Genomic DNA, 144,179 nt, shown 5'->3' with positions numbered 1-144,179 from the left:
GATAATTTACTCCCATGTTTCACTCTACTGAGATAATCATTATTTTTTAAATGCCATAAAATAATAATGTAACATCTAAAACATTGGCAGATACTTTCCATTGAAAATATGGCCATGGCTCCTCATAGTTACTAACATCTAATCCTAGTTCACTCTAATGGTCCCAGGCCTCTCAAAACCTTGCTCCTAAATACTGCTGTGGTTCACTGCTGACCACTCTTTTCTCCTCTACTCCCACCTTCAGCACCTGACCCAGCATGCATTTGGACTCCAGATGTGCCAACTTCCTGTAGTTCCCTGGGTAAGTCTTGCTCTCCTACGCCTCTGTGCCTATGCATGGGCTCACAGCATTTCCATTTCTTAAAAAATATCTTCTCACCTTCTCTGTCTGCCGAGCTCTAGCACATTCTCCTTCAAGGATTAGCACAGTCATCAGTGTTTATGACACATTATCCCAAGCGCCCTGATCCTTTTTGAGATCCTTTCCCTCAAAAGGGAAAAGGATCAGATGTGCCAAAATGTCTGATCTTACCATCATCTTTTACTTACTCCATTTTTTTTGTAACTCCCCCTTTTCTTATTTGTAACCAAACTGTGAGCTTTTGGGAAATAGATGGCAGGCCTCACTTGTCTGTGTCATTCCTGAAATACCATAATGTCTTCTAGATAGATGGATAGAATCATGGGTAGGTGCCTGAGCAGTTTCCAGAACAATAGGTCAAAAGCACATCATCTTTCTTCTCTAAATAATAATTGCATAAGACCCAATAAATCACCTTGTTCCCATTGAAATATCTTGGCCATAACCATAAAGAAACCCAAAGTGGTTGGAATTGACCTGTACATTGTCAAATTTAATCCTGAATAGTTTAATCCACTTGACAGCCATAAAAAGAACAATTATGCCTTTTTACTTTTTATTCATGTCTAGACATTCCAGAAACTCAGCATGATAAATGGTCCTTCACCACTCACCATATATTGTAATATCTAACCCTAGCCATGTTCAGAATTCTGCTCTATATTAAATCTTTTCAAGTGATAGAAATTCTGTTGGAGGAAAAAGATAAAGAATGAAAATGGAGATAGAGAGAAAGAGGAGTATGGCTTAATCCTCAATATTTTATAGGGATATCATGCAGTTGTCCAGACCCAGCAGCAACTAAACTCCATTGGTCTTCCCCATGAATTCTTATTGGCTGTGGTTGTGCTATCAATCTTCCTCACACTTTGGTGGTAAGTCTGCTCTTGAATGAGCTGAAAGAATGTTCTACTGAAAATGACATCATGGTCTCTCCAGGAAACTGATTCCTGGTGAGGAGACACCAAAGGCTGCATTTCTCTACATCTCAAACACACATGCATTTTCCTCTGGCTAGGTCCTTTGGTTTCATGAATGCTGCCTCCATAACTCTCCAAATCTTGCAAAATTTTATTAACCTGAAGCCTCCAAATCACAATTCAGGCTGACCTTTCCTTGCTGTCTCTGGTCTGGGAAAATATTTTGCCAACGCACGCGCGCGCACACACACACACACACACACACACACACACACATCATGGTGTATCTCAAGCTACCTCATGAGGACAAGGATGTTTTCCTGTACTTTGAAATTGCTAATTACTAAGCTCTCTGAGCTGCAGAGTACAGAGTTGATGGCTGCCTCCTCACTAGTTAATGCCTCTCCTTAGAGGTCTAAGGCACCTTATCTAAAAGAATCCCCTTCACTCTACATCCCTTTCCCTGACTTTAGTTCCCATTTTTGCACTTACAGAAGGAAGATCCATAAGAATGGGATAATTGTGTTAATTGTCATTGGATCTTGACCCTAAAGTTTCTGGTACATGGTAGCTGATGGATAGATGGTATATAGAGAAATAGTTTAAGTAGGTGGGTAGATAGATACAGATTTCTATTTGTATATGTATTGGATAGTTGATAAACGATAGATAGATGATAGATGGTAGATAATAGATGATAGATGATAGATAGATAGATAGATAGATAGATAGATAGATAGATGATAGATAGATAGAAAGAAATAGATGGTAGTTAGAAATCCTCATGTAGTCCTGCTATGCTTTATTTTATTTTATTTTATTTTATTTTATTTTTATGCTTTAATTCTTACAAGCTCTGTGGCCTTGGAAAAGAGATTTAATGCCTCAATGCTTCAGATTCCCCATCTCACCTTTCTTCATAGCCCACAGGCCTCCATATTGGGTGCCAGGAGGAGGGGGAGGACTCAGAGAGGAGATCTAAATGTCCCTAGCCATCTTGGTTCTTCCTGACCTCTTCTACTTCACCTCCATTTCACAGACCTTTTTTCAGCTTCAGAATACTGACATCTTGCCCACCTCGGAGGTTGGCCAGGGACAGTCCTAACACCTATTTTTACATGGCAAATTCGCCATACAGAATGAGAGGCCTTCATTATATCTGAAGACTCCCATTTACTCATTATTCTCTCTCACCACTTTGCATCCTTCCTAACAGTTAATGTTTTCTCTCACAAAACTGCAAACATCAAGACAGGAGGCACATATGTCTTATCTAACTTCCTTGGATCCCATGGACCTAGAATCATGCCAAGAACATAATAGACCACTCAATAAATATCTGTTGAATTAACAAATGTTTTGAAGATAATCACAACTACCTTATAAAATTGTCTGAAATTTTAAACAACATTATTTAGAGTTTAGAGAGCCATGGAGGTAGCATACATAAAAAAAAAAAAATGTACACAGTGTGGCTAGAACATAGAACAAACAGTGTGTGCTTAATAAATGCTAACCGTTACAAATTCTGGTTGTTACTATCATCTCCTCATAAATATCTTTGATTTTATTTAACTATTTAGCTAAAAAATTATTTATACTTGAAATCTAAAATAGTACCTCCATTTTCATTTCTTTTGATTATTTGTGATATCAAGCATCTTTTCATATATCTATTTGCCGTCTGTAAGTCTCTTCGGAGAAGTGTCTATTTAGATCCTTCACTCATTTTTTTTTTATATTTTATTGATTTTTTACAGAGAGGAGGAGAGAGGGATAGAGAGCTAGAAACGTCGATGAGAAAGAAACATCGACCAGCTGCCTCTTGCACACCCCCTACCGGGGATGTGCCCGCAACCAATGTACATGCCCTTGACCGGAATCGAACCCGGGACCTTTCAGTCCGCAGACTGACGCTCTACCACTGAGCCAAACCGGTTTCGGCTTCACTCATTTTTTAATTGGATTGTATAAGTTCTTTATAAATTTTGGATAACCACTTATCAGATGTATCATTGATGAATATGTTCTCCCATTCAATGGGTTGTCTTTTCATTTTGTTGGTAGTTTCCTTTGCTGTCCAAAAGCTTTATCATTTGATGTGGTCCCATTTATTTATTTTTTCTTTTGTTCCCTTGCCTGAGGAGAGAGATCAGAAAAAAACTACTGATATGAGAAATGTCTCTTTTTTTTTTTTACTTCCTATGTTTTCTTCTAGAATTTCTATGGCTTTATGACTTACATCTAAGTCTTCTTCAATCTATTTTTAGTTCATTCTGATGGTGGTTTAATTTCATTTTTTTGCATCTATCTGTTCAATTTTCTCAATACCACTTATTAATATACTGTCTTTACCCCCGTTATATGTTCTTGCCTGCTTTATCAAATATTAATGATCATAAAGTTGTGGGTTTATTTCTGGGCTCTCTATTCTGTTCCATTGATCTATATGCCTATTTGTATGCCATTACCATGATGTTTTCATTGCCATGCTTTTTCGTATAGTTTGATATCAATTAGCAAGGTATATCCAACCTTGTTCTTCTTTCTCAAGATTACTGAGGCTATTCAGGATCTTTTATGATTCCATTTAAATTTTTGGAATATCTATTCTAGTTCTGTAAGCTATGCCATTTATATTTTAATAGGAATTACATTTAATCTATAGATTGTTTTGGGTCATATGGAAATTTTAGTGAGGTTAATTCTTCCTACCAGTGAACATAGTACATACATCATGTAGTTGTATCTTCTTTGATTTCTTTCTTTAGTATCTTATACTTTTCCATATTCACATATTTTACCTTCTTGGTTAAATTTATTCCTAGGTACCTTATTTTTTGTTGTAATTATAAGTGGGATTTTTTCCTTAGTTTTTCTTTGGAATATAAAAATTCCACTATTTTTTGTGGATATTAATTTTGTATCCTGCTACTTTTCTGAATTCACTTATCAATTATAGTAGTTTCTTGGTGAAGTCTTTAGGGATTTCTAAATACAACATAATATCATCTGCAAGTGGAAATGCACATTGAAACCACAATGATATTGTTTTATGCCTGTCAGAATGGTTACCATCAATAAAACAACAGACAAATGCTGGTGAGGATGTGGAAAAAAGGGAATTCTCGTGCACTGTAGTTTGGAATGCCGATTGGTTCAGCCATTGTGTGAAATAATAGGAAGTTTCCTAAAAAAAAAAAAAAAAAGAAAATGGAACCACTCTATGATCCAGCAATTCCACTACTGGGAATATATCTGAACAAATTGAAACATTAATTTGAAATAATATATGCACCCTATGTTCATTGCAGTATTATTTACAATAGCCAAGATTTGAAAGCAGCCCAAGTACCCATCAGTAGATGAGTGCCTTAATAGACACTTTTGAAAGAGAACATACAGAAGGCCAAGAGACATGAAAACATGCTCAAAGTCAGTAATCATCTGAGAGATGTGAATTAAAACAACGAGGTACCATCTCACACCTGTCAGAATGGCTATCATCAACAAATCAACAAATGATAAGTGATGGCGAGGATGTGAGAAAAAGGAACTCTCTTGTACTGCTGGTGGGAATGCAGACTAGTGCAGCCACTGTGGAACACAGTATGCAGTTTTCTCAAAGGGTTAAAAAGGGAACTCCCATTTGACTCAGTGATCCTACTTCTAAGAATATATCCAAGAAATCAGGAACACCAATCAGAAAGGACATATGTTTCCCTATGCTCATAGCAGCACAATTTACAACAGCTAAGATTTGGAAACAGCCTAAGTGCCCATTAGCAGATAAGTTGATTAGAAAACTGTGGTACATCTACACAATGGATAAAAAAGAAGGAACTTTTATCATTTACAACAGCATGGATGGACCTGGAGAGCATTATGCTAAGTGGAATAAGCCAGACAGATAAAGATAAATATCACATGATCTCTTGCATTTGTGGAATATAATGAACAACATAAACTGATGAACAAAAATAGAACCAGAAACTGAAACACTCAATAGACTGTCAAACCTCAGAAGGAAGGCAAGGGAGGATGAGGAGGGCAAGAGATCAACCCAAGGACTTGTAAGCATGTATATTAGCATAACCAATAAGACACTGAAACTGGGGCAGTGGGGGTTTGTCCTGGGGTGTAAGAGTGGCTGGGGAGGGGTTGATGGGGGAAAAGGGAGACATATGTAATATTTTAAATCTAAATAAAACAACAACAAAAACACAAAAGCAAACACACACACACACACACACACACACACACAAAACAAAACAAAAAAAACAACTGTGGTACATTTATACAATGAAATAATACTTAGCCATAAAAAAGAAGGAAATCTTATCTTTTGTGACAGCATGGATGGACCCGGAGAATATTACACTAAGTGAAATAAGCCAGTCAGAAAAAGACAATACCATATGATTTGACTTATATGTGGAATCTAATGAACAAAATAAACTAACAAACAAAATAGAAACAGACTCATAGGTCCAGAGAACAGACTGACAGCTGTCAGGGGGGAGAGGTGTTGGGGGGCGGGATGAAAAGGGTGAAGGGATTCAACAAAAAATAATACGATATTACTTTTATAAGGATACTCTCAAAAGTTTTTTCATTTTAAAGTTTGATGGCTATTGAAAACAGCCATTTTTCATAATGTAGTCTGTATAATGACTTAATCCTTTTCTCTGACCTATGTTGAAATAAGTTTGCATGAGGCAAAATGTTATGGTCTGAACTAGCTTTTCTATTTCAAATTGGTAAAAAAAAAAAAAAAAAAAAAAAAAAAAAAAAAAAAAAAAAAAAAAAAAAACAATATGAGGAACAGACCCATTTTCATATTCTCCTTCTAAACCCTTAACTGATGAAGCTTCCATTGAAACAATGAAGAAGAACCGAAGCAGAAGCAGCCTGTGACACAGTGTCCCTGAGTCTTTGTCTCTGATTTGCGTTCTGGGATGCATTTCATTGGACACCAATGAACACCCACATTATCTCCTGCTCCTGCATGCTCCTGCTCCCTGGCTGCTGGTGCTTGAGCCCTGCCTCCGCTCCTGTTGGCCCACCCTGTCCTGGCCCAGCCGCTCTGCTGTGCTGACTCACTGGGTCTGACACCTGGCAGCGCAAATCCATGTGCTGACCCCAGCAAGGAACAATGGGACAGTGCTGCTCCAAGGAAAGACCTATACCTTTGGGAGTCAGGAGGAGAGGAGGGACACAGAAAGATCTCAATGTCCCCCCCATCGTATCATTTGCCATCTGACATCATCAGCCTTTCCACTCTTAGACCAACCTGCAGAGTTTTATAAGCAAGTTGTAAAACGGACTCATGTCTGAAACCTGAATCAAGTCCTTTATCACCAGATCTCAGCCTCTCTGGAATGTAATTGGTTTCCAAACTTAAAGGGCAGTAGAGGAGTGGGGGAAATCCACTTGACAGTTTAAAACTAATAAAAGAAGAGGAAGACATCAAATGTGCTTTCTTTGCAAAATGTGACTTTGTGCAATCGCCTAGTCCTCTACCTCCTAATGACTCACTAACTTCCCTTACACCATGTCTTGGTCCAAATCCTGTATGCCTAAATCTCTTCTGTGATGGAATGAGAGCATCAGAACCTTCCAGGACTGCGGTCTTGTGTTCCAAGACCTATAAAATACCTTAGGAAAATATAATTCATTACTAACTCTGGTGGTCAGTGTTTAAATAGGATGAAGAACAGAATGGAGAAAGCTGAGTGTTTTATATCTAGACTATTTCATCAAAATGCTTTAACACGTTTACTTTCCATCTGGTCTGAATGTTTTGTCACTCAATACTCATAAAAAAAAATAACAATTCTACTTCACTCAGCAGAGAATTACAACAACCATGCATTCCTGTACATCAGTATATAGTTTTCTCTCTTCAATCCTGGACAAATGCAAGATGTACCAGTTTCAGAAGTATATTTAATAGAACTTGCAAAGCAACATACAGTCAAAAGGGAGACAGGGGCTGGGGAGTTGTCCACAGAGTTCAAGAGACTGGAATGTGTGCTGCTCATTTGAAAAGCGCATTTTAGCATCTCTGTAAGGGCTGGTGCATTGTCTGGGTGCATTTGCTCTAACTGTGGTCTTGAGTCTGTGCTCTTTCCTTTGGGAAGCTGCAAATTTCATCTGTGAGCTGGGATGGCCCCCAGGATGCAGAGGCAGCTGTTTTTCTAGACTCCTTTGTCCCAACAGCTGCTCCTTGACCCACCTGACACTATCTTCTCAACTTCTCTGTTTCCTTAAGATACTTGCTAGTGACTATTTGCCAGGCTCCCAAGCCATCCTTGATGCTGACATCCTAGCCTTTCTTCAGACCCTGGCATGCTCCAGTTTTTCAGGGGTCCAGCTGGGATTCAGACCCTACCTGAGAGGCCAGGAGATCAGTTCTGTGTGGGTGGCATAGGGCAGTGGAGGAAACCAAGACGTGGGGACACCCAGGGTCTAACCCTGCTCAACTAACTGCTTCCTACTTCCTGAACTGTCAATTTAGGGATGATGATCCTTGGGCAGGCCTATTTTCTTGGTAGTTACAAGGGGCCCATGAATGGTGTGGGGCTTTATACAGGGGAGGGCAAATGTAGGTTTTTAGTTGTGGGTATGCAAACAGATTATTCTTATATTATTAATATTTGATAATTATTGTGTTTTTTCCCCATACAAACAACTATAAACCTATTCTTCCCACTCCTGTAAATGGTGAACTTTTTAATAAGCAAAAGGTATTACATTCATAGTAACACTAAACACTAGGGAAGGCTCTTTTATAAGATTTTGTTATGTGATCTTACTATATACAAATAGACATGGATGCTAGCTTGAGATGTTTTAAAACTTAAAATAAAAAAATAGCCGAAACCGGTTTGGCTCAGTGGATAGAGCATCAGCCTGCGGACTGAAAGGTCCCAGGTTCGATTCCGATGAAGGGCATGTACCTTGGTTGCGGGCACATCCCCAGTAGGGGGTGTGCAAGAGGCAGCTAGTCGATGATTCTCTCTCATCGATGTTTCTAACTTTCTATCCCTCTTTCTTCCTCTCTGTAAAAAATCAATAAAATATATATATTTTTAAAAAATAAATAAATAAAATAAAACTTAAAATAAAAAAAATAGATATTATCCAATTTCCTCCCCCAAAAAGAAATTACAATATACCTTTGGCCTGCAAGTTAGTTTGGAGGCATATGAATCATTTTAACATCAAATCTTACCATGAGAAAGTTATTCCCTGCTCAGTTTCCTTTTAATTCATTTGTTTACTTCAAGGAGAAAGTCTCAGTTTGGTGCCAGCTTGCCTTTAACTGCTCTTAAACTCTGTCCATCTCCCTTATTAACAAAGAAGCAAGATGCCTTAGGCTTAGAGCTTCTGCAGGCAACATTATCTAGATAGGAAATAGATTGACAAGGAAATTAAATATTAAGTTATCTTTATTTTTGGACAATGATGTTTATTATCAATTTATAGCACTAAACCTTTCTTTTTTTAAAATATATTTTATTGATTTTGTACAGAGAGGAAGGGAGAGAGATAGAGAGCTAGAAACATCGATGAGAGAGAGTCATCGATCAGCTGCCTCTTGCACACCCCCTACTGGGGATGTGCCCGCAACCAAGGTAGGTACATGCCCTTGACCAGAATTGAACCCGGGTCCCTTCAGTCCCCAAGCCGACGCTCTATCCATTGAGCCAAACCGGTTTCAGCTAAACCTTTCTTTTTAAGATAAATGTATTTAAATTAAAAGAATAAACCATTCAAAGAAATGCATTAATATGTAATAGATACTTGCCACAACATTGGTGGACATTCAGGAATTATGCTCAGTGAAGTAAGCCAGATAGAGAAAGACAAATACTGTTTGGTATCATTTATATGGAAAGTCTAATAAAAAAAGAAAAAATCAAAATCATAAAACGGAGTAAAAAACTAGTTTCAGAGACTGAGGGATATGGGAAGTAGAAAGTGGTTGGTGAAAGGGTACAAATGTTCAGCCATAAGATTAATAAAGTCTGAGAATCCCATGTGAAACTTGGTAACTGTAGTTGATAACACTGTATTGTGCAATTGAAATTTGCTTTTTTTAAAAAGTAGAACTTAAATGTTCTCACATAAAAGATAAATGTGTGAGGTGATGGTTATGTTAATTAACTGGATGGTGGGAATCCTTTCATATATACCTTTAAATGAAGTCGCCATGAGGTACATTTTTCAATATCTTATAATTTTATTACCCAACTAGGAGCCCAGTGCATGAATTTGTGCACCTTGAAAAGAACTGTGGGCCGCAAGGCTGCAGTGGGCACAGAGGTGGGTCTCAGCCCATCCTCCATACCAGTCTGGTCCTTCCCGTTGTGGCCTTCAGTCCCCTGTCTGGCACACCCCCGCTCCCACCAATGCCACTCCCACATGCTGATGGTGCCAGCCCTGCTTGCACCCACTGGCAGCACAGAGCTATTAGGACCAGTGCCAGCAGCAGGAGTGAGTGGCAGTTGCTGCCCCAATCACCCCTCAGAAGCAGGAGGAGGTGGAGAAGCCTTCAGGGGCTTTTGGTGCAGCCACCACTCTCACCCACTGATGATACCAATGTTTGAGACTGGCGCTGGGCACTGGCAGCAGGTGTGAGCGGGGCCAGTGCTGTCAGCAGGTGTGAATGGCAGCTCCAGTACTGGCAGCAGGTCCAAGCGCCAGGTAGGACCGCAGCATGCAGGTGCAAAGAATTTTCAATAACCACCAGAGTCTTGTCCCAATGACAGCCACTGGCACACAGCCTTGGTCTGGTGCTCCCACTTACCTGCTCCACCATCCCGCTGCCATCGATGCCAGCCATGTTTAGCGCATGCCCCCTGGTGATCAGTGTACATCATAGCAACCGTTTGTTCAGTTTGATCTATTTGCATATTATGGTTTTATATATATATATATATATATATATATATATATATATATATATATATATATATTACACCTCAGTGAAGCTGGAAAATGTGTTATGGAATTTATGCTAAGCATATATGGCACTAATCATGAGTTTGTAGTTATCTATTGCTCCATAATAGAGCAATGCAAAACTTAGTGGCTTGGGCTATGAAAAATGTTTTTATCTCACACAGTTTGGTAGGTCAGGAATTTGGGGTGGCTCTGGCTCAGGGTAACTCATGAGGATGCTGTTCTTCAGCACATGGGCTTCTCCACAGTACTGCTTGAGTGTCCTCATGACATGGCCTCTTGTGTATCCAGAGCAAGTGACCTGAGAGATGCAGATACAAATGGCAATGCTCTTTTAGACACAGCCTCAAAAATCACATCTGTCACTTCCATAATATCTAATTAGTCATATAAATCAATTCTACTCAATAGGGGAGAGAATCACAAAAGGGGGCAAATGCAAGGAAATAAGATTGGCTATTTCACTGTGATACACTAGTGAGTGAAACACTGTGCAGACCTAAAGATTTAATTCTACAGAGGGGACAACTGAGCATCAGAGAACGGAGGTGATGGAACCAAGTCCAGACAAGCGTTTGGGGCAGAGCCAAGGTTAGGATTAAGAGTGCCTGGTCCCCAGCACAGTGTAATTCCCACCATATTGCAAATGCTGACAATGCCCTTGGCCTTTCCATCTTTAGGAGAAATCCAGCCCTCTCTCTCTGGCAACAACCTCTGCCAGGAAGCTAATGCTGCAGCCAATTACCAGGCTTTCAGAATCCCCATCTGGGTCTGGGTCCAGGCATCTGAGCTAATTTTGAAGACAGTAAATCTGGAGTCAAAGATCATCTACCCCCATACTGCCAGGGTTGCAAACTAAATGTCCACAGGCTGTGTTCAGCCCACAGACATGTCTGCTCGGCCTAAACAGGACATTGCTGGTTTGTTTTATTTATTTTTAATGAGTTGCTAATTGGATGTGAAATCTGAGTATTTCATAAAAATCTAGATATGAGGTTTCCCTTGAAATAATCAGCGCTGCTGGCAGTGCCTGGCCTATTTTTCTTCATGGTAACCATTTGCAGGAGTTATGTTTTGGCTACATGTGCTCTCTTATTGTCTCTGGTGCCTGCCACTATAGTCACCACGTTTTACATGGGATTCTCAGCTTTATTAAATCCCTTTCTTTTTCTCCATGAGCCAGCCATTTGAACTGAATGCTCTTGATATAACCCAACTCTCACACTTATATTGTAGATGGGTAAACTGAGGCCTTGACAGTTGGCAGGTTTACATCCCATCCCAGGCTTACATGAATTTCCCAAGGCCACATGGCTGGTAAGTGGTAGGGCAAAGACTATGATGGACTTTGCTACCTGAGCTCACACCCTTCCCTTATACTCCTCTGTTGTTTTGACAAGTAGGCTTCAAAATAATCAGAGGATATTCTGAATGGCTCCGCGATGTGGATTGAGTACAGGGAAGACAGAGGGCAAGAATACATCAGATGGAGAAATAGCCCGAGGTGAAGCCTGGTAGTAAGAGGAAGTGTGGTCTCATATCACACAGCAGAACAGGATATTTCAGGAAAAAGGAACTATAGCTCAATTCCAACCCATTACCACAGTATGAAAAAATATATAATTGAAAGGCTTATAACTGTATCTCCATTCTAAAGGAAGCATAGCAAATAAAGGATAGCAGGTAGAGAAAATATGAGTGCAAAACCACTCAAGTCCTGGGAAAAGATTGGCAGCAATCCCCAAACATCACAGATTTCAACCCATCCAACTACCAGGCTCCTCGTCTTAAATCTTTCAATTCACCATTTCTCATTGCTAACAATAATTTATTTAAAATCTTTCAAGGAAGTGTCTTGCCTCCCCATTTCCTGACCTTTATGAAGTCACCATCTTGGCCTCCACATAAAAGGCAAGTGTTTTTAAAGAAATTGCATATAAAAATGGTGGTGGCAGGGAGCAAGAGAGATCTTGGCACACTGGAGGCGCCCCGTGAGGAATGATCTTGAAAGCCAGGTCCAACAGCTGCTCTGGTGATCAATATGTAGAACTCAGATTCCCAAGACCAACAGCTTTAGCCAAGGTCACAGGCTTGTGTCCAGATGCACTGAGCCACATCTGCTTTGGAGTGGGGAGGAGTGGCTTCGCTTCCCCGAGGCCTCTGAGCTCAGATCAGCTTTCACTTACAAATCTGCAGGGATCAGCCAGTTCAAAGGAGGATTATACTCTAATAACCACCAGAGAGCCACAAGCTATAGCAGACTGGCAGGTCTGTGTCCCGCTCCTCAGCACATGAAATGGTGGTGAGGGGAAGCCTTTGTCACAGAGCACTGGATATCCTCACTCACCTCCTATGGACCCTCCCACTTCCACACTGGAATTTCCCTTCCTCCCCCTTCATCACTCCAAGAAGCTCTGGTTTCCTCTATGGAAGTCACGGCTGAGCCCTGGGACTTGTCAGCTCACTGGTGATACAGATAGAATGAATCTTTCCTCCATGTCACATTGAACCAGGGCTCCCTCTGGACAGCAAGAAAGAAATGAGATGAATGAGAGAATTGCACTTTCTTTCATGTCCTCATTTTCCTAATATTTGCTAGGTGTCTATGATGTGCGAGGTGGAGTGGGTAAGGAATGAATGAGCAAAACAGAAGCCCTACTCACAAGGAGCTTCAATCTAGGAGGAAAGATGAATGAAAATGTGGTTACAAGGAAATGAGATAAGTGTTATCATAGAGCAATTGGGGGGAGGTGATTGAAAGCACATGGCATGAGGAATAGGAGAGGAAGTGACAGTAGGGAGAGATGAGAAAGATCAGGAGAATTGAGTACAAAGAAGACAGAGGGGCAAGACTACATCAGCTGAAGAAATAGCCCAAGGTAAAGCCTGGTGGTGAGAGGAAGCAAGGTGTATTCAGAGTTAAAAGCCGCTCCATGAAAATAAGGGGCAGAGGCCAGATAATAAAAGTCTTAATATGTCTGGTAATGTGTTTTCCCTCGTTTTAAGTTCAGTGGGGACACAATGAAACAAACAGGGTGGACATGCAGAGAATTGGAGTTTAAGGGTTCCATTAGTCCTGCCAGATAGGAAACAAATGGAGCAATCCAGGCAAGACAGCGTCCTTTCCATTTGCAATAATGGTAATAGTTGTAAAGAGAACATTTAAAACACATAGCTGGCCTCAAACCCTACCATAAACATCACTGTTTGAGAAGTAGAATGAATACAAGGTAAGGAATACAAGCTACAGACTTCTGGACTCCAGTCCAAAGCAGGCAGAGGCATTCAGGATTTCTGCTCTGATGGGAAGAACAGGGAATAATGTACCACATGAGACTAGGCAGACTTCAGTCTGGCTTCCTGCTGAGAACCAAGAGGGAGATTGAGATCCCCTATTGATAATAAAAGACTAAAGATTCAGTGCTGTTGTGACCACTGTCCAGGGCTACAGCAAGCTGGAAAAGGAGGCCAGAGTGTGCAGATCCACCCTTGTAGCCAGAATCCAGCCGAAACAAGCCATGAGTTCCCTGACGTAACTGGATCAAAATCTCCCCACTCCAACCCTGGAGCAGGAATCTCAAATAGTTGACAATAAACACAGACCTGGATAGCAGACCCAGAGTCCACTGGAAGAAAATATCACAAATCTAGAGAAGGAAGAAATATATCAGAACAAAACAAAACTCATTCCAGGTCGGATAAACTTACAAAACAAAATTATGAAACATAAGAAGCAGCTAATTCTTAAAAAAAAAAAAAAAAAAAAAAAAAAAAAAAAAAAAAAAAAAAGGAAAGGCCTAAATCGAAACCAAAACCAAGTAAGCTTTAAAACACATGTGTCAAACACAAGGCCCGCGGGCCAAATCCAGCCCGCCAGGCCTTGCAATGTGGCCCGCACCGCGCTGTCATCACTGCACTCCGCTGTCAGTTTATGACATTGTCAGTTTATGACTGTTCAGTAAACCATTCGGCCCGCGATTTAGGCTGGATTTTAGATTTTGGCCCCTTCTCTGATTGAGTTCGACACCCCTACTTTAAAATAATATCAAAACCACAGAAAAATCAAAACAATAACCAGGACAAAATCAAAGACAATGGAAAATTTTCTAATCTAATAAAAGAATTTTAGTGAGCAAGGTTGTAATTCTCAAAGAGATAATGAGGAACAAGAAATTGTGAAGCAAATATAGGTAAAATAGCAGCAGGAATAATGCATAGAAAATCCATCAATAGAAAATTAATAAATTAAAATATGGATTAAAATTATTTTCAAAGACTCAATATAAGATCAGGTTACAAGAATAAGAAAAAGAGAGGAAGAGCAGAAAAAAATCTATACTAATAAAAGGGTAATATGCTAATTAGACCAGACATCCTTCCGGACAAAGCCACAGTGTCAGGGTATGGGAGGGCAGTTAGGGGGCAATCAGGCAGGCAGGTTGGCAGGTGAGTGGTTAGGAGCCAGCAGTCCCAGGTTGTGAGACGGATGCGCAGGATCTGGCCTAAACTGGCAGACGGACATCCCCCAAGGGGTTATTAAAGATACTTTATAATGGCAAGAAAAACATCAGAACTCTTGCAAATAATTTTAAGCAAAAATGTAAATGAACTTTTAGGAGAAAACTTAAAGAGATTTTTAAAGAAAACAAAAGAAAGCCTAAGATACTCGGTTATTTAAATTAGTCAAATTAGCCTGAAAATTTGTCTACTATTTTACTGTCAAATTTATTACTCTAAAACAATCTTATTTTACTGTGTAAATATTAGGGGAAAGATTATTTGCCTTCTTGAGTAGGCCCTGAGCATTTCTGGTGGTAGGCTGGATGTAGATATCAAAAACCCACTTCCCCACACCATGTTTACAAGACAACTCAGTCAAGTCTTGTTGTAGTGTGAGGGCAGCTGCTGTCAGCCAAGTCTCTGTCTTTTACCCGGGTAAATAAATCCTTGTGGAAGAGTACATTCATGTGAAAGATAAAGAGGTATCTGTATTCCCACCAAAATAGTCCATATATGTGTTATAATTTCAATGAAAATTTCAATAAGATTTTCTTTGAAATTCACCAGCCAAGGCTTATTATACTCTTCATATAGAAGAATAGGGGGGGAAAAATTTAACTTTAGAAAAAATCATTAAGATCACCAAAACCAGATATCAAGCCCTATTCTAACAGCATAATATTCAAGACAATGTGTTACTGATATGAGGAGACTAGTCAACTTAATAGAACCAAGCACATTGAAACAGACACATGAAAACTTGGCAATATCAGACACTCTGTTCTGAATAAAGAGGGTAAGGATAGACGACAATGTAAGTGGTACAAGGACACTTAGCTTTCCATATGGTAACAAAACAAAGTTAGAGCAAAATACATTTCAGGCAGATTGAAGATCACAATTTAAGAAGTAAAACTTTTCTAAGAAAATGATTGAGAAATAACTCTGACCTCAGATTTGAGGATTTGTTGAACCAGACATAAAAGCTCAAACCATAAAAAATTTGATAAGTATGAGTACAGTAAAACCAAAAATCTGCAGTATAAAGAAACCACAAAAAAGTATAGAGTACGTTGCAAACTTGGATAATTTATTTGTAAGTTTTTGTCTGTTTTAACTGATAAAATACCAGAATGCAGACTGCACAGGGTAAAAATTTCTCCAAATCAATAAAATACTGACATGCATGACAAAAAATAGTGACGCAGATTATGAAAGGGAAAATCCCAGCAGTCAGTAAGTACATGAAATATAATTTTCTCCCTAATATATACACATTAAAATGTGGGGGGAAAGGCCTCACTAACAAATGCAAATTTGGAAAATGACACTTTGTCAAATCCATCAGATTGTCAAATAACTGACAATATCAGTTACTGGTAAGATGCAGGGAAATAGAAACTTTCTATTGTTCATTAAGTGCTGTTGAGAAGGTAAATGGTACAATAATTTTGGAGAGCAATTTGTTTCATATTACCTACCCTGTTTCCCTGAAAATAAGACAGTGTCTTATATTAATTTTTTCTCCCAAAATCGTGCTAGGTCTTATTTTCAGGGGATGTCTTATCTTTCCATGCGCTAGGTCTTATTTTTGGAGGATGTCTTATTTTCAGGGAAACACGGTAGTATATATAAGTATGGGCATGTTATGTGACCTGAATATTCCATATCTAGGTATTTACTCCACAGGGACTTATACAAATATAGACATAGAGTTGGGTATAAGGATGCCTATTGCAGTGGCATTTGAACAACTAAAATCAACCTAAATGTACAATAGGAGAGTAGATAAATTAAATTGTGGGATACTCAGACAAGAGTACCTCAAAGAGAAGTTCAAAATGAATAAACTTTATGTACATGTAACAACAACAGGCCTGATTCTCAAAACACAATATTGCATTGGATAAAAGCCAATGGATATGTGTGATAAAACTTACCACCAACAATATCATATGTTAGGTAAAGCACAGTAGTGATTTGCATCATGATGGGTGGATGGTGGGGGTGGGAATATGGGGAGAGTGCCACATCTTAGGGAATATCCCCAAACGTTGGGCCTGCTATTGCACTGGTAGCAATAATCAGTGTATAAAGTCGGTTGTAAACATTTATGTTCCTCCCTCCATCCAAACTAGGAAAATAAAAGCTCAACAAATATTACTGTCAATTTAAAAACATGCCCAGGGCATTGCCTATACTAATCGTTTTTGTCTGAATTTGGTCAAAGAGGAAACTTTATCTAGTAAACAGCAGGCAGGCAAGTAACTTGTGAATGGATAATGTCCATGCTGTGCTTTTGAGAGGAGGTGGTCTTAGAAGGGGTCCACAGATCAAGAAGGTGGAGTAGCTTATTTGGAATGACTCATGTAGATACACAGTGTATTCAATCCAGAAAAGAAAGGGAGTCTCAGACTCCCTGAATCTTGGATATCCAAGACATCATTCAGTCCATTACTTGGCCTTCAAGCAGATCCACGGCTGCACCACTTCTACTAGATGTTTTCTGTTCTCTTTAACGCTTTCACAAAGTAATCCAGCATCAGACAGACCTGTATTCGAATTCTGGATTTGCATTTATAAGCTTTCTGACTCTGAGCAAGTTATGTAAACTTTCTGAACCTCAATTTTCTTATCTGGAAAATGAGTATAGTAATAGTACATCATTGTTGGTTATAAAATGCACATTAAATACATTACAAAGCTATATAACATATCACAATTTCTAAACAAATGTTAGTCAGTATGATTACCATTGCCTCTGTTCCAGGTAGAAAGAACCTGAGTCCAGAGCAAGATCCAGCCTAACCTACCCTTGGCAGGTCTCTGTCTTATATATTCTCACTGGCCCTAAGTCTTCTTAATTTTTGGTTAAATTTCAAAGAGCCAAGAGTTGAGCTAAGTCAACTGCTACTTGATTCCACTCTCAAGGTCATCCCAGGCTAGAAACCAAAACACATTGCTCACCTCCTCAGATCTTTTCTGATCCTCCATACAGAACCAGTCACTCCACAATTTTTTTTAGTAGGCCCAATGCCAGAAGTCTTGGATATATCTTTTAACACCATATGTCCAAGTCCTTAGTAGATCCTTTCAAGTTTATAGCAGCTTGCTGGGTCCATCCTTTTCATTTTCTAAATTAAATGTTTAAGATGCATTTGTGTGGCCAACTGTCAGCCTCCTGTCTGCATTAATTCCTTATAGTCATTGAGGCTATGTGCGGAGGGGCGGGTGTGTGGAAAAATCTGTGCCACTTGTTCTGCATCAGGACATAGTTGAATCTACACATTTTCAAGTGTGTGAGCTCAATACAAAATATCAATGTATGTTCCCTGATACCTTAGAAAGTAGAAGGAAATTCAGAGCTGCCTAGAAATATGAAAGTCCATCACACAAGTGAAGGATGACTCCAGAGGGAGCAAACACTGTCCATATGCCAGGTGCTCTGCTAGGATCTTTCCGTGTATCATCTTATTTCTCCTCCCTCCTCCCTTCAGTGCACAGTGGCTATTATCATTATCCCTGTTTGACAGATGAGAGACCCTGGGGACCAGCAGGTTGTATGGAGTTGCTCAAGGTCACACAGCCCATGAGTAGCCTAATAGAAAAGCCCTGGGGCTTTGATTCTAAAGCCAACAGCCCTTTCTCCGATGGAGCTTCTGGGACTGGGGTGGGGAATGTTTCATCTGCCAAGGGCCATTTGGATATTTATAACATCACTCACGGGCCATACAAAATTATCAACTTAAAAATTAGCCTGCTATATTTGGTCAAAAATGTAACTAACTCACCCCCTAATGCCTTGGCAGGGCCAGCCCAAATGATCATGGGCCAGATGTTCCTCACTCCTGTTCTAGAAGAATGGACAGGGAGGCCTGAGATGAGCACTTGCTGGGGACTGAACAGTTGCCAGCACTCTTCTAGCTGGTGTGCAATCCCCACAACAACCCTAGGAGGAGGACATTGTGGCCGTCATTATCCCACGTTATAGATGAAGAAAGAGAGGCTGCCCAAGATGACCCGGCCCGTAGGGGCGGAGGCAGAATTCTAAGGCAGGCTCCAGGCTCTTAGCACCTCTACCATCCTGCATGTTGAGAAAGGGCAGCAAATGGCAAAGTTATCCAAATGCATGGCTTCCAGAGTCTTTCTGACATTTTCCATTCCACTTTGCATGGCATCCTTAGCTCAACAGTGATGCTCTCAATTATAAGCGAAGAAAAGACCCAAGACTTTTAGTCCCCATAGTGCCCAAGACTCAGAGACTGGAGCAGCTCAGCTGAGGTTAAAGGGCCAGTCATGGTAATGCTCAGACAGCCTCCAGGTCCCCTGGCCTCCAGTATGAGACTTTCTCTGGTATCCTGTTCACTCTTCTGCCAAGTCAGTCCATTGCTTGAGGCTCTGTAGTTACAGGGAGGAGGATCAAAAGACAGAATTACTGCTCTGGCATTAAAACTGTAATGGAAACGGTTTCACAGGCTGAGGCAGCAAGAGCTCCCCTCTCATCACATTTTAGCTCTGGGCAGAGTCCATGACTCATCCAGGGCATCCGGGTGTGTCTCTTCCACAAAGCCAGGGTATCCTGGGCAGAGTCCCAGAAGAAAGACAGAAGGACTCGGGGCATCCCCTGCTCCAGGAACAGAGAAAGACTCTCTATCACGAAGTACTGAAAGGCCCCCAAGCATTCCTCTGGGAAGCATGGACATGAAATCTCTTGGCATTTCTCAATCACATCATTTCAATCATGAGAAAATGATAGCTGTGGAGATGGAGTGTTTGAAGTTGTAGGGAAGAGTAAGTTTCTCTGCACTCACATTCTATTTCCATCTCTTACAAAAGAAATGAGTAAGTTAACTGGGGCAGCCCTCGATTTCCTCATTTATGGAATGCATGTAAGAAGTGCCCCTCTTACCCAGTCACATTGGGGGCTCTCTGCAGTACAGTATGGAAAGCTTCTAACAGAGGAAAGACATGCAATACATGCTTAATAAAGGTTGAATTTGTCTCCTCTAGAACCAAAGACAATGAAAGTTATTTGGGGAAGGGGTTATAGTAGGCTAAATATATGGCAAAAAGGAGTTTGCATGTGAAATTAAGCTAAGGATCTTGAGATGAAGGTCTTTTCATGAGGCTCTTACTACAAAAGGGGCAGGAGTGTTAGAGTCAGGAGAAAGAAGTTGAAAGATGCTCCACTATTGGCTTAGATGATGAAGGAAAGGCCACAAGCCAAAGAATGCAGGTGATCACCAGATCTAGGAAATACAAGTAAGCAGACTTTCCTCTAGTCTAGAGCCTTCAAAGAACTTGTCTGCTGACACTTGGATTTTAGCCCTGTGAGACCGATTTTGGATTCCTGACCTCCAGAATTTTAAGATAACAAATTGTAGGGTTTTTTTTTTTAAGCCACTGCATTTGTGCTAATTTGTCACTTCACCAATGGGAAACTAATATAAAGTTCTCTCACAAGCAAAACATTGACCCCAACTGCATGCTTACCTGGAGCACAGGACATGTAGGAAGGGCCCAGTGTCTCAGGGTCCAGCTTCCTGGGAATATATATGAAGTCACAAGCTCATCAATGTGTAAATGTAATGACTCTTAACTACTCCCCCATACCACCATCAATTCCCAATAACTGAGTTTTATTTTATTTTATTTTACCTCTCCTGTTTACTTCAAACATTCTCAGAAACAAGCTCATCCAATCTTTCTTTAAAATCCTCTATGAACAAACAGTTTTAGGAAAAAACTTACCAATGCCACTGATTCTGGTGCCTTTGGTGAGAGCCCTGCTACTCTCTGTGGCCTGTCTCTTGTCACTGTCTTATTCTACAAGCCCTACCAAATGCTGTCACTGAGCTTGGGATGTAGCAGGACGAGAAATCTTTCTGAACAAATTGCCAAATTTGGTGCCTATAAAGCTACATTGCTTCTTCCTAAATTCTTAAGTTTTTCATAAAGTTATTTCCTTCAGCTTTAGATATCATCCACATGTTCTCTCAAGGGGGCCAGGCTGAATAGAAATAAATCATGATATCTCCTCTCTCACCTTTGCCTCACCTCTCTGTCCCAACCCTCCCCCTCCCCCATATGAGAATATCTCCCTCTTCCTCCAGTTAATAACTGAAGCACTGTCCATGTATAAGAACTTATATAAGTAGATGTTCAAAATGAATAGGTATTACTACCTCCATTTGCCATATGGAATTCCAGTCTGGCCTCTGCAAAACACCTTATTAAGTGAGAATAGACATGCTCTCATTTGAACACATCCCTTCATAAGGACCCTCTGGGTACCATGTGTATTACCCAAGATTAATTTGAAGAGTTAAGTTTCAAGATGTTTCAAGAGGGTCTGCTTTGAATTTTAAAGTGTTCACTACAGATGTCCGCACATGTTCTTTTTCTGCTGTGCTCTGATTTCTGATTGTAAAGGAACCACGTTGGCCCAGGATGAACTTAGTGCCTTTTGTAAAAGATGATCCTAGAGAAGGAAGTGCATGTTGGATGCTGCATTTCAGAATATCAATCTTTCTTTTATACTTGGAAAAGTTCTTTAAGTGAAACAATCCCCATAGTAGCATCATGGAAGCCTCTCTTCTTGCCATTGAGAATAAACACCTCATTATCAGAAGCTCATATTTCTGTGAACTCTGGTGTCGAGGCAACAGAGGAGTCTCAAACAATTATACCCTTGGCTTCACCCAGGATCAAAACCAGTGGAGAACTAAAACAGAGAAAAAGGTGAAGGAAGGCCAAAACATGTTTGAAAATTATGCATTAGTTTCTACCAATGAACAGAGATACCAAGAACATTATACCACTGGAGTCCCACATGGAGCACTGGCCCCATTGTAGCAGGTCATGTTCTTGTTAAAATAGCCACTGCCTCCCTCTTCCTGTGTCCATGAGACTTGCTGGGGTCAACCAATTTGAGTTGAAAGAACATGAGGCATTTCTCCCAAACGCCTTGAAAGTCAGTGTGGGCCTCCACCATTGTTATCTTTCCTTCTGCCACAGAATGTCATGTTCCATATGGGGCTTCTCCATCAATCTTGGTCCCAAAATGAAGAGAGAATAGAGTAGAATTGTTTGCCACCCCACAATGGACATAGTTTGAATAAGAAATAAATATTTGTTGTTGGGAGTCAATAAGATTGTGTAATCAACTGCTATCCTAGCCTGACTTACCTTACATTTAGAGATAAAGGGAGGCCCTCCCACCACACGCCTACAATAGCCAGCAACTTCCCTATCTACCTGGGTCTCTATTGTCCCATCTGTGCACCCATTTACTGAATATTGACTGGACTCCAAGCCTCGTGAGAGGCATTAGAGCTGCAATAATGAGGCATTCCCTGGGGGAGGAGGGAGCAATAAATAACTGTAATAGACAGTGGTGAGTGTCGGAGGAATATGCAGTGTCAAGAGGTTCAGAGGAGGGATGATTCACACCAGCTGACTGGATCAGGGAAAGCCCCAGGCAATCTTTGCAGGAGCCCTTCATATCAGAGGCCTCCCATAAAGTGTGACCTATCTTATTATTGTCCCTATTCTCTGGAATGTAGACCCTTTTAGCTGAAAGGGAACCAAGACATTGGGTGAATTGCCCAACACATCAAGATACATGTAAATATCAAGAAACACTGCAGGAATTCAGAGGAAGGTAGAGGCCTTTTCCACTTGGATCTGCACAGGAGGTCTTTGGGAAGGAGGCTAGATTTCAGCTGAGCAAGGGGCCACCTGTTGAATTATTCCTAGTGAACACTGGGGACAAGTCACTTCAATAGAAGGAAAGGAGTGTGCAAAGAAACCAATGTAGGAGAATCAGCTCTGTCCCAGAGTCAGTGTGTGGAGCAGGGAGATGTGGTTCATAAGGGGACCTGAGGAAAACTGGACTAGGAGAAGGGCGTCAGAGCTAGACCTCAAACACAAGACTAAGGCATATAGCTCTTATGCACCAGGAGCCATTGAAATTTTCTCAACAATGACATTGGAATAATGGGGAAATGACCCTGGCATTGTAGAAGGTGAAATGGAAGGGCCAACTGGAGATGGGACAGGTAATTAGGAGGCTGCTGAGTGTTCTAGGCAAGAAGTGAGGGTCCTGCCTAGGGTGGGGGGAGTCAGAAGGAGAGGATAGAACAAAAGTGAGAGGGTCATTAAGAAGAGATCGTAATTAATGTTGTGGGGATGCTGAGAGCAGCTTGAGTATCATGGAAGATAGCCCCAAGGAGGTGCTAGAGTTGGATAATGAACAAAACTCAGCTGAACTGAAGGGAGAGAGGAATGCAGTAACAGGTGCGAGACTTGCTGGATTAAGTAGAGGTTTTCCATAGAGCTATGACTGGAGATAAGGCCAGCAATTTTAAAACTGCAGTTCTGTAAAACAGATATGGCCCCTTGCCTTCTGTCTGTAATCCCCTTAAGAATAAGAACCCTATATGTTCTACACTATAACCCCATTTTACAGATTAGGAATGGAGACTCGGAGAGTTAGTATGCAGGCTAGCTAACTAATTTGTGGGGCCTAGTACAAAATGAAAATGTGGGGCTTCTTCCTCAATAATTATAAGAATTTCAAGGCAGTGGCAACAGAGCAGTGAGCCAAACACAAGGCCTGTGTGCACTGAACCCTGTGTGACAGTGCAGTTACATGCCCGGGAAGCCAGGCCTGGCGTTATGACTGCCCCAGGCTCATACAGCAAGAAAGGATCATGGCAGAAGTCAGATGGCTCTCACAGCAACTGGAGAAGCAGTTGCCATGGAGGCTTTAGCAGCTGGGGATCCTAAGTCACAATGAGTACAGCCCCCCATGCAGCTGAAAGGGAAATATCCTATTATATAAAATTGAGGGATTGTTTACTGCTGAAGCATAATGTGGCCCACACTAAGGCTCAGAACACCCTCACAGCCCTTAAAGTTGGAAAGCTAGGTCTTGAGCCAACACCTCCAAGAGTCCATGATCTTTCCTCTACCTGTATATTTTCAAACTGCAGGTCACAACCATTTGTGGGAATGGGGGACATCCAAGAAATCATTTTGTCTGGCTCTGCCAAGGCATTAGGAGTGGGTTAATGAAATGTTTGACCAAGTATAGCAGGGTAATTTTTAAGTTGGTAATTTTATATGGCCCGTAAATGATGTTATAAATATCCAAATGGCCCTTGGCAGAAAAAAGGTTCCCCACCCCTAGTTCAGAGAATCAGCAAACCAACATAGAGGGTCACAAGCAGATTTTTACAATAAAATGACACGCAAAATATAATAGGAACTACCCTCGGGTATTACACATTGTACTACTATTTTTCATGAAACTTTTTTCCAGTACCTACATACATTCAAAGACACAATATAAAAAGTACTTCTTGCTGTGGAGCATTGTCAAAAAATTTTAACAGCCACTGCTCTACATCATGCCTTCAACATGGGAAAGGAAAAGAAGTATACACTAATGGCTTGGAGACTTACAATTTCTTTTAAAATTAACAAAATGAGAGGAAACTTGGATCCTTATTGCCACCCTAGTTAATGCTGCTTGGAGCCTTAAGTTTCCCAGATAGGAAGCACTTCAGATTTTATCCAACGTGAAACTCAAACTTTGTAATGTACCCCTTTAACTCTATGAATCCCCCACCTCCTCTGTCCTAATTCTTATTCTGGCTTAAGAGAACCATGAAGTCATCCTTTCAGATACAAGCACAAAACATCATTGTCTTTGCATATAAGCTGACAAATGCTGGGCACAGATGTGCCCACTGGGGCAACAACTAAAAAGCAGGCAAGAAGCCACTATGTCACCAACTCTGGGCCTGAGGCCAGGCCCCTTCCTTCCTTTGAACCCCTGACAGGGCTGAGCCCCTCTAAAGGGAGTCATCAAGCATCTGCCCAGGGAGGGTGACCTACTTACTCAGGGAAAATCCACAGGCAATCCACACTTTGCTGTGACAGACACTGGCGAGCCTGCTTCTCACCATTGCAACCGTGGGATCAAACCCCACTTAAGACAAAAATAAACATATGAAAGAACCCAAAATAGCTTACTTTCAATTATTGCTGAAAATCCTCAGATGTGAGCTGCAGTGGCTGTGTTGGACACACATTTGGGTTTTCAGTGTGGATCTTCTAAATTCTCTCTCTAAATCCCGCACATTGAGGCAGCAAGGATGTCATGGAGCCTTTAAATGAAGGTTGGTTGTCTGCTCTACCCTTCTCACATAGGTCCTGACTTCTGGGAATTGGAGGTTTGAAGAACTCTGTCCATGATTTTCCTCTAAGCAGGAATCATCTTCCCTGGTGGAGGATGGTTGCATCAAGCTTGTTGAGTTTCTATCTGTGCAATGTGCTTTGAGACTAGCCATCATATCTAATAAAAATAGCACTCTGTAAATTAACCATCACTCTGCTACACCCACAAACCATGCCCACCAGCCAAGTATGCAGATTAACCCAACCAAGATGGTTGCTGCCACAGAGAGAGCAGGAGGGAGGCTTGCGTTTCCCTGGCGATGGAAGAAGCCAAGCTTTCCACATACCCTGGCCGGCCTAGGCCTTCACTCCAGGCTACAAAGTTTCAATTATAGAAAATAAATAAACCCCAGATACCAGGGCCTCCATTTGGGTCTCGGGGGGCGGGGGGGGGGGGTTGTTGGTGGTGGTGGTGGTGGAATGGCCAGCCTGCAAACCACCACTGGCGCCTCACCCAGGCTGCCCCACATCCCAAGAGAATCCCCACCCTGATCCAAGACACCCTTCAGGGCAAACCAGCTGGGCCCCACCCATGCACCAGGCCTCTATCCTATCTAATAAAAGTAATATGTAGATTGACCATCACTCCAAAACACAAGATGGCTGCCCCCAGGTGGTTAAAGATCTTGCCACCATGTGGACACAAGAGAGCCAACACAAAATGGCCAGCAGGGGAGGTCAGTTGAGAGGGACCAGACCTACAAGGGAGGGCAGTTGTGGGCGATCAGGTCAGCAGGGGAGAGCCGTTAGGAGGGACCAGGTCAGCAGAGGAAGGAAGTTGGGGGCAAACAGCCTGGCAGGGGAACAGTTAGACATCAATTAGGCTGGCAGGGGAGTCATTAGGGGGTGATCAGGCTGGCAGGCAGAAGCGGTTAGGGGCAATCAGGAAGGCAGGCAGGCGAGCAATTGGGAGCCAGCAATACTAGATTGTGAGAGGGGTTCCAGATTGGAGAGGGTGCAGGCTGGGCTGAGGGACACCCCCACCCCATACACGAATTTCATGCACCAGGCCTCTAGTAATATATAAAAGAATATGATTTTGAATGTCTCTTCCCCACTAGACTTAATCTTCATGAGGTGAATATTTTTCACTTTCTGTACCCAGGCCTTAGCATTCTGCCTGCTACCTAGGAACCAGTAAATAAGTACTTGTTGAATAAAAACTAAAACTCCTTGAAAAGCCTTATTTGAAATCTAAATGCATGCAAAGGATTTCTTTGGCTCAGGAATTACTGTTTTTCTACAAGCAAATATCTAAATCTGTCTTCCCTTTTTTCTTTGGATGCTGAGAACTCAGAGCCACAGGTAGGGGTCAAATATGACAATTCTGTTGGTACGAGGGGGGTTGCATATTAGGTTTTTTTGCATTTTATTTTTGAGTTCTTACCTTTTTCAATACTATAATTTTATTAAGTGTAGTTGGTATACAATGTTATTTTTTGGGTGTGTGTGTGTATGTGTGTGTGTGTGTGTGTTTGCATTCAATATTATTTTGTATTAGTTTCAAGGGTACAGCATATCAGTTAGATAATGATACACTTTAAAAAGTCCCCTCTATTTTAGGTACCCACCTGGCACTATATGTAATTGTTACACTTTCTCAGGGTGGGTGCTTGTTTCTTATTCCATGGGAAAGAATAGCATATGAACTACTCTGTAATACCACTACAAACCTTCATGGTGGAATTCAAGACAGTAAGGCATGTTGAAATCTTCCAGGAAAGAGATGGAGACAAATATCTATCTTTAGATGTATGAAGACCTTTCAGATTGAAGGAATGAAAAGGGAATAGGCCAGGTGCCATGGAGTCAGAGGCCTGGAATATACGTCCTCTTTGTAGGATTAGGGCAGGTTGCTCCTCAAACCCAGACTCCTCATTTATGAATGAGGGGAAATCTGTTGTGTTTAACACCCGAGGCTATGGAAACACTGTATTGCAGCACTTGTAGTATGAAAAGCAAACACACACAGGCACGCATGCACACACACAAGCACACAGGGGGAGGGAGCTTTGATGAGATCACATTTGATTTTAGGACTGGCTCATGGACAATTTTCAAGTGAGTAAAGTTTTCCATTGTTGCATTCCTTCTTTCCAGCCTCTCCTCCTGGGTCTTACTCATTCTTTCCAGCCTCCCCTCCTGGGTTTTACTCATAGAGCTGCTCAATACCCTCACTGAGGCACCTCACTGAAGCACCTCACTGAGGCAGGTATCTTCCTTCTACTTTCTGTTGTCTTCCATAAAAAACAGTTAGTCCTGTGAAAGGTTTGTCTTATGTCTCCAAATTCATGTAGCTGATAAATTCATCTGGTAAACTAATTAAAACTAAAGATGACTGACAATGTAGGGAGAAAGGTAATTGAACAATTCATCTATTGTATGATGATGATGGCTCTACTAGGGGAGGCCCAAAGAGGGGAATGTAAGAGGCTTCCCAAAGGAAAAGGATTTATGCTGAGCCCAAAAGGTCAATAAGAGTTCGTTGAAGTGAAGGAGGAGGAGAAAGGATCTGTGAGCAAAAGTAAACAGAATATCCTGAAAACTGAAGAATGGGTTTTAACTACCTGCTCGTTCTGAGCCATCCTGAGGTCTGTATCTCTGATAGCCCCAGAGATATTGCAGGATGAGAACAATCCCTCGGGAGGCCACAGGGAGCTTCCTGAGGCAAGGAGCCATCTGTCTGTCCAGGGAAACATCACAGAAGAAACCTGAGAAGTCCTCATGACTGGGATCTGTGCCCTTGTAAGGGGATCTCATAGAGTTCCCTTCCCCTTCTAGCATGTGAGAGGACGTCCATCTATGAGCCAGAAAGCAGGTCTTCACTAGATACAGAGTCTTGGGGCTCCTTGATTTTTGGACTGCCCAGGCTCCAGAGCTCTAAGAAATAATAAGGTCATTGTATGAACCACTCAGTCTAGGGCAGTGGTCGGCAAACTGTGGCTCGCGAGCCACATGTGGCTCTTTGGCCACTTGAGTGTGCTCTACCACAAAATAGCACTTGTGGGTGCAAACGTAAAGTGTGATTGAAACTTCGTGGCCCATGTCAGAAGTCGATTTTCGGCCTGAGCTAGTCTATTTTGAAGAAGTGGCGTTGGAACACTCAAGGGGCCTAGGAGTCGCATGTGGCTCGTGAGTTGCTGTGGGTTTTTGTTATACCAGCCAGAACTCACTGAGACACCATCTGTGACCGTGGAGCCCTGGGGTCCAGCGCACTCGTCCAGTATTTACCCCACTCCCTTCCATCCTCCTGTCTTACATCCTCAGATAAACAACCTCTGGATACAGAGTATGGTCAGTTCTAAATAAGTATCTGTTTCTAATAACAATGGTAGCAAAAGAGGGTTCCTTCCAGGCGGTTGGCTAAAGCATTTCACATACATTATCTCATTTAATCCTCACATTAGCTTTGTAAGAGTAGACCAGCTATCATGCCCATTTAATACAAAGGAAAACTGAAGCTCAGAGAGATCAAGTAATGTGCCAAATGTCACACACAGATGTGGGGGAGCTGCACTGAATCTGATTCTCTCCCCTGTCAGAGTCTGAGCTCTAACCACGCCCTTGAGCTGCCTCACATATGGTCTCCAGCTCTCCCCACACTGGGAAACACCAAGATCATGCAAAGTTATACGAGTTATTCAAAGTTGCACCACAGTGCCATGTTGAGAAATGTATTCTGGTAAGGGGCCTTCTCACCATGGTTAAGCAACAGGACCTAACACCTCCACTCTTTTTTTGTAACCGGAAATGATGTTTTTTTCAAATCCACAGAAAGTCTCAACAATGCCTCACACCCACTGTTTCTGTTGCAAGTGACTTGGCTTTTTCCATTAAGACCCCCAAGGGGAGGGAGAGCCACAAAAGCCCAACATGTCCCAGCACCCAGCACAGCAAGCCCATCTCCAGGAAGGTTCCAAGGTATCAGGAAATGCATTTGGGCTATGCAGTTGGCTTGGGAATAAAGTAATGTGTGGTCTGGTTCCTGTCTCACCACGTTCTGTCAAAGTACATAATTTGCAGGTCATGCCCATGAGGGGCATCTGGACTGTGTCACCGCCCCCAGGATCTGTGTCAGTCTGGACCAGCTGTCGGAGTTAAGGAATTTTGGAATTAAAATGCGATTCAGCTGTACAGATTGATGGAATGATGATGGATGACACAATAATGCCATCACTAGATTTGCTGAAGCCATAATCCAGGTGGAGAATGTTGGCAACCTAACTTAAGGCAATTTCAGTTTCAGAATGTTCATGATCCAAATTGGACAATCAGAGATTGTTCAGAATATTCCAAAGCCTTAATCAGAGCCTCTGATACCAGGATTAATTGCGGTGTACCTCCTAGAATGACATACCTTTGTGGACCCAACTTTTTTCATACTCAGAAACTACAACAATAAAAATTCCTTATACTTACATAAATATTGTAATTAACAGTGTGCTTCCACTTATATCCAGATAAGTCTGCTCTTCAGTAGATGGTCAGTAAAGGAAGACTCTCACTAGATCCCATAAATGGTTCTTTGGGGTAAGCTGAAGAGCAGCATACTCAAACACAACTAGAAATCAGGCGGACAGCAAGGGAGCATGAAACACCTTTAAGGAGAAAAGAAATAGTCTAAAATGGTCTGTTCTCCAACACTCCAAATAGTCAGGTCAAACAGAATCCTAACCTGGCTCTTTGTGTGGATGTTTATTCTCACTGGACACAAAGGATATTCTGGCTATTGTCCCTGCTCACTCCGCCTGTGGCCTCCACAGATGCCACCCCCACACCTGCCCATTGCCCATCCTCACAATCAGTATGTGCTAACTCAGTGCTGGCTGACAAGAAGAATTTCCCAGGAATCTGGGCCACAGACTCTCTATCCTGGGAGAATCTCCTTCATCAGTATGAGGAAAGACACAGATGGTGAAGTCTGTCTTCGGAGCTCCTGATAAGCCACACCCAAGCAGGATCTTTTTAGCTTTGAATCCAGGTTACTTCCCTCCGTGTCTCCCTTCCTGAATCAGGTGGAAATAAAGTCACCCTCCAGTTCATCTCTTGCAAATCAGCTCCTGCGCTAAGTAAGGTTGGTGACTGGCCACTAGGAAGAGGAGATAGACCAGATGGAACAGAGAGCACAGTTTAGACCTTGCCCTGGCCCCTTGTGGTAGACAGTATTACTGTTGACCCATCCATTGCCAGGATTGTACACTCCCACCCTGTTAAATTTGGCAGAGTCATATGCTTTTTGTGTGTGTGTGTGAAGGAAGCATAAGCAGATGAAACTTCTAAAAGTCAATGTATGGTTTCTGAGTCCTCTCTTCCCTCTGCCAATGCTTCAGATAGAGGCTACTCACTTGGTTTGGGTCCCAGTCTGAGGCTGAGTTGGAACAAAGCCATAGCTAAGCCACAATGGCCACATAGCATGATAGAGAAATAAACCCTATGGTTGAACATTGAGTTGTAGGGGTCATTTGTTACCTAAGCATAAGTTAAATTATCCTGACTACCTCTGACTGCCGTTTTGCCCTCCTTCTCTGCCCCACTGGGTGGGTCATGTGCTACCACTCACATGGGTTCCTTAAACTAGCCCTCTTTATGTTTCTGTATCTTAACATGTACCATAGAATGTTGGAATGTGAATATCTAAGGATCCATCCACCAGTCTCCATGCTCCAGGCTTCTTGATCTATGTCTATACAGTTCCTAAGCGTATGGTCCTCACTTAATAAATGCCTATTGAAATAAACTGAAGTTACTTATTACTACAATTAATGTTTTGTGTTAGCCCTTCTTTGGGCATAACACAATACTTGGTTTAAACCAAAGAGATAAAGTAAAAACCAATGATGCCTTCATAAAGCTCCAGAAGAGCAGGGATTATGTGAAAGACATTGTCAGTTGGCTAACATTCCTGGTGGATTTCTCCCTTACTTATTTCCTCTGTAGAAATTGGAAAATCACTCAGGAATGGTCATGTAATTTTGGTTCTGGACAGTGAAATATGAGTGGAAATTTGCTGGATATTCTAGGAAAACGTTTGCTTTTCTGAGTGTAGATAGTATCACCCATCCGGAACTGAAGACGAATGAGATGCCTAGAACTGCCAACTTGAGAGGCTTATTGGGGGAAATGTAGACACCAGCCTTGCACTGTTAAGGCGGGGCTTCCTAATTACGTGAAAAAGTAAACTCAGAGTTGTTTTTCCCATTATTAGGTTTTCTGTTCCTGGAAACCAAATACATCCTAAGTGATACAGGAAATTAGTTGTTTATTTTTGGAGCACCAAACTTTGCCATTTGCCTTCATTATCTAACTCCTAATGACACTTCAAGACTCAGCTCAGTCACTGTGTCCCGCCTAAAGCCTAGTTTGTATATGAAAGCACAAACCCTGAATCCATTAGCCTGGATCAGTGAACAAGCCCATTTCTATGTGGATAAATTGCCACGTGAATTTTCCATGAAGAGCTAGTTTTATTATCCCTATGCTTCTTCCTAGTGACAAATTCTGCCCAGATCTTAATGTTTGCTAGGTGTCCCCAACTAACCCATTCTCTCTGAGTTGCACATTTTAAGCTTTGCCCATATCAGGACATGCGTATTCCTTCTGTAGACTGCCAAGGGCCTGGCTATAACCCGAGGCCAACCTGGGACACCAGGCCAGCAGTAACTCTCCAGGATATATCACATACTCCAGGTTGCTGGGTATATTCAGACCCAAAGATGATTGCAAGGATGGGTCTTAGTTGATGAACACTGCTGCCGAATTCCCGAATATTTCCAGCAAGCATTACCTCTCTCCAGTTCTTCCTCTTGACATCACACTTGGACTAAATATACCCCCCTGCTTCTGCAAAGGTTGCCAGTGACAATGTCCTATACCCTAGCAAACCCTCTCCCAGCTGGGTCATCCCATGTGTCATTGTGTAAAATGGTCTTAGGAACTCAGGACCTATGCTCCAATCCTTTGCACAGTAGATATGAAACAAAGAAAGGAATGGCACATATAGAAGAGGATGGGATTGTAAAGACATCTTCCAGAACCTTGTGTGAGGGGCAACCTATGGATTCAGATAACAAGGGCTCAAATGTTGGCTGCCCACTTACTAGCTGTGCCACCTTGGACAAGCTAAATAACCTCACTGTGCCTCAATTTCTCATCTACCTTATAGGTGAGGATCAGTCAAGCCACATTTGTAAAATGCTTAGCACATTGTCTGGCACATGGTAGTTGCATAATAAATTTTAACTCGCACTATCAAGCTATAAAGGTAGAGGTAAATTTATTGGTCTCTAGCATCAATGCTTGGAGCAGCTATGAACTTGGGAACATGACAAATGTATACAAGTAGACAACCAAGACAAGGAATGAGAGAAGAGGGAAGCATAATGTCAAAAAAAAAGTTAGACTAGTCAAAATGCAATTATAAAAGCCAGATTTGCTAACTCATAGGAAATGTCTCTGGAAGGGGACCAAGTAGCTCAATTTGGAGAAATCGACTACAGACTGGAAACAAAAATGACTAAAAGGAAAAGAAGGTGAGACCAGCGTCATAGTTGAGAGCAATTCTTCATTGCATGACTGGTTTTCCGACATGAGCTGGGTTTAGAATGAAGAATTTGGTCCCCTCCACAGAGTTGCTAACCAGCTGGAGTTCATTTTCAATTCCTGTCAAGGAACTTGGATACAAGAAGCTGGGGCAGGAATGCAAGGAAGTGACATTGAGAGAGACCATCTTCACCAGAGGGGCATAGAAATGAGGTCAACACAGAGGCACCCATGATTCCAAGGCTGAAATGTCAATTAGGGAATCTTCACCTTGGTGAGATGAACTGATATAAATATGTGTTTCTTCTGTTGCAACTTGGATCTGATTAAGGGGCATCCTGCTTCTGTTGGCAGGATGTATGGATTTGAGCATAGGGCTAGGGGCCTGCTATCTCCAGCTCACTTGCTAAGTGACCTTGAGTAAATACCTTCCCCTCTCTGTGCTTCACTGGCCCCAAGTATGAAGTGACTAGAGCCACTCCAGATGCCCTCTCATCTTTAGATGGACATAGTATGTGGTCAAAAGAAAAATAAATAAACGATTATTGTCCAGGGACTCTCGGAAATACCTCTCCACATGGAGTAACAGCTGAATACTCCTCTAATACCAAGTATTAACTATTTTAGTGAGACTTTCACTTAGTACTTACTGACTTACTGACCAAAATAAAGAAAACATGGCAAATGCATACAGGTAGACCACCAAAACAATAAATAAATAAACAAATAAATAAATAAATAAATAAATAAATAAATTTTAAAAAAGGAGTCAGAACAGTACTATTATAGCTGCTTTATTATATGAATTCTAATAATAATTTATGAGAATATTGATCTACTATTTCTAAGGATAGTTATATTATTCTTTGAAATAAAGTGAAATAATTTTCAATGCATTAACCTACAATGAAACAGCATAGTGAACAGATGGACCAGAAGGAGAATTCTTACATTTCTAGTCTTTGAAATTACAGCAGTGCTCAATGCAATATTATCCTGGACCTTACACATTTGCTGCTGATTTAAACAGTTTGCCATCTACATTAAAGAAACTTAAAGGGGCTTATTATCTTCTGGTGCACTGTGTGCTAGCAAAAATCATTGTACTAGGAAGATCAGGATCACCTTGACTCTGTTTTAGTTGGGTGACCTTGCGCATGTCACATCCCTTTCTGACCCTCTTTGCTCATGTGTAAACATCACAGGTGCCAATACCGGTAGACAACTGAAAGGTCTGTGCCCTCTCCCCTTCTCTGCTCAGCCTTGAGGACTTGCTTTGTTTGCGTGCTCTACGTTCATTTGCTGCTTGTTGGTTGAGAGCCCTTAAAATCAAGCAATCATTCTCATTAGTGAAGCAGAAAAAAAATCACGGGCACTTAGAGAAGTAGAATGCTGGTGAAATGCTGGCTGTCAACTTGGCCTTCTTTTTACTTGATTTGATTAAAGAAGAGAAGAGTCGCTCTCATCCCCATGTCTAGAGAAGAGCTCTTTATGCTAAACAGGCAGCTGGGATGAGTTTAAACATTCCTCCAGCTTTAGAGTTTCTCATAAGGGTGAAAAGCCAAATTAGAATTCCTCCTCATCAAACATTCAAGAGGAATAATTTGCATCATGCAATTATTAAGCAAGTGCGGCTTCTCTGCCTTCTTAAGGAAATATCTACTGGACAGATTTGGAAACAGGTAAAGGGGAACAGTACATGGGTCTTCATTTATCTAATGAAGCTGATATTTAGATTCTCTTGTTTATATATGACCCTAATTTCATTTATGCAGTTGGTTCTGAATTGGGTGAGAGGGATGAGCTGTCACTTATTGGGGCGATTAAAACCACAAAAGTAATCAGTTATTTATTTGTGTTTCTTCATGGCCACATTTCTTGTTCACATGATGCTGGGAGGACCTTTGGAGTGGTCCAGCTCGTTTGCTTTACACTTGGGGCAACTAAAGCCAGAGAGGGGAAGGCACTTAATGAGGTTCACTTAGCAAGTTCGCTGGAGGTAGAAGGCTCCCAACCCTGGAAGAGAAATAAGGAGGTACATCAAGGGTTACTTTAAAACCCATTAATTAGAGGAGAGTGTGGATTGGCTGAGACTTAGTATTCCATGTCCACAGAGAGGAACCAGCTATTAAGTCTAAGCAGAGCATAGAGGTTTTGATGCTATGAGAGCCAGAGTCCAGGTATGAATGAGAGCATGGTGGTGATGGAGGATGGAGCTAGAGAAAGAGGAATGCCAAGGACACAGCCCAGAGGAAGCAAAAATATTAAGAAACAGAAAAGGAATGGTCAGAACTGTCCAAATAGAAGAATTTTGCAGTTACCAAGAGGGACATGAGTGAGTTTCTATAACATTACTCATTTCAGTGCTGAAGTCTAGTAAGATAAGAACTAGAAAGGTGGCCACTGGGCTTAGTATCGATAATATGAATACTGGATTGATCTCAGTGGGAACAGACTCAGGGAAGGGGGTTGGAGGGAGAAGGCTAATTAAAATGAATTTTCAGGTGATGATGAGATGAAAGTCTGAATATACAGACTTAAGGGATAATTTTAACAAAGCCTGACACAGTATGTGATCAGAATCATGGGAATCTAGAAGAAAGAAAGGGTTAAAGAAAAAAATAAATGTGTATCCCAGGATGAGAAGGAAAATAGCATGCAGGGCACAGCAGAAGGATGAGGAGGCTAAGGTTTCTGTGGAACTCTTTTAGGTAAATTGATAGTTATGTATTATTCAAAGACACGTATCCATGAATTAAATTACAAGCCCAACAAGACAATAAAGAGAGAGGTCTCTACTCCCTCTGGATGGATTCTTTGCATCTTTGGCACATTTTCCAGTCAGTCTAAATATTTATGGAGACAGCTTTACTTGGAGTTGCACCATTCTTTCTAGGGATGTTAGCAACACAATAAAGAGTAGAGTGAGATGGTGATGAATGTAGGATGCTTGTGGGTGGGGAGTGGGAGAGCCGGGGCCAGGGATACTGAGCACAACATTTTTCCAGAGGGATGTTTTGATGGAATCTCACCCTATGGACAGGAATGCATTAATCATACTCCATAGCAACCTTTCGAGATAAGCAATCAGAATGATTCATTTGTTATTAGCTTTCTGTTTGTCTATGTATTGATGTCGTGGTATTGTCAGTGATGCCTACCAGGAAGGAAAAAATTGGAAAGCCCTTCTCCATGTACTTACCTGCAACCTACCCAGCCTATGACTGCCTCTTGCATACATCACTATGTGCTTCTCTCACTAACTAAACTCTACTTGTACTGGCTTTCACTCCTAATGAAATACATCTACTTGGTTCTGACTCAGTGTCACTGGTCGTATTTTTCCCTCTGCCTAGGAAGCAGTTATCGAAGATATTTTCAAGGTTCTTCTCAATTAATCCTCAGGTAAAAGACATCCTTTAGAAGGGGCCTTCCCTGGCCACTTTTTTGTTGTTGGTAATCATCCCCTGAGGATATTTTCCCATTGATTGTTTTATTTAAAGAGAGTGGAAGGGAGGAATGGAAACAGAGAGAAACATTGGTGTGAAGGAGAGACATCAACTGCCTCCACACAAGCCACCACCAGGGCCAGGGATTGAGCCTGCAACCGAGATACATGCCCTTGACTAGAATCAAACCTGGGACCCTTCAGTCTGCAGGCTGACACTCTAAGCCACTGGACTAGGGCTGGCCACTCTTTAAAATAAATCCTCCACCCTGTATTGTTCTCTAGATCTTTGCCTTGTTATAGTTGCCTTTTTAAACTGCCTCTTTGAATATTTTATTTTTTATAATTATGTACTTATTTACTTATGTCTGTATGTATGTATGAATATCTGTGTGTATTTGTTTATCTCTCCAACTACACAGAGAAATATTTTGCTTTCTTAGTGCTATATCCCCTAATATCTAAAATAGTACCTACAGAGCCGAAACCAGTTTGGTTCAGTGGATAGAGCGTCGGCCTGCCAACTAAAAGGTCCCGGGTTCGATTCCGGTCAAGGGCAAGTACCTTGGTTGCGGGCACATTCCCAGTGTGCAAGAGGCAGCTAATCGATGATTCTCTCTCATTGATGTTTCTAACTCTCTATCCCTCTCTCTTCCTCTCTGTAAAAAATCAATAAAATATATTTAAAAATAAATAAATAAAATAGTACCTACATAGAAGAACTTCTCTCTCCTTTTAGGTCAATCTGACTTACAAACCAGAAGATTCTTTCATAAATACCACCCTAGAGATCAGGTCACCTCACGTGCCATTGCAGCCCCCATGGAGCCCAATGAGGGAGTAGATGGCTTCCCTGGCCAGGCTAACATTTTCCAGGACTCCCCTCTGGGGCCGCTGAGCAAACTCCATTTGTGTCACCAGGAAGTTTCTCGAGCCTTTTTTTTTTCCACTAGAATTCCATGATAAACATTCTTGCTGATGACTTACCGCCTGTCACAACATTCTGCAGCTCCCTGTCTAGAAGGAATTCCTACAGAGTGAGGTCAGTCACTAACCATGTATTCCTTTTCTTTTTCTTTTCTTTTTCTCACCCCTTTTGGTCTTGCTGTTAAGATGCTGAGCAACTGCCTCTGGCTACATCAGTGGGCCACTTCCAACTGCTGTGGGAGCAAAATGTTCCAACAGCCTAAGACAGAGTCCTGAGGATCCAGGGAGATGAAGCACACCAAATCCAATCACAGGGCCATGGAGGAAAATTCCAGATTAGCAGGTCCAATAGCCATGCAGTAGAGTTCATGAGAAGTTCTTAGATAAGCTTCTAGAGGATTTGGAAATGGACAAGGTGTAAAAGTGCTTGTCATAGACATTACTTATTCATCAATGTTCCCTTGATGCCAGGAACAATGTTGTTGTTTTCACTAAAACAACATCTAAAATTGGAGACTCCTAAAGGAATTGAGCTATGCATACTATAGAGCTCATATAACTCCTCACATGACAGAGTGACAGCAACTCCCTTTTGCCAGGCTTGTGGGAGCACAAGGCAGGGAACCTCACCCAGGCATCCCCTGCCTCTTGGTCTCGCCCTGCGGGATTATGCATAAATCCGATAAATCACTGCATCTTTCATGTCATAGAGCTAATGCTTGATACATGATGGGTGGTAAGGGTTTAGTAGATTGAACTATAAGACTCTCAGACAACCTGACTCAGGAACCTTTTCCTAATAATAGTACTTTATAAATATCGATTCATTTAATTCTCATAAGAACCCCTTTAAAGGTCTTAAAATTGATTTGCCTTATCTGTTTTTCCAGGCCATATGTTTGTCCCAAAAATAATTATTGAGCACCCACTATGGCTGTGCTTTAGGTAACTTTGTCCCTGTCCTCAAGATGCTTATAATCTAATGGGAGAGACAGGCAAGGAAGCAGCTGATTATAATACAATATGTTAAGTTTTATATTAGGAGGGGCCTCTGAGATCACATAGGCGGGGCACAGACCCAACAGAAGGAGATGAACATAGGTAGGAAAAGTTAGGGGAGTGAGATGAGGACAACATTAATGCTGGGAGAAAAGAGCTATCAAACATGGACTCGAGAGGCAGGGTGGTCAGCAGTGCAGCACTATGCAAGCAACCTTACTCAGTTGGCTAGTGTCATGAATTACCTGGGAATATATTCTACTTGATTTGCTTCTTTGTTCTTTATACCCAGCCCAATGTCTAACACAGAGTAAATACTTAATGAGTACTTGTCAAAGGATTGCTTAAATGAACAAACAGTGAATAAAGAACAGAATGCTTTGGAGAACCTCCCATCCTCTTTCTTTGCTTCTTCCTTTGGTTCTTTCTATTTTGGGGTTTTATTTCCAGAGGAACAATTTCATCCCCAAATACTGCAATTATAATCTAATTGGGGCTCACTGTGTCCAAAACACAATTTATAGGACTTTTTTCTAAACATACTTTCACCAAAATTTTCAGTTTCATGGAGCTAGACTGGGGCCTTGTGTTTGGCATTTTGTCGATAGAAGAAAAAAAAGGCAGATTCCAGAGAAGCAATAAGCTGAGCCCAAGTGATAAGAGAAAGGATTAGAGAAGGAATAATACTAAAATAAACTTCTTTGAAAATACATACAAATCCATAAATCATTCTGTATCCATGCAGTCCTGATTAGAAATCCAAAATAGAAAAAATAATTTTTTCTTCTGTGTTAATATTTCATCATAATTGGCAGCTCAAAACCCCTGGGAGCCTGGAATTCGCGGATCATTGAGTTGGGAGCTGGGAGAACTGATCTCAGAGCATTACCTTACAGCCAGTTCTCAGAGAAAACCACAGCGCTGAGTGTGGGTTTCCTGAACCCTGTGGAGACCTCTCATTCCAGCACAGGGTTTCCAGGAGGAGACAGGGCTCCCTCAGGGGGTTGGCTGACAAAGGAAACAGTTAAAGGATAAAGTCATACCAGGCATGGTGCCAAACTCCAAGTAACCATGGGGGTCACTGGCTTAGGACCAGGCTGTCAGGGATCTGCCAATTGGTCATTTATACAGCACCCTCTGTTCTTATGACTGTACTTAGTCAAAAGAAACCACAGTCCCTGCTCAACACTCAGTGGTGGCATGGTGGGTAGAAAGAGAAGAGTAGAGACTCTATAGATCTAAAGATGAAGATTCCAATGCTGGCCCTCGCAATATCCATTACCTAACCAAATGAAACTTCCAAATTCTTGTCTGGAAATTTAGGAGGAAAGAGAGACAGAGATAGAGTCAAAGAAATGAAGGAAGGGAAGGAAGGGAAGGAAGGGGAGGGAGGGAGGGAGGGAGGGAGGGAGGGAGGGAGGGAGGGAGGGAGGGAGGGAGGGAGGGAGGGAGAGAGGGAGGGAGGGAGGGAGGGAGACAAACTGTTATCCTAAGAACTGAATGAGATCTTTTATTTACAGTATGGTTCCTTGCACAGAATATGATTTTAAGTATTAGCACCCTTCCTTATTCTTACTAACAATATAATGCTCTTTAAAAATTGCCTTGTTACTTGGTTTAGAGGTCCCCAATTTTGTGCAAATGAATATAATTCAACTTTATTCCTGGTGATTTAAATAAACATTTAACATCTAGCTTATTCCTTGTGATTTTACTAAACACTATTTTGGGAATTTGGAAGGGTAGAGAGAAACTGTGGTCACCATGTCCCTCACTGCTTTCAAAAGTCTTCATTATTTTTTAGTTTAAACTTTGAAAAATCAGAATTGTAGTGTTCTAGAAGATAAGTTTGAGGGCAGGCAGGCCTAAATGAAAACTCTCTTCTACCAAGTACTATTCCTGTGGTTCTGGAAATGTTATTTTATCTCTGAAACCCAATTTTCTTCACCATGCATGAAAATAATATCTGTGCCTCATAAAATTTAAATATGAAATGGCACTGCATGTATGAAAGTGTGCAACATAGGAGGTACTTGATAAATTCATTCATTCATTCAACAAATATGTATCAAGCGCCTGTCATGCCAGGAGTATTCTAGGGACTGATTATAAAGTTGTGAATGAAACAATGTCCCTGCTCTCATGGAGCCTTTATTCTAGTAGAGGAGGCAGGCAGCGGGCAAATAGATTTCTCTTGGCTGGAATGAGTGCTGTGAAGCAAGGGAAGCAGAGGAGTGATAAGCATGGTGGTGCTAGAAAAGCCCTGGTTTCTTTTCCCCATGGTTCCCACAGTTCCTTTTCTTTTGTGTCCCCAACTCGCCCACCCCAACCATGGGCCTCCAGGAAGGATGAATCACAGGTTATAGTCTGTTGAATAGAGTCCTCTGCATCCTTTAACTAAAGCTGTGAACGCCGATAGAGGAGTTCATGGCCATCCGCAGTTTGGACAGTTGCGGTGTCACTTTGGAGACCCCTGCGGACCCGCAGCTATGCTGTCTCCAGGCTTGTCTTCAGTGACACTGCAGAGGCAGTTCTTGGGGAATGACCCCCCCTCCCCATCCCAAGGAGGCAGTCTCCAATAAAGCCACCTTTGTTGCAGCGGAACATCAGTGACCTTATTCTGTGCTTGGTCCAAGTTGAAGGGAACGGCCAGCTGTGAAAAGATCAATTTGTTTCCAGTCCACTCTTTCTTACCATCCAGAGGCTGGCTCCCACATTGGCTAGTTCTGGCAGGGACAGATGCCAAGTAGGACAGAAACTGAAGAAACACCCCCTGTTCCCATGAAGCAGGAGCATTCAGCCTTCTGCCCAGAGCCTGTGGTCTAAGCTATCACCCGGCAGTACTCTTGGGGAGACACAGGTTGGGGTAGCCAAGAGGAATGCCTCCAGTCTAATTCAAAACTACATTCAAATTCTCCTCTAATTCACATTTGAAAATAGCCAGCATTGGCCTGATGTGGGAGGGCCAGTGCACCCTTATGCCGTAGCTGGGAGTGTAAGTTGGTGAAACCTCTTTGGATCCCACTTGGCAGTATCTATGGGAACTGAAAGCTTTGTTACAGCTAGCCCACTTCTAGGAACTTATCCTTTAGATAAGTTCTCAGAAGTGCACCAAGATGAATGCATGAAGATCTTTATTGCAGCATTGTTTGTGCTAGCAAAGGTTTGAAATCAACTGAATATCATGCTGTAGCTTAAAAAGAAAAAAGAAAAGAAAAAAAAAGAGGCACATGTGTGTAGATTTTCATGGAAAGAGGTCCAAAAAAGAAAGGAGGAAAACAATATGTAATTTTGTACGTATGGTAGCATCCACCTGTTACATATGAAATTAACCCCTCTATCAATATATGTGTCCTGCTTCTGTACCTCTACTAATACCTCTGTCTAGTCCCACTCTGATCCCAAGATTCAATAGTACTCACATGGAAAAAGGACTCATGTAGGGCCCTTCAGGTGTGAGGATGCTAGGAATGAATGGGTATCCTAGAGCAATGGAAGAGGAAGAGGCCTTGCTAGCCTCTATTAACTATAATTTGTAAATCTGTTTCCAGGGCCAGGATGAGGTAGAATCAATAGCCAGATGAGTAATGAATTGCTTACGTGGTTTATGATTTTTCCTGAGCTCCATCTGAATGGTAAACTAAGACTAGGCTACTGGTATTTTCAGTTTTGTAATCTCTTCAAAATGAATGACCCATTTCCATTTTTTTAAAGCCAATAACACAGAATAAATGTGAAGGAACTTAAAGCTCCCTAAAGGAAAGAACAGTATATATCTGCACAATCAGAATTCGCTTCCTTCCAACTCTAAAAAATCCCAAGTTTGTTTGTTTGTTTTTTTCAGTAGTAAATGTTATCAAATGTACAATGAGCACCAAATATTGAAGAAAAATACATAATTCTGCCCATCCTGCCACTGATTAGCTGTGGAATTTTGATTGAGCTTTCTGTGCTCACTGGGCTTCTGCTCTCCCTGTGGTCCATAGGATGTGGACTAAGTGGACTGGGACCAGCACAAGGATGGCAAATACAGGGCATCTGCACCACTTCTCTCCCTTCTTCCCCTGACAGACAAGACTAATCAATCAGCACTTTCCTACAGATCCCAGATGACTCCTCTGACTCTTAAAATAGAACTCTAAGCAGTTACTAACAACAAATCTAAGTTGATATAAAAGCTAATACTTAATTGCATTCTCCAGATGAGATAATCTCTGAAATTTTTTCCAGTTTGAACATTCTTTTTCCATAATTCAAGGATTCACCTGAATTCCAGCTCACCCATGAAGTCAACCTAAAAAAATAAATAAAAGAAAGAAAAATAAAGCCAAAAAAACAAACAAACATGTGTGTGTTTTTTCCCCATTGCTGAGTTGTATAGTGTGGTCCATATAAATCAATACAAACTTGACTTCTGGCTGCTTTGCACTGTTAACTCATTGTTACCTCTTTGAAGAAACTTAATTACAGCAATTTTCAAACTGGTGCAGTGAATAGCCAGAGGTACCCAAGGGTTTCCCAAGGACTCCAGTTGGCAGATAGTTTTAAAGGAATTTTCAGATTCTCAGCTTCCATCTGCACTCTTTCTCAAGAATCTCAGCATAAGGAGTCTCCTTTTCATAATGCCTTTCTCCCACTTAGCAGAAGGGAGCTGTATCTCTCACTTATCCTGAGGTCCCTTGGGGCGTAAAAAATCTCTGGGGAACAAACAAAGGTGCAATTCAAAATTCTGTTGTAACTGTTGAGAAAGTAGGTGACTAATGATCTGGTAACACATCATTTGGCAAGTCAGATGACTTCCAGTGCTTTGGTTACAGCAAAACTGAAGAGGAGGGAAACCTAATTAAAATGTCAATGGAGAAATCATTAAAAATGCCCTTGGATGGTTATCACTATGTGATTTTTGGCACTTGCAACCTGGTAGGAGATTATAAAAAAAAAAGTCCTTCTTTTCTCATCCACTTGTTTCTGTGACAAGGGTTTTTCAGTGCTTGCCACCAAAAATAATGAAAGCTAAAAATAGAATTTATATAATACCAACTCATGATAACAATAATGAATATTACTCAACAGATATGTGATCTAATTGAAAAAAAATGTATCTCATTCAGAGAAGCATTTTCAATAAAACCTTATGTTGCATGTCATAAATATTGATCAAAATTAAAATAAATGTATAGTGGATTGATCAATTGACTACTTCTAACAATTATGATAATTCAATTTAAGAATTTGTTTTATGCTAGAGCCTTATACTTACAAAACATTAAAGAAATTTTAATATGAATTGATATGCATGTCTTTGTTTCAGTGGAATATGATAACATGATCAGTAAAAGACTTTCAAGTAGAAAATATACCACATTAGGATAAAGTCCTATGAAGGAAATGGAATGGAAATACACATTTGATGAGAAAAAGAAACTGTAAGTTTTCAACAGTTAAGATTTTATTCATATATTTCTTAATGGGTGGCATTAAATCACTATGGAATTTAGATTTCATTAAATCCATTTAAAAGAAAGATCAGACAGTTTTATTTTTAAATTACTATCTTTTTAATATACTTGAAGTTATTATATCCTTTATAACTATTTAAACATACAATAAAAACATATGTCACCTTAAAAAGGTATATAGTTTTTTGGAGATGACTTTAGAGGGCAGAAAAGCAAACTCTTAAAGACTACTGTATTCTACCACAGTGAATTATCTTCAATAACTACAACAGGGCAGATCATAGGGCAAGTGCTCCAGGGAATCCCATGTGCTGGTGAAATAATATGTGTAGAGGAGGTGAGGATGACAAATTTTCTAAGTATAAATGTTACCTGTCCAGTAGGGGTGAGATTAGACTATATATGAGCCACCTTGTCAACCCCACCCCAGTATTCCTATCTCTGGACCCAGACTACCTTTTGTAACAGGGTACCTTTTGTAACTTGCATTAGGAAACTGAAAGATTTTTAAACCCTGGATCTTTATTGAGAGCTTAAAAAACAATCTTTAATTTTTAATTACACTGTATTCTGTTATTGCCTTGGAACCAATGTCTTATCTAGGGAACATAAGCAAAGCAATAAATATGTATATAATTTCTTGGGATATTTTTTTTTCTTCTTGGTCAATTCCAGATGCTCTTTTTTGGGGGACAGTTTGCTGAGCCAGAGTAAAGGCAAGAAGGTGGTGAAGGGAGCAGTTGTCTAAATATTGTTGCTTCAGTTTTAAGTAGGCTTTACTGACCCATGGACTCATTCAGTAAAGCTTACCTTCACATGCCCTCTGTGCCAAGTTATAGATTAGGATCTGGAGTTTCCAAGGCCAACATGACACAGATTCTGCTCTTGAAGATCTCATGGTTTACTAAGGGAAAGACAAGCTCATGGACAAATAGTTCAAACACTGTGTAGTCAGAGTTATATTAGGAAAACTATATAACGGTTTAGAGGTCAGAGAATATGGGGTGACCATTTAGGCAAGAGGTGGTGCTATCTGATCCATAAGTGAGAAGCAGGGGCAGTCCCAGCAGAAGGCACAGCACACACCTTACCAGGGAAGCATGTATGATCATAGCCGTTGAAAGACAGAAAATTTATTGCTGCTAACGCAAAAGGTAGAATCAGCATTTAGGAGGTGGGGCAGGAGGTAAAGGGTAAAAACAAGTCTGGGATAGGTTATAACCAGCCTTGAATGTCCTGCTGGGTATTTAGAGTTTGAAGATCCTTTGAGCAGGAGAAGAAGCATGACCAGAGTGAAGCTTTGGGGTGAAATTCTGGATGGCTGTGTACTAGGAGATGTGAAAAATGTCCAGCCTAGCATAAGACACAGATTCTCAAAACTAAAGAAACAAGCATCAACAACAAAAAAACATAGTTGACCTCTCAACTTTTTTCTCTCCCTCAAAAAAAACAGGGCTCTGAATCCATGGCATACAGTGAGTGCATCCAGAAAATGTTTTATACTGAGAAGAGGAAATGAACCAAGAACAAGGTAAGAATTATTCATTTGTTTTCATCAATATTTATCAGGTGCCTATTCCCTTACATATAGGTATACACATATTTTTCTCTACAACGAATTTGTCAAGTAGGAACTTTGATCCCCCCCTCCCCGCCCTCACTAACAAGGACACTAAATCACAACAGGGTTAAGTAATTTGGCCAAGTTCCTATAGCAATAAGAATTAGATTATTTACCAACCCAGCCAGTCTGGCTTATATGCGCTTAACCACTGTATGTCTCTCTTTAAGTATCATGAATACTATTTCACTGCTAGGGACTGTGAGAATAAAAACACACCACACCACTGGGGAGAGCTCCTCTGGAGATGAGCTGGACCACACCTTGGGTCCTTTTCAAGTGAGGGGGTTCCAGGTGTCTGTGCTCCCGGGCCAAATCTGGAGAAGAATGGAGCCCGGGCCGTGTCCTGCTGCGGCCAGGCTCACTGAGGAGTCCTCCTGCTGCCACCACCTCTGTTCCTGAGCTGGAGCTCCCAGGTCCAAAGGCTGCTGCTTCTCATTCTGCCCCCCATCCCATTTCAGTGAATGCCATCTCCATCCCTACACTTCCCTCTACCCCCATTCAGGATGCAACTTCTCTACTTCAATTCCCACATCTAATCGATCATCAAACTCTGACAAGCTTGTCTTTAATATCACTGCAACCTCCCCTCTTTCATCCATTCCCATAGCTCCAGCCCTTGGCCCAAGCCACCATCATTTCCTGCTTATATGCCCATGACAACCCCTCACTGGTCTCACTCCAGTTGGTCTTCTTCTTAACTCTGCTTCACCCTGCAGCCAGGATGATGTTTCCAAAGCATCTTTCTTTGGCCCTGCCCTGTTGATACCTTGGAATGGCCTCCCTCCATCTACCTATGGGAGAAGAGTTCAAAATCCTTCACAGGGCTCATAAGATCCTCAGTGAGAATCTGCCAACCTTGCTTCTCTCATCAGCCCAACCCCCGGCAAGCCCTCTGCCCTCCCCACATCCCCTCACTCCACTAACATTCTTAAAATGCCATAAGCTGTTTCTCATCTCTCACTCTGCTAAGGGCACGTCCCTCTGCCCCTCTCCTGTTCCCTTCCTTTCCCCCCTTTCCCTCATAATTCTAAATCCTGCCCAAAATTCTGTTCAGGTGTGACCATCTCTAGCCTTTCCCCCACTCCCACCCGTCTAGGTCCTCTACTCGCTCCTTGATGACACATACCCATTGGACTACAGTTGTCACTTTACTTGTCTGTCTTCTCTTCTGGGCTGTTAGCCTCGGAAAGATAAGCCCCCTGGTTCATCCAAATTCCTCACTGCCCAGAACAGTGCTAAACACAAGTGATCAGTAAAATATGTATGAGGTAAATGAATAAATATCCTCGTTATCTTCACCTCATAATGGACACAATATGTTCTCATAAGAGATGCTATGTATTTGCACACAGAGTGATTACAAAGTTAAATAAACTTGAACATTGTCATTAACTCATCAGAGCCACCCCGGCCTCCTCTCCCAGGGCTGGTAGAGATGGCTTCATCATCTCCGTGGGACCACATTCCCTTCCTCAGGGGAACCATTCATCCAGCTAATTGGCAATAGGAGCTAGCAGACTCCCTCTGCAGTTTTAAAGGCCTGAACAGGCCTCCTGACCATGGATGAGAACACGATAGGTTTTTCACACAACTTTTCCAAAAACAGAAAGGAATCCACTCTAAGCTCTGCAAAAAAAAAAAAAAAAACCTCTTGTAACGTTTCCTTTTGGGAGGCAAGTTTCCGATACACTGGGCCCCAGACTACTGAGTGGAAACCATTCCCTCATTCTCTTTTCCTTCACACACAAACACACACACACACACACACACACACACACACGCACACGCACGCACACGCACACACGTTTGATGACTTTCTGAAATCAGGGATTGACCCAAAGAAAGGTTGTGTTTCCTAAGATGTTTCCAGGAAAGAGACACTGGACTTGCTAAAAGTCAGTAAAGGAGTCAAAACGGGGCAATACACAGGGTGGCCCAGATGCCCAAGCCCTTCCCACATTGTGACATGCCACATGGACGTCACTTAGCATTCTTTCCCTCATGATGAAGCGCAGGGCAATACGTGTCACGGTCATGCCTGTGGCAGAATCCCAAGGTATTTTAATGCTCCGATGCCTTGGTTACATCACTGTGGAGCTCTCCTAGTGTTTTATTTCTTGTACATAAATTGAGCCTTGGATGAATAGTGCATTCCTTGGGTAGGGTAGAAAAGAATTCCAAAGATTTAAATAAAACTGGTTTTTGTTTCTGCTGTTTTAAGGGAATGGTTATGTCATGCTCACAGCTAGATAAAGACATTTTTTAAGTTTGCCAGGAGCTTAACATCTAGGAACTGCTATCCACCTCATTTTTAGCATGTAGTAACATCTGCCTCCAGTCCATTTCAGAGGATTCCATGAAATAGAATGTGTAAGAGGGTTATCCCAGTGCGTGACACAAGGAGGCTCATAATAAATGTCACTCACTTCATTTTGTAACCTCATGAGACAGACACACATGGGAGCAATTATTTACGATCCAAGGCAAAGAGGGTCACCAAGGCATAGAGATGTGACTGAACTATAGAGAGGCATTCTGAACTACGTATTGAAGAGTGAGCAGGTGGCACTTAGGTTAAGCAATAGAAGATGAACTGGCATGTCAGATACGATGAGGAGGCTGTTTTCCCAGAAGTCTGTGTAACTGAAGTAAATCGCTTGAGTGTGGAAGGAAACACTTCCTGGCTCAGCTAGTTACTATGGTGTCATTTGTTAACATTATCAAATCTTTTCCATGTGGCTGTGCTTCCTATCCAAAAATAGATTACACACGAAAAACAGATTCTGGTTCCCAGAACATCCTCAGCCGTTGTCTCCTGCATGAATACTAATTAAGGGCTAGAAGGGGTTAAGTCTGTAGAGTGACTATATGTTGCCTCAGTCTTCTCTGGAGACTAGAAAAAGCCATTGGTTCCCTGGGGATGGAGGGAGGAAGAACATCACTTTATTGGAAAGACCTTGGGAAAAAGAGAGTGGTCCTCCAGTGGGTGGAGAATCAGTACCTTCTTGGCACACATCATTGCTATGACAGACTAGAACAGGTAGTGGAGATTGCATGTGACCTACAGCCACCGGGACACCTGACTAGAGGAAATCCCTAGCTAGTGCTCTGTACACAGGGGTGCTTGGGTACCCAAATCACTGCGAACAAGCAGCACGTTCTCACCAAGGCCAGCCGTGAGCAGTTCCATCGTGTGCTGTAAAACTTCCTATTCCCAAATGAGCACTTCCATTGTTAGGTCAGAAAAGCTGAATGAGTGCACTCCTTCATTGAGCATCCCGCAGTGGTCATGGTCTAGTCCAGCTGTCTCTCTCTCCCTGGTGGATCCTGTGTCCACCTCATAGTGAGAGGCATCTAGATCAGTGGGTAAGACCCAGGCCCCAAAGGAAGTGAGACATGGGTTGGAAGCCTGGCTTTGGCGCTAAGTAGCTCTTGGCCTTGCATGAGCCAGCGTTGCTCACCCTCTGTTAGATCAGCTCTCACGAGGAGATGCTAATCTGTGCATCCACATTGCTGTTTTAGAATTACATGCGATAACACTTGTTAAACACACGACACACTCCATGGAATAATATAACCATTCAGTATTTAGTAACCATTCTTACTCTTTCATATGAAATATAAACGCCTTCAAGATTTCTATCATTTATATATTTCTTTTTTTAAAAATTACTGAGTATGTACCGTTTGACATGAAATACACAAACAGAGATATCTAATCCCTGCCCTCAAAGGAAGACACCGATATCCTTTTGGCTTCTTTCTGTTTCTCAGCCTTTTAAAACTGCAGTCCAACCCCTCTCCTCCTCTGTCTCAGGCTGAATTGGGTTCTGGAAGGTGAAAGGCCAGCCCTGTAGCGCCAGGCAACCGCATGTCCCTCAGAGCCAGAGCTGCTGTCTATGTAATCGGAGCTGACCACAGAGAATGTGACTAAGCGAAACCCCATCTGCTGTGAGGTTTCCCCACATTCCCAGGAGGGATGAGAGCAGGATATGAGGCGGCGGCGGCGGCGGCGGCGAGGTGAGGGTCTGCACGGAAATGGTGAGATCCCCCACGTGTAATGTGTCTCACCACAGACCTGTGTGGGTTCCCCCAGCATGACATCATCTGGAGCTCACCCGGGCTCGGTCCGCACACACTGCTTCCTCCATGCCGTGCAGCAAGGATCTTGGGCAGTGCGTGTGTGAGCATGTATGTGTGTGTGTGCGTGCTGCTGGAAGCTGTAAACCAGGAATGCTCAGGTCAGCACAATGGACATATTGGTGCTGGATGTTTGTTTGTTACGGGGGTGGGGGTAGAAGGCTGTCCTGTGCATTGTGGGATATTCCACAGCATACCTGGCTCCTACCTGCTAGCTGCCAGTAGCACCCCCTACCAAGTTGAGACAGCCAAAAATCATTCCAGTCATTTCCAAAAGCCCCCTGGGGCAAAATCACCCCCAGTTGTGAACCACTGGCATAAACTGAGTGAAACAAATGAAGACCCCTTTTTATTAAAGGCAGCAGAGAGATTTCAGAAGGGAAATAAAATACAGTAAATCTCCAACTTCTTATCTAGTTTTAGAAATGAAGAAGGAGAAGCCGGGGTAGTGGCTTGTTGAATAGTTTGGATGCTATTTGTTCAATAAAGAGGAAAATCTAGAAGTAATAATAATAACCAACTATTTGGCATTTTCTGTGTCCTAAGCATGGTACCAAGTGCTTTATCTCACTGACTCCTAACAACAGACCTGAATGTAGCTGTTCTAATCCCCATTTCACAGAGGAAGACACTGAGGCATGTTGAGGAGCATGCAGCTCATGAGCTGGGATTTAAAGCCAGGTCAGCACGGGTTAAAGTGCAAACTCGGAGCCATTGGGTTGTCTTAGTTCATTGTTTTGGAGTCCATATGGAACATCATACAAATTTCAAAGTGGATGATTTAAACCAATGAGTATTTAATAAGACTGTATCCAACATCATCCTAGACATAATGTGGGTGGATTTGTGTGGGAGAATGAGACTCTCCATGCCCTTACTTAAACAAAACTGACTCATTTATAAATTGGCATGAGATAGTACACAATTAACCCCTAAATTGTGTGTGTTAAAGACATATCAAGTAAACAGTATGCTAAAGAGAAAGACTGTTTTAGTGACTTTGTGTGGGTTTTTTTTTTTATTACCCAAGGAGTGAGGATATTTTTTCCCCATTTATTTTTAAGAGTGGAAGGGGAGAGAAATAAAAGCATCAGTGTGAGCAAGATACATCAGTTGGCTGTCTCTCATACCCCAGGAGTGGGGATCGAACCTGTAACCCAGGTAGTTGAATTTGTCCAAGAGAAGTGCACAGGCCAATACTCCAACCACTGAGCAACCCTGGCCAGGGCTAGTGACTGCATTTCTAAATCATCTGTCCCTGAATAGGATGGCCAGTATACCATGAGGCTCCTCAGTGAGGACTTGGAGTTGAAAGTATGCACTTGGCATTGGATGGTTCTGAGTTCTAATCCCAGCTCTGACCCTTACCAGCTGTGTGGCTTTGGGCAAAGCACTTCACAGTGGAGAGCCTCAGCTAACTCCTCAGCAAAACTGAGGTTAAATACTTACCAGGTAGTGGGAACCAAAGTAGATAGCCCTTGGCTTTTCTTCCATCACACCCATCTGTTTGTCATATATGTTTGTGTGTGTGCATCTGTTTAATGGATGTCTCACCCATGAGTCTGAAGAAAGCAGGGACTGCATCTCTTTCATTCACTGTCTCCCTAATGTGACATAGTACTTGGTGCATAGTAGATACTCATTTAAAATACATAGTGAATATAAAATGTTAATGTGCTGCTCTCCCCCTCTCTCCCCCGCAACGCATTTTCTTCTAAGATAATGAGTTTCCTAACACTGGGAGTATTCAAGCAATAAAAAATTAGATTTCTATCCCTGTGTGTCCCTATCAGATTGTCCTCTCCTACAGTGAATTTCACTACAGCACATATCACGTTGTTTTGCAATTACCTATTTCTGTGCCCATTTCCCCCATGGGGCTATAAACTCCTTCAGAGCTGATGAATCACCTTTGTTGCTGTTGTTAATCCTCACACAAGGATATTTTTCCCATTGATTTTTAGAGAGAGTGAAGGGAGGATGGAGAGGGAGAGTACACAATTAACCCCTAAACTGAGAAAGATCGATGTGAAATATACCGATTGGTTGCCTCCTGCACATACCCTCACCAGGGCGGGCATTGAATCTGCAACCCAGATATGTGCCCTCTACCAGGAATTGAACCCAAGGCCGTTCAATGCCTGGCCCGGCACTCTAACCACTGAGAAACACCAGCCAGAACAAGCTGAATCAACTTTTAATTTCTGTTTTTTGGCCTTTTACCTATGACCAAGATGTGATACATGTCTGAGTCCAATAAATATTTGTAAAGAAGACATTGATGCCTTAGACAGAGGGCAAACGTTGACCAAATTAGAATTCAGACAAAAGTCTTCCAACTCATCAGATCTAGGCTTCAGTATCTCTTACTGCTGCCAGTTCTGCTCACACAACATCCAACATCCAGGAACCAAAGATTGGGCTTGTTATTTTTATTGTTCCAGACAAGTATAGACGATGCAAAATTCTGTCTTCAGTTAAACTGGCCGCTTGCAGAAGAAAAAATTGTGAGCCAGATTTTTCATATCCAAGCTTGCACTTGAAAAATGCTTGGATCCAACCATCCCCAAAACCATCGCTTATAGAGTGCTTGCCTATGCCAGCCACAGCAGTGATAGTAGGATGCAGCTGTCCCCCAACACCGGCCAGTACGGCACCTGTGTATCCCACCCATCTGCGTGGGATGAAAAAATGAATAAATTGTGCAGTGAGAGTCATTGAAAGTAGTACCAGGCCCTTGCCCTTGCTCCCTCACTCCATTTTTTAAACAAGGAAAGCAAATGGTACAACGTGCTCTTCAGAAAAACACAGTGAAGAGGATCCTGCACAAGATGCAAAGAGGTCTGGGTTCTAATCCCATCAGTGATACCCTGCCTCGTTTGAAGTTAATAATAGTCTCTATCCACAGGTGTGTGATGAAGATTAAGTGAAGGTAGCAGGTGTGATATTCTAAATAGGGTATCCAATGCACAGTAAATGTTCAATAATCCTTAGCAATCACCATTCATAGGAGATTCCCAGTGGCAGGAAAAAACTCTCTTCTATGAAGGGCCCCTTAGAAAGCAGCCATCCACTCACACACTTACCCATGCTCCCGTCTCATCTCCCCGGCTCTCTATTGGCCTGAATCTGTACTGTGCTAGTCAATAGTAGAATATGACATCTCCTTGAGTGGGTATCTTCCTGTTCTATCTAGATTCTACAGCTTAGATATCAGTAGAATACCCACAGATGGGTATTCACCCATGGTCCCCAGAACTACGCAACTGGGGCTACCTCACTGACCTTCACAAAGACCCTCCCCATTCCAACCTGGCCAGACTTTCCATTGCAAGAAGTTGCTTTCTATTTAGCCGAGGTTTGGTCCAGAGTTTATCTTTGTCACAGCTTCAGTGATAGTGCTTGGCATGTACTAAGATGACCTAATATGTAAGTGCCATTTTTATAGGTCAGTGTAGTCAGATATCAGCCATTTCATCTAAGTGGTCTATTAGATTGAACTGTGCAAACAAAATTGCCACTTGCTAAAGTACTTCTACTTCCTTTAAAAGCAACCACTTCCTGCTGATTTCTGCTCATTAAACCAGGCTCCCAGATCTCTCCTTGGCAGGGCTACACTAGCTTGCAGGAGTTACTGGCAGAACACACTTCAAAGTGAGCGCCCCCCTCTCCCCCAGCTGGTCTACAATGCAGCTGTCTCACTGACTCATCCCTCCCCCTCCCCCGTCCTGTCCACAGGGGATTATCAAGGGTTCCCCATCATTTCCTTGTAATGTATTTCCACTGGGGGAAATCGTCTCTCTTGTGCCTCAAACAATGAGTCATGTGTCTCTACTGAGAGCACTCCCCATATACCATTCATCTGCAAGTTGAGTCCAGTCCTGGCCTGGGCAGGTGTTCTGAAGAATTTAGAAAGCTTTTGAACTTCCCCTATAGAGGCCATTCTCTGAGACAGTGTCTGCAAGGCTTGCCTGGCGGCTCTCAATGAGGCTCCTTTGGTCCCCAGATACCACAGCTCCATGTGATGAGATCACAGAGCAAAAAGGAAATCTAAGGAGAGCTGGAAAGAGAGTTAGGATTTGTGGATCTTGCACAGAAGCAGGGAGGGAGTGGGGAGCTAGCATGTGTCTGCTTACTCTTCTCTATCACCTTTGTATGTCTGTTCGATCTACGTAGAAGGAACTCATCAGTGTGAAGGGTTTTCTAAGCCACAAGCCCCTCTGATTTTGTGGGTCTTACAGAAATCTAGACAAGTCGCTTCCTCTGTGTGAAACATTGTTCCTAGAATAAGCAGAGCTGCATTTTAGCCTCAGCTGACCACGATTTTCAGTGTGTAGGCACAACAGGCAAGCACTCTGAGCCCCCTTTTCTTATCTCTCACTTGAGCACAGTGATCAATGAGCTCTTTTCACTTGACGAAGTGCACCCGGGATGAATCCTCAGAGTATAGAGGAGCAGCTCCCAGATAAGCCTGACACTGATTAGGGTCAGGCTGACTCTGGAATGAGAAGGATGTACTGTGTTAGACCAGTTTTACTCCTGTCTCTGGGCTACATCACTCAACACTGCAAAGCTCCCACATCAAGAGGCCACTTCAAAACTGTCAGGCAAATGGTGGAGGTTGCGGCTCCCTCTAATTTTCTTTCCCTGTCTTCCAGCCAATACCTAAAAGTCTTTTAAAGAAGCTACAACAAGAAGGTATTTGAAAACCTGATGAGATGAAATTACCATTTCAGGTCCTGTTATACACAAGACAGAGATATCATCCCAGTTTTGTTTTGTTTTGTTTTGTTTTCCTTAAATTAGCTTCCTGTAACAAATTGCTCAGTGGTTAAAACAACAGAATTTTATTCTCTTCTAGTTCTAAAGGGCAGAGTCTGAAATGAGTTTTATTGGGCTAAGTTCAAGTTGTCCACTGGGCTCGTTCCTTCTGAAGACTCCAGGGGAGAATTTGTTCCTTGCCTCTTTCAACTTCAAGTAACTGCCAGCATTCCTTGGCTTTTGGCCACATCATTTCAATCTCTGTTCCCTAGTCACAGTGCCTTCTTCTCTTCTGTATTGAAATAACCCTGTCTCCCTCTTAGAAGATCACTTGTGATTGCACCCAAGATAATCTCCTCATGTCACAGTCCTTATCACATCTGAAAAGTCTCTTTTGCCATATAACGCATTCATAGGTTCAGGAGAATTGGGAGATGGCTCTGTTGTGAGGTGGGGGGCGGGGGAGTGGCATGTGAGTCGTTATTTAGCCTACCACAGTCCTGTTGACTCTATGAAGTGAGTATCCTTACCTCCCTTACACAGAAGGAATTGGGAATATTTCACACTCCCATAAATGGCATTGCTGGAATAAAATCCAAGTCTGTCTAGTTTCAAATCACGATCTTCTTTTTTTATACTGTTGTACCCTATAACACTGATAAAATAACATTCTTTATAAGTGGTTTCTGCAGTGGAAACCAAAGAGCCCAGTATTTGACATGTGGAGACTTTCTATCAAGCCATGTGCTGGCTATGTGACTTTAAGCAAGTCTCTTGGCTACTCCTCACATCAGTTTCCTTGCCTAGAATATGGGCATAGCTTAACATGTAAGGACTGAAATAATATTCATGCTTTATAATGTTACTGGCAATTATGTGTTGTATTTACCACCATGCTTTGGGAAGGCTGTGGGTAGGAAAGGAGTAGCAGTAAGCCTGCCAGTCAGGACCAAGCCCAGCCCAGGGGTCCTTTCTCAGGGAACACGGTGATGCCCTTGCCTCTGCGATACCAGAGAGTCTCTAGGCCCTGCAGGGGGAGCTTCCAGCTCTGTGGCAAGGGATGCCATCCAGCTGACTCTGAATAGGGGAGAAGTTTTCAGCCTCCCCCGAAGAAACATAATATGTAAAGACTTGGAAAACAGTGGGAGAACAGGTCCTTAGAGCCGTCTATTGATTATATAGGCAAATGTAGTTCCTCTTTTCAAAGGAGGTCAATACAATTTCTCCCAGATAAATAATCTCTCAACACTAAACAGCCCTTTAGGAAAATACTAATTCCAATGTAAACGTGTGTGTGTGTGTGTGTGTGTGTGTGTGTGTGTGTGTGTGTGTGGCGGCATGTGCATGCCAAGATCCAGGGGAGAGTTATGAAGGATATTTGAGTAAATGAGTAGCCAACACTCAGGACCATCAACCTGGGAATCTGATGGCCTGTAACAAAAGGAGCTGTGTACTCTTCATGTGCTTACACATGTCATTAGCCCTTCTTATTTAGTGAGAATATTTCTGGAAAATATCTGAGATTCTCTCTTTTCCATCATTTAAAGATGAGCAAATAAATGCCCCATAGTAGAATAAGTGACCACCATTTGGAGATTACTTAGAATGTGGCCAGCATAAACATTGGACTGTATTTTCTTAATCCCGAGAATGACTCTGAGAAGTATCAGTTATGATTGTACCGTTTATAAGTGAGGACCTATAACAGGGAAGCCAACTAATTTGCCCGAGGTCGCAGTTCCTGCATTAGCACAGACAGACATGGACCTTTCATTAAACCCTGCTGACTTTCCACTCAAAGAAACTAAACCAAGGCCTTTCTTGCCTCATTAGATATTTATGCACAAATTCCATAATCACTCAGAGCGATCTAAGTCCGAGAATGCTATCTTTGCCTTCAGGAAATGGTTGAAAATAAACACATAAGGAAGCACCACACACACACACACACACACACACACACACACACACACACAATAGGATGTAGGGTCTGAAGTCCACAACCTGCGTTTGGATCCTCTTCCTGCCATTTATTGTTCACGTGTCTTGGACAATTTACTTAGCATCTCTATACCTCACAACCTACTGTCTAAAAATGGGAATAATATATAGTATAATAGGGTCTACTCAAGGGGCTCATTATAAAGATCACAGAACTTAATACATGCAAACTACTTCATCTGAGCCATTCACATGAAAAAAATCTAAGGAAAACCAAGGAAGGAAATCAGGAAAAGGACAAATTATACTCCCTCAGGAGTATCTAGCTCAGCTGTGGCCAATCAAAGACATTCAGTCTGCATTGGCTTCAAAGCCTTGTGTTCCCTCTCAGACACGCATTGGGCCCAAGGGGGTTTGACTCATTGTATCATCACTGCGGACCAGTAAACATGACCAAAACTACTTCCCTGGGGGTAATGCACAATCCCAGACCTTCTCACTTACCATTGGCCAATGCTGGTCTTTTGAACTCTTCTTCCCTGTGGTAAGAAGCAGTCTTCAGAACGTGTTAGCAGACAGGACAGTAGCCGGTGCTTCAACTTCCTCCTCTCCAGCTGGCCCTGCAGAGCCCAGAAATACTCTAAGTAGAAGCCTGGAAGCAGGACTCCTGCGGGAATACGCACACTAGGGCCTTGCAGTGTGAGCTTTCAACTGAGGTTGGTGTGAGGAGGTAATCATTATTCGTTATTTTAAAAACCTGCATAGGGCCTCAGGTTTACTGAGCGCATTCTTTTCCACACTCTCACTTGATCTTCACACCAGCTCTGGGTGGCACTGGAGGTAGGGATTTTTATCTGTCTCACTCTTGAGAAATCTGTGTTTCAGAGAAGGGACGTGATTTTCTCAAGGGAATTCACTTTGCACATGGTCAAGCTGGTTAAACCCCAAACCACCTGTGCCTCTCTTATGCCTTTTCCACTTTTTCCATCATTCAGCCAATCAGTTAGTCATTTCATGGGAACATTAGTTGATTTCCCAGTGCTTTCGCATGGAAAGCATAGTTCTTATTCTCAAGGAGCTCTCACAGTCCCATTGAGAAAATGGATGAATAAATCACTGATAACAAAAAATACTCTAATCATCTAATAAATAATTTCAAGAAAGTTTTATTGTTGACTTCTACCATAGATCTATGCCAATCTAATTGCCATGATATAGAGAAATGATATTCAAAATAACAAGTAGCATGGAATAGACACCAATCATAAACAGATGCTGACTATAAACAGATTTGTGAATAAACAGATGAAAAGTATCCATGGTCTAATACTAGGCAATTTATGCACTGTGCTAAAAATGGAAGTCTGGATAAGCATGGAGGAGGGGCCCTTCTCTTTGAATATAAGGTCGTGGAAACTCTTAGAACTACTCTGAAGTAAATCTTGAAAAATAATATAGGAATTTGCCATGTGAATAAAGTGGGGAAAAAGGTTATTTTAGGGACAGGGTATTGAATGTGAAAGACTCAGAGGCTTCTGAATTATTTCTTTTACTTTTTTTACTTCAAATGTTTAAGTTGCTAAGATCCTTACGATTGCTCATTTGTTACTAGGGCACTGAAAATCAGGGAAGGGGGGGATTTGGTCAAAGTCACACAGTATATTGATGCACCATCAAGATTTGACCCTACAAGAAACCAAAGCTCTTTGCACTCTGCCATGCTGACCAGAAAACCTAATTATGGGTTGATTATACTGCTGATTTGCTCTATTCCATTAGACAGGGAAACTCTCCTTATCTTGCTACTCATTCAATGACCGTTGTCCTCTGAGATTTTTTTTACCAATGAAAAGTGCAAAAAGATGGATAAAAAGAGCACCGAAGAAAGACTGGGGAACCTTGACTCTAAAAAGGCATCTGGTTGAATGACTAGCCTATTGTGTGGGACTAGAGCTCCTTTGTTGCTTTGGAAGAGATTTCTGGCCAATATCAAGTCACATGGGACCTTTGGATGGGACTTAGAAGAAGAACAGTGAAAGAGTGGATAAGCAGAGGTGGTAAGCAAGGGGTTCCTTGGGGCGTGGATGACAGACTTTTCAAAGAAATGGACACTTGGCTTCCTCAGATAGTGCCAGTCCTGGCCAATATTTCACTCATTGGCGTATTACAGACCTTTAAGGAAATGAGAATGATCTCACCTGAGGCAAACCCCCACGTTCCTTCTGGCTTCCAATCTACAGCCTACAACAACAACCCATGAATGAGGATTGCAAATGAGTAAGAACAAAATCCGTCTCTGGCTGAGAACTCTGTGCAGAGGTGGTGTTTATAAGCAGTACTAAGAAGGATGCAACAGTAAGACAGAAGCCAAGACGTGTGGTCTCTGGCAAACAGGAGGATGAGTGGTTATTAATCTCATAAGTATCCTTTGCCGTAATGTCTCGCATGGCTTGATTGCTCAGTTCTGACTGTGGTGACCATCTGCATGGAAAGCAGCCATGCAGGCCTTGGCTAAGCCACCTCTCTGGGCTCCCCTTTTCTCATCTGTGCAATGGCTGTGTTGGATACAGTAATCTAATTTCCTTCTTATGGTCTATGGGTAAAAAAAGAAAGGATTTCATTATAAAGCATAGCACTTCAAATATTCACATGTTCCTCCATTCATTCAGTGAACATTTACTGAGCTTCTGTTATACCCAAGGCTCTGTGCTAGCCACAGAAAATGCAGGCATGGTCACTGTCCTCTAGAAGCCTAGAGTGAAGGAGGAAAAATTAGACATATGTGGGGCGCAGCTACAGTGTTTGGACAGGTTCAAACCTATGGCTGATGAGAGGGCACAGTCCTCTCCTGGCCACGTGCAAATCCCAGCTTGGAGGGCAGAGCCCTCCCAGCACAATTATAGCCAATAGCTGTAGTTGTAAGCTTGAACCAATGGTCTGAACACATGGCCCCATGTGCCTAAGTGATATAGGCTGCAAGTAAACAAAGCTTGGTCAGGTGCATGTAATTGAGTAGGATCGAAAGTCACGAGAATGTTGTAAACATCTTGACCACACCCTACTTTGCCTCATGGCATCGACTATAAAATAAAGACAGGGTTTGTAGTCCATGGCGCTGCTTTCCTTCTCTTGTCTATCTTTTCTTAATCCTTCATCACCCCCACTTGGGTTCACTGAACCTGGCTGAGTTGGCATGGCATATAAGGTGCCCTGGGACTGAGTATGCGTTGGCCATGCCGGCTCTCCACAGATATAATTATACATGGAGAGGCAATGAATGCTTCTTTATCTTGTTAAAAGCACAAATAGTTGTTAATATACATTGATTCTATATCATGTGTAAATGCAGCCTAAATGCCATGGCTTATGTGTTATTCTAGTGCTTTATTCCCTAACCCAGGAGCTCTACTTGGTAGACATTGGAAAGCCAAGAGGCATGGAAGCATTCACTACCGGTTGGAAGACACAGACTTGTGCTACTACAATGTGCTTGGCTAAAACACAGAATTAAAAACTTCCAAAACAACTAACATTTGAATTAGCCAAAATAGTTCAAAAGTTCAAATGAGCTATTTTGTGACATGACTATTTATGGGCTTTCTTGCCTTCTGGGACAGTCACTTAAGCAGAGAATCCTAGGATACCAGAGCCAGAGCGACCATAGGGATAACCTTGTCCCACTTTTTTCAGATGGGGAAACTAAGGCCCACAACAATAAAAATCACAAGCATAGAGGTGATATCATTCAGTATTGAAAATAGGTGGCTAATTGAAATTCCTGATTAGTGGTTAGTAAAAATCAAGCATCTCTGAATTAGCTCTCCCGAACAGAGAAGCATATCTTCCACATTCAAACGTGGCAGTGATGTTTATACAAGCAGTGTTTAATCTAATAAGGCATTAGACATCAGCCTGCAGTGCTCCTGGGCCTTGATGTGTAATAGGAAGAATGATGGAGCCCATATTATAATCTGACTGCTTCCTGGTGTATTCCCTTAGTGGGGTTACATTACTGTTGTGGGGTCGAACCTTGGAGTCAGAAAAAGACCACCAGAGGCTGATGATTGACTAAAAAAAGCAGGCAAGGATTTATTGAACTGGCCAGGATGGCTGCAAGAGCACCACACGCAGGTGGCCGCACTCACGACCACACTGTCCAGGTATAGGCAGTCCTTTTAAAGGTCTAAACCACAAAAATTTTCCTTTGTTATAAATTCTAAAGTCTGGGGACAGCCCGCAGGGTTGTTCCCAGCCACATCCTGCTGGAAGTGAGAATGAGGCCCTATCTTGTGATAGCAGATAGTACAGAAGCAGAGCTGAGCAGTTAATCTCTAAAGGTTATCTACAGTTTCTACTCCTGAAGCTACTGAGTCAATGGGAATCAATCTCCTGTGGTCCTGGTCCACAGGCACAGGAAAACTGCCTTAGCCTCCAGGTCTCCATTTGGAAGCTGATAATAGCAGGGTTAAAATTCAAACAGCAGTTTTTACCTAAGTATGGTTGCTACCATACTTCAATTACTTCTCTGAACCTCAGTCTCTTATCTGTGAAAAGGGTGAGCCAGAACTTGGTGCCTATCACAGAGTGATTGCCAGAATGTTACAAAATAACGTCATTAAAGCACTTTGCATGGTACCTAATGGAGGAGGGCTCAGCGCCAGCTACAGGTTCCATGATGCCTCATGTCCCTCAACTATCACAAAACGACCATGTGCTGTGACAAGCTCAAGCATGGGTGCCGTGCCCTGGATTCGCTTCTTCCCCATCCCCTCAAATGCCTGAGTGTGCCCTGAGGGTACTGGATGCTTCCTAACCACCAAACCTATGATGACTCAGAGCTTGGAAGCCCTCCGCAGCAGGCAGGAGGGCAGAGGCGCAGCTTATGTGTCAAAGATTAAGTTGTTCCTGGAGGGAGCAGGATGCTGCCACCCCAAAAGGTGTTTCTTTGGCATGGGGAATGTTTTAGGCTGATTGTTTTTAAGAAACAAAAGACTGAGGCAGGGCTTTTTGAACCTGTCCCCTTAACTGTGGAAAGGAATTTAAAGGATTGTCCAGGGTGGGCACTATCAGCAGAGGCATCTACAAAGGATGGGGGGCAGGGCTTGAAGACCAAAGTCCTCTGTGTGTCCTCTTGTCTCCGGGTGGCCTGGCAAATATTTGTTCTGTCATCTTCATGTGATTTGCCTTCCTCCCCTTTGCAGCCCCACTTCTGCCCCTTCTCCTTCCTTCAGAATAGCAGGTAAGCCCCTCTGCCTGGCCATCTAGGGACTCTTCATATTCTTATGGAGCCCCCATACATACAAAAGTCAATTTTATTTCCTCCTGTTAATCCATCTCAAGCCAATTTAATTCTTAAATAGGGAAGAAAACCTAGAAGGCTATGGAGACAGTTCTTCCTCCCCAGACATTACTTTTTTTTTTCCTTTTTGTTTGTGGCCGACACCTTTCAACATTGAGAATAAGCCTCAGAGAACTTTCCCTGAGATATGCAGCTTAGAAGACAGGACCAGGCGCAGGGCATGCACAGGGTCAGAAGGCTGCTCCCTGCGGGGCACGGGGGCTGGGACAATGCTGCCTCCAGGCAGCTGGCATGGCTGCCTCCCAGAGGAGATGTGGGACTGATCCTGGCCGTGGCTCTGTCTCCACCTGCGGAGAACTAATCCTGGGCTATCTTTCTGCTGGCCCAGAGAAACCCAAACCTCCCCAGCTTCTGCAGGGCTTTATCTCCTCTTTCCAGGAACACATTTGCTTTCTCAGAGGTGCCACTGAGCAGCTGCTGCGCAGAGCCCAGGGCACCCTGGTCAGGTCATGTTTCCAGCCCTGGGAGGTGCAGAGCCAGACCCCCTGATCCTGCTCCCTTTCCCTCCCTGGGCTTCTGTCTCAATTAGAAAATCCCTTCGGGGAGCAAAGCAAAACTCACACATCGCTCCCAGCTGCTCTGAGTCAGGGGCAGGAGGGAGGGAAGCAGGAATTCCTACTTTCGCCATAAATTGTATGCAAATGAGCTCTTTTCCTGGCAGAGAGCAGGCAGAGCGCTCTTTCATGAGCTAACCCCGCTCCTCCGCTGGGAGGGCTGTTCCTTTAATTCGCCAACCGAAAAAGTGGGAAAGGATGTCTGGAGGCGAGGCGTCCCATTACAGAGGAAGGAGCTCACTATATAAGCCAGCCAAAGCTGGCTGCACCGGCCACAGCCTGCCTACTGTCCCACGCGCTCCCGCGCACACACGCCAGCCCCTCCTGGAACAAAGGCGGCGAGAGGCACGGGGACTCGGGGCAGCCACCTGGGAGCCGCTGCTGCTCACCTCCCCTCCGGGCGCTCATTCCATGGAGCTGGTTCCTTAAGAATCTAGGTCCTTGCCAGCTCCCAAAGGTAAGTCTGCTTCGCCCCATCACCACAGATCCTTATGACATACTGTTTGCCTTCCTGGTACCAACTGGGTTGCTTTTTTCCTGATTACAAAACTTTTGTCTTCTCTGCGCCTCTATTTATTCTGATCTGGGTGCACCTGGGCTGTTTGCTGTAAACTTTCGTCCGTTTGTTCTGGTTCTATGAACAGTCACACATGGAAGGAACTTTCTGTGAAAAAAGTTTTTATCTGTGCCGTTCTTCAGAGGGAAAATAAGAACTTTCGCTTCACTCCCTGCCTGGCCGGTTCACCTGTGCAGGTTTCTGGGCCGTTAGGGAAGATGAGTTTGCGCACTGAAGTTTGTGGAGAGCCTTAAGCTGGGATGGGATAGGGGAGGTTGATTGTGGAGAGAACAATACACATTTACACCTAAGCAGCCCTCACCTTACACTTGCCCTTCGGTATCATCCCCTCATCCCACAACATCCGCCCTGTGGTCAGACCTGGGAGGGGGTGAGGGCTGGGGACAGGAGCCCCACGGTGACTCCTAGGGCCAGGGGAACAGACTGCCTCAGGCTCTGAGACCAGAGAGCCGGACACCTCTGTTCCGCAGGGTGGGGACTCTGCGGATGCCTCCTGTCCCACTGGTCCTGGGGCTGGGCACATGGGCATGTTTGGGGCGCGTGGAGCCAGCAGTGTGCCATATCTTTCTAGAATCACCTCTCCCTCCTGACTCCTCTTTAGAGAAAGCCATAAGAAACAAATTCTCCCCCAGGGTGAGGGGAGCCCTATTTCGCCTGGCTGGCTGGAAAAAATACAGGGTTCCCCTCTCTCATTGGTGCTATAGGGGATTAAGAGCTCAGGTTTTGACGTTGGGGATCCCTTTGGTATCCCCACCACCCCCACCCCATGTGTGACTTTGTTGTAAGTACATAACCTCTTTGAGCCTCAGTTTCTACTTCTCTGAAATGGGCAGGATCACTTCTGTTGTCATTAAGAAGAGAAAATGAGTGATTGCTCAGTAACTGGAAGTTTCGATTTTCATTGGGATTTCCCCAAACTGCCCTCACCTTGGAGGTTAAAGGGGGCGTTTGGCCAATGTCCGATTGCTTCTCGCGCGTTCCTCACCGCCTGTCCCACTCCCTGGCATTTTATCTTGCCAGGTCTGAGGCGTCTCACTAGGCTGGCAGGTCAGAGTCTTGGCTGCATTTTACAAGCAGGAGGCTTTGTTGGCACAGGTTGGGAGAAAAGGGAGCCGCCTGGGGCTGGTATAAATGCTGGGTTCTGACTCCAGAATGCGCCGGGTTTTGAGTTCGGGCCTTTGCAGATTCTAAAGCTGCGGCCATAAAGCACCGTGCTGCCGGGGGACTCTTTGGCAATGCTTTCGTCCAGAGGGAGAGCCCTCGAGAGCCCCGCTTGGAGAATGAATACTGCTTTCTCAGGTTCTGTGGACTTTCCCCCCTTCTTTATGGCGCTTTCCCATATGTGCTTTAGAAATAAGACCTGCTGCCCACCCAGCCAGCTTTCCGCCTTTCCCTGCAACATGACAAGCTCGCTCAGGACTGGGGAGCTACGGAAACCGTGGGAAGTTTGCTGGCAGAGGGTGTATTGGAGCCCTTTGCAATAGATGTGAGTGCACTTCGACCCAGTGAGCTGTAATGAGGTGACTGACAGTGTTTGGGGGAAGAAAGGGTGCGTGATATGAATATTCTCTGATTTGCCTGAATGGAATGAATTAGATAAAGATTGAATGGGGTGCTGCTAATCTTATTGTTAAAGTGTGTGTGTTTTTTAATGCCTTGTTTGAAATACCTAGTTTCCCTATCTCATCTCCCACCATCCCTGCAACCCCCAAGGCATCACTGACCTCTCAGCCCTCAGCTTTGCCCTCCCTATAGAGAGGAGCAGATCGATCTTAACCTCACAGAGCTCAGATGAGATCAGATCTGGCAAATTTTTGGCACACTACCTGGCACATAATAAGAGCTCAATAAACAGAGGCTTTTCTTTGTTTGATTATTTGCAAGGACTTGTCCAAGACTAATTAATGTTCTCAGCCAATGGTTTTCACATTCATTAAATGAAATTGAGGGCAAACCCCCAATATCTGGCAGGGAAATGTGGGGCTGATGGGGTTGAATTGGGGTGGAGGGTCCAATATTCAGCTTGTTGCTTTCAACCTCTGGGGCATTTCCATAGAACCTTCAACACAGAAAACACAGTTAGAAGCAATGGAGCCAGGTGGTGTGCATCTAGGCTGCAATTTTTCCCTTTGACCAGGATCTGTGCCTCTCTGAGTTCCTACCTCTAATGGAAGTCGGAGCAATTTCCTAAGTAGCACAGTAGACAAGAATATGTGTGGGAAGTATAAAATGCTAGAGGAAGGATGATTTTCTTACTTTTATTGTGAAACTGTTACAGATGTCCCCATCTCCCCCTTGCCCACCTCTGCCAAAGCCCTGCCCCCTTCCCTCTAGGCACCAGCACTGTTGTCTGTGCGTGTGGATTATGTATATGTTCTTTGACTGATCCCTTCTTCTTCCCAGTTCTTCCCTCTCCTCTCCTCTCCTCTCCTCTCCTCTCCTCTCCTCTCCTCTCCTCTCCTCTCCTCTCCTCTCCTCTCGGACAGTTGCCAGTGTGTGGCATGCATCCATACCTCTATTTCTGTTTTCTTCTCAGCGGAATAAAGGCCATATATGACAGACCCACAGCCAACATCAAACTCAATGGGCAAAAACTAAAGGCATTTCCCTTAATATCAGAAACAAGACAGGGATGTCTGCTTTCACCACTCTTACGCAACACAGTGCAGAAGTCCTAACCACAGCGATCAGACAAGAAGGATGATTAATTAATGTAATGATAATCTATAGGCCCTTTGCGTACATCATCTCACTAAGTAGCTGCATGTCCCTGAGAAATGGGCCAAACCTACTAGACAGAGACTTGGCTTGAAAAGCAAAGAGAACGAGACCATTTTCCCGAGTTCTAGGACTCAGAGGGACGGAGCCAGTTTTCAGACCCAGGTCCCCATAACCCCCAAGTCAGAAGCACATTCCACTGTGTGCATGCCGAATGCTGCTGCTGCTTGCACTGCCTTTAGAAGGAATAAACTTCCTTTCTGACTAAATCTGCCCCTCCAGCCAGATTGTGGCCACCCATAAATTCAGTGGTAGCCTGATCATATAACCAGAATGGAATTTGGAAAGGGAATTCAGGCTGACAGAATGAAAAACACGTCCCTCTTAATCCTAACCTTTCTAAGGCTCACAAACAACTCAGAACACCCATTCTCCCCAACCTATTATTGATTTCTATTGACATACACCCAGGCTTTTTTTATTTTTTATTCTCACCCTAGGATATATTTTTAGAGAGAGAGGAAGGGAGAGAGAAAGAGAGGGAAACATTGATGAGAGAGAGACAGACATCCATTGGTTACTGCCCATATATCCCCCCACCTGAGGATGGAATCCTAAACCTAGATGGCTGCCCCAAAATGTTTGGTGTATGGGACAACACTCCAACCAACTGAGCCATTTGGCCATAGCACACCCATGCTTTCTTACAGGGAAAACATATCCATCTGGCTTCAAGCACAAGTCCCTCCACACTAAATCGTGTCTGTTTGAAAAGCAGAAAGTAGGTAACATTTAGTTGACTCTTAATTCACAATCTCTTTGTGATGGTAAAACACACACACACACACACACACACACACACACACACACTAGTTAATGTTGAAGGTTATATACCCCTTATATGAAGAAGGGTTTGACTGTGGTGTCTCATAATTCCCACTCTAACACAGAGTTATGAATGACTAGCTCCATTTTATGGCCAAAAAAAAAAAAAAATCGAGGCTTAAGGAAGTTAAGTGACTCATCTGAGGGTTTTCCATAAGTGAGGAGCGGAGTTGGCTTTGAACCCAAGCCTTCTGGCTAAAGCCCTCCCATTCTTTCCACTATGCCACCTTGTCTCCTGAAGGCAGGCCGGGCTTCCCTCTTCCAGAGCCTTAAGCAACGTCTCCCAGTGATTGGCCAAGCGGCAGAGAAGCCCCCCACCCTTTGCTGTCTATTGATTTTACGGAATGGCCGGCATATATCATTTTTCATGGCCCTCCGGCAAGGTCAACCTTCGTGGGGCCCTTCTCTGCCTGGAAACAGAAAAGGTCAAATTTCAGCCCTGGGAGAGAGAAGAATGATTCTGGAGGTAGCAGTGAGGTCGTTACCGCTGATTTTTCATTGCAGAAAGATGCTCACACAGTTCCATGCAGGACAGGTGGGCGCTCTGCCTGGAAAAGCAGGGCTGTACCCACACCCTCTCTGATAGCCAGGTGAACTGAGCACCTGGTTTTAAAAGGGCCAACGGGGAGAGAAAGTCAAATTGGTGTGCAGCCTTGGGGCAGTGAACTCCCGGGGGATCTGGAAATGGCCGTCGGTTCTGAGCCACAAACTCCCCTGTAGCCTCAGAGAGGAGGGTGAGGATTCAATCACTTCTCACTTTGAGGACGACAGGGAACCCCCTTGAATCTAATCCCAGGCTGGAATGAACACCTTCAACACGTGGGAAACACAGATGAAGTCTCCTTTCCAAGCGGGGAAACCCCCTCACACCCCAGGCAATGCTGTCACCCAAGCAGTGGCCTCACCTACGAGAAAAGTCTGTATCCTACCTGATCATAACCCTGGGACCAGACCTTTTCTTTGTCTCTCCCAGTTATGCCCTTAAACCCAGAAATCTTACTCTGTTTCCTTCTCCTCTGTCTCAGGATTCCAGCTGCTCCCGAACTTTAACAACCGCCTAGTTCAGTGCTTAAGGAGTCCCTCTGACCCTCCACCATTGAATAAAATGGAAATGCTCATGTTGAAAGAAGACCATGAGTGGAAAATCCCTTCTATGTGTATTTTAGTGTATTTGTCAGTGGAAATGAGAAAAATTATTTTATGCCAACTTAGCTCAGGTTTTCTAAATGTCCTGCAATTCACAGATCCTTCATGATGCAGCTGTAGCAACCCAAATAGGTTTGATTGGTCCTTGAAACCTCTCCAAACAATCTATGTCAAGAGCCAGAGGTATTTCGTAAGCTCTGAGTAGACAGTCTGCTTTAGAATTAACCGCTGATCAACTCTGACCCTGGAGGAGAACTGGCTGCTACTGACTTCTGCATGCACATGTTCAAAAAGTTCTCCTAGGAGGGGCCTTGGGAATGATCATAATAGCCAATATTTACTGAGTACTCTACAGGCATTATGCCATTGAATCATGCACCGTTGTTTCCAGCAATTCAGACACGAGAACCTGAGGTTGTAAGAGTTTATGTAGCTTCCTTCCCCAGCATCACACAGCTTGTCATTGCTGGAGCCAGAACTCAGAGCCAGTTTCAAATCTCAAGCAAGTGTTTATAATCAGCATGGTGAGCAAGTCGTGCTCAGCACCATAATTCATCTCTGACGCCAGAGAGGGCCAGACACAGCAAATCTGAGGAAGAGTCAAAATCTTGTCTGCCTGGCCCTTGTGTTCTCTTCAGCGACGTTGCCACTGTTGGGCTCTCTAACTTGCTCCTTCGGGACTCACTTCCTGGAGACTCAGTAATAGTGTGTGGTTTCTGATGTAATGTTTCCTCTGCTGAGCTCTGAGCTGTAGGAGAATGAGCCTAATGCACACCTTATCCCTCCCACTACCCTGAGACCTGGAGCATGGACACACATGGTCAAGTACAGGCTGAGTGAGGCGAGTGTGCCTGGCATGCTGGTGTACACGCTCGCTTTCTGGTTTCCACAGAGTTCTGTGCTCCCCCCATTGGCCCTCATGTATCACAGCTGAGGAAGGGCTCCCCTTCCACCTGACTGCCATTGATGTCAAGTGCATCCATGAGGCAGGTCTTTATCCTGAAGCCTTGCCACCTGCAGGCAGGTCGCAGGCCCTGGGGAAGGTGCTGAAGAAACCGCTGGCCCAAAGGAAATGGAGCGACAGCACAGCATTGCTTTTCTTCTTAGCTGTGCTCTTTGATTTATGAAGCCTATTCACATGCCAGATACATTTAACAAAGTAGGATACTCATAGATTTACACACGTATAAGTAACATTTCTGTGCATGACTCTGAGATTCTCCCTGCAACTATAAGTGAACTGAGGCCGGAAATGCTGTCACTTGCTCAAAGTACAAATGGTGGCTTGGCTCCTCCCCAGGCCTAATTCCCAAATGGTGCTTCTTTCACCGTGCCACTCCACACTCTTGTATTATTCCCATTTTTTAGGGTAAGAACAGAGGTTAGGGACAGCAGGCGACTAGCTAGAAACATATTTGTATTCATTGTCCTAACAAACAATGCAGAGATGTCACAGAACATTGATCTAACCTCTACGTGTAGGTTGTTAGAAAATAAACAAAACAAAAAATATCCCTAAGATGCATAGAACATTGAAACCAAAAGGGCTCAGTAATATCCAAGCCAAGGACTTGGCCACTGGTTTTAAAAGGTTAGGGCTAGGCTAGGCCAGCCAATCTTGCTTGGTGGTTGTGGATCAACCCATGAACTAGGAGGTCATGGTTTGATTCCCAATCAGGGTACATGCCTGGGTTGTGGACTCAATCCCCAGTAGGGGGCATGTAGGAGGTGGCTGATCAATGATTCTCTCTCTTCATTGACATTTCTCATTTCTCTCCCTCTCTGAAATAATTAAAAACGTAGTTTTTGTGTTTTTTGTTGTTGTTTTTAAAAGGCCAGGGCTGCTCTCGACCTTATTTCAACTAAAACACCACAACTTTTATCTGTTTTGCACACTGAGCTTCCTCGTGAAATGTCATTTAATGAAAGAGTTCTGTGACCAAAAAAAAAGAGGTTTTGTAAATTGGTGGCCTAGTTTATTCCCTTTACTTTAAAGATAGTGAAACTGAGACCCACAGAGGGGGAACATCTAAGATTTCATGCCAATTGGCAACATGGTCAGGACTGAATTATAGTTCCTTTGACTCCTGCTCTTGGAAGCCAGAGATAATATAAAAAGTGTCAGGGTTAATACATTGTTTAAAAGGGAAAAATTAAGAGTTTTACTCTTTGAATAGCTTTGGCATACATCGAGCAAGGAGTTCTTTGTATTTGTTATCTATTGTGAACAAACAGCACACATTTCTTGTGTTATGGTTTCTATAGGCCAGGATTCCACGCTCAGCTTAGATAGGTTTTCAATCTCGGGGTCTCTCATGAGGCTGCCATCACAGGGTTGGCCAGGATTGAGGTTTTGTCTGAAGGCTCACTTCTAAGCTCACTCAGGTGGCTGTTGGCTAGCCTCAGTTCCTCCAGGGCTGTTGGATTGAGGGCTTTAATTCCCTGCTGCCTGTGGCTCAAGACCACCTTCACTTCCTTCCACCTAGGTGTCTCCAATATTAACATTTGCTTCATCAAACCATAGAGCCTGTCAGCAAGTCATACATCCTGATAGTGCAAGTGACATCCCATCACCTTAGCCATATTACATTGGTCACAAGCAAGCCACTAGACCATCCCACACTCAAAGAGAATGACAAGATGTGACGAGCAGGAGGCAGTATCATTGGGAACCCTCTTAGAGTGCCTGCCCAATGTCACTAGTTTCTGACAACTTCTCATCGATGACAAATTTATCCAACCCTCCTGTACTTCTGTTGATGATGAGCAATCAGTAATATGGCTGCCACTAAGGAAGACTGTCTTGTTTAAGCTTCTCTTCCATTTATGAGGTGAAGCCAGATGTTTTGAATTAAATGTTGTAGTTCATTGGGAAACCATGCTTCCTCTTAAAATCACCCCAGGGCAGCTTCCAAGGCAAGGACTTCAAATGTATTTTATTCAAAGGCATGACATTCAAAGTGACCCAAGCTGAAACTGACCCATTGCCCTTCTCCCCAATCTGTTCCTCTATGAGCAGATGTAATGAAGCTAAAATCTAGGATTAACTCTGTCTCCCTTTCCACATTTTTACTACCCTTCCATACACCAAATCTTGTGGACTCTTCTGTCTTGACAAGTAAATCAACAGCATCCCCATTGGCCCCATCCCACCAGCCTTAGGTTGTAGCAGTCACATTCCTCCCAAGCCTAAAGATGTTCAAATGGTTCTCTTCTGACCACAGGAAAAATTCAAATTCCCAGCCTGGCATTCAGTGTTTTTCATGATCTGGCTCCTGGCCTCCAAATGCCCTCCATACCAGCCAACAATTCCATGCCTTGTATGCCCTTCAAATGCTATTCCCTTTCCTCAAATGACCTTATGTTTTTCACCTACTCACAATCTCCTTTCAAAATTCAGCTTAGAAACCAACTACCTTCTCCAGGGAGATGAGATGACCTTTTACCCCTTGTTTTCCTCTATCATTAGCATGTCATTTTGGAATTGCCTGTCTGCCCACAGGATGACTTCTCCTGCTAATGAAGCTCTTGAAATGAGAATCTGTACCCATTTTATCTGTGACCGAGCTCAACTAGAATAAAACTAATTCTCAATAGCAGGCAGCAGTCCTTGTTGTTTCCCAGGTTTGGACTTCCTCTTCCTCAGCAGACTTTATTCAAAAAGCCCAGACCTTGGAATTGTTTTCATACTTTGCCCTATAGTTTCTCAACCCTGCAGAGTGATGTCATAGTATATGCCAGGAGGAAGCCAGCACAGTCTGGGGACACAGACCTCATGGAATGTCCTTGCTTTCAGAGGTGGCCCTCATGATCACAGCATGCACTGCCTGGGATTTTGTAAAAACCAGTACCAAGGACAGAGGAGGTCCATCTGGGGATTTGAGGCTGAGTCACAGGAGATAGGAAAATCTGGAGGTCATAACAAGGGTCAGCCTACAACTAGTGGGAAGCAGGAAAGGGCTCAAGAAAGGAATGGAGACAAACAGTTCTCTATCTTAGGATATGGAGAAATTCACACCCAGGGGAAGGATTGGATAATAAGTAATAGTATGGCTGTAGCATCAGAAAGTTCTGGGTTCAAGAGCTTACTATCTGCTTATGTGATCTTAGCCAAGTCACTTCCCTAAGTCTCATATTTCTCATATGTATTAAATGAAAAATTAGGTTATTGTGATGATTGAATGAGGCAATTCCAGTGCATTACTTAGCACAAAACTGGCAGTTACTATAAATATGGTTTTTTATCTTTGTTTTTGTAATGATTCTTAATAATTATTTCCCAATAATGTGTTCTGTAGGACGCACTTTCAAAAGCATTCTATGACAAGAAGAGTTTGAGGAATACTTGAGACTGGGTCCTGTTCTTGGAAATTCATAGTTTATATGTCCACTAATACATAGTTCTAAGGGTTGTAGATACAGTAGAAAACAAGATATGTAATACCCTTTTATTCATGGAGTTTTACATTATGGAGGAAGAAGTTAGACAGTGAAAAGGAGTCAAATAAATTCATAGTACAATTTCAGGTAGATATTTGCTAAGAAGGAATATAAAATACAGTAAGGGGACAGGCAATGACTGGTGGTGTGAGGTTGATCTCATAGAGTGGCACATGGAGGTGACATTGGAGCAGAGATCTGAATGAATGAGGAAATGAACTCTGTAGGCAATGGCTAGGAGTTAGGATTTTATTGTGTGTGATTAGAAGCCAATGGGAGATTTTGGGTAGAAGAATGCATGATCTGAGAAATCCTATAGCAGTTAATCTATTCAGCTTTATTTCGTCCAGTATCCCCACACTTTTTCACCTTTACCTACAGGGTATCTATCTAAAAACATCTTGGAATATAATCCAGTCAATTCTAAACTGGAGCACAAGGCTTTGTAGAATGTAAAAGGACTATGAATTTGCTCCTCTTGCCTAGACCTACACTAATAAGCCAAACAAATCACTTGAGCCAAAACAGGCATGCCCAGAACAAGAAAACTAGCTCTAGGGGTAGATACAAGCAGGATGTTACCCTAATTAACAACTCCTTTTGGCTAAGATGATCAATGAGCACAGCCTGGCTTCAGCAGACCCTGGAACCCCATCTCAGGCCAAAAGAAACTTGCCAACATCTTCCTCGAAGCTAATAAGCATTTGTGAACAATACACCTTGGCTTAAGCACCCTCCAAAGGGGAAGTGTTTAAACTTAACTCCCGCCAGAGGCTCTGGAAGGAAGACAGGGGTCAGATATTTCAGTGACTACATGTGAACAGCCACCAGATTGCTGCTGGAGGTCTAGGAAATAGAAGATAAGGGAGTCTGTTGGGGCTCTGATCTCTTATTTTATAAGACAGTGTTGATTTTTCCCCCTTCTACAAACTGCAGAGAGTTGGTTGATGAGTCAACCTGATATAATAGTTCAAAGTCCAAAAACTAGCTCTGTCTCTTAGGCCAGTTGTTGACCTTCCCAGAGTATCAATTTAGCTTTCTAAGAGTCATAATAATCCCTACCTCACCAGGTTCCCATGACAAATGACAAGATAATTGATGGCATCTATAACCAAAGCATCTAGCATAAGGCTTGACACAGAACAGGTATATAGTAGCCTGGCAACAAACTTAGTTTCCTTCCTGTCTAGTTTAATCTAAATTTGGTTTTTATAAAACTAGTTGCCATTTATTAACTACTGTATTCCAGAAAGGTCACCATATATTGAGTAATGGCCTACTTTTGTAAGTAAAGTTTAATTGGAACAGCCATGCTCGTTTATTTATGCCATGGCTACTTTCTCTACAATGGGAAAACTGAATTTGTGGCAAAGACCATCTATCTGAAAGCCTAACAGTTACTATCCAGTCACTTGAAAAAAAAGTTTGCTGACACCTGCCAGTCAGTGTGCTAAATTTATATACATAATTTTCAATTGACAGAACTAGCAAGTTGGGTATTATTATCCTATATAATTAATATGCAAATATACTGAATGGCAGAACAACCAAACAACTAATCAAAACTAATGTATGCTAAGGCTGCTCAATCGCTTGCTATGATGTCCAATGAACACCAGGGGGCAGACGCTCTGATCGGTAGGTTAGCTTGCTGCTGGGGTCCAGCTGATCAGGATTGAGTGAGATGGGCTAGACACACCCTGAAGCTCTCCTATGGTACCTCCCTGGCCGATGGTGCACTGGTGGGGTCCCTCAGCCTGGCCTACGCTCTCTCACAATCTGGGACCCCTCGGGAGATGTCAGAGAGCTGGTTTCAGCCTAATGCCACAGGCCACTCCCCTTGGGAGGGTGCCAGATGTAAAGCTCATGACTGGAGTGCTGCAAGCCTCTCCCTATCGGGACTGATTGGGTGCAAGCCCGCCAACAGGCACAGTAGGGCTGGGACGAGAGGGAGTAGCAAGTAGGAGCTGCATGCTGTATTGGATTGCGCTTTTCAGCCTGATTCCTGCAGGCTACCCAGAGGGACGCCAACCATGCCCAAATTCCTGCACCAGGCCTCTAGTGTATATATACATATATACATATACATATATGTGTATATATACACATATACATATATACATATGCATATATATACACACATATGTATGTGTGTGTGTGTGTGTGTGTGTGTGTGTGTGTGTGTGTATATATATATATATATATATAGAGAGAGAGAGAGAGAGAGAGAGATTGAAATAGAAATACTCATCTAGTCAGTCCCTCTCCAAAAATATATCCCAAACTCTGTACCTGAAGGTAGCATAGAAAAATCTTAGAAGAGTTATTCATTTCTTTATTTTATTCCTTTTTGCCCCTTACTATCTCAGGGCAAATTTCTTGACTTTTCTGTCATATGCTAAATTAAATTATCCTGTCTAAAAGGGGATTTCCCCTTATTTATTTACATGTTAACTTGTTCATCTAAGTCCATTCTTTAAAAAATAAAAGTTGTAATGTCTAGACCTTCTAAATGCTAGCATCCTCAAACTAATTTCTTGCAAGCCATACTTTTTTTCCCCCCAGATAGTGCATAATGTGAGGTCCAATTTTCCAGAAAGGAGAGATCTTTAAGCTCCCTTGTCTGCTACTTCTCACTTTATCTTTCTCTCACTTACTCACGCTCTCTCCAGGCCAGACTCAAGCAGAGTTAGCTATTTCCCAGAGCTTTGAGGATTTGACCAAGACACAGATATTATAGTGCATCTGGCTTTGTGCCTCCCCTCAAGTTAAAAATGTAAACAAAATCGTCATGCACACCCCAACTCCCCAACATCATTCTCCTAAGAGGTCCCATTTGAGGAATCTTAACAACTCTACTTTCATCAATAATGTTGAATTTCCGTCTGATGTTTATCGCATAAATATTATTTCTTCAACCTGAATAATGAATCTTGCATCATACGATGTCCCAATTCAATGGCATTTGGTAAGTGTCAGGCACAGGATAAAGGTTAAACTGTTTGCCTCAATCTTAATTTAACATGCTAGAGAGCCTCAATCCTGACGATTCGTAGGTATTTCATTACTCCTTCTAGTATACATGGTGGGACAAAAGCAGTCTTACCATTGTATGTGAAACGGAGTCTATTCTTGTATTATTATTCATTAACTAGAGGCGCAGTGCACGTAATTTGTGCATGGGGGGGGGGGGTCCTTCAGCCCAGCCTGCACCCTCTTCAATCTGGGACCCCTTGAGGGATGTCCAAATACCCGTTTAGGCCCAATCCCAGGACTGTTGGTTCCCAATGCCTTGCCTGCCTTTCTGATTACCCCTAACCCTCCCCTGCCGACCTGGTCACCCCCAACTGCCCTCCCCTGCAGGCCTGGTTCCCCCCAACTGCCCTCCCTTGCAGGTCTGGTACTTCCCAGTTGTCCTCCCCTGTAGGCCTTATCCTTCTTAACAGTCCTCCCCTGCAGACCTGGTCACTCCTAACTGCCCTTCCCTGCTGGCCTGATCACCCACAACTGCCCTCCCCTGCTGGCCATCTTGTGGTGGCCATCTTGTGTCCACATGGGGCAGCCATCTTGTATGTTGGAGTGACTGTCAATTTGCATTATATGGTTTTATTATATAAGAATATTGTATTACTTTCCATATAATTATAAAGCCAGGTTTGCCCTATCCTTTATAAGAAAATGAAAAGATAAAGAGTCCAAGAGTGATGTTCTTCAAACACTAAACAACCAAGTGAGTTTGGGAAACATTCTATAAATGCCCTTTCTTGGGAACACAAACACTTTAAAACCCTGGGCAACCCCAAAAGCTGTCTAATTTGCTTGGTTTCAAAGAGCATTTGGTTCAAAATAGCAGTTTCCAAGAATGTTTAATTAGAAAAACTTTCCCCTTGCATTAATACATGTCAGCATGTTAATGTGGTTTGAACAGCTAACTTCAATCAAAGTCAAGGGTTAGAAGTATCTCTATATTTCAGGCTCATTGGCAGCTCCTCCTGCTCTAAGTCATAAAGTTCTTTCATGGCTAATATTTATTCTGGACCCTAACCACTGGGTCCTTTTGAAGTTAATCCTAATTTAGTCACAGAAAAACTACCCTTTAACATTAAAGGACTATAGCAAAGCTGATGGGCAGGAATGGGGTCTCAGACTCATGAGTCAGTCCACCAGAATTAAATCCTTACTGCCCTTTCAAGATGCATGATCTTGAGCTGGGTGAGCCTCAGTTCCTTCATCTGTAAACTGAGAAAAATAAAGACAACTACCTCAGAAGTCTGGGAGAGGATCCCATGAGATAATCCACATAAGACAGGTAAAGCAGTTCCTGACATGGGTTTTTTCTACCAATGTTAGTTATTACGGTAACATTCAAATGACCCCATTTTGAGAAAGAAAGTAGGTGATGAAAGTGTGTCTGGAGTAATCTTAGTTGTCCCTGAAAGTCCAGTCTTGGAGACACATTTCCATTTTAGGAGTCAATGTTATAAAAATGCATCAAACTTGATTGAATGTGATTCAGACAAGCTTTTATAATTGTCAATGACTGCCCCAGCTCCCTCCGACACTGGGACACAAGCTTCAGTCAATAGCATTCCATTCATTTGAATATCAGCACATTGAGCTGGAAAAGACTGCCAAAGCTATCTAGATTCGCTATGCCAAATATTTGGCATACATATCAACACTCCCTCCATTCCATGCCCATGGCAGACATTACTAATCCATCACAGTTATTTTACCCTTGAGTCCAAACATGGCCACAAAATCCTTCTCAATGCAGTTCTGGGAACCACATCAGCTAACTGACTTGGACACATGAACAAAAACAGAACTGCCATCCCAAACCAATTCAATCTCTTCACCAATTCATGAACTTCTACAATATAATGGTCTATGTTTTAAAATATATTCCATGTCATGGAGCTTCCTCATAGGGGAGGACAAGAAAGGAAAGGAGAGAAAGGGGGAATAGGTGTTAACATTTAGTTAGCATTTAGTATTAATAGTCAGGCTTTTCTTCCACTCACTATCTCCAATAACCCTGCAAAGAGCTCTATTTTACACGTGAAGAAGCCACAGTTTGGAAAAGTTATAGGACTTTGTCTAAGGTTCTCAAGCAGGTAAACAGAATTTAACCTCAGGTCCTCCTGGCTGTTAAAGCTGATCTCTCTCCCATCACAGTGCCTCCTTCAGGCTTTTCGAAGGCCTTTCTATTATAGCTATATCTTTGGCATTGGGTGGCTGATAATACTGACATAGGCCATCATGTCTTAGCCATTTTTAGAAAATCTCTAGAGTTATGTCTCTACCTAAAACCTGTTCTACCTAGATAAATCTCTTTAATGTTAATCATGGCTAAAGAGTTCAAAACAACTTTCCAAAACTGTGAAAGAGTCAACCAAATTTCTTAAAATTCTGGATGAAGGCCAAAACAGAAGAAGCCATTGTTCCATTAGGAAATGAATGCAAATGCATTTTTGAAACTTTATTTTTTTTAGAATTTTTTAAGAATCTATATTGCTGACACTTGGTCAGACCATTTTTTATTTTCCTTTCTGTCTAGGCAAGAAATAGAAGAGGAAAAGCAAGTGCTCTGCAGAATTTTTATTTCAAAAATTAAAACCAGACCTTACCAGGGCAGTTTGTGGTTTGAATGTATCAATGGACCTAGTTATATTTCCCTGAGCTTTTCTTAGATATACTAAGCCACAAATATGAACTCGGTATTGTGTCTGGGCAGAAATGTTTTATGGATTAAGATTTGGGCTTAATTTGGTTGGTAATGAACCTTCTGTTAGGAGGTTGGGAGAGAGGAAGCCACGAAGCACCACCTTAAGCCACTTAAGTCAAATAACTAAAGAAAGAACACAGTATTTGGGAGGTGTTGTACTAAGTATTGGCCATTTGACTTGGGTCTAAAATAAAAACCAATCCCTGGCCAGTGTGGCTCAGTTGGTTGGAGCGTCATCCTGTATACCTGTACATTAAAAGGTCACAGGTTCAATTCCAGATCAAGCGCATACCCAGGTTGTGGGTTGGGTTGGATCTCTTAAAAAATCAATGAAAATATGTCCTTGTGGAAAGATTAAAAAAAGAATAAAATACAACCAAATTTAAGTTGGGCAGAAATATTGCTGAATTAAGCAATGGACCATAGGTAATTAGAACCAAAGGTATGCTATTAGAATTGGAGCCACACACACTTGCTTGTTTTACAAGGGAGTGGCTGTGACTTGCCAAAGATCACCCAAGTGATTGTCAGAACAGTTGCTCAGAGCTCAGGATCCCTTGGGATGTTGACTAGAATCCATGGGAAGGAGCCTTGTCTGTCTTGGCTACTTTCATAACCCCTGTGTTTAGAGGTGTGTCTGGCACATAGCGCATAGTCACCAAATAGCTGAAGGAATAAATATGAACTAATTTCAGGAGTGTGGCTATGATGAATTCCTTGATGCATCTTGCCTTAGAAAAGATCACAGGAGAATTATATGAGGGCCTTCAGGAAAATAAGAGGATGTGTTTGTTCATTAGTTTCATCAATATGAGTTCCTGCTGTATATGAAATCAAGAAATAATATTCAACTTTATTTTATTCTATATCAATATGTTGTACATTTACTATGTTCTAGATACCATGCTTGGTGTTGGGTATTTAGAGATAAATGACTTTGCCTGTGTCAGACTATTTGTGGAGTTTACAATCTACAAATAGTCTGTGTGCATTCTAAGTATAGAAGGACTAACTGAACACACACTAACTGCTTACAGTCAACATAAATACAAGATAGAATTTGCTTCTTGCTCTAAAATAGGAAGATATACATCCATAATAAAGTTACCTCAAATCATTTTTAGAATAGCATATGATAGAAATACCACATCAAGTATTCTGAAAATTCAGAAGAAGGAAATGTTACCTGTAAAAACTTCTAATAATATTTTTAGCTTTATTTTGAAGGACAGATTTTATCCATTCAGAGACATCAAAAGGGCTTTCCAGCAGCCTTCAGGACATCTGGAATCTTCTCCCAATGATAACTGAAATGTAACAATATCTCCAGGTGTCCCTCGGCATGCTTTCTCTCTACAGCACCCACAGGCTACAGACACCTCAGTCCCTAAGTCCAGGGAATTGGTAGTAGTCTCCTTTTGAGCCGGGTGTTTGGAGTCCTATGGACACAGCTTGGCTCTGGTCTCAGACCATAGCACCTTTCCTCTCCAGACTGAAGGCCATGTAAGCTGGTGGCTCAGTGCACTTATTTTGGACTCAGATGGACCCGCATTCAAATCCCTGAACATGCACAAGCCACTTAATTATTCCATGCCTCAGTTTCTCATGTGCAGCATGAAAAGATACCGCCTCATATCATTTTGTGAGAATCTGAAATTGGAGATTTAAAATGCTCAGCACAGACTTTGGTCATTTGGTCATTCTGACCAGCACTACTGAAACTTGCTTGTGTAAGTTCTAGTTTCTGAGATTTCTGGAGTCAGAGAGCCGGTCCTTACTGGCCCAGGCTCCTCAGCACCCAGCACATTGTGCAGCACATAGTAAGTAAACAGCAAGCAGTTCTTAAAGGAAACTTATAACATTTTTACTCTTGCTGGTGGCTTGGGAGCATACACAGTATTATCAATCTACAGTGACCCTTAAGACTATCAGAAATATTAAATCCACAATACATCTATTTAAAATTTACCAGTATTTCATTTTTAAGAGGAAACTGTAAGCTTTATGATCATAGGAAACATGCATATCTTCTTCATTTTTATATCCCTCATACTTAACACAGGGCTTGGCACCTGGCAGGTTATTTGATAAATACATACTGAAAAGATGGGTAGTTATGTAGATGAGTGGATGAAGGTATAGATGGAGGGATGTGTGATGATTGGAAAATTGAAGAAATATTACAGGAGCAAGAAATCTGGAAATCTCTTTAACACAGATGTTCTCCAAAATCCCATGGCTCATATTTCTCCCTGAAGGCCATTAAATTGATCACAGACTAAGAATGACTAGAAGCCTTTCATATGCAGTTAATTTTGAAGTCCTCCCAGTAATCTGGGGAAAGAGATAAACCTCAATCAAATTTCTAGATCAAGAGGCAGGATCTGTGGGATTAATATCAGCTTTACCACTAATTAGCTGGTGGCCCTTTCTGGGCATTTCAATTCTGTTGTTCTCCTTCATGTCACACTCTCTGTCTATTGAATTGGACATGGCTGCCTGGAGTGATATACTCATAGCTATTCTGAAGTGGGCTCCACAGAAGTACGTGGGTAGGGATTAGAAAGATACTGCCTCATATCATTCTGCCTTACACACTAGAAGCATATCTTGGGGCGGGGCGGGGGGGGGGGAGGTAGGGGGGAGGAGAGACACAGATAGTCACTCCTGGAGTTAGCAATCTTACAGTTGCACCTAAACCCTGCTCAAGTCTCATTTTAATTCTTTAATCTGATGTTTGTCCATGTCTGTGGAAAGTGTTACAAATCTGAGCCAAATGTTTCCCGTCAGGAGCAATGTCTTGGAAGATTAAAAATCACAGCAGCCTGTTCTGGAGAAAGCCTGGCTGAGCAGCGTGGCCAGCCAACCCAGAAGCAGCATGGCCTCTTGGCCAGTACTAACCTCACTGAAGAGGGCTCCACCCAGGCTCATGGGCGCGCCTGGTGCCTGTCTTGCTACTGAAGTTAGAAAGGCTAGGAGGAGGCCAAGACTATGGCCACAGCTTTCCTTCTCTCCCAAGCGTTTTTGAATATTCTTGGAATTTAGGGTCTTCCCAAACTCCCCTAAAAATTCCTCAACCTTCAGGGTAGCCTTCAGTCACTGCCTTCTCCACACAAAAGACACCAACCCCTCACACACACCAGTTAGGCACTGTCCTAAGTATTTCCAGGTATAATCTAATTTTTCTCACTTGCAGTTGATAGAACTCTATTGTGGGGTAGATATTAGTGTTATCACTTCACAAATAAGAAAATTGAAGTTCAGCACTAATCACTTTGGCTCAGTGGATAGAGAGTCCGCTTGTGGACTGAAGGGTCCCAGATTTGATTCCAGTCAAGGATGTGTACCTTGGTTGCTGGCAAATGCCCAATAGGATGTGTGCAGGAGGCAGCTGATAGATGTTTCTCTCTCATTGATGTTTCTAATTCTCTATCACTCTCCCTTCCTCTCTGTAAAAAAAAAATATATATATATAAAATAGAGGTTCAGAGAGGCAGTGTTATATAGCATCTGGATTGCTGCCATATGAAGTTACGCCTATCCAACCATTTTTTACGTACAAAAATGGCAATTCTGTATGGTTCCAACTCATAGCAAATGGCAGAACCAGGATCTGATAGTATTCAACTGACTCTATAGCAGATGTTCTCAAACATTGCGCAGATGTCCCAGGATACTTGTCCATGGTGGCATTTATCATTCTTCCCTATAAATGTCTGTTCACAATATCTTTCCTTTCTGGACTCACTGAGAGCACATACATCTCACAGCCTGGTCTTGGGACTCACTCAACTCATCTCTGTTGAATGCAAGAATGAATGATTTTTTAAAATAAACTCATCCTCAGCTTTCTGGGAAGATTGTTGGCTCCACTAGCATCCTAACTGAGCACCAGTTAAGCCACCATGTTACCTAAATGGATACATGCTTTTCAGTGCCGGGACTCAAACACCTAGGGCTTGGAAGCATTTGGGTTTGGCAATCAGAGTTTTCTCGATTCTTTTAAGATGAAGGTTGAATTGGACTCATTCAACTGTAAAGTCCTTGGAAAAGAAATCCATACTGAAGGCTCTTTCCTGGCTCCTCTTCTCTTCCTGGCACATGCCAAGAAGGAATTTATGAATGTTGGGAAGAACGGAGGGTGAGGAATTTCTAGAACCTTTAAGAATGCCATGTAAGCCACTCCATGCTTAACTGGCTGTGCACACACAAAACATGCTCTTGGTGTGAGCCCTCTCATGTGTTGCCAAAATGATGTGGAAAGGGATTCATTTGAATTATTTTACATTCGTGCCTAAGTCAACAAGATATATTCTTTGAGCTACTAAAAATGAAGTGACCAGTAACTAATTCTGAAATATGATGCTAGCTTGTTGGAAGTTTTATCTTTATCTAAAAATGAAATTGTTTATTCTCCAGCTGTGACTAAGGAAAAATCCAAAGGTTGTTGATTCCTTCAACGAGCAATGGTCTTTGTCCTGTTGTGAGGTGCCTAAAAATAACCCTTAGTTTATTCCATGCTGCTCCTAAAGGCTAGAGCTCTACTTGGGGAGATGGGGGATTTGATAACAAGCCAAGAGGCAGCTTAAAGTATAAAATTATTAACCAACAAGCCCCTGGAACATGATCGCCATATTGACTGTGGTTTCCCTGTTAAATGAAGGAACTTGAGTAATGTTCTGAATATAATTTATAATGCCAAAACCTGGAGAATCATTCTATACTGACAGCATCTAACGCCAAAGAATGAAGCAAGAACTAAGTTTTATCTTTCTTCAGTAATGAAGTCCTAATACTTTAGCACCCCTTATCCACCCTCTAAAATAAAACCTTTAGGACCATATTTTTTTTTTTGCAGAGAATAAGCACCATAAATATGGCAGGTATTTGGAGACCGAGGAAGTAAATACAGAAGCCTGTGTCTTTTCAACAGACAACACTGTGAGCAATTAGGCATGTAGCCTTAGAGACCATGTCCTCCTTGCTGTGGCTCTCCTGACTCGTGTGCTCTCTCCTTTCCATTTCCCAGGTGTATTTACACCCCAATGGCATCCCATAGTTATTTGACCTTTGCCTGTGTCGGGCATCCGCAAAGAGGAGCTGTTGTTATTACTATCATCTTCTTCCAATTCTGTTGCTTTTTCTCACGTAGTTCCCTCTTTTCTAGACTTCAGCAGGCTTCACATTATACCCCCAACTGCAGTTGTATTCATCTGTATTTTAGACTCTCACCCATCCTTCAGGTCCATCCCTTTTGAGGTTATTTTCTTAAACATCTCAAAAGGATGTAGGCTCCCTCTGAACTTTAATAGGCTTAGATTGGTCAATCCTTTCAGTTACTCTTTTAAATTATTGTAGTCATGATGTATCTTCCTGATTCTTCCATCTCTCTATATGCATGGTTTCATCTCTCATATATTCTCTAATTAGTGTTATTATTGCTTCTGTTATCTTTAGATACCATATATTGAGCACCTACTGTGTATCAGGCACTGTGTTAGTAGTTTAATATACATCTTCTCATTTTTTCCCATCCTCCCACAAAACTATGAACTAGACATACTATGTATAACCTTGTATGAGATGAGGCAAGTAAGACTTAGGTAGCAGCTACTAAATGGAAGAGCTGGATTCTAATTCAGGTCTGGTTCTCCCAGAGACCAGGCTGTTTCTTCCACATCCAGCTTCTCATCAACAAAATGTTTTAGACTTCTAAAGGAAATGGACTTGGTTCTTCTAAAAACTCCCAAGCAAAGTCAACAGAAAAAGGAGAGCCCTGAGTTTTTCTTTTATAAGCTCCATCAGCTCCCAAGAAAAGAGTGAGGCAGGGTAGGACCAGATGATATTGTGGCCAAAGTGGTATAAAGAGCAGCTTAGAGTTTGATTTGAGGAGAAGAATCTCCTGTAGAACTTGGAGCTTTAAGGTATACAGAGAGAAAGTGTAGAGAATGTCCTATTCCAAGGGTAGGAAGTGGGAGGAGGATGCTGACCTGGGGCAAGGTGGAGGTTCCTTCAGATTTGAGAACTCTTATCCTGTACATGTTTGAACATGTAACATATGGAAATTACAGTGCACAAACATATTGTGTTTAGGTAAATTACTCAAAGGAATTCCCTAGTCTCCTGGCACCTCTATCTGAGGTATTCCCCCCATTTTCCTTAGACAGGAGACTTAACAACAGCATAACTTTCTTAAAGACTCTCTGACCTCTCTGAGTCTCAGTTGTACCAAGGGCTTAATATCACCAAGCCGCCCTCTAAACCCGTGCCGCTCAATGGAACTTGATGCAATGGTGGGAATGCTCTTTATCTGAAGTGTAGACACGAGCCATGTCACTATTAAGCATTTGAACTGTGGGGGAGGGAAGGTACAACTGAGGATGGAGTTTTTCATTGTTTTTAATTTTAATTATGATTTTAATAACCACTTGTAGCTAGTGGCTGCCATATTGGACAGTACAGTTCTCAACCAGTTTTCTACCTCTTCTTTAGCCTTCTCTCATGAGGAAATTTTTAGTATAGATTTTTCCCCCTCCAGATTGTTTTGAATAGTTAATGTGAAAGGAGACACCTAAAGAGTTTCACAGAAACAATTCACAGCGGCTCTAAAAATTTATTTAGATAAAGATAGAAAACAAGTCTGGTCCACACATGTATTTTTCTGCATTCGGCATATATGCTGAGACGCCGTACAAAGCAAGGCAGCTTGCATGGCTCGGACACAGTCATGTTGTCCTGGATATGTGACCTCAACAATCTATGTATTGAGCTTGAGTCTCTTCCTGCTGCTTTTCTTTGCAAACAGTGACTCACAAAATCCTTTAATCTCACCATAAAAGATAAGTATGTAGGTAGGTAGATGGATAGAGGTAAAGGCAGAGATAGATTTAGAGATGGGGGATAGAGAGAGAAAGAAAAAAGAAAAAAAAACATCTTACAGGGTAGAGAGAGAAGACTTTACTTCATTGAAGAAGTCTTACCCTTGCTTAAAAAAATAATTTAAAAAAAAATCCGCATATGCCAAAGAAATTTCAAGAGTTGGGAGAAAGAACATCCTGGGGAAAATGTTAAGTGAAGCCCGTATTTTTTACTGCAAAGCTTCCTTTTATTGAGCTCTTGCATCTGCCAAGTGCTATACCTTTCCCATTACTCACGTTATCTCACACTTTTCACAACAGTCCTATGAGGACACTTGTATCACACTTTACTGATGACAGGACTCTGGCTTACGGTGCTAGTTAATACCTCACTCATGGAAGAGGAGGTGGTTGAACATTGACTCAAACCCAAGACAGCATGTCTACAAAGCCTGTGCTCTTCACCACTATACCGACACCTTGGAGTTGCTATACTCTCGAAGACTTTTCGACTGGCTATTTCCAACTAGAAAAACGTTTCTCCTGTTGTGCTGAAATGTGACTTTTAGTAAGCAACCCTCCTCTCCACCATCAGCACATATACACATCAGCACTTGTTCTGTCCTTTGGGGCCACAAGGGACAAGCCAGCTCCTGCTCCTGCAGGATTTAGGCATGGTAACCCTGTTCCTCTCAATCTTAGTTTTTCCAGCTATAGGACGGACACACAGCTCCACACTTCTACCTTCTACAAGATGTTTTCCAGACTCTCCATTGCCTGGTCACTTCATATAAAGATAAGACTCTGCTTGTGCTTTTTAAAGAGTCTCTATGAGATAAGTTGTTCATTCTCAAATTTTAAAAGCCCTACTGTCAGAATGTGATCCTTCATGTCTAACCTAAATACAAGCTGCAATCCACAGTTTTCCCTTGGTCTATCCTCAAAGGGGACATTAACCAGTTGTCTGCATGTAACATTCTTAAAGGCTATTATTTTCTATCTTTTGCCTCTCTGGTGTAAATATGTCCAGTTCTAGTACATTATTATAATATAATAATAATAATGTACTATAATAATAATGTACCCCCTCACCTTTTAGTGATTTCTGCAGCTTCTCTTTGATCTAGATTCAAGCTGCTGCTGGGTTTAGCACTAGATTCAATGAGGAGGTCAAGCTTCAGCAAAAGGGGGCTATAGGCATGGACTTGTGCTAGGTCTTGTTCCTAGAAGTGCAAGGGAACTGGAGCTATATTTTAATGTGTGCCTAGTATGGGCCTGACACCATGCTGAGCTAATCTATAACTCCCTCAGGAAGAAGTTTTACCCCCATTTAAAAATGAGATCATAATTTAGAGAGGATAAATAGCTTGTCCCAAGTCTTAGAGCTAGTGAGTGGCATTTGAACCCAGGGGTGTTGAAGTCCAAAGCTTAGACAGTTTCTACCACATTGATAATATAACTGGTCTTTCCCAAAGTACAAAAGTATCCACTTGCCCTTAGACAGCCATCAGCCAATGGGAAATACTCAGCCCTCAAAAATCCCATTTCCTTCCTCTGAACAATGCAGCATTTGGCTCTGCCAGCGCACGTCTCCCACACGCCCAGTGAAAAGTCCTCATTCAACCCTTAGTCTGGTCATTATTACCCTAGACTCATTGCCTTGGAGTCCCAACCAGCAACTCTAATGGCTTTTTAGATGGAAATTTAAGTCATTTAGCAACACACACAAAAGTGTTGGGTAAAAGTCCAAGAGCATTTCAAACTGGCCCATGGCCCTTTCTCATAAAAAAAAAAAAATGTGGGGGAGGGGGAGCTAAGAATTGATGGGGAAGGGTGGGAAGAAAGAAAGGCAGAGAGATTTGAAGCAACTGCAAGAGAGTAGACAGTCAATAAATATTTGTCCAATAAGTAAATGGGCCGTACTGGTTTGAGAGAAGAGAAATTGCCAAGTTCTCTTCTTCATCATAATTTTTATTCAGTGGGCTTGCCTACATCACAGATGTACCAATTCTTAGTTAGGAAACTAATTTGAATAAAAAACCACACTTAGAAGGTTTTGTTTCTTTTTCTTGTCTTTGTTTTATTTTGTTATGTTTTTGTCCTAACCAGTGTGTAGAAGCCCTAATTAGATGTTACATCATAATTGGTGAAATATCAAATATGAATATAATAAGGATGTGGTATGGATAGGAAGTTCTTGATTCTGTGCATAGCTGGTGCCTTCTTAAGTCCCCAGAGCCTTGCTCAGTGCTATAGAAATGCTTCATGGTTCCTTTCCCTGCCACAATCCTTCTCCAGGTTTTGCAGAGACGTTCTGTCAGCATAGAAGAGATGATTACCAGGGATCATGTTCATGCACTTTTGTCATTGGAATAAGATCTTCCTGAAAAACACATTGGAAAACCTGTTATAGAAGAGACAATCCAAATATCACATCTAATCGACATAACTAACTAACTTAGGATATGCAAGACTAAGAATGGCATGGGCATAGGAAAATGTCAATTTGTGGAAAAACAAATACCTCTCAATTAGTGTCTTGAATTACACTCAGGTGTATCTCTAAGTGGGAAAAGACCTATAAATGACATCATGCCATATACAGAATATTCTCATATGTATCCAAGGCATATGTTAATTAACAGTATAACCACCTAAAGTTTCACTTGTCTTCTGTCTTTACTCAGTCATTTCTCATTGCCTTTGACACTCCCCTTCCCTCTGCCACGATTGCCAATGTAGGTAAAGAGCCGATTGCCCATGCAGGTAAACAGCCGTAATGCAGATGAATAAGACAACTTAGCAGGGGAAGAACTGCCACACAATAGCCTGTCACCTCCAACCTCTGTTTGTATCTGGTCCTCTTTACTCCTTTAGAGACCACTGTATATCAACACTATAGTGAATATTGAATGAATACCAGGAGAGCTTCAAATATAGGAAACACAAAGTAAACATTCACTACAATTGCAGTCAGTGGATTCAATGAGAAGAACATACTAATAAGCTTGCTTTTCTTTATTTACTTATAGAAGAGAATTTCTTCAAGAAGACCAGAAACAACTGATTTATTCAACTCTGTGCATCCAAGACCCCAACTCTACCTGATAGTAAGACTCCCTAGAATCTTAAAACCCCAGAAACATCCCACCAAACCCACCTCCACCATGGGGGCCGTGACTCAGCTGCTGGTGGGCATATGCCTAGCTTTGCTTGCCCTCCCTGCTGAAGGCGGGGTCCTCAAGAGAGTCATTCGGCATAAGCGACAGACTGGGGTGAACATCACTCTGCCGGAGGAAAACCAGCCCGTGGTGTTCAACCACATCTACAACATCAAGCTGCCTGTCGGGTCCCAGTGCTCCGTGGATCTGGAATCAGCCAGTGGAGAGAAGGATCTGGCCCCACCCTCCGAGCCCAGCGAAAGCTTCCAGGAGCACACTGTGGACGGGGAGAACCAGATCGTCTTCACACACCGCATCAACATCCCCCGCCAGGCCTGTGGCTGTGCCCCTGCTCCTGACATCAAGGAGCTCCTGAGCCGCCTGGAGGAGCTGGAGAACCTGGTGTCGTCCCTGCGGGAGCAGTGCAGCGTGGGAGCGGGCTGCTGCCTCCAGCCTGCCGAAGGTACGAGGGGAGAAGTGATGAGCATGGCAAGATACTGCAGTTGTTTCCAAAGTGGGCTCCCAGGGAAACGAGCCTTACAAGGGATTCATTGCAAAGAGATTTGATGGTCAAATAAATGTGGAGAGTGTAACCATCTCTATTCTGCTGTTGGTGACAAATGTTCCCCAGAGGAATTTGTAGTAATTTCACTTTGATCACTTGTTTCCAAAATTTATTTGACCATGAAATGTACACATTCTCTACCTCAAAACCTATGAACACATGAAACTCCTGACCCAAAGATCAGACCCTGAAAGATACTGATATAGCCTTATTACCCCATTGTACAAATGGGGAAACTGAGGCCCAGAAGTAGGATGGGATTTCTCAAGGTCCTGCAATAAGTGACCAAGTTAGGACTTAAACCACAATATTGCAGCCCTGGCTCGTGTGGCTCAGTTGGTTGGGTGTCATCCATGCGCTAAAAGGTTACCAGTTTGATTCCCAGTCAGAGAACATGCCCAGGTTGCATCTACAAATTTCAGAGAGTTCAAGCTAAGAATTCCTACCCAGTGTAATTAGATATGAGTTCCAGCTGATTTCACATAGTAAGCAACTAGTTTTTAAGCCAGATGGGGGCCCGAGGGTGCAGCTGTGCTCTGGCAGAATCCGAATCTGGGTTTCAAGGGTAGAAACTGGAAAACTGGGCTGCTGTGCTCAGCTGAGAGCCTCTGATCTCTTTGCAGGCCGCCTGGACACTAGGCCTTTCTGCAGCGGCCGGGGCAACTTCAGCACCGAGGGGTGCGGCTGTGTTTGCGAGCCCGGCTGGAAAGGCCCCAACTGCTCTGAGCCTGAATGTCCAGGCAACTGTCATCTGCGAGGCCAGTGCCTCGATGGGCAGTGCATCTGCGACCAGGGCTTCACCGGGGAGGACTGCAGCCAGCTGGCCTGCCCCGGCGACTGCAACGACCAGGGCAAATGTGTGAATGGGGTCTGTGTCTGCTTCGAAGGCTACACCGGGGCTGACTGCAGCCAGGAGCTGTGCCCGGTGCCCTGCAGCGAGCACGGCAGGTGCGTGGACGGCCGGTGCGTGTGCCAGGACGGCTTTGCGGGTGAGGACTGCAACGAGCCCCTGTGCCTCAACAACTGCTACAACCGCGGGCGCTGCGTGGAGAACGAGTGCGTGTGCGACGAGGGCTTCACGGGCGAGGACTGCAGTGAGCTCATCTGCCCCAACGACTGCTTCGACCGGGGCCGCTGTGTCAACGGCACCTGCTACTGCGAAGAAGGCTTCACGGGGGAGGACTGTGGGCAGCTCACCTGCCCCAACTCCTGCCACGGCCAGGGCCGGTGCGAGGAGGGCCAGTGCGTGTGCGACGAGGGCTTTGCAGGCGTGGACTGCAGTGAGAAGAGGTGTCCCGCCGACTGCCACAACCACGGCCGCTGCGTCGCCGGGCAGTGTGAGTGCGACGACGGCTTCACGGGCTCTGACTGCGGGGAGCTCAGATGCCCCAACAGCTGCAGCGGCCACGGCCACTGCGTCAACGGGCAGTGTGTGTGTGATGACGGCTACACCGGGGAGGACTGCCGCCAGCTGCGCTGCCCCAACGACTGCCACAGCCGGGGCCGCTGCATCAAGGGGAAGTGTGTGTGCGAGCAGGGCTTCCAGGGCTACGACTGCAGTGAGATGAGCTGCCCCAATGACTGCCACCAGCACGGCCGCTGCGTGAACGGCATGTGTGTCTGTGACGACGGCTACACGGGCGAGGACTGCCGGGACCTGCGGTGCCCCAAGGACTGCAGCCACCGGGGCCGCTGCGTGGAGGGGCGGTGCGTGTGTGAGGATGGCTTCACGGGCCGAGACTGCGCAGAGCTGTCCTGTCCTGGGGACTGCCATGGCCAGGGTCGTTGTGTGAACGGGCAGTGCGTGTGCCACGAAGGCTTCATGGGCAAAGACTGCAAGGAGCGGAGGTGTCCCAGCGACTGTAACGGCCGCGGCCGGTGCGTAGATGGCCAGTGCGTCTGCCACGAGGGCTTCACGGGCCTGGACTGTGGGCAGCGCTCCTGCCCCAATGACTGCAATCACTGGGGGCAGTGCGTCGCAGGCCGCTGCATCTGCAATGAGGGCTACACCGGGGAGGACTGCTCAGAGGGTGAGTACCAGACTCCCACCAGGGAGATGCGGCTGGGACTCACTAAACACACACTAACTCATTAAACACACACACTAGCTCTTTGAAGGGCCTCAGTATTCACCTGCTGAGAAGCTACCTATTTAATGTCTCAGAGGCCCAGAGAGGTTATGAAATTGTCCCCAGGACACACAGCTAATAGATCACAAAGCTGATATCTGAGTCTGCCCACCTCATCTACACTGAGGTTAACACCCATGCCCAGTAGAGGAAATGATAAGCACCAACTTTCTTTCTTACTTTCCACTGATATCAAATCAGTAATAAACTCAATTTCTCTATTTGGAGGGAGGTAAAAAATCAGTTACATTGACTGAGCGGAAAACTTCATGCACACTCAACTAAAGACAAAATGATGATCACTAGTCAGGCCCGTCTCTTATATAATCTTCTCTGCATTGTCTTTGATCCCAAGGATTGTGAGATCGTTAAAGGAGCATTATCCCTACAGGTAACACAGGGCATGGTGTACAGTTGTGTTCGGTAAACACTGGTTGAGTGAAAACACCACAAAGACCAATAATGCTCATGTTTAGTGAGGGTCTGCTTTCTACTTCTCTCATCCATCCATATTACAATGGTCACCATGGAGAATTTCTACCTTGATTAAGACTATTGGTAGATAGATAAGACTATGTAAATGGCTGTGGGTTTAATGTGGTCAGAACAGCTGACTGGTAGGGACATGTGAGTCCCAAATTGGATGAGCTAAGCTGGGCAAGTCCCTCTACCTCACTCACATCTAGAAAGTGAAAGTTAGACCAGATGAGCTCAGAATACCTTCTGAGGGCCAATGATGTGTGACTTCAAGTGCAGAGCAGGGAGCTAAGTTCAGGCTGCCCCTTCCCATGCAGATGGCCTGGCTCTGAACAAGGGTCCAAGGAATGGAGATGTGGAGGAGCTGGGTCACAAAGAACCTTCAAGGCTACCCTGCAGACCTGACACCGCAGCCTGAAGGCAGTGACGCCACCAGAGATTTTAAAGATGGGTGGCAGCCAGGCTCCCCATGAGTTCTGCATGTTAAAAAATGGAAGCTGGCCCCTTACTGCCAGTGTAAGCAAGATTCTACAGTGCCCATTACTGACCCCAGCTGTCCTTCCTCTTTCCTACCAGTGTCCCCTCCCAAAGACCTCGTTGTGACAGAAGTGACAGAGGAGACTGTGAACCTGGCCTGGGAGAATGAGATGCGGGTCACAGAGTACCTCATCATGTACACGCCCACCCACGAGGACGGCCTGGAGATCCAGTTCCGGGTCCCCGGGGACCAGACGTCCACCACCATCCAGGAGCTGGAGCCCGGCGTGGAGTACTTCATCCGCGTGTTCGCCATCCTGGAGAACAAGAGGAGCATTCCCGTCAGCGCAAGGGTGGCCACTTGTGAGTGAGCAGAACTGCCCTCGGCAGCCTCAACTGCCCTCCCCTTGCTCAGAGCATACCTTGTCACCTTGCCTTTGCCCCGTAGCTCCATAGCTGTCCTTACAGTCACACCAATTAAGACCCTGGAATCCAATGTAGCCCCTAAATATTTCCTTTAAAAAATTCCTCATTGCCCAGGCCAGTGTGGCCCAGTAGGTTGGGCATCATCACATGCATTAAAAGGTTGCCAGTTTTGGTTCCTGGTCAGAACACATGCCAGGGTTTCAAGCTCAATTTCTGGTAGGAGGCAGCCTATCAATGTTTTGCTCATATCAATGTTGTTCTCTCTCTCTCCCTCTCCATTCCTCTCTCTCTAAATTTCAATAAATTCTTAAAAAACAATAACAAAAAAAGAAACTCTTCATATACTAACTCACAATAACCTTCTAAGATAGGAGCTATTGTTAACCCATTTTACAGATGAGAAAACTAAGACTCCTAACGGTTGAGCATCTCATCCCAAATCACACAATTAATAAGTGGTGGAGATGGGATTTGAACCCTGGCAGTCCAGTTGCAGATTTATCCTCTTAACCACTCTATTCCAAACTATATTCCTGTGAAACTAAGTGAGTTTCACAGGAATATAGTTTGGAATAGAGTGGTTAAGAGGATAAATATAGTTTGGAATAGAGTGGTTAAGAAGATAATAGAGTGGTTAACACTAGAAGTTCAAGTTACTCCTTTAAGAATACAACATCAGTATTATTTTCTTCCTATCTGAAAAGTAAGTTAGGCTAGAATGTTGTAATTTTATTTTATTTTTTTGCTTAGTCATAATAACATTGACTGCCATATTAAACTTGTACTATAATACATGCCAGGAACCATTCAAACGGTCTACATGCAATATACCACAAAGTCCCAAAACATTCCCAAGGGGCATGTTCTTCTTCCAAGTGAAGAAACTGAGGCCTGGGGCATTTTGTACAATTTTCCCATGTACACAACGTATAACTGCAGAGCTGAAATTCTAGCCAAGTCTGTCTGATTCCAAAGCCTGTGAACATATTAGGTTTAAGCACGTGGAATTGCCCAGATTTAACCATATGGAGGGTCCTAACATTAATTTTCATGCTGCTGCGCCGTAGACAGCATTGCAGAAGAACCTTTTAGTAGAGCCCAGCTCAGGTGCTCAGCCCCTGACTGGGGCAGGCGCCCGCCCCTGGGTTCAGTAGAACAGGGCTTTGTGGCCTCCACCATACGTGTCACCATCCTTACCTCCTTTCCGTGCTCTTCCTGACAGACTTGCCTGCACCTGAAGGCCTCAAATTCAAGTCCATCAAGGAGACATCTGTGGAAGTGGAGTGGGATCCTCTGGACATCGCTTTCGAAACATGGGAGATCATCTTCCGGAATATGGTAGGGAGCTCAAAGCAGTGGGCGTGCAAGGGTCTAGGAGATGGTCAGAGGTCTCTGCAGACCTTCATATCAACTCTAGTTCTTTGGCTTCGGGTGGGGGACAGGGCTCCGATTGGCTCTTGTATGTACCCATACACATTATTTTTAAGTGATTTTACTAAGTCAGTAACCATGGAATTTGGGACTGAGGGCCTAGACAAAAAGAAGTTCAGTCATCTCTAAGTTTCAGATATTTCTCATTGAAGATCTCTAGTCAGAGGCAAAGGGAAGAAATGATCTCTGTTTCAAAATGCCTCTGAGCCTAAAGTACATGTGAGGTAGGAAAATGGGTTTCCTGAGTTTAAGCCCAGGTTCTGCCACTAACCATGTGACTATGGGGCAAGGGTGCTGCTGCTTATTTTTTAAAGGAGTGAGTAAGCCTGTGGATCCAGAATCGCTTTGGTTCTCACATTTTGCCCTTGACTTAAGTGTCAAAGAGGTGAGCAGAGAAGTTTGAGAGAAACACACCTGAGAAATGTCTGTATCATTTCTGCATCCTCAGCATCTACCAAACAGATTCAATGTCTAATAAGCACTTAGGGAATAGAGGAGATAATAAAAGAGGAATGGATGAAAGTGAAATGAATAATCACATAAATGAAGAGGCTGGCACCTTCTCTAGGCCTTATCAAGGGGCTCCTATCTTTCAGAATAAAGAAGATGAGGAAGAGATCACCAAAAGCCTGAGGAGGCCGGAGACCACATATCGGCAAACTGGCCTAGCCCCTGGACAGGAATATGAGATATCTCTGCACATTGTGAAGAACAATACTCGGGGCCCAGGCCTGAAGAGGGTGACAACCACCCGTGAGTATCACATTTGATATTGCTGACACAATGACAGAGCTGACTGTAACTCACTGCATTTCTGGTCAATAGCTTGCCTTCTTATATAGCACCTGAAACAATTAGCTTTTGCTACGTAAAAAACAAGCCCAAAACTCAGTGGCTTAAAACAATAATTCTGCACATTGGTGATTTAGGATTGGGCTCAACTGGGCCATTTTTCTATTCTTGACTGGGCTAACTTATGCTTCTTTGTGGGCTGGGGGCTGGTTGATCTAGACTGGCCTCAGCCTTGATGCCTTTCTGCACCACTGGCCTCTCAGCCTCCTAGATACTATCATGGCCCTGCTCTGATAGTAGGTGACATTAAATTGGCATTAATATTACTTCTGCCTGAGCAAATCTCAAGGCCAGTCCAGATATAAGGGATGGGGAAACAGATCTATTTCTTGGGGAGCTTCAATGTGACATTCCAACATGGCATGGATGCCAGGTAATTGAGACCACTGCCACGTGATCCCCCACATCATCTCATTTAACATTAGCACCAGGCCTGTGAAAGAGGTAGGGCAAATATTAATGTTAATATTTTTTAAGAGTAGAAACTGAGGCTTAGAGAAAACACGCCGCTGCTGGAGTGTCAGGCCTGTCAGCCTGGCCGGGGGTCGAGGAAGCCCAGTGGCGAGGGTAGAACCACTGCTGTTGTAGTGTCTGGGCCTGTCAGCCCCTCCATGAGGCTGGATGCTGTGTCCAGGGGGCACACGCAAATTGTCCCCTCAGGAGTTAGATCACTTGCTCTGATGTGTGGCAGCACGGAATGAAGGAAGACCCCAGCCAGCAGCCAGGGAAGGGAGGCCCCAGCCACCAGCTGGCAGGCCCTGATCACCGGTCAGGCCTAGGGACCCTACCTGTGCACGAATTTCATGCACCGGGTCTCTAGTGATAATAATAACAACAGAGAATCACCACCTGTGATGTAGCTGCCAGGTTGTAGCCTCCCTGCCAGATGCTCTGCACACATTGCCTCCTTTACTTCTTTTAAAAATTTATTTGTATTTATTTCAGAGAGGAAGAAAGAGGGAGAGAGAGACAATGAAAGAGAATCATTGATTGGCTGCCACCTGCATGCCCCACACTGGGAATTGAGCCTGCAACCCAGGCATGTGCCCTGACCTGGGCATGTGAATTGAGCCAGTGATCGCCTGGTTCATAGGTTGACACAACCACTGAGCCATGCTGGCCAGACTGTCTCCTTTCAAAAAACATCAACAAACCCTACAAAGTAATATCAGCCCTACTTAGAGCTTGTCGAATAGGACATTGAAGATCAGAAACATAAAATAAGGTCCAGGGGTCAATATTACACCGATATGTGCATAAGTAGATGGGATGGCTGCTTCTCTCTGCTCAGCCCCAGCACTATCCACTCTCTGAAACAGCTGTTGCTCTGTCCTCTGCCCATCACAGGCTTGGACGCTCCCAGCCAGATCGAGGTGAAAGACGTCACGGACACCACTGCGCTGGTCACCTGGTTCAAGCCTCTGGCCGAGATCGACGGCATCGAGCTCTCCTATGGGATCAAAGATGCGCCGGGCGACCGCACCACCATCGACCTCACGCACGATGAGAACCAGTACTCCATCGGGAACCTGAAGCCAGACACCGAGTACGAGGTGTCCCTCATCTCCCGCCGGGGTGACATGTCCAGCAACCCTGCCAAAGAGACCTTCAGAACAGGTAACAGGCCTTCCCCGCAATTGGCACCAGCAAGGGAAGGATTGCGAGACTTCCATCCACTCTTCCCTGGGGTACCTTCCAGGCTCCTTTGACAGCAGGAAAACAAAAAGGGAATTTCCATTCCTTTAAATTTTATTTTAAAATATTGTACTATTTAATTTTTCAAAGAAAAAAAATCCCAAATAACCTTCCAAAATAAAAAGTATATATTGGCATACATAGAAGGAACTAGTCTGACACACTCAGACACAAGTCCTAGTAAAAAAATGTTTAAATAAAATTTTATTAAATATAGTCTATAGAAAACATGAATGACAAAGATGCCTCCTAATGTCTTAGCCTATGACTTTTTTTTTTAAATACCAGAGTGTCAGTCATTTAATATTTTTTTCGGAGCTCAGTAAGCACTATATGAGTTATTGGAAATATAATGATGAGCCCAGCCGGCATGGCTTAGTGGTTGAGTGTTGACTTATGAACCAGGTCGTCTCAGTTCAATTCTCGGGCAGGGCACATATCTGGGTTGTGGGCTTAACCCCCAGTAGTGGTCATGCAGATGGCAGCTGATCAGTGATTCTCTCTCATTATTGATGTTTCTAGTTCTGTCTCCCTCTCTCTTCCTTTCTGAGATCAATAAAAATATATATTTTTAAAAAGAAATACAGGGGTGAGCACAACAAGTCAGTTCTTACACTTATAGAGCTTATTTGTAAGTTTCTGTATAGTTTTTAGTTGGTTTTTTTTTTTTTAAGCACAAAATCTGAGGAAAATGTGAATGACTGAAGTGTCACACATGTTAACGATGGGGAAAGTGCCAAACATTTGGAATTTGTTTAGACCTGTACGTCAGCTATTGGGATGGGTATGGGGCAATTTGTCATTTTCCTCCAATGGCAGCTTGACTTGTGGGACCGCCACTCTTGGTGCCTGATGTTTTCCATACAAACGTCCCTTCCTTTCCCAAACAGGCCTGGATGCTCCCAGAAATCTTCGCCGCATCTCCCATACAGACAACAGTGTCACCTTGGAATGGAAGAACGGCAAGGCGGCCATCGACAGCTACAGAATTAAGTACGCACCCATCTCTGGAGGTGACCATGCCGAGATCGAGGTCCCAAGGAGCCAACAAGCCACAACCAAGACCACACTCACAGGTGAGCTCCACATCCCAGACCCAGCTGCCTTGGGAACGTGGCCCCGCTCTGCAACCCTCCAGTTCCCAGCAATCCCTCAAAGGGATGTCAGTGAGTCAGTCTGCAGAACATTCCAGACACAGCTCAGGGCCGTTTTTAAGATCTCCTGAAAGTCTTTCTGATTTGAAACTGAATTTCCACCTGCACGCTTTCTCTTAGGTCTGAGGCCAGGAACTGAATATGGGATCGGTGTGTCTGCTGTGAAGGGAGACATGGAGAGCATTCCGGCCACCATCAATGCGGCCACAGGTGAGGCACCTGGACTCCCGCCCAGCCCCCACCCCAGGCAGGCTCTCACAGACACGGGGCTCAGGAGGCATAAAACCTGCTTTAAAAAAACAGTAGGCCCTGCTGGTGTGGCTCAGTGGTTGAGCATCGATCTATGAACCAGGAGTTCACGGTTTGATTCCCAATCAGGGCACATGCCAGGGCTGTGGGCTAGATCCCCAGCAGGGGGTATAATTCTCATCATTGATGTTTCTATCTATCTCTCCATCTTTCCTCTCTGAAATCAATAAAAATAAAACAATTTTAAAAAGAAACAGAGAAAGGAGCCCCTACGGTCATCTAGCCCAGATGACCCACTAGAAAGTAACTTGAGCACACCACATCCAAATGATTCCCACACTGCTCTCAGGTCAGAAGGCAACAGCGGGAAATACTAGAACCAGACTTTATCAGAAATCTACAAACTTTTAAAGTTTGTAACCAATTCCAGGATTGTTGTTTTTCTCTATCATTGACTGATTAAAACACATCTGGGGGTTTCTCTTAATACACACTTAATGTGTATACTCTGCTCACATAAATTATAAGTGGCCAGAACACAGGTTGAGTCAGACTTTGCTCTCACCCATTCACCCTGAAGTGTCAATCTCTGGATGAGGATGGTGAGGGTCTCCCTGATTTGAAGCCATTGCTTCTTCAATTTTTTTTTTTTCTGGGAATGTTGTAAAAGAGAAACCCCTTTCCTCTCTCCCTCTGCCAGCCTCCTCCTGACCTTCTCTCTGAAGGAAAAGGAGGCTGGAGAGCAGAGGTCATGCTTCATTGAACCCCTCATTATACAAGAGCCAGTACATATTCTGTTTGATCTTTTTCTTTTAAGGTAATTATTTCAACAGCATGTGAATCTACACAGAGACATGCCCCTAAACCCCTCACCCAGGTTCCCCCAATGGTAACAATTGTTCAATTATAGAGCAGTATCACAACTTAAGAAACTGACATTGATACAAATCTGCCAACTTCATTCAGATACACTCATCTCTGTGAGTGTATCTCTGTGAGTGTATTTCGTTGTACAGTTTTATCACATGTAAACTTTGAACCCTTCACTATAGTCAAAATAGTAGTTCCATCACTGGATCTCTCTTCCGCTTCTGTACCATGACACCTCCCTCCCTCCCTATTCCAAACCCTTGGCAATCATCTTGATAATTTTTTCATTTTAAGAATCTATACATATAAAAGCCTAAGCAACCGTTATGATCAAATGACCACAACCACCAGTCGACCAGTCGCTATGACACACAATGACCACCAGGGGGCAGATGCTCACCACAGGAACCGCCCCCTGGTGGCAATGCACTCCCACAGCTAACCTCCCACAGCCCTTACACCCCCACCTCGCCAGCCAGATCTGATCGGCCCCAATGGAGTCTGGGCAAAACACCCCAATCAGCCCCAATGGCAGGCCAGGCTGAGGGACTCTACCTGTGCACTGGGCCTCTAGTGCTACATAAAAGGCATCATATAGTATGAAACCTTTAGAGATTGGCTTTATCACTCAGCGTAATTCTCTTAAGATCAATCCAAATTGTTTATTGAATCAATAGTGAGTTCTTTTTAAATTCTTTTAATTGAGTAGCATTTTGTGGTATGGGTATGCCACTATGTTCCTTTCAGGTAATTTACAGTGGCATATACAAGGTGAAAACTGAGGCCCAGTTAGGTGAGTCTCCTAAAGCCCCAGTTGCTTGATAGTGGACCTGGGGCTGCAGCCCGGAGCCAGCTGCCCTTCAGTCCCAGAAACAGCCTGCCTCCTAGCCTAAGGAGTGTTCATCTCTGTGTTTTCCTCAGATATGGACGCCCCCAAGGACCTTCGGGTGTCTGAAACTGCAGAGACCACCCTGAACCTGGTCTGGAGGTCACCATTAGCCAAGTTTGATCATTACCGCCTCAACTACAGCCTTGCCTCGGGCCAGCCAGTAGAGGTGCAGCTGCCCAGAGACACTACCTCCTACGTCCTGAGAGGCCTGGAACCAGGGCAGGAATATGCCATCCTCCTGAGAGCGGAGAAGGGCAGGCATAAGAGCAAGGCCGCGCGGGTCAAGGCATCCACAGGTGAGGTCAGCCCCGAGCTCCCTGCAGACACTGTTAACTGTGAGGTTTGCAGGCCGGGCTGCCTTCACACAAGAACACGCAGTGGGAAGTTCTGCTACTCTCTCCACTCAGAAAGCCTCCAAATGCCACTGTGAAAGAGCAACTTACTAACCTTTCCCTTTTGTCAACTGAGTCAGCGGTTTCCTTGCTGGGTGATCAATAGTGATTTTCAACTATTTCCTCCCAGGAGAACTTAAAGCATCAGTACTTGTGTTCAAATTGTTTATTGTCCCCGCCTCCTTTAGCCTAACAATTAACTTACCTTTAATTTTATTTCTCTTCCAGATGCCCAGGATGTGGGTAATAATTCTTTGGTTATTTCTCATTCAGTGTTTCTATTCCAGGTTTTTACTTTCCTCTAAGGTTACCTGAAAAGTTGCACATGGTCCTTGGAGCCTTCTTTCAAAGTACCCTCCTCATTTTCTATTTCCTCTTAGTCATTAAGAGTGAACTTCACTTCCCATGGCTGCTGATCTTGACCTCCAGTGTCCCTGCCAGCCCTGTGATTCTGTTTGTTTTACCTGCTGCCACATTTCCTCAGTAACTAAAAAGAAAATAATAATAATAATAATAATAATAATAATAATACAAATCAGTTCTTTCTATATGAAAAGTATACACATATATTGTATATTTATATTTTGGCCCCAAAATATAAAAGATTATAATGGAAAATGTTAATTCTTCAGGATTTGACAAGTAATAGTCTTTTAGTTTCAAATTAACTTTTAAGTATTGAGAACCCACTGAATACACTTTAGTGTGCTAGTATTTGAAGGGCAACTGGGTACTTAGCATTGTCAATGTGGCTCAGGTGCTCCTGCTCACAGACCGTGGAAAAGACTAGATATTCCGAGTGTTAGATGGAACTCAACCAAGGACAGGGAATGATTGGGAGAATCAGGAGCAGCCAGAGTGTCATGACAGAGATGTTACTCCAGCTGAATCTCTATAAACAGAAAAGAGGTTGTAATGATGGACAAATATGGAAATGCCTTTGAGTCTTTGTCATGTCTGAATACTTTCACCAGCATATAATATAAATATCAAATAACAGTCACTTGGAACCTGCTCTCCTCTCTCATAAAGTGAATCTGAGGTTAGGTGATTCAGGGATAGCACAGCAGATCCAAATTATCAGTGACTCAGGCTCCTTCTCTCTTTCTGTTCCACTCTTCTTGGCTTCCTTTCTCAGTCACCTCCATGTCACAACACGGCTGTGTTCTAGGCAGCATGGGGCGGGGGGAGGGGGAGAGAGAGAAGAACCAAAAAGAGAACCTACTAGATGAGTCTTTCTGGAAACTTCCCTAATGCCTTTAGTCACATTTCATCCATTGTTCCTGGCTATAAGTTAGATCTAGGAAAGACTAAGTAGTCTCTGGCTGAGCATGTTGCTGCCGCATAAAAATATGGTTGTCTGTAAGGAGAGAGAAGAGGCATCTGGTATTCCACAGCAGCCTGTTCAGAGACTAAAGTGAGCCCCTGCAGTCAGTTCCACTGACTCTGAGCAAGGTGGGCAGGACAGAATCAGGAAGGAATAGATGGATTGTACAGATTGAACATGGCAGCTTGTATAAGGTATCAAGAGATAAAGAATCAGAAAAACAAAAAAGAGGGAATTCCTCCTCCTCTTACTATTTCCCCCCCCCCTCTCTCCCCCTTCCCCTCCTCCTCTATCTCTTCCCTGAATTTGACAAATGCTGTACCAAAAGAGTTTCATAGCTCCATCCAATCATATTAGCCTCTGGCTACAGCCACGTTACCCCCAATCTCCAGGAGGGAAGCCCAAGCCTGGTAGCACAGAGAGAGGCAAGCTTTGTGAACCACAGGCTGGGGTTACTTTGTGACTGACTGAGAACCCTGTTTTGGCATCCCAAAGGCTCATGATTTCATTTCCCAGGCATGCCTCCTTAACACTGTTTCAAAGAAATCATTTGTATATTTAAGGACATTATTCGTTATAAGAAAAATGTGCAAAGTCCCTTTTATTGGTTCTTTGCTCACTGTCTCCATAATATATCTCTCTATAGTGTTCTCCATAGAACTATTTTATTTTATTAAAATTCCTTCTCTTTAATTCTGTCTTCCTAAGTCTCTTACATTTACTACAGTCAATAATATACAAGTGTGCTCTGTGCTAAGTTCTGGGGATGTTAGATCAATTAAGATAGGTCTGTGTTCCAAGGAATTCACTACCTAGTAAACAAGAAAGCACAATATTCCACTTGCTGGAATTGGGGGTGCAAAGCAGGCAGCAGGAGAACAGAATGACCTTAAGGATCAGAAAATGGAAGCTAAAAATAAATAAAATGAGAGGAAGCTGATGGACATAGAGACAAACAGGACTGTGTTGTGGAATATGTAAAGAAACAGAAGTCCAGGCACTTGGCCTTGGTAAGCACATAGAAAGAAAAAAGAAATACGAAGTGGAAGCTCTTGGGTAGATATACCATGTGGCTACAAGTCTTGAAATGTCAAAGGGCTATAGATTCAAACCTCAGAAGAAAGGGACTTCTAGTTGTGCATCACTAGATTCTCAAAAGCGGAAGTCTGCAAAGAGCCACTCATCATCTGTGGGTTTCACAGAGCAGATGTGGAATTGGCTGCCCCAAAGCATTTTTCCCAAGGAATTCCAGGGCTCTCGCCATGGAATTGAGCCAAAGGGCAAGCCTTTTCCTTGATACGGCACCCAACTAAAAGTATCCACAACCTAGCTGCCCATCACACCTAAAATAAAATCCAAAGACCCTACCACAGGCTGCAGGGCCCTGCAGAATCTGGCCCATCCCATCTCTCTGACCTCATTTCACCATGGCCACCTTGGCCTTCTCACGGTTCCTTAAGCAGACCAAGCCTGTTCCTACCTCAGGACCTTTACACATGCTATTCCTGCTGCCATGGAACCACTTTTCTCTTAGTTCTTCCCATGGCCTCTTCCTCACTGCATTCAACTTGTGTGTTATTCAAAAGCCTTTTCTGACCACCAATATAAAACGGTGTCCCCATCCTGGCTTACCCCTCTGTGCTGCTCCAAAGTTCCTCATGACCCTTATCTGGCCTAATATTATTCAGTAGTTGATTTATTTTCCATGACCTACTTACCTCCTGCCAACCAAAATGGAAGCACTCTGCCTCTACCCAGCACTTCATCCCTAGCGCCTTGAACACAGCCAAGCACAAGATGTGTGCTTTATGAGAACTGCGAACCGCAGTTGTTCCAGAGGCAGCATTTCCACTGTATCTTCTGGCCTCTCCGCCTCTAAACTAGCAGCCCAAACTCTCTCTAAGGATTAAGGAGAAGGAAAGGGAATTCATTCCCCTGGAAGGTCTCAGTTAAGCTTAATCTGGATAGAAAAGGGAGGAAGGGAGGGAGGGACAGAGGAAGAAAAGGAGGGTACTATGCCTGTTAGCAATGAAAAAAATTGAGTGCATCTCAGTCTTATCCTTAGCAGTCCTTCTCTCTGCATTTGACCCTGATAACCTCAGGGGAACCCTGATTAGAGTGGAGGCCAAGAATTTTCTGGGAGCAATAAGGGACATAAAGCATGGAGAATATGTAGAAACACAAAGCCACTGAAGCATCTTTCCATACCAGTGTTGGGGAGGGAGACATTTCCTCTTAGTTCTTCTGGCTGGTGGAATAATTGAAATGACAGAAGACAGATTAACAGGTGACAATCACCAAATGTATGTTCCAAATGGATATTGGGCCCTAGAACAATTTGGCAGTAGACGTTTAAGAAATGAAGGGGTAGTGATTTGGGCCTTGAAAGGGGAGAAAGTTCACATGGAGATGCAGAAGCAAATAAAGGAGTCTTTGCTGGGCCACCTAGAACAATGGGACACACAAAGGACTTTGATCAAAGGGGCCTTCTATGTTCCTCCTTGTCTATCACACCTAGTTCATATTAAACTGTGGTCATTTATGATGATAACTCCCTTTCTGGAGAAAGTCCTCTAATTTTCTTAAGCAGCTAGAGGTCAAAGGTTCTTCCAGAATCTTTAGTTTTTTCAAAATAACCATCTTAGAATAATAAATTTTCCAAAGAGGCATAATTTAAGGTAGCAAGTTGCCCCGCAGTGCCATCTACAAGATGTTGGGAATCTAAAGATTTAAAGTTGGCAGAGCCAGAAATTCCTCAGGGCCAGCTGGTCAACCCACCATCAGCACAGAAGGGGGTTTGGAAATCCTAATTTCCCAGGCCCACTGACATTTTTCAGAGGGTAGATGCCAGTGCTCAGCTGTAAGAAAAAGACAACAGCCTTTTCATAAAGAAACGCCAAGCAATTGAGTGTGGAACTCTACAAAGAAAACCCTGGGCTTCTGAGGCGGTAAGCCCACAGTGTGCCATTTACTAGTGACATGGAGGGTCTGCATTTATTATGGGATGCCACTTGGTTCCCACCTCGACTTTTGTCTGCAGAATTATTACTAATATTATTCTCTTTTTATCATTCTTATCTCCTTTTCATCTATTAATATCTACTGATTTTACTCATGGAAGTTATACTTGTGACTTACCTGATTGGCATTTGTTTAGTGAAGGGTCAGGTGGGGTGCCAAGAGCACCCAGATACAGTCACAGCATTGCTCACTAAGTATAAACCGATGCTCTTTTTTGATTGACCAACCCTAAAAAAACAAAAAATGGAAGAATAGACAAAAATTATGGTGGCAGTACCATTACCATGATTACTATTTACTGAGCAACATAACATTACGTGAAAGTTAATCTCTCAGTTTATGAGCAGCTGAAGCAGATTGTACAAGAGTGTGTCAGTGGCATATGAAAACCTGATTTAAGGAGAAAAGATGGTTCTATTAGAGACATTTTCCATTGTGATCTCCTTGCATCTCTCCATTAATCTTTATTGCAACAGTTTAATAGATAACCAATAAATACCTCCTCCCTACCCAGTGAGGTGACCCTCAGATCTCTCACAACCTGGTACTTGGTATTTCTTTCATGGAAAGAAAGATGTTTTATGGCAGAATGCGCAAGAGAGCTTTAAAAGCTAGCAAGGAAAGGTAGTGACTTAACTCACATTAAGGGAGGGATTGTCAGTGTCACCTAAGTTGCTGAGCAGCCGTTTTGATAGCAGAAGGAGAAAAAGAAGAAAATGGGTTAAGAGGGGAGTTTATGAGCTGAGGATCAGTTTCCTTAACCTTACTGTTTTGCTTAGCTTGGATTTGTACCATGTCTCTTTAAGCAAGAGGACTGCTGAAGTACTTGACAGGAACATGGTCCCGAGTGCTTACATCCCAAGGAGACCATTGTTATAACTAGACCACTGCTCCTGGCTCACAAGGCCCGTGAGTTTAAGGATGGCTGACTCTCCTTTTCTTTTGCCCAAACTGAATACATCACTTTGAGTTCAGGGTCCAATCTTTCTCATCGAGGCCATGTGTGTGTGTGGTTAGAACTGCCATGAGGCTTTGGGTATACACTTCAGGACAAGAACTTGGATTAAATGAGTCCAGAGAATGTAGTTCAAGATCAGGTGTCCTAAATATTTTTTGAAATGGGCCAGATAATTTCAAACCTTATGGTTTCTGTCACAAGTCCTCAACTGTGTCTTTGGGGCTCACAAGCAGCCATGCAGAAATGGCTATGTTCTGACACAATCTTAATTTAATCTATTTTCTTATAATACATCATGAAGTATTCTTGTTTCACTTGTTACCACAACCATTTAAAATGATGAAAACTACTGTTGGCTTGCTCATTACCAAAATAGGCAGCAGACCAGACTTGACCCTCAGATGGCAGATTACCGACCCCTGTCCTAGATCAGCAAGATTTGCAGGAGTGTAAGCTTTGCCAATGAGAATTAGAACATTCTCCTAAGGTTGAAAAGTCTGAATTAGAAAGATTCTTGAAAAGATGCATTTTCTTCTCAGAAAGGCTATCTTCCATCCAATTGCAAGTAATATTTTCAAATTAGAAGCCTGCTTTTATGGACATGCAGAGCTCATTTGAAATGAGCAAGTATGAGCCATAAATAGAGAGGGAAAATATTCTTTTAAATAAACTCAAAGCAGTTCTTACTTTGTTTACAGAGTCCATTTCCAGAGGAAGTCCTTTCTTCCCAGGTCCCGCAAGGTCCATGTGAGCTCAGCCATGGGCATGTTATCACCTTGAAGGCATATTTAGACCAAGAGCAATTTTACTGTGTGTTCGAATGAATGACGATGGCACATTCCATAGGGCCTCAGTCTTTCTATCCAGTAAGGGACAGTTTTGCAAAGACCTGTCGCTTGGCTCAATTCAGCCTCACTCATACTGTGTTAAGTTACCTCTCATCTTCCTGAAGTGGTTTATGTAAACTGATTAGAGCCCCAGAAACTTTACAAACATGCCAACATAAAGTGACAATAATATAGAGAAGATGAAGGAAGCAGGAAAGGGAAGGAAATCTAAAAGGAGCCAATTTTCTCAAAATACAGAAGGCTGGACCAAGAACCCGAGGAATAGCCGAAGGCTGTTCCTTCAGATCTCATCCTCCTGAGAGACACTTTCCAAAATGGAAACTGAAGCCCAGAGCAGTACTAACCTAGATGGGTAGCGTTTCCTAAACAAGTCAATAGGAAAATGCCATTTCGAAAACACAAACCCAAATCTGCAAAAAGACAAAATAAGGATTACACTGATTTTTCTGTTGGGGTCTTTATGCAACAGCACCATTTGGGGATGCGGTCGTTGCGCGCAGCACATAGGCCCTCAGGGCCTTTCGGCACTGCCTTGCCATTCCTGGATCCCCAAGAGGAAAGCATTTGCAGGAATGGTTTAACTGACCCCATCTCTGTCCTTATTCAGACCACACCCCTGAACTGGAAAACCTCACCGTGATCGAGGTGGGCTGGGATGGCCTCAGACTCAACTGGACTGCAGCTGACCAGGCCTATGAGCACTTTGTCATTCAGGTGCAGGAGGCTGACAAGGTGGAGGCGGCTCAGAACCTCACGGTGCCCGGCAGCCTGCGGGCTGTGGACATCCCAGGCCTCAAGGCCGCCACCCCTTATAGAGTTACCATCTACGGGGTGATCCGGGGCTATAGGACACCAGTGATCTCCGCTGAGGCCTCCACAGGTACCTTTTACCTTTCTGTCGGTAGCTTCTGTTTTCTCAACAGGAAACTGCCAAGGATAATCAGACAGGCTTGCTTTTGAATGGACTAGTTCTGCCCCAAGTTATAGCACCTTGGTGTCTAAGAATGGGGAGCTGCCAGGCTACAGGATCCAGGGGCAGCTTTCACACTGCACTGTGTGGGCCACACCCCGTGGAGTCCTGCAGAGCCCGGTCTGGGGACCATTCGTGCAACCCCAGTGGCAGGGACCTTGAGCTTCACAAACAGGCTCCCTCTTGGTAAGGGAAGTTAAGGCATTTTACTTCAAAGTACACTAATCTCCTTGTCTACTGGAGATTAGAGCAATTTTTAATGAAGTAAGATAACCAATATTTTCCTACACTCTGCATTATGCAGCTTCCTAAATTTGTAAAATTTTATCTAAAGAAAGTCACATTTTCTAAAGCCAGATAATACCTATTCTTGTGTCAAAGCGTCCCTGGATCTCATGTGATTTGAGTATGAAACTGGTTCTTTGTCCTTCTCCAGGGGAAATTCCCAGTTTGGGAGAGGTCACCGTGTCCGAGGTGGGCTGGGACGCCCTCAAGCTCAACTGGACTGCTCCGGAAGGGGCCTATGCGCAGTTTCTTATCCAGGTGCAGGAGGCTGGCACAGGAGAGGCAGCCCAGAACCTCACAGTCCCGGGAGGGCTGAGGTCCGTGGACCTGCCCGGGCTCAAAGCAGCCACTCAGTATAGTGTCACCATCCGCGGGGTCACTGGGGACTCCAGCACAGCCCCTCTCTCTGTTGAAGTCTGGACAGGTATTCTAAACTCATTTACTCACTTGCTTCCTGCCATTGTCTCTGCTCAGGAGGAACACAGCTGCGCCCTGCTGTGAACCAGGCTCAGCCCCTACACTTGGGGGAAACCCGAGAATCACCCTGTTCCGTCCAAATGGCATATCCCTTGTACGGCCAAGTCCTAGCCCTAGCCGGGAAGCCAGTTCCATGGAGAACTCCACCTACTCTTCCTTTACAAAAGTGAGAGGTGACTTTTCTTTCAAAGCAAGTTTCAGTGACAGTATTTCAGAAGTTGGAAAGCACAATTTGCAAATGGAAAAAATATTGGTCTGAGCTCATCTTAAGCACACACCGAAGGACTCCCCAAAGCCCCATTTGTATGTCCAAAATAGAAGTTGCAAACAATCCTTAGAACTATCTTTCATCCCCAAAGGCTGAATAGGGAAAGCCTAGCTTTAGTGCCAACTACTGGAGTGAGCTCAACAGTCTCAGTAAATAAATTACTGGAATCAACACTCCCCAGACAGCTCATCCCTTGCCCAAATGCTTTATTACCCGAATTCCAGTGTGCAGCTTTCCTTTTTAGTAACGCAGGAACTCTGTCTTATGCAGAAGAGGTTCCAGATCTGGGAAACCTCACAGTGACCGAGGTTAGCTGGGACGCGCTCAGGCTACACTGGACCAGCCCAGATGGGATCTATGAGCAGTTTGTCATTGAGGTCCAGGAGGCTGGCCAAGCCAAAGAAGTGCACAGCCTCACCGTTCTTGGCAGCCTGCGCTCCGTGGAAATCCCCGGCCTCACGGCTGGTACCCCTTACACAGTCACCCTGCACGGCGAGGTCAGGGGCCGCAGCAGTCGACCCCTTGCTGCAGAGGTCATCACAGGTATTTGACCCTCCTCCAGATCAGGGATATGATTGAGCCAGTCTGTCTTGGGAACAGAGAAAACCCTTGTGGCAAGAGCTGATCCCAGTGCTGTTGAGAGGCAGTGGGAACACAAGCTGTAACTCAGGGAGGTCTGGTTAGGAATTCCACCTTAACTGGCTGAGTATTCTTGGGGGTGTCATTTTCCATCTCTGAGCCTTCTTTTCTCACCTTCAAATCGCAGACAACACCCCTACCACAGAACACTATCCTAAGCAGTAAATGAGAACATGAAATGATTAGCAAAGTGCCCATCCTCTAATAAACATTGAACAGCAAATATCTACATTTATCAGATAACAACATCTTATGATAAAAAAAAAAATAGCATAGATCGTGGGGCTGTTGCACAAGAATAAAATTCAGAACTTTCTAGAGAAATCATACTGTTTGTGGCCTCAGAGTCATTCACTGCCATCCACCTTGAAGTCAGATCTCTACAGAGTAACCTTTGAAATAATCTAAAATTATCAAGTCTCTTTTTAAAAATATATTTTTACTGACATGAGAGAGGAAGGGAGAGGGAGAGAGAAGAGAGAAACATCAATAATGAGAAAGAGTCATTGATCGGTTGCCTCCAATGCATGCCATCAAGTCCACAATCAGGGCATGTCCATGACTAGGAATGGAACCATGACCTCCTGGTTTATAGGTTGATGCTCAACCACTGGGCAAGTCTCTCTCTCCTTAGCAGACACTCAAGGCAGGAACATTTCCAAGAAAGGACAGCCACATTGGACTTCAAGGTTTTTCTTTGATTTGGGGAGGAAAAACAATTCATCTCAATTTGCTCCCTGAAACTATGCTGCTCCATTTGCTACAGAAAACTCCATACTCTTCATGAGGTTTCTTGAAATAGCCTTCAAAGGAGCTGTGGGAAAATGGGTCAGATATTTGATAGTAGGATGATTATGCTGAGCCTTAAGCCCATGATATTTTCTACAGATTCCGTTTTGATAATACTGTCCAAATAAACTAAATCAAGGAATTGTTTTTCTTGCTCATATAGAACAAATCAAGTTGGTCCTTGCTAGGAACTGCACACAATTCCAAAAGTCAGAAAGGCAGCGTTAGCATCCACCTGAGCTGGCCAGGTTGTCACTGTCCTGGGTTCCCTGGAGTAGCTTCAAACCAAAGCGTAAAGGGGGCCTTTGAGACAGACATAATCTGGGTGCCAGGTGCTCCTGTCTGCATCTGTAGTTGGTAAAGTTTCATTTTTAGCAGCAAAATCCCTTGGCACCTGAAATCTTATAAGGAACCCCATTTATGACAGCTAAACAAACAGCTGATCTTGGTGAGATGGGAAGGAGCCTGGGAGCTGCCTAGACCCAGGGCCACAGCCCAGTTCTTCCAAAAAACACCAAGTCTTTGTGGAACATAGTTTGGAAACAGCCTCTCTAAATGGTCAGGTTTGCTCAGACTCGTGGTAAAATTCCTGCAGTTATTTTTCATTTCGAACTTTGAATCCTTGGCCACTTCAGCCTTCAAGAGAGGCTGAGAGATTTCACTTAACCCTGAGAAGCAAGGTTTCATTTGTTCCATATTTGAATCTAAACTCTCTAAAATTAGCTATAATAACTACATTAAATTTCCTTCCTACATTGTAGAGAAATAAACAGTGCTCTGCACCATTTACCAAGCAATAACCACTTCTCATTAAACATGGGTCCTCCCTTCACACAAAGGGCCTTGCTTCATAGTGCAGACATGCTTCATTCGGACAGAGTTCTAGCAGAAGACCAAGAATCCCATACAGAACCTTTGATCCCCCAAAGCTGGGAAAAGTCCAGAGATAAGACATCAGACTTGTCTAAACCTAAGGCTTTAGAAACCCAGTCAGATAGCCTGTGACCGGCAATGAGATGATCCCTCCGAGGGAGGTCAAGAGATGAAATAAAGTGGGAATTATCTCCCATAGAAATAAGAATTCCCAAGGGGAGAAATTAGAGGTTGGTTTGCCTGTGTAAATCAAAGCCCAATAAGATGCAAATAGGAGTTTGCAGCAAGGAAAGTAAAGGTTTATTTAAGGAAATGGCACCAAGCCTGGTGACATAGGTGAGCTAATGCTCTAAAGCCTGGCTCCCTGGTGGCTTCTAGAAGATGGTTATATAAGGGGAAAGCGAATCATGGCAACTAAAGGAGGGGGGCATTGGCTCTGCTTGCCTGCTCAGGGCCGGGAGAGAATGTAGTTGGTCATTGCATCTGGTCCTGCTGTCAGCCATGGCGTCGCTCTGTCTGATTCTGAAAGTATGTGGTCAGTAGGGTTTGTTCCACCTTCATGGATCTGGGACTGAAACATAACAGGTCAAGATGTTATCTTTAGTTGGACGAAAACTCTCTTGATGAACAAACCTGAGGCTTTGTTCTTTAAGGGAGTTTGATGCTGACCAGAACCTAGTGTGTGAAGGTGGAGGGGTCTGGTCGAAAGGAGGCAAGGGAGTCATGGTGCTGTTAAGACAGGGCAAAGCTGGCTGGGATTAGGGAAAAGATCATTTTAAAGAAATGGTGTTCCTGTGTAGTTACAGCATCAAGACAACGATGTACCCGTTAGGCTGCCAATTACCAGGCATTCACTGCATGTCAGGTAGGACACTCAGAGGTTTATAAATAGCAGCACTTAATCATCACACAGTCCAAGGAAATGGTGCTGTCAGCTCCTTTTAAAGGTGAGGAGAGAGGCTCAGAGCTGAGTTGGGTGACATGCCAAGATTACACAGCTAGTAAACATCAGTAATGGAATTCTAACTAAGACCCGGCTATCTCCAAAGACTGCCCCTCTATCCATTCCTACTTCCTGTATCCTGACAGACAATCCCACCTTTTCCATTTGTCTTTTAAGTTCTGGCTATGTTTGCTCAGAGACCTCCCGGTAGGTTGTGCAGTGGTCCAGATGGCATTGCCAACGCAGGGATGAACAATGCAGATGTTCCTCTTTCTGCCCATTTTTAACTGCTGTGGCCAGGTTACCAGAGTTCAAAGGGAAAATACCCAGAGACCAAGAATGACCACACACACACACACACACACACACACACACACACACACAATTCTCTCATTCTTTTCTCTCTTCCCTGGGCTGTGGGACATTTGGTTTCCTCATTTTTGGTTCACAGAACTGACACATACCTCTCTATCCTTCTTCAGAGGAGCTCCCCGAGCTGGGAGACTTAGTCGTGACTGTGGTGGGCTGGGATGGCCTCAAACTCAACTGGACTGCAGCTGACCAGGCCTATGAGCACTTTGTCATTCAGGTGCAGGAGGCCAACAAGGTGGAGGCGGCTCAGAACCTCACGGTGCCCGGCAGCCTGCGGGCTGTGGACATCCCAGGCCTCAAGGCCGCCACCCCTTATAGAGTTACCATCTACGGGGTGATCCGGGGCTATAGGACACCAGTGCTCTCCGCTGAGGCCTCCACAGGTACCTCCTCTCCATGTTGACGCTCTCCCCCCAGGCTCCCTGCTTTCTCTACGAGTGATCAGGGAGTCAGCTTCTCTCCATGTCTGAATCCCTTCCTTGTGCCCCTTAGCTGCCGGCTGTGCATGGTCCCTGGGGCTGTGCCTTGGTCCAGATGCCTTTGCATCCCGAGAATGAGCAATACAGATGTTGCCTTTTCTGACCTTTAGCTTCCAGCCTCCCCCAGACTTTATCTAATTCTATAACACATCTCTCATCTCTATTGAATTCTCTCCAGTGCTTGGATATAACTGAAAGCTGACCCCTCCCATGTGTGAGTTATGGTGGAGCACAGATTACTTATTTTAGAGAGCCTTTTTGCTAGTTGGAAATGATCTTTTCCTATCCCAAACTCCTCAATGGTATGGACAAAAAATGTTTTAATTTAAATGTTTCTTTAAAATGCACTGAGTATAATAAGATAACTGAATTACCCTCCCCTGGGGAATTCTCTCAGATACTGAGTCATTGTTAGAACACAAAATTAGCCAATAGCTAGACCAAAAAGGGAGAAAGAAAATCCCACGAGTAGGACTGGAGACAGGACCAAAGAAAAAGCCATTCATTGACAGAAGTACACCCAGCAGCATCTGAAGCGAGGAATGTTCCGGCCATGAGTGTCAGGGACCTGGTGCCCTTTTTGCTCTTTTAATCAAGAGTTGCGCTCTGGAGTGTTGGCCTTTGGATGACACACTCCCAGCCTAGACCCAGGACAGTGCCTCGTAGTTGGCTCGTCACTCTTGAGTGACAAGGCGTCCAGTGTTTCCCACGAGCCTGCTTGTGAGCAGCCTTCCAGCACGTTCGCCACTGTTCACCTTCCTAGAACCAACTAGGATATACAGGTTTGCATGAAAGTTTTGTTGCAATAATTATCTAAAAGTGGGGCTTCCAGGCCTGGAAGCTCAGTAGAGGCTGTGTTGTTTGGTTTTGCATATGCCCCACTTTTAGATAATTATTGCAACAAAACTTTCATGCAAACCTGTATATCCTAGTTGGTTCTATCAAAAATATAGCTCCACATTCTAGCCTCAGTCATTTTAGTAGCTCTTGCTGAGATGCACATGCAACACAGGCAAGCGCTGCATGAACTGCCTCAGTATTGCCACCTCGGCTGCTCTGGATGGACCTGCGGCTCATTTCATCCACATCCACAGACCATCCTCCTCAGAAGGCAGAGCAGTCGCCCTCAACTTCTGATCTCTCCTGCAGATCTTGCGGTTTGAGTGTTCTTTATATTTTTATGGTTGTTTTTCTTTTTAGTGATAGCAACATTCTTGCTTCTGATGAGTCAGTATCAGGGGGAAGGGCCATAATTCTATCTGCTCTGTGTTTCACCAAATCCGCTGGGACGGGAAGGCCCTCTCCTTCCTTGCCAGGGAGACAGTATTAGCTTTTCAATCCCCGCTCCTGCCTGCCCTCTGCATGGGTTATTCCCGTTGCTCAGAAAAGCTCAGGCAGGACCATCTCCAAGACAAAATGTTATTTCTTGCCTTGGCTCTTGTCTCCTGGTTGGCAATGCTATACTAGCCTTCTTGGCCCACATAGAAAGCAGTTAAGAGAGGACAAGCTATTTTAACAGACTGTGAGAACGGCTGGCCCTTGTCAGAGGATAAAGCAAGTCCCACGAATGACACTGACACATTGCCAATTTCCTTCAAGACACAAAAATCAGCAGTCTCCAGGTACCATCTTGGGAGGGTGACGGCATCAGAATTATTTAATCTTCATTTGAATAGATGGGAGCTCCTCAAAGCAAAGGGCGCCTGCAGTAACCTTGGTCTCCTGGGTGCAAATCCGGAGCCAGGAAGCTGCCAGCATTCCTATCTTTTGACCGATGGCCAGCACCCCTGAGGTGGGGCTCCCGGGAGCATCTAGGCTTAGGCACAGCTGTCCAGCCCCGTCATTCAGCATGTTTCTCACACTCCAGATCCGGCAGCCTGGCATGGGCAGCTCCAGAGCGGGGAACTCTAACTGCCATAACTTCCTTTTTGTATTTTTCTTTTAACTACCCCCCTTCCCTCCCTCGTGGGTGCTGATTGGTAACACTGCTGCATTTCACCATAACCCTCAGGTATCAGATCTTTCTACCCGACTGCGGTTCTATTAACAACCTCAACCTTAAGACACAGCCAAATGATTAACTCAAATTTATCTGTTTCTTCTTTCCTACCCCCCTCCCCTTTTTTTTTCTTTTCAGCTGGAGAACCTGAAATTGGAAACTTAAATGTTTCCAACGTAACCCCTGAGAGCTTCAATCTGTCCTGGACAGCTACCGATGGCGCCTTCGAGACCTTTACCATTGAAATTATTGATTCCAATAGGTTACTGGAGACGGTGCAATACAAAATTTCTGGTGCTGAACGAACTGCCTACATCTCAGGGCTCCGCCCTAGTAATGATTTTATTATCTACCTCTCTGGACTTGCTCCCGGCATCCGGACCCAAACCATCAATATCACAGTCACCACAGGTACACATGCATGCTCCCATGTCTAACGCCCTCTCTCTCCAGGGTCTTCCTTGCAGGGTGCAGTCATTCCTGGCCCATTGATCCACAAGCCACAGTGCAGTGACTCCTCCATGATGCCAAGCTCAAGGTTATTTAACAAAACTCTCTTCCAACAGCAGCCCAAGTGGTGCATTCGCCTTCCCTGCGTTATCACTGACTAGCACATTTGCAGAGTAAAATGTATTTTGGTCCAGACTGCCATATAGAATCTGGAGAAAAGCATTCTCCCCTTCAGCAACAAAACAGCAAAAAATATCCATAATGATTTGTCCGTGAGTTGGCAAGACATCCACATTCATCAAGAAGTCTTAAAAATCCTATTTTTGTTATCCTAGTATCTTTATCTTCCTACTGCCTTTGACTTCTTAATACCTAAACATCCTGATAGTTTCATGAAATTGTATTGGTGCTATTTATTTAATTGGGAAAACAATGAGAAAGGGCAGGTTCCTCCTCAGGCGTGCAGAGGAAATCATTTCATTCAGAACACCCCAATTCCAATGCCACCTCTAAGAGAAAAGACAGAACATGCTGTCTGGCCCCCAGAGCAGCGAATGGTAGATGGCAAACACAGAAGTAAGGTAGTCTTGTTTCAACCAGGAGCTTGCTTAACAGAAGAGGAAACTCTCACTTCAAATCCGTCTGCCTGTGACACACTCTGTGGCCAGTGTCCTGTGGCATGCCGCAAGAGAGAATAATCTAAATGAACTTGGAAAGGAGAGCCTTTTCCATTCAAAATACACCCTCAGCACATTCAGGGGCAATGCCTTCTCTTAACAGATAACGTAAGGCATTACCAACTGGAAGAAAAACGTTATTTGTGAAATAAGCCTAGGAGAATCTCTTCTTATAGTTTACAACCTCCTATTCTGGGGAATTCAAGAAAAGAATAGACATTGTAGCGTCAAAATGATCTCTCCTGTAAGTCCCCCTTGGTTGAGGGAGAGTCTGTTTTCATTCTATGTAAGACTACAGATTGTTATCAGCGTGGCTCACAGGAAAGTCAGTGGGCCAGCATTATCTCATTCTGCTTTCAGCCAGGGTCAAGTACTATAGCACAACCAGGGGAAGAAAATTAGTCACATGTATGTGAGTCTCATGGTTCAGACTGGTTTCCAACAAAGGACCTGTTCCTTTACCAGAGGGCAAAGTGTAAAACTTTACGGATTTAGTCATATGTGTTTTGATTTGGACCCTGTGAGAGTGTTTCAGATTGACACACTTTCCTATTTTTTTTCCTCCTTGATTTAGTAGCCAAACCTCTCCTTAGCCAGCTCACTCTCTCACATGTGACCTGGGGCAGTGTATCCACCTTGTGGAAAGCTAGGAGTCTGCCTTTGATGGCTTTCTTAGAGAAGTTTGGCATTCTGACCACCTCGAGGACCGTGGTGCATTCTGTGCCTGCGGTGTCCCCATCTGTCATCGCCGCCCTCACAGCTCCTTCCATTTACCCTGCCCACCTTCATAGGCTGATGGGCAGGCAGTCCAACAACCACAGGCATTTCCTGGGACCAGTTCTTCACTCTCCTTGAACTTCCTTTGAGGATTATCCAAAAAAAAAAAATCACTTGCTCCCCATTTTTCATCCTCCTGGTTCTTCTAGATCTTTCTTAAAATGTGATAGAGCCACCCAATCAGAACTTTAAAGATTAGAGCCACCCAATCAGAACTTTAAAGATTAAGGAAATACTCTTACCCCAGTTAAGGAACTTTAATGTCATCCGCTGTTTCCTTAATATGCATTCGCATCTATAGTTGCTGTTTGGAAAGAGTTAACCTGACTAGCTTTGGTTGAATTTCTAAACCATCCTTTCATCTGATCTTGAATAATTGTTTCCAGTTCCTGCCATTATCATCTGCCTGTGGTCTTTCTAATCAGAGTTTGCCTGTGTCATATTGAACAAGGCATGTGCATGCCATCTCTGGTTCCTTGATCAGAATGCTCGACATTCTCTTTCTTTCCGCAAAGATTTTAAAAGTAGCACCACTAACAGCAGAGAAAAGACCTTAAAGCACACCCCAAGAACCACGTGAGAGGACCCAGTGGGCTCACCTTGTCCTTGAGCCTTCCCTGTGCCTGCATTCCCTACAGACTTTCCTTTTTTTGACATTTACTCGATCAAGCATGTTTTGTCATCCACTGGAATCTGTCACAAAGAGTCTCCCTCCTCATCCATCATCTTGTCAGAATCTTGATACATGTGGTGAATATTCAGAGCATTCAATTTTGGAAAATGTCTTTACTGGAAGCAGGCAGCATAGCAAGGCATTGTTTCAAAGAGTTAGGCATGGTGGGAGAAAAACGTCTCTGGCTTGCATGGAACACTGCCTACCATTCTCTCTCAGCATCTTTCCTTGCACCTTACTTTTCAGCTTGGTTGCACCCTTTGGGAGACAGCTGGCAGGAAGGAGAGCTGGCAGTGAGGAGCCAGGCCTTACTCGGCATGTGAATGTGTTGGCACTGCCAGTCTCTTGTCTGTCGCATGAGGAGAGTCCTAGCGTGCATCCTTAATTCGGCAGGTTGCTTCCACAGCCAAATACAGTCCCGCTTGGAGGACTTTACTTTTTGTAGGGTTGAGGACTCTGTCAGTTCTGTGGCTGCAAATTATGCCTCAAGCTGACTGCTAAGTAGGAAATCCCATGCCCTTACCTAGGGCTACATTCTGTTTCTAAGCCAGATCCTTTTTGTCCCTCTGGACTTTATGGCATCAAGTTATGCTGTGCAATTGTCCAGTTGAAATTTATACAAATGAGTCCCCTCCTCCCTTTGAATACAGTAGCTGCAGCCAAACAACTCCTAAGTCGTGGGAGGATTGGTCTGCTTCCTCCCAACCCTAAATCCTCATCCTCGTATCTCACCTTCTGGGGCTGCTGCCTCTCTAAAAGGCAGGCTGGGCTGAACTTACTTCAGTGGTAGTAGTATTTGGTAAATATGCATTTAGGAGACCAGACCAGATGCATCCCAGTTGAAAGCAATGCCCTCCCCCCCTCCCCCCGCTTTAAAAATGAGTTGCTTTTATTCCTGGTTGTCTACACTTTAAGGGAAACTTAACCTCAGTGGAACCATCCACCTTTCCAAATTATCCACTAGGGGAATTTCCTAATCAGAAAAAGGCAGCGCCCGACGTTAAGTTTCTCTCTCATACACCGGGAATTTTTTAATGAAAGTAACTTCCACATTTAAAGCATTTGGGGTGAGATGTAGGTTTCCCTATGGCATATACCTTTGGGTTTCTAAGTACTGTTAAGAATTTCTCTTGAATGGATAGTAACCTTTAATTTGTACAATCCAAATAGATGTACAGAAGATTGGGTAAGGAAGCTTCAAAGTAGATTTTCTAAGGCATGCTCAATGGCACACCAGCTTCTTGAGATGTTCAAAGAATATCCCTCATAAAAGGTACCCATAAATCAATAAGTTTATGAGACTCTTGGCTAACCAAAATGAAGGGGTTTTTTGTTGTTTGTTTTTTAACCGAGCCAGCATTTCAGAGACTTTAAAATGCAAGCATGCTTTGGGAATCTCTAGGGCACATGTGTCAAACACAAGGCCCGAGGGCCAAATCCAGCCCGCCAGGCCTTGCAATGTGGCCTGCACCGCGCTGTCATCACTGCACTCCGCTGTCAGTTTATGACATTGTCAGTTTATGACTGTTCAGTAAATCATTCGGCCCGCGATTTAGGCTGGATTTTAGATTTTGGCCCCTTCTCTGATTGAGTTCGACACCCCTAGAGTCTAGGGTGAGGTTAGTCTTCTGTGTTTGCCACATATACTTCATCAGGAAGCTGTCTTCTTGGAACAGCTTACAAAGCTAAGGCCCCATTACAGCCTGTGTCCTTGACACCCTTTGCATTAATCCTGTGTACAGCTCTTGTGGCTTCTTTGCTTTTCTTCATACATGACTAGCAGGAGCTCATGTCTACACTTAAAGAGAATGCAAATCCATGCCTGCTGATGAAGCAGTGGAGCCTAATGTGCTACCTTTCAGCAACTATTTGGAGGGATGGATACTTCCATGTTCTATGGCTACATTCTGAGAGGTCTACTGCTTCCTCTAATAATGTCTCTCTCCCTTTCTCTCTGCCCGTGTTCCTTCTTCCTCTTCAGAGCCAGACCCAGAGCTGGGCACGCTAATTCTTAGCAATATTACTTCTGACAGCTTCCACGTGTCATGGACCGCTCCGGCTGGGCCATTTGCAAAGATTGTTATCAATGTTAGCCATTCCTATGGGCTGCATGAGCCCCAGCAAATCACAGTCTCAGGAGATGCTCAGCATGCTCACATCACCGGTTTGGTGGAGAACACTGGCTATGACGTTAGTGTGACAGGGACCACCTGGGCAGGGGAACCTACCAGACCCCTCACTGCCTTTGTCATGATAGGTACTCATTCAAAGGTTCTCACTTGTTGCTTAGAATTCTGAGATGGGAAATGGGGGTTGCGGGGGTAGGGAGGGAGAGGTGATAGACATTCTAAAGAGAAGTTGAACCCAAAACATAGTCTTCACTCCATATATAAATGTCTAAATGGAGAGCAAAGAGGGATCTTAGGCAGCCACGTTTAGGAACTTGAGGCAATGAAGTCAACAGTATAAAACTTACATGGCTATCTATGCTCAGTTTTATATGCTGTCTGATACGCAGTTTGGAGATTCTGGCTAAAGAGTGACTTCTATGTTAATATGGCCTAGGGCAGGAATTTGTCCATAGATCATGCTACATAAGGCAGGCAGACCATGACCTACCTGCCCCAGAAATGTAACAATTTATCATTTTCTTCTAAAAAAAAAAAAAAACGACTTCTTTAAAATTGACTTCATAACAAATTAATGAAGGCTCAACCTAGGAGATAAATTCCAAGCTTAATTAAACCTTACCCATCCATTAACTTGACTTCTAACTTCTCTTTGAATTACATAAAGAAATACTTTTCTATTTTCTCTCCTGAGATCATCCTAAATCAATGGCAAAGGCTGCAAATAGTGTCTATTTACCAAAATCTTTTCTGAAAAAGAGGAGAGCCAACTTTGCTATCCAGTTTTCACCTTAAACCAGGAACCTCCTGGGGTCTAAATTATGATAAATAAGAGATGTTAATAAGTTCAAATAAGTATTGAATTGAAGGCAACATAGTCCTACAAGAGTGAGGATTTTGAGGCCAGGCCTGCTGGTTCCTAAAGTCTCCTGCATCTTCTCAGTTATATAACCTCATCTTGTTCTTAACTGCCTGAACCCCAGTTTCCTTATATATGGGGAGAGGATACCACAGTGCCCACTGGCAGCCTTGTCACAAGAACTAAGTGACTATGATGAGATTAACCGCCTGGCACCCATTTGGCATTTCACAGATGCCAGGTCCTCTCTGCTTTCTCCCAACACTATGAGGAAAGTGGTGTTCTTAAAAATAAGTGGTAAACATAGATAGAAACCAAAGACCCGGGCAATCTGGACTTCCCTGTTATTTTAAAGAGAATCCCAGACATCTTTTAATGGGAGATCAAAAAGTGGTTATATATTCTGTCCTGCTATCTAATGTAAATCCAGTCCATCATATGGTCTCCAAATGCATACCATGGTACCTCCCTAGTAGGGCATGGGGGGCAGGCAGGGAGGCAGGAGTATCTATGACATGAGAATCCCACTGCCCAGGAGGGGAGGAATGGCCAGCCACAGGTCCCATCAGGCCCTGACTTGCAGCCTCTTGAAGGAGCTCCCACACACAGAACAGAGAGGAGGAGGTAGGGAAAGCTGGCTCTGGGAATCCTAGATCCAGTTACAGCATTGTCTCAGCTAATCCTTGAAGAAAAAAGCCTGCATCTTAAAAGAAGTATATTTTAATAAGAGGGGGAAAGCGAACACAGGGACTACAAATAGCAGGCCTTTGATGGACTAATTAGCCCGCACGCCCTCCTTTTCATCAGAATGCGCTGCTTTGACAGCGTGGAGGTGCAAAGAGGCAGCTCTCTAAGCGAGGCGCCGCTTGTCTAAACAAGGCTCAGCCACGGAATTTGAGCCTCTTGTCTTACCGACAAGGAAGGCTGTTTGCATAGCCCACGTGATTTCATCTTTGCCTTTGATAGAGTTATGATTCTGGGGAGATCTTTACATGGTTAAAAAAAAAAAAAAGTCTCAAAATAAACACCAAGTGTTTCAACATAAGTTCAGAAAAGTCCAAGCCACAGAAAATTTCAGTCTCTGTTTAGGAGATGAGGGCATTTATTTGCTTGTTCATTCACTCACCAAACACTTCTTTCTAAAACATTTTTCTTTACATCCCATGGATTAGGCTGTGGGCGTTAGTGTAGGGGTCGTTTATCTCTTTGAAAGTTTCCATTTAGCTGCAGGGGAAAAGAAGGCTCTAAACTAGATGCAGCTAAAACAGCCTTGGCGGAGGAATTCCCAAGCTCATGCACCTCCGGTAAAACATAAATACATTCACCATTACTGCGTTTTGTTTTGCTGGAGGGGAGGCTTTGGGCCTTCACTAATCCTGCTTATGCCTCGGGACTTTGCCAGCACTGGGGGGGGGCGGAGTTGACTAATGAGATGTTGGCTAAGGGTGTGGAAAGAACATTGAATTTGGAGTGTGATGACCTGGGTTGGATCTTAGCTGAGCCACCTAGTAGATATGTGAACTTGGAAGAGTCAATGACCTCCTTGTTACTTTAGATGTGATGGAGGAGGGAAGTATTGACAGATACTCAGCTGTTAAAAGCTCACTCCTCTTGGGAATCCCAGTGTGTGGAAAGATCCCTTGGCACCTAAAAACTGTGAGTGCCGGGATGCAGATGTTTGGTGAATGAACGAACAAATGACGCTAACAGAACGTCCTGAAGATCCAGACATGTCCTTATCTCCTACTTTTATCCAGAAAAACAAATATCCAAAGAATACCAAGTCTTGGTATTTTTTACTGGCCATAACCATAGAAAATCTTACTTTCTCCTTTTATCTCAACTTGTGAGTATGTGTCACTAGTTGGCCTAATCAACTTGATTCATGGCCATTGGAGTCAGACACTCCTAAAAGACCTTGCTCTATCACATACTTAGCTATGTGAGTTGGCCAAGCCAATCAATCTCTTTGAAGCTCAATTTTCTTACCACTATGATGCAAATAATTTCTACCTCATAAGCTTCTTATGAGATTCTGGCATCTAAACTCTTCCTGATATGCATTTGCTGAGCATGTAATACATGTACTGGTTGACGGGGTATCTGCAGTGTTTGCAGAAACTTGTGCTGTCCTGGCGGAATCAGTGCTGCTAACCTGAGTTCTTTTCACTCCTCCCTTCTTTCAGAGGCTCTGCCCCTTCTGGAAAACCTAACCATTTCCGACATTAATCCCTACGGGTTCACAGTTTCCTGGATGGCATCGGAGAATGCCTTTGACAGCTTCCTAGTAACGGTGGTGGATTCAGGGAAGCTGCTGGATCCCCAGGAATTCACACTTTCAGGAACCCAAAGGAAGCTGGAGCTCAGAGGCCTCATAACCGGCATTGGCTATGAGGTTGTGGTCTCTGGCTTCACCCAAGGGCACCAAACCAAGCCCTTGAGGGCTGAGATTGTTACAGGTATTTTGATTCAAGTGAGCCATTTTCTTCCCTTCCTGGTTTCCTACCATGTAACCTATGTACCGGATCACTATGGTTTTAACATCCTTGTCCACGTGCTCTACTTAATTCATAGATGTGGCCTGTTCTTTTATGTTCTCCCTCGTCTTATGTCTCTAATGAGCACTCCCCCTCTCCCACTCCAGAAATGAGATGTTTCCAAATGTTTCCACTTTGTGTTCCAAATCCTTTACACCATGACTTATCCCTAGCTCTTCTGTGTTTACTCCCCATCACCTTCCCCTCTGCTCATCCTAGCTGGTTCCCAGCTGCATTTCAGCATTCTCAGGAAATATGCCAATGAGTATATTTCAAAAATTACAACACTTACCATCTCCAAGGTTCAACTGTAATCTTCATAAACTTACCAGGTGGGCTCGTCATTGGAAAACCAATGATCAACTTATTATCTTGGTAATCACTAATATCCTAGATATTCTTCAACACAGACTAAATCCATAATTTTCTCAAGACTAGTCATTCCTAGAGAAGTAGAGAATTAACAACATTAACATTCAAAATCTGTGTTTCCCAAAGTCTTTCTAGAAATTACTACTTCCATAGAATTTTTCTAGCCCCACTTGGTGAAACCATGTTCAAATAAGTTTCGGAAACACTGACTTAAAACAGGATCCTTGATCACAAGGCTTTACAGAACATCCAAATATGCATGTGTCTCTCCAAGAGGGACTTACCCAGGCAGTATTTCCCAAGCTTATTGGGTAGTGGATACCTTTTAAGGAAGAAGATGAAACAGGAATAGTGTGCTGTGAGTACACTTTGGGAAACTCAGCTGTAGATTTATCTTGACATTGAGTTTTGTCTATTTCAGGCAATCCAGATAATACCTTGCGTCCAAAGTATCTAGCACAAGAGGTTCCGAGCCTTAGTTCTACCATCTTAACATATATCTAATGGTTAAAGCAAGCAAGTCAAGAGTAGGAGCCTTCTTCAGTAAAACCGCTCCAAGAAAAAAGCCAAAAGATCATAATATTTACATCATTTTAAAAGCCATTTTGCTCATGATCAAGGGAAATATAATCAGCGGTATCATCATAGGCAGCTCTACAGATCGTTAAAGCTGGTTTATTTGTCTTTTCAAAAAGAAAAGAAAAAGATCTCATAGAGGAGGATGGGCACTCGGCCACTGGAAGACAGAGAGCAAATGTAAACAAGTTCCTGGCTTTGAACTTGTTTAATAAGGCAGGGGAGGGGCCAATGCTGAGTCCAGATGTGGATTTATAGGATTGCTTTTAGACAAAACTCACATATGCAAGCATCCACTCAGTTTGTATTAAATGTGTCAAGACCATCTTTTCCTTCTCCTAGGCCTGCTAGACTTGCTCATGTTAAATGATTTTCCTTTCGATCTCTCAGGACATCACTGCATACTGACATCCCCCTTGGAGAGAAGATGACACACACTGATAAATGATGTTTTCTTTCCTCCTACCAACATTTTCTCCCCTTCTAGAAGCCGAGCCAGAAGTCGACAACCTTCTGGTTTCAGATGCCACCCCAGATGGGTTCCGTCTGTCCTGGACAGCTGATGAAGGGGTCTTCGACAGTTTTGTTCTCAAAATCAGAGACACCAAAAAGCAGTCTGAGCCACTGGAAATAACCCTCCTTGCCCCCGAACGTACCAGGGACATAACGGGTCTCAGAGAGGCCACCGCCTACGAAATTGAGCTCTATGGCATAAGCAGTGGAAGGCGATCCCAGCCAGTCAGTGCTATAGCAACCACAGGTACCGTACAGAAACAGGAGAGGATGGAGTGGAGTCTCCACCTGGGGGCTTCTCACAGGGCTGGGAAGTCAGAGGGGCTTTGGGCCCAGACAAGCTCGCAATGAGGTCCTGGCTCTCATGATTACAGAAGGGGTGACAGTGGGCAATTTAGCTAAGTCTTTACACAAAAAGAGTCTGATACCATTTCATTAATAGTGTTATGAGGATTAAATGAGATAATTCATGAAAAACTCAAAGCAGAAGGGCTGGCACATAGCAAATGAGATATATTTACATATTCATTATCATTAATATATCATCATTACAATGATGGCATTTTTTTCCATTCCAAAGACTTATTCTACCTATCATCTCATCATTTTTTATCCAGAGATACACTTCCTCATTCTTTGGTCAAATGTTCAAACTATACTATGCAAGGATAATGGGGAATAGCACCTCCCCTATAGCACCTCCCCTATAAAAATTAATATATATGAAATCCATGTGTGAATAATCAGTACCGTGATCTGGAAGAGAAGGGGGAAGCTGGCAAGGTTAGGGGCTGCTCTTCGGGAAGGTTGCCGATTTTATTCGATACTTACAGCAGCTCTAAAAGCCATAGGAGGGGGGAATGAAAATCCCTTTCCATACGAGTTGTTTCAAGGAGAATAAAGGAAGATGGTTAATAACACAACTTATTATAATGATAATATGAAAACTAAAACGGCTCTTTAGAAGGAAAAGGAAAGGCCTACCACAGGTGGGTGAATTCCTTCTCAGGACTGAGGGCGGTGGAGCTTAGAGATGGCTGTTGAAAGAGGAAGCAGAGGGAAAGAATCACAAAACCACAGAAGTGGTCGTAGGGACCAGAGAACCAGTGTAGCCCAGCCTCTTCTGCTTGTGCATCTTGTAAAGAATCTGAGGCCCAGAAAGTCTAAGGTCACACAACTCGATTGGAGGTAGACCCAAATTCCAACTTATTTTAATACTATTAACTATAAGCAGGCTAATGACAGATAATCAATGACTATACCGGGGTAGGCAAAATAGGTTTACAGTTGTGAGTACAGAAACAAAGTTTATTCTTGCATTATTATTTAATAATTATATCATTAACCATACACACAACTGTGAACCACTTTTGTCCACCCTGTACATACTTGCCATCTCTGATAGGCATGGAGTGTAACACTGGCCCAAACCTTCTCTTTGCTCAGAGATGGGTATTTGTGATGTAAAGTTTCAGGGCCTAATGAGCTCCAAGAAGCCCCTATAGAAATTACGACCAATGTTTGTAGACTTAGATGAAATGCTGAATCCAGGCAGCCATTCAGCCAAGGGGGAAAGCCCGTTCCTTATTAACAAGGACACCCCATCCCCAGTATGTGGGTCTGTGTCCTCCCGCTCCCCATGGCTGCCCGCAAAACAACTGCAGATCAGAGGCAGAGCCTGGTTTTGACTTTGGTTTATAAACACTGTTTCTCAAAGTTTACTTCAGATTGATTTTGTTTTGCTGGTCTTTTCTGGAAGCCCTGCAGTTCTAAAGCCAAAGGAAAATGAATAATCATGATTCAAGAAAAGGCAGACCCTACTTTTTTTTGGAAAGCCCTTTCTTTGTCGGCACCATCTTGGGTGGGTGGCGGGGGGGGGGGGGGGTCAGTATAGACAGAAAGTAGTTTAAATTTCAGTCACAGAGTAAAATGACTCTCATTCTTTTCTGGAGGTTCTTTAACCTGTCCCCTTTGGGAGTCTCAGACATGCACCCCCAAAGCCAATGGGGGTGGTCAACGCCCCTTTTCCCAGAATGTTTCCCTTCCCACTGCACCCCACCCTTCCCAGCCAAACAGCCTCTTAACTCCTCTACTCAGTTCTAGTTCAGATGCATTTGAAACCACACACCTTGGTGTTGCAATAACATTGTGTCTGGAGCCTGGGTCAACGTGTTGCAGAGACACTTGCTTGGGAATCCTCCCTTCTCTCTGACCCAGGCTCCACATGTGGAAGGAGACATGCTACAATAACAAACAGCCGTCCACACTTAGGTAGGCCTGTGGTCCAAAAATACCACACACGCTGACCCTGAAATTCCACCACTACTGTGGATTCAGGAGTGCATGATGGACAAGGCTACTGATGCCGTGGTTTCTCAGATGGGCCGGATCGTATTGCCACTTTACAGGGGAACACGGGTCTAGTGTAGGAAGCTGTGGTCTCAAGATACACCTTCTAAAATGGCCAGGACCTGCCTAGGGAGGTTGGCAGGAGAGCCACAGTGCTTGAGTTTACACCCTCCCTGGGGTTTGTTTCTAAGCTGGCCTCACCTATATCTTTCCTGGGGGCTGATTCAGAATCCAGGGTGGCCCAGGGCAGAGTCACATGAGAAAGAAATTAAAGAAAGGGCATATTTACCGAGTTCTTGCTGCATGCCAGATATACCTATTGTGTCTGTTTATCCTCAAACATTCCTGAAGGTCAGCACCCTTTATCACGGGACAGGTGAAGCAGCTGAGGCTCAGGAAGTGAAGGGTCCTGCCCAGGTTGTCCAGGCTCTCTGTGATATTGGTACAATCAGATCAGACAGGCTCCAGAGCTCTTGTGGTTTCCAAAGCTCACCCAGGAGAGGACAGAACCCCAGGCAGCCGCAGAGTCTGAAGGGCTACCAGGTTGCAAGAGAAGGCCACAGGAGGAGAGAAAAGGACAGAAATGGAGAGAGGGAAAACCCTCTCCAAAGTGGTCTGTGGGTTTCAGAACTTAATGATCAACGTGGGTTGGAGAGAGGAACAGATGAAGTGAGATCCCTGGAGACCTGAAAACTGTTTCCTGGATTCTCTGAAGCACAGTCCGCTAAAGAGGGCAGAAGGCCAAGCCAAAACACAGAGAAAGCCAAAGGACACTGGGTGTGGGGGAGGCACAGCTCGCCCACAGGTAGACCCAATGTCCAGGGTGTTTGCCTTGGTGAGGAGCCCAAGGTTCCTCCCCTGGCTCTGGACCTCCATCCAGTTCTGGGAACGGGTTTGCTGAGGTCAGTATCCATGTGAACATTATTTCCAGAACTCTGGGGTTGTGCTCAGTTCTGCTGCCCAGTCCTGGGCCCCAGAAGGGTCACAGCACAAGAATGTTCATTGGAAACCCAAGCCTCGGTTTCCTCCTTGTCAAATGGGTAACCATAACCTTCCTCTCAGGGCTTTCTGAATAAGAGTTAAATCTTACTACAATAGTTGCAAAGAACTATACAGTTGTCAAGTCTTGGTACCCTTTGATAAAAGGAGCTATAAAGCCACGATGTTTAAAAATGCTAAAATCCAGAATTAAAGGAGGGCGTGTTGCCCACACTTCCTTAGACGTCAGCTGCAGGGCTAACATTCTCCCCGAATGAAACCAAGTGGAGGTCTATAGCCCTGGGCCCTGTACCTGAATGAAAGGAGGATTGTTCCTATCAAGTCATAACTTGACCACAGAGCACTACACTCTCTATCCTAAAGGCCTTGCCCAGACACAGACGGGGGGCTGAATTTTCCTGGAAAAGGAATCCAGGAAGCATCTTTGGTGAGCAAGGTAGTTAACCATTTCTGCATTTCCCCTGTGTTTTCTCCGTGACAGCCATGGGCTCTCCAAAGGAAATCATTTTCTCTGACATCACTGAAGACTCAGCTATTGTCAGCTGGATGGCGCCCAATGCACAGGTGGAGAGCTTCCGGATTACCTATGTGCCCATTGCCGGAGGTAACAGCCTGGGGAAGGGACGGGAGGAGAAGCCTGCGGGGTTTGTGTGGAATAATGAAGAGGCCATTCCTCTCCTTCCCAGCATCATGGTCACCCTGATGTTTGAGGCCATCAGGATAGACTTCACTTGTAAAATCACTTAGAAGACACGACCTTGGGAGGGTAATTTTAGGAAGACACTCACCAGTGCTGACGTTCTAACATCTCTGAGAAACAGGTCCCCAATATTGTGTCCACACAATAACCTTCTCTCTCAGCACGTTCATCTGGAAAGCTGGTCCTCACTGGCTGAATGTGAGGTTTTGCCCTTGGGTCTGTCTCTCAGGAAAGGATCGGAAGTTGTGACTCAGTAGAATTGGGAGTTCTCATTTAGAGCGCATGGGCTGTAACAGAGACCACGGAGGAAACACCATCTAATCTGTCTAAAACATATCCATCAGGTAGTGAGCTACTGTAGTGGCAGTGTACACAGAGAGAATGCTGGACAGCCTCTTCAGAGGAATGCTATGCTACATGTAGTGTCCAAGCTCCTCACCAGGATGTCCAAGCTCCTCACCAGCCCTGAAATTCTAAGAAATATAAATTTTGGACTTTTTAATAGCTATAGGAGTACAAACTTAACCATGACTGACTTCTTAAAGAGTAGAACCTTGGCTAGTAAGGGAGCATACATATCCCTAGCCTAAGACAGTAGGGGTTAAATATATTAGATATGTCGCATAGAGAGCTTGCCATATTCTCTCTGAGAAAAATAAATGAAATTTACTCAACATGACAGCTCTCTACTGAACGGAAATTTGCCACTTTTAGCACATTGTGAGCATGTTTTTCCTCTCCTGGCTTAGTTTTTGGCATCTGCTTGAATGGAAAAAAAAAATTATACAAAAAGTAAGAACTCCTCTCTTATGCCAGAGGGTAGGAGCAAATGAGAAGTCAAGAAAATGGCATTAAAGATGCAGTGTCATTTCCGAGTTGGATACGCCCATTCGTGGTGGCAAGAGTGATTAGGTTTCAGGGAGGCTCAGCAGTCCCCATGTTGCTTTCACTGTGTTCCAGGTACGCCCTCCACGGTCACTGTGGATGGAACCAAGACTCAGACCAAGCTGATGACACTCTTACCTGGAGCCGAGTACCTGGTCAGCATCGTGGCCATGAAAGGCTTCGAGGAGAGCGAGCCCGTCTCGGGAACGTTCACCACAGGTGAGGTTCTCGCCTTCAGCATTATCGCTGGTGGCTCAGCAGCCGGGAAATGTTTTTACTTACAAATCTTAGTGGGGAGTGGACTGGACTCACCAAAAGCCTCATTTCTGGTCCATCCCCAGCTTCTCATGGGCTGGGGATCCTTGACTTCATCCATAACCTCGCTGGGCTTCCAATTCCTGGGGCCATGTGGAAGAAAAAGCACAGTTTTGGAGTCATCCTGACCCAAGTTGAAATCTCAAGTCAACCACTTACTTCTAGATATATGAGTGCTCAGTTCATTTTTCTGAGCTCTACTTTCGTTCTCTATGAAATGGGTACAATTCTGCTTCCTTTGCTGTAAGGATCACATGGAGCTATATAGGTAAAGCATCTATAATATGACTTTGCACAGTCGGCCTCCTCCCCTCCCTGGCCTGGTACCTGGGAATCACAAGGGATCTGAATGGTGACAGCTGCAAAGTAACTGCTCTCAACTGTTACTAATCCCTGTGTGGTGGCACCACTAAAATGGCTGATATCATTCCCATTTTACAGAGGAAACCATTGAGCCCTAGGGCCCTATAAATCGGAAATGCTGGAAGCAAATTTGAACTGAGGTCAGTTTGACTCCAAACTCTGTGTTCTCCTAAAATAAAGGATCATTTTCCTATTATAACCTGATCTGGGCAGCACACTGTAAGGAGGGAAATAATAATTGCACTGAAGGAGAATGAAGTGGAAAATTTCTCTTCAGGCAGCCATGTCTCTAAACAATTGACCCTTTGATAGATGAGCAATTATCCAGCCTAATCCATTCAAGGATGCAAAGAATGGGCCTCACAGAAGTTCTTAAAAACATCCTCATAGCCTCAAAGAGTTTATAATATGCAATTAAAACATCCCATCTGAACCCAGAATCCAGTCCACCCTTATTTCCCCATAGAAATCTTTCATTCATGGATTTGTGGCAAGAGCCAGATGCCTTTCTTCCTAGGCCCCATTGTCCTGGTCAGTGGCAGGAGGGTCTGAACAGGCCTGGGGAAGTAGGAAGGAGCTTGGAGCCGATGGTGTGGGCCCCCCAAATCACTCTGCTCTCCTGACTGGGAGGCCATTCCTGGCATCTCTTGGGGCTAAGGCATGTCATCTGTAAACAAGCTCCTGACAGCAGCCTCTGCTCCAGGCTGTGGTCCTGGGAGAGTTGAGTGGTGAATAGTTGAGTAGAACTTGCTTTCTGAGAAAGCGGTGCTAGGTAGCAACAGTGATCAGTCCTGTGAATATCCATCCTTTCTCAGGACGAATCCTTTGAGGATCATGTCTACTTTATCATAAACTCTTTGAGACTATTATGATATCAAATAACTTTAATAGTCTATTAATAACACCCCTAGCACATATCACACACTTTGTCTAGTTCATGCTTACAGCAGGCAGCCTGGACGACTGAAGAAAGAGAGGTTTGGAGAAGGGAAATGGCTTAGGCCACACAGACCCTAGACAGAGAAGCCACGATAGAACACAGACCCCCAGCCTCCAAAGCCTCTGTCCATGTCATCTACAAGCCATCTAACCAGGGCTCTCAAAGCTCAGAAAAGTCTCGGGCAGCCTTCACTCTGAAAGTCCCTCTGTCTTTAAAGGTTCTTTCACTTGGGAAAGAGATATGAAAGGTGATGATAATCCTCGTCATTGTGTGTTAAGCCTTTCCATTTTATATAGCGTCTCTCGACCTATAATGTCATATGACAATCACTGAGGATATAGCCAGACAGAATTACAGACTCAAAGCCAGAAAGGGAAGAAGTTGTGACTCAAACCCAGGTTCCCTTGGCTCCAAGCTTGGGAGTGGAAACCTTCCATGCAGCTGACACTGTCCCAAACCAGGAGTCACAAGCAGCATAGACAGCTGTGGTCTGAGGTCCTACCCAAGGCTGCTTATCTCTCTAACACATTACCGTCTCTCTCTGCAGCTCTGGACAGTCCATCTGGCCTGGTGACAGCCAACATCACCGACTCTGAAGCCTTGGCCATGTGGCAGCCAGCCATCGCCCCTGTGGACAGCTACGTCATCTCCTACACAGGGGAAAGAGGTGAGCTCATGTCCAAGTCCCTCCCCACTCTGAGGATGTCTGCTCTGGCTGTAAACTCTCCCCATTCTCACTTCTCTGGCCACATTTGGTAAAGGATGACAGAAATGCATGGGAAGCTGGGAAGGCCAGCAGTGACTCTCAATTGCCACAGCAGAACAGGGCCTGGGGCTGGAGCTGGGGGTGAGTGTGGAGGGGGCCTGGTCAGGGGGAGGCAAGGAGGCCCTGCCCATATTCCTCTGCTTATTGTCAAGTGAAAGAGCTTCCATGTTGTAGTTACGTCAAGGGAATCCAGTAGGGCATTTAAGAAAACCAAAATGGACCACCCTGAGCCTGTCCATGCTGCTGCAGTCTGTCCTCTCCTGCGAGGGTCTCCACTTGTTGACATGAGCACCCTCCCTAGGAGGCAGCTCTCATCTCTTACAGAGAAGGAGTCCAGACCTCAAATATTAAGCAGGCTGTGTCAGGTGGTGCTGGGGAGTTTGGGCTTCTCAGAGGCCTCAGAGAAAGCCAGAGATAGCAAATTTGACTGTGAAATCCTTGTCTTTGCAGGCATCTTTGCTAATTTACTCAGTTGGCAAATTAAACAATTGTTTGGGGGCACTAGCATACAGCGCCAGAACATTAAACTCATATCCAAATAAAAGAGGGAAGAAAGAGCGATAGATTCCTTTTCATTGAATGAACCCATACTTTTGTAATGAGCTTTCAGGGAATAGTGTTACTATTTTCATCTCAATGCAAATGCAAGTTTTATATCTGAGGGCTCAGTATTGTTTTATCTTCAGTGACAATAGGAAAAGGTACCATAATCTGTCCTGGGGCCTCTGAGCATCTTAATTCAGACCCTGCAGCCACCTGAGAGAGTGCTTTGTGAGGACAGAGCTTGGGGGATGAAGGGGAGGAAAGGTGTTTGTATTTATTCTTTTTTAAAATATGTTTTTATTGATTTCTTTTTTTTTAAATACCTATTTTATTGATTTTTCACAGAGAGGAAGAGAGAGGTACAGAGAGTCAGAAACATCGATGAGAGAGAATCATCGATCAGCTGCCTCCTGCACAACCCCCACTGGGGATGTGCCCACAACCACAGTACATGCCCTTGACTGGAATCGAACCCGGGACCCTTCAGTCCGCAGACTGACGCTCTATCCATTGAGCCAAACCAGTTTTGGCATGTTTTTATTGATTTCTAAGAGGAAGGGAAAGGGAGAGAGATAGAAACATTAATGTGACAGGAACATCATTGATCAGCTACCTCCTGCCTATCCCCTACTGGGGATCGAGCCTACAACTTGAGCATATGCTCTGACTTCATGGGTCAATGCTCAACCACTGAGCCATAACAGCCAGGCTGCATATATTTTATTCTTCAAGTTGTAAATATTCTCTACACAGAGACTCTAAAGAGTCCTAGAAGATGGTATTGTCTCAACAAAAATATATCAGGGTACAGTTCAGAGGAATCACAGATATGCTGGCTGCCTGGAAAAGGACTTGTTATAGGGGGTGGCGTGGGAGGTTAATACATGATGTGGTAGGGTGACCAACTCTACCAATTTGTCCAGGGCATTCCCAGTTTTAGCGCTAAAAGCCCCACACTCTGGGGAGCTCCTCAGTCCCTGGCTTGCCTGGGTTGTTGGTCCCAGTGGGTGGAAATGAACACACTCACACACCTGGGTCCTGGTGTTTGGTCTCCACATCAGACCTGACACAACGGGTCTCAGAGGCAGTAACCTCTGCTGACATGTCTGCTGGCTGACTTTTGAGGTCCCCCCACCTAATGATTTGACAACATTTGGCAAATTATAAAAGCACATGTAAGTAAGTAAAAGAGAGACAAGGCATAAGACATTAAACGTGCCCAAGGCTCAGAGATAGTACCTGCTCCTCTGCTCTGGCGGGTTCCTCTGTCCAAGCAACAGCTGCTGGAAAATTCTCCTGACCTCCAGTTCTTCCTTCTGATTTAGTGCCTGAAAAAAAAATCAGTCTCCATATCATAAATCTTTTGTATGTGAGGTGAGCACTCGAGAGATAAAGGGGTGTGAGGCATTTCTGTGGAGTCACTGAAAGTGTGTGTGTTAGGAGGAGGGTGTGCGTTGGCCGAGCCTGCTGATGGCTCTGACCAGAAGCAGTAACTGCCTGGGTTTGTATTTCATGTTCAGTGCCAGAGATCACACGGATGGTGTCCGGGAACACGGTGGAGTATGTGCTGACCAACCTGGAGCCTGCCACGGAGTACACGCTGAGGGTCTTCGCAGAAAAAGGGCCCCAGAAGAGCTCCACCATCAGCACCAAGTTCACAACAGGTACCAGACACCAAGAGCGGGAAGATGCCCAGCATGGCCCTTCTGAAACAGCTACTCTCTCCAACTTCCTAAGACAGGTCCTGGAAGGGGTGCTCAGCGCCAGCCACAGCCACCACTGCCCATTCCACCAGGACCTGAAGCAGCATCCAGGTCCTTGTGAACTGAAATGACCTGCTCTCCCCAGGGACTAGGAAAAGATTTTAAGAGCTTTTAAGTGGAAAACCAGACCCCCAGTGGAAATCCAGTACTTAATGATCCATGTTCTAGGCAGGGAAATATTCTAAGAGAAGGATTTTTCCAGGCAAGTTTTCGTAGATGGCTGTTGGGTTTTTATACACAGATCTCTTTACACACAGTCAGGAGGATGGCCTTGGAGATGACCCCTCTCAGGTATGAGCACAATCAGCATCCATATGTCCTCTTGTTTAGGAATAAGGGACATTAGTAAATGTGTTTACAGCTCTGTCTTTCTCTCCCCATCCAACTAAGGCCATGCTGGGCTCAGATAAACGTGGCCCCTGGGATGAGATGAACCCCAGAAAATCTGTGTCATATAGGACATGGTGGGGAAGGACGTGGCCCCAGGCCTCCTGATGCCCGGCCAGGGATTTTTGTTGTACACTTGCCGATTTATTGCTATGGATTGTCTTCTCTTCTCCAGACCTCGATTCTCCCAGAGACTTGACGGCTACTGAGATCCAGTCAGAAACTGCCCTCCTCACTTGGCGAGCTCCCCGGGCACCTGTCACCGGTTACTTACTGGTGTATGAATCTGTGGACGGTACAATCAAGGTACATTGAATATATAAACAACTCCCCACGGCTGGTTGAAATGTTTACATTATCCTCAAAGAAGGGAAGAATGATCTGGGGGTGTTTCTCTACTCAGTGCAACTGGGAAAGTGAAAAAACATGAACAGGTCCTGGATGCCAGACCTTGTGAGTCACTGGCTCCAGCCTCTCATTTTTACCAGGCTCCTGAGTCGGTAGCCAGCCAAGGTCAAGAGTCATGCTGAGAAGACGAGAACATTTTAGGCGCTGGATTCTTGGTCCTTTAATATTTTACAGTTTACAGAAATGGTTCATACTGTTTACTTCCTCTATCCACGAACTTCTTTTACTTTGTAATTTGAAATGACTTCAGACCTTCCCACAAGTGAGATTTTTCCTAACTGAACTTGTTACTGAGTTTGTAATTTCGGTCACCGTTCTTTATATTCCCAGGATCTTTTACTTATTCTCTGCATGTTCATCCATTTCTTGTTTGTGTTCCCTGCATCGTCTTCTCTTTATCTAGGAGGGTATATGTTGCCGTGATTTTATTCCACAACCTGCGTAGCTCTTCCTTCTGCTTTGCTGCCACTGGTTTGGTTGAGGTCTCCACTATTCCCGTTGGAGAGGCCCCGCAATATCTGTCTTTCCTTTCGTGCTGGGGCCAAGAAGGAAGCTGCTGATTGGGAAGTCCAATCACACCTACAGGCTTGTCGATGTTTGGACTCACCACAGAGTGATGGGACAAGTGCCCAGCAATCTCTAGGGGGGCTCCCAAGTATCAGTGCTGTCAGCCTTTTCACTTGAGCTACTCTGTCTCCCCAGAGGATCCCCCAACTCCGCCAAGCCCGGCTGCCGGGAGCCTCGCTGGAGAAAGAGTGTGGCTCCCACTGTGCGGGCCTGGGTCTAGGGTGACACCGGGGCCTCCCCTGCAGCTGGCCCTGGTGAACCTGAATGCAGAGTCTGCCTGGCTCAGCCTTTCCAGGGACTAAACATCAGCCTTCTGTCTGGATGTGAAGGACAGTGTGCAGATTGTCAGAGCTGGAAATCTGTTTCTTGTGCAGTTTTAAACAAATTGTTATTCAGCCATGCCCCATGCTGGCCTTCAGCAGCATCTTTGCTTTTGCATACATTCCATTCCTGAACCTGCCGGACTCTGGGGCATCATCATGGAGCCTCTGCCAACCTCTGCCCCCCTCAAACCCTGGCTCGCTCCATTCTGCCCCTCCATGTCCTTGCACCGCACACTTTTCGTCTACCAGGATCCTGTTGACATCACAGGCCTGTGGCTGTCTCCTTGGCCCTTTCCCTCACTTCGGGGGTTTATAGTTGATATCCATTTACCATCATTTTTCTGGGCATCAGAAGCAAGTCTGCTCTGCCATGCTTAACCAGAAGTGGACACGCATTTCTGGTTCCTCTCACGGCACCTCTAAGAGTCGGTAGAACAATGCATTCCCTCCCTGTGTGAACAGAGGCACGTCCTGCTCTCTCTGGATGACAGTGTCCACATCCATAGAACGAGTGCATTGGGCCCACCGTCTCTCAGGGCCCTTCCTGATCAGGCGTTCTAGGACTTGGTGTTTACCTGCAATCCTGAGTCTCGTTTCAGTGCATCCTAATTGCCTAGAGAACTGATAGGTAATTGTATCCCCAAGTAATTCAATGAGCCCAGCTTTGTACCTGATCCTTCCCAAAGGGCCAGACCTAGGGGCCACATGAAGGTCACTGCGTCACTGGTATCAATTGAGCACTTACCCTGGTTTACAGTCCTGTATGTCCAATCCCCAGCATTGTGTGTTTCACTCAAGAAAAGCAGGCCTGGCTGCTGTGGCTCAGTGGCTGAGCATCGACCCAGGCTCTAGGAGGTCACTGGTTTAATTTTTAGTCAAGGCACATGCCCAGGCTTGGTCCCCAGTAGGGGGCATGCAGGAGGCAGCTAAATGATGTTTCTATCTTTTCCTCTCCATTCTTCTCTTAAGTCAATAAAAGGGAGGGAGCCCGTATGATCCAGGTAGTATGGGATGGAGCCCAAGTGTTGTATTATCTAAATAATTCACAGAGGGCTGTGAAAAAAAAGAGCCATATTTAGGGTCCACTGATAAAACTGCCTCAAAGTCTAAACCTTTTCTCCTTAATCTCCCAGATTAAATTGGGTTTGTGTCATTCACTTGTTCAAAAACCTTTGAGGAATCTCCATTTCTAATCCTGATAAACTTTAAATTCCAATAGCATGGCTTTTAAGCCCCCTTGTCATATGGTCATTGCCCATCTCTTCTATCATCACTCCCTCACCAAATACCAAGTATAGCTGAGATAGGTCATTGCCTTTTCATATTATTTTCATTAGTTCTGCCTCTTCTGGAACCAGGACTTTTGCTCGTGCTGCATTCTCTCCATCTCTCACATCTTAGAAGGGAGCATGGAACTTGGCACAGAGTGATACTCAGTGGCTTACTGATTTAAGAAATAAACGGACAGGTGAATGAATGAATACATCATCTGTGTCTTAAGGATTTATGTGGCCAAACACTATTACGTTCTTCCTTCTGTCCTTAGGAAGTTATTGTGGGTCCAGACACCACCTCCTACAGCCTGGCAGACCTCAGCCCATCCACTCACTACACAGCAAAGATCCAGGCACTGAACGGGCCCCTGAGGAGCAAGCTGGTCCAGACCATCTTCACCACAAGTAAGGGGCGTAGGGATCAAACCTGTGAGACTGAACCAACCCTCCTCTCCTCTGACTGCTACATGAAATTCACGCACCAAAATTCTGACAAGGATCAATTCCTGCCACTCCCTGACAGCCGAGGAATATGATTACAAGAGATGACAGGGCTCATGGTGAAAGAGAAGGAGGGTCAGTAGTGAGAATGTCTGAATTCAGTCCTCATCTCCACCACTTGCTCTGAGTGACTTAGGAAATCATGCCATTCTACTAGCCTCAGTTTTTTCATCTATACCTTGATAACCATCCCTTCTTCATAAGAACTTTGTGAGGGTCCTTGTGTTGTATTTGAACTCCTAGCCCATTGTGTTGTCCATTCTCAGGGCTCATTATATGCTCAGGGCCCCCACTTTTTCTTCTTCAGCTTCTCAACATTTGCAAAGCATGTCCATATTCATTCACGCACATGCCTCCCACCAATCTGGCGTGATGGGCCAGGAATGCCATTCCAGTGTTTGGTGAAAAAACAGAGGCTTTTATTTTTTCAAGGCTACACCATGACTTAGAGTCAGCTTTGGGCTCAGGACCAGGGAACCACCCCTGCACCCTGCCACTGCGTACCTTCTGTAGATGTTAGACATGCCAGCTGCTCCATTGGCGAATAAGAGGAAGGAGCCGTTCCTGGGAAGAGAGCCCTGAACCTGGTTGCATGGAGCAGATCCCAGAGATACCTCCTGCCTGCACTTTTCACTTTGGTTACTCTGCACACACCTGCTGAGGGAGGGCCACAGGCAAACGGACCTCTTTGCCAGAACTTACACCAGGTGTTGGGAACACAAAAATATGAGTGTACTCTAAATATGACTTCAGATGAGGGCTGTGAAATAGACAACAGCTAATGATGCAACCCCAGGTGAAGGTCAAATACAGTGAGGAGTCAGATCAGAAAAAGGACAGCTGTGGCCGTCCGTTCTCCCAGCCACCTGCTAAGCACAGACCCAAGATTGTCTGTATTGATCATGGTTTTTAAGTGTTTGCCAAGTGTTTGCTAAACATTCCTTCACTTGGAAATTCCCCAGGCATTCTTGTTCTTCCCCCGTCCCCACCTGTCTAAGATCCCTAGGCTCAGGGCAGTTAAATGCCTCTCCAGCATCCTAAGGCAAGGAAGTGAGGAGTTCAGGACTGAAACTCCTAAATTATCTGGTGACACTGAGATGCATTGGCCTAACAGAGTGCCCTGATCCACAGTGAGCCACCCACTGGGTGATGGGGACATAGACATCCTGGCCAGTACCTGGGTGTCCATCAGATGCAGCCTGGCCACTCCAGGTAGATTGAGGCCAACCTCCCACATGGCCATCACAGTGGCTCAGCCTTCCTCCCACTGACATCATTGACAGCTTCCATCAATCTGAGGTACTGAGATGGGCGAGCCCCTTAGATCAACAACCTCTAAGCCACACTGCACTCATGCAAATAGGTTTTGTCCCTTCTTGCATCTGAGAAAACAGCCTCAGAGAGGGTCAGTCATCCAGCCAACAAGGAGTAGAGCTGAAATCCACAAGCTCCCACCCCAGTCTCCCTGCTCTGACGTCACTCTTTCTTCTCTCTCCCCCCCCCCCCCCCCCCCCAGTTGGACTCCTGTACCCATTCCCCAGGGACTGCTCCCAGGCAATGTTGAACGGAGACACAACTTCTGGCCTCTACACCATTTACCTGAACGGCAATAAGACCCAGGCTCTGGAAGTCTTCTGTGACATGACCTCTGATGGGGGTGGATGGATTGTGAGTATCGCCGAAACCCCAGGCACAGGGGCTGTGGGCAGAGGGCATGTGGGGCAGGAAGGCTGGAGGTCCTGCCCCTACACTCTGACCCCAAAGCGCATGAGGTTTGTAAGGTAGTGCCTGCCACAAGCACTCAAGGATTGTCGTTTAAAAAAATGGGGGCAAAAAGAAGAAAATACTTTTCTTGTAATTTATCTCATCTGATGCTTAGCTCTGTGATGCACAAAAACTCAGTGGTCCTAAACCCACTGAATATGTTAATTACCATTTGCTCTCTACCAGGCATATGCTAAGAATTTTATATGACATTTCATTTGCATTATCATATGATCAGGTAATATTTTTTAAATTGATACACTATTTTTTTAGAACAGTTTTACAATTACAACAAAATTGAGCATGTGGCCCTAGCCGATTTGGCTCAGTGGATAGAGCATCAGCCTGTGGATGGAAGAGTCCCAGGTTCAATTCTAGTAAAGGACATGTACCTTGGTTGCAGGCTCCTCCCTGGCTCGGGCATGAGAAGGAGGCAACCAATCTATGTGTTTCTCTCACATCGATGTTTCTCTCTGTCCCTCTCTCTCCCACTCTTTCTAAAAATTAATGGGGGGAAAATATCCTAGGGTAGGGTTTAAAAATAATAATAATAAAATGCAACACTATTACTTAAAAAAAAAATTGAGCATGTGGTATAGTGAGTGTCCCCAGGCCCTGTTTCCCACAAGCACAGCCTTTCCCACCATTAGCATCCCGGCCCAGGGTATGTATTAGTTACAAACAACCCTCTACTGACACAGCATCATCACGGATGGTGTAGTGTTTTTAGTCCCTATGCTTCAGATGACAACACCAAGGCTCAGAGAAAGGAGGTGAGCTGCCAAAGTTACCTGGAAAATTAGTGAGGACAGAGCTAGGATACGTGCTTTCCCACGGCCCGATGTTCTTCCTCTCAGAAAAGATGCCTTCTCTTTCTCCAGTAGCTTCAGTGCACCCGGCCTCACTGGTTATGTTCACAGGTGTTCCTGAGACGCAAAAATGGACGCGAGGACTTCTACCGCAACTGGAAAGCCTATGCCGCTGGGTTTGGGGACCGCAGAGAAGAGTTCTGGCTCGGTGAGGCCGCCCTGCATGCTTGTGTCCCAAACGTCCATTTCTGCCCCCTCGTCACTTGTCCTACCCACAGCGACTTCTGGGAGAGAAATGGATGAGGGGGAAGGAGCTCTGGTAGTAGACACAGAATTTCAACTTCTCAGTGGAAAATATTTAAATTCTCTTTAGCATTCAAAAACAAAACTCTGGTCAAGGGAAAGCCAACAGCCAGGACTTAAGAATGAGTCTCTCCTTTAATCATTCACTGGCATGTAAGAATTGTCCTCCTGAACCATCAACTGCTTCTGCCCTGGGCTCCCAGATCTGAGATGGGGGCTAAGCACTCCTGCAAGGTACAAAGTTCCGATCTTGCACATAGGAAACCAGAGTCGTGGAGGAGAATCTAGCCAATACTGTTAGCATTAGAGCTGCAATTTAAAATCTCCTGAGGCAGCTCTACGATGCCCTCCTCCATCCACCCACACAGCTCACACCTTCCGATAATACCTGCAAATGGATTGTCTGGCAAGGAATGTCTATCCAGCAATCATCCATTGCCTTTCACTTGTACAGAGCTTTAGAGTTTACCAGGGCTTTCTCCACCTCATCTCCTCTGACCTTCACAAAACCCCAGGGGCTGGCAGGGCAAAGTTCTCAACCCAAGTTTGCCTGAGGCTTAGAAACATCATCTGTTTTGCCTGGTGCTGCCCCAGCAAAGAGCAGACCAAGCTGCAAGCAGGGGTCTGAGACTCGACCCTCCTTAACACACATCAGCCTCTGCCCTAATGTGAGTGGAATAGAAACAATGGCCTCTGTCGCTGGTGCTTCTGCATTAATCCTTGCCTGTTGTCCACAGGCCTGGACAACCTGAACAAAATCACGTCCCAGGGGCAGTACGAGCTGCGGGTGGACCTGCGGGACCATGGGAAGACAGCCTACGCCGTCTACGACAAGTTCAGTGTGGGAGATGCCAAGACTCGCTACAAGCTGAAGGTGGAAGGATACAGCGGGACAGCAGGTACGGACAGCCACTCAGAGCCCACAGAATCACAGGGCATTCCTGTGCTCTCACTTGATTCCTCCCTGAATCATCCCTTCCCTTTCTTCATTAATCAATTAATTTATTGGGTCATCCATTTATTGAATATTTGTATCCCTACTGGGTGCTAATCCAGAAGAACTGCTATTAGACCAAGCTGGGCAGGTATTTTGGTCACCGAAATAGAGAAGGTTGGGAAGCAGGACACTCAGGGCTGATCTGGAGCTGCCATCACTTAGACATGTTTAGATTTCAGCGTAGACTGACAGAAAAAGTCTCTCAGGGGCCTTCATACTTGCGTAATCCAGTGCTTCTCAACCTAATGTACATACTTGAGGCCCAGTGCACAAAATTTGTGCAGGAGGAGGGCCTCAGCCCAGCCTGTGCCCTCTCGCAGTTTGGGACCCCTCAGGATGTCCAACTGCTGCGGAGGCTGGAGAGGCTTCTGCCACCACCTCTATGCTCGCCAGCAGTGAGCCCTGCTTCTGGCTGAGTGGCGCTCCCCGTGAGGAATACACTGACCACCAGGGGGGCAGCTCCGGTGTTGAGTGTCTGCCCCCTGGTCGTCAGTGCACATCATAGCGACCAGTCATTCTGCGGTTTGATTTGCATATTAGCCTTCTATTATATAGGATGTGCCCTCAAGGGATGCCACTGAGATTCAGTGTTTCTTACAAATTCTGAATGCTGCTGTGGGTGGTGGTGCACTCTGAGTAGCAAATAATTCAGTGCATCACCAATTGCTCGAGTCTCTTCAAAGACATCCCTGCCACATGACCAACCAGCATCAGCCTGAACACCCAGGGCAGAAGACCGCTGCAGCAATATTTTCGTTCTTTGGTCCCCAACCTAGCACAGATCTCTTGACTTGACATGGCCTCTGTGTGGTGTCTGGCGCCACGTTAGAGAAGAAATAAACAAGGGCACAGCATGCATTCAGGGCTCCTGGGTCGCATCCTCTGGTGCAGATATTCCCACACATTACCCCAACTCAGCTCTCACAGAAGCCATGCCAGGAAGGCAGAGGAGGAAGTTCGACAATTTGCCCAAGTGACACAGCTTGTAGAGGGTGCGCCCAGGTACAAGCCGGGCTGCAGAAGGTGTTCTCGGGAACAAGAGGGATCAGGTCTGCTAGTGTGCCCAGCCTGTGCCATCCTGCCCACTTTGGGTGGCTCTCAGTGATATGCATGGAACAGAAGAGGTGCTATGGTATATTTACAGCCTCTCTGATCCCGGAAAGAAAACATCTATGGTTTTTTTAAAAAATGACTCCAGATAAAGATTTGCCAAAAGCTAGGCTCAGTCCAAGGGGAGACAAAGCTCTTTACAGAAGAGAGAGGCACCCCTCACAAAGAAGCCTGACATTTTATTAGCTGGCCATAAATACCGCTTTGGTGGAGAAGGCTTCAGGCAAGAGGGATCCAGTTACTTGGCAAACAAAGACGCTGGCTGTCAGCGGGAGTGGGTGAGCCTCCACCCTCTGTAATTCCAGCAGAGATGAGCTGGGATGCATCCCTGACAGGAGACACCTCATCCATCAGTGTCCACCTGCCATGCTCATACTCTCAGCAGCTTAGACAAGCACCTGCTGCCTCTGACAACCTGCTCCTAAAGGTCAGGTAGGTGCCAGGGCATCCTGATGCTTTCATGCACGTGCTGGCCAGGTGAGGAGTGAAGGTGCACAAAAAGAACGGCACTGAAATCTCCCCAAAACTCAATGTGTTAATTACAAACCAGATTCCCCAAAAGCGCTCTATGAGGGGGCTTCTTATCTAAGAGTCGGAACGCTGGTCCCATAAACACTTAGAAAAATAACTCTGTGGAGCACAGGCTATTGGGTTACATCTGATAGCTGAAGGGTTTGATTCTAAGTATGGTTCTAAAGATTTATATTTGGGACAAAGCATTCTTAAGTGCAGATATATTCGCATTACTCAGTGAGCGCCTTTATGGACAGGGAATGCAAAACATCATATAAATAGCATCAATCATAACTATTTGCTCAACTCTACCTTTTTAGCATACACCTCATAAATGGTCCCCTGAGGTGGATAGAGTCAATGTGCTAGTCCCATTTTATAACTTAGAAACTGAGGTGCAACAAGCAGCTTGACCTGTACAAGGTCATAGCTAGGGAGTGAAAGAGATGGGACTTGAAGCTGGACCATCCAAAGTCACCCACAGCCGTCTTTCTACCACATTATGCTGCTTCTATGAGAAATTCATCTTTGGGTGACACTCATATCCCATCCAAGCCCATGTGTGATCCTAAATCTGGTCCAGTGTTCAAGGCCGGCCCACCCAGGACCGTTCCCTTGTCACCTCAGGTGTCCTTCACATCCCAGAGGAGACTCCAGCTGGGATCTCTCAGTGCATTCTCTCTCACTCTCCCAGGTGACTCAATGGCCTACCACAATGGCAGGTCCTTCTCCACCTTCGACAAGGACACGGACTCAGCCATCACCAACTGTGCCCTGTCCTACAAGGGGGCCTTCTGGTACAAGAACTGTCACCGTGTCAACCTGATGGGCAGATATGGGGACAATAACCACAGTCAGGTGAGCAGACCGACAGGGCGCCAAGCTCGGGAAGCCAGTTGGGGGTGAGACTAGGGGCAGCAATCTCAGGAGATAACATGTTTTCCCTAGCACAGCAGGGGGAACCTCAGTGACAGGCAGGTCAGGTGAAGTCAGAGAAATAGCACACACGAGGGACCACTGATCAAGTGGATTCCAAAATAGAGCTTTCCTTGGGCAAAATCTTTGTCTGCTCTCCTTTTGGGTTCAGACAAAGGGAAGGCCATGAGGTGAAGCGGGGTGAGCACAGGTATTCCTGCGTCTTATTATGTCGCCTCAGTTACACTTCCACTCTGAGCGCTATTATCTTCACTGCCTTGGCCCCTAACATCAGTGCAATACAAAGTCTTCCCGAAAAATAAAGACAGCTATGTGCCAAGGGAAACATCTTTTTCCATCCTTCACCCAATGTGGAAGGAGAAGAGAATGTAAAAGGCTGTAAAGGAGAGCGGGGTGGGCCCTAGCTCTGGCTCCGCTCCAGCACTGTGCTAGCTCCTTCACATTCTGCCATCCCTTTTGACCCCCCGTCAGATCCTTGGTAGGAATCCTGTGGATTATAGATGCCCCCTCACGGAGCTACTCAATTCTGTTACCTCCAGTGCTGACCTGAATTCTTTCCCCACTTTTCCTCGTGATGGCAAGTGCCATCGGCCACCACTTAGTCTCAGGTGGCAGAGCCAATCTCAGGTGGCTTGTGACTAGAGTAGCACAGTTGAGTCGGACTCTGCCAGCCCCTCTGGCACTTTTCACCACACAGGTCAGCATACAGAGACAGTAGTGAACTGCCCGGCAGTCATGCTGGAACAGAACTCACCCCGTCCTCCAGAGAGCAATTGTCAGTGCCGATTGGGAACCAACTGGGAGCTCTTCTCTTGTTCTACAGGGTGTTAACTGGTTCCACTGGAAGGGCCACGAACATTCCATCCAGTTTGCTGAGATGAAGGTGAGACCCAGCAACTTCCGAAACCTCGAAGGCAGGCGCAAGCGGGCGTGAATTGCAGGGACAACTGGCTGAGAGGTGTAGGGCCCAGAGGAAGAAAAGAATTTTACCAAAGCACCAGTGCAACCCGTCCAACCGTCAAGCCACACCTGGGCATTTGGCAGGAGTTCACGTGGACCATGGCGCCTCGGGGCCAACGGCAGGAGCATGGCGTCCCCCCTCTGCGATCCCTTCCTTCGCACCAAAGACAACTTCTCCAACAGGCTTCCGTTGTGTTGTTCGAATCCGCAAAAGCCTTCCAGCACAGCAGCCCAGTGGTTTTCCTTCTCGCAGCGGCTGTGGGAATGGGGTGGGGGTGTCCGGCTGTACAGGGGTAGTTTTAGAACCGGCTGTCTTTTACACAAAGCTGCATAATTAATTATTGTTATTTTTGTTCCCAGTGATTCAATGTGTGTCATTGGGAGCCATCCCCATTTTTTACATTTCATACAACAGAACCCAGAAAAGCAACCCTGTTTCAATGTTAAGGATATAATTAATATTATTAATATAATAATAAGGATGATGGTGAAAACTAAGGATTTTTAAAGAGACTTTCCTTCCCGAAACACATGTGGACAGTACCTGATTGTATTTTTTTTTAATAAAAGCACAAGTACTTTTAAATTGGATTGTTGTTTCACCTTCCATTTTTGAACTTGAATCCCACCAAAACCAACGTATTTGAACACCAGGGGGTCCTGGAACAGGAAGAGGAGGAGGGTGCTGTTCACATGGGAAACAAGGGCCAGAAGGGGGGAAACACTTTTCTGGACAAAGATGAACAAGTTCAGAAAAGCTTACACATTACATTCAGCTTCTTGCTCAATATTTCCAAGACTAGTTGTTTATGGTTTAAAGGCTGTTTTTTACACCCATTTTCCTATGTGATCACCTAACAATGTTATGACATAGATGAGGCAGAACTGCCTGAGGGAGGTGCTCACACACGTGTTCATGTCAAAGCATTTCCATGAAAATGAATGTTATCACTCACAGGAGGCCCTTAGCACAGTGGCAGGCACACATTAAATGCTAATAAACAGTAATTATCCTGCTATTACTTTAC

The 144,179-nt window shown here is 44.1% G+C and overlaps 1 protein-coding gene and 1 long non-coding RNA gene across 10 annotated transcripts; one reads left to right on the top strand and one right to left on the bottom strand.

Moving 5' to 3' along the window:
• Positions 1-61,916: 61,916 nt before the first annotated feature.
• Positions 61,917-143,742, top strand: TNC (tenascin C). Of its 8 annotated transcripts, XM_084898062.1 has the most exons (29): positions 61,917-62,204; positions 87,131-87,722; positions 88,448-89,854; positions 91,007-91,270; positions 92,556-92,671; positions 93,361-93,517; positions 94,964-95,233; positions 96,202-96,387; positions 96,586-96,675; positions 98,506-98,769; positions 105,627-105,899; positions 106,426-106,698; positions 107,290-107,562; positions 110,746-111,018; positions 113,252-113,524; positions 117,672-117,947; positions 120,865-121,137; positions 122,651-122,923; positions 126,506-126,628; positions 127,685-127,828; positions 129,775-129,894; positions 132,057-132,200; positions 132,862-132,992; positions 135,531-135,663; positions 137,276-137,427; positions 138,444-138,540; positions 139,373-139,534; positions 141,950-142,113; positions 143,015-143,742. In XM_084898062.1, the coding sequence occupies exons 2-29, from the start codon at positions 87,266-87,268 to the stop codon at positions 143,123-143,125; spliced, it is 6,879 nt and encodes a 2,292-aa protein (XP_084754188.1). In that variant the 5' UTR covers positions 61,917-62,204; positions 87,131-87,265; the 3' UTR covers positions 143,126-143,742. The 8 variants fall into 8 exon arrangements, with proteins under 8 accessions (XP_084754188.1, XP_084754189.1, XP_084754190.1 ...); XM_084898063.1 differs by lacking the exon at positions 107,290-107,562 and having other exon boundaries at positions 61,918-62,204; XM_084898064.1 differs by lacking the exon at positions 117,672-117,947 and having other exon boundaries at positions 61,919-62,204.
• On the bottom strand, positions 100,077-122,638 carry LOC311629713. 2 transcript variants are annotated; one of them, XR_014796245.1, is made up of 4 exons: positions 121,545-122,638; positions 109,765-109,891; positions 104,859-104,946; positions 100,077-103,441 (listed from the first exon to the last, which is right to left on the bottom strand). It is a non-coding gene; the product is annotated as an uncharacterized lncRNA (long non-coding RNA). The 2 variants fall into 2 exon arrangements; XR_014796244.1 differs by having other exon boundaries at positions 100,077-104,946.
• Positions 143,743-144,179: the final 437 nt, after the last annotated feature.

This window comes from Pipistrellus hanaki, assembly GCF_964339955.1.
Source record: "Pipistrellus hanaki genome assembly, chromosome: 11".
Classification (NCBI taxonomy): domain Eukaryota; kingdom Metazoa; phylum Chordata; class Mammalia; order Chiroptera; family Vespertilionidae; genus Pipistrellus; species Pipistrellus hanaki.
The sequence above is the reverse complement of the archived record's forward strand: the minus strand, read 5'-3'. Positions and strand labels throughout refer to the sequence as shown.

Excerpts from the sequence above, each read along its gene's own strand:
- TNC (XM_084898062.1), top strand. The coding sequence starts at position 87,266 with ATGGGGGCCGTGACTCAGCTGCTGGTGGGCATATGCCTAGCTTTGCTT. Across the intron at positions 93,518-94,963 it reads GAAGAGGGTGACAACCACCC|GCTTGGACGCTCCCAGCCAG; the intron begins GTGAGTATCACA and ends TGCCCATCACAG. Across the intron at positions 138,541-139,372 it reads CAGAGAAGAGTTCTGGCTCG|GCCTGGACAACCTGAACAAA; the intron begins GTGAGGCCGCCC and ends TGTTGTCCACAG.